The sequence below is a fragment of the Strigops habroptila genome, chromosome 10 (genome assembly GCF_004027225.2).
Source record: "Strigops habroptila isolate Jane chromosome 10, bStrHab1.2.pri, whole genome shotgun sequence".
NCBI lineage: Eukaryota > Metazoa > Chordata > Aves > Psittaciformes > Psittacidae > Strigops > Strigops habroptila.
This window is the reverse complement of record NC_046359.1, coordinates 3,686,218-3,830,396: the sequence shown is the minus strand read 5'-3', so window position 1 is coordinate 3,830,396 and position 144,179 is coordinate 3,686,218. Positions and strand designations below refer to the sequence as shown.

The 144,179-nt window shown below is 39.9% G+C and overlaps 3 protein-coding genes across 10 annotated transcripts; all 3 read right to left on the bottom strand.

Annotated features, from left to right (window-relative positions):
- Positions 1–25,081: 25,081 nt before the first annotated feature.
- FBXO5 (F-box protein 5) lies at positions 25,082–32,514 on the bottom strand. Its single transcript, XM_030499495.1, has 5 exons — positions 32,485–32,514; positions 29,849–30,585; positions 29,437–29,527; positions 28,144–28,305; positions 25,082–26,129 (listed from the first exon to the last, which is right to left on the bottom strand). The coding sequence occupies exons 2-5, from the start codon at positions 30,568–30,570 to the stop codon at positions 25,878–25,880; spliced, it is 1,227 nt and encodes a 408-aa protein (XP_030355355.1). The 5' UTR covers positions 30,571–30,585; positions 32,485–32,514; the 3' UTR covers positions 25,082–25,877.
- Positions 32,515–34,497: 1,983 nt separating this feature from the next.
- MTRF1L (mitochondrial translational release factor 1 like) lies at positions 34,498–47,074 on the bottom strand. Of its 2 annotated transcripts, XM_030499496.1 has the most exons (7): positions 46,571–47,074; positions 43,862–43,941; positions 42,459–42,642; positions 39,060–39,223; positions 37,997–38,114; positions 36,046–36,182; positions 34,498–35,571 (listed from the first exon to the last, which is right to left on the bottom strand). In XM_030499496.1, the coding sequence occupies exons 1-7, from the start codon at positions 46,866–46,868 to the stop codon at positions 35,359–35,361; spliced, it is 1,194 nt and encodes a 397-aa protein (XP_030355356.1). In that variant the 5' UTR covers positions 46,869–47,074; the 3' UTR covers positions 34,498–35,358. The 2 variants fall into 2 exon arrangements, with proteins under 2 accessions (XP_030355356.1, XP_030355357.1); XM_030499497.1 differs by lacking the exon at positions 46,571–47,074 and having other exon boundaries at positions 42,459–42,617; positions 43,862–43,961.
- A 4,821-nt stretch (positions 47,075–51,895) lies between these two features.
- RGS17 (regulator of G protein signaling 17) lies at positions 51,896–125,529 on the bottom strand. Of its 7 annotated transcripts, none has more exons than XM_030499491.1 (6): positions 125,287–125,397; positions 122,070–122,223; positions 82,971–83,114; positions 60,578–60,667; positions 58,411–58,645; positions 51,896–55,402 (listed from the first exon to the last, which is right to left on the bottom strand). In XM_030499491.1, the coding sequence occupies exons 3-6, from the start codon at positions 83,087–83,089 to the stop codon at positions 55,214–55,216; spliced, it is 633 nt and encodes a 210-aa protein (XP_030355351.1). In that variant the 5' UTR covers positions 83,090–83,114; positions 122,070–122,223; positions 125,287–125,397; the 3' UTR covers positions 51,896–55,213. The 7 variants fall into 7 exon arrangements, with proteins under 7 accessions (XP_030355351.1, XP_030355353.1, XP_030355350.1 ...); XM_030499493.1 differs by having other exon boundaries at positions 60,578–60,655; positions 125,283–125,376; XM_030499490.1 differs by having other exon boundaries at positions 125,283–125,370.
- Positions 125,530–144,179: the final 18,650 nt, after the last annotated feature.

Genomic DNA, 144,179 nt, shown 5'->3' with positions numbered 1-144,179 from the left:
TTAGGAAGTACTTGGTTGAAAAATAGGTTTTACAACTATAAAACCAGTGGTAAATTATTAAAGCTTAATAGGGATCTGATGAACCAAACATATAACATGCAAAGAAAATAAGAAAAAAAAATCAACTGTAATTTCTGTAGGAAACCATTTGCTTTATGAGCTCTATACCTATCAGTATTCAGAATCCTATTCTGCTAATCAGGGAAGAGATGAGGAAAGATGAGAAAGACATACTCTGAGACAAAAAAGAGAAATATTGCTTTCTGGCATAAGAGCATTTGAACTTACAGGTTGCAACCTGCTAAGGTTAACACAGATTTAACCCACTAATACTAAATATTAATGTTGTAACTTTCTCTTGCATTTTAAATCAAAATTAAAAATCTATTTGTTCCCAGAAGCTAGCCACAAAGACTGAAAACCTTTAATTTTTTTTTAATAAACCCATTTTTATTAATTCACAGGAAAATCTTCAACATAGTAGCTTTTGGACTCCTGCAACTTCCAGGATAAGAGCAGAGATAATTCTCACTAAGCTCACACTGGCTTCTTTTTTCTTGTTATGGTACTCCAGAGAGGGGCCTTCAACCCCGGAGTGAGCGGAAACGCCGCGTCCAGGAGTCTCAGTTCTGAGCAGCGAGAGCCACCGAGAGACCCTTCAGCCCTCGCCCGGCCGTAGCCAGGAGCCGCAACTCCACTGACACAAGCAGGGACTCACAGGGTCTCACAGGAGGCGGCACCAGGAGGGACGGCACCGCCTGAGCGGGTACAACAGGCTTCCTGGAGAGGTTACCAGTGCCCTGTGCCCATCAGTGTTTCAAAGGCATTCGGACAACACCCTTAATAACATGCTTTATTAACTTTTGGCCAGCCCCGAAGTGATGGAGCAGTTGGACTTGATGGTCATTGTAGGTCTCTTCCAACTTCCAGGTTATTTCTCCCTACTTCTTTCTTTCCCTAACAGTACATGCTGAGAAATACTGGATGACATGTCTTCCCAGCCCTACAGTAGCAGAAGGGACTGAATGGGTATCATGTCCCATCATAGGCATTGGCTGTGTCACTTTGTGGGAAGGAGGCCTGTGCCTTCTGATGGGGGTGAGAGATGTAGATTGGATAATTTGAACACCTGTACAGGTTTGCAAAAAACATGTGAACTGGTTTTTGAAACTCTTCTGTGTTCATCCAGTTTGTTTGGGTTTCCACAGGATAGCAAAAGACCACACCTCTCACACCAGTGAGGCTCAAAGATCAAGCCCTCAGCCTGAAGCAGGATGTGCTCCTGAACTAAATGGTTGCAGATCTTCTTTATGCAGGCAATACCTGCTCATTTCCTTGTGATGTCCCCCCATTCCCAACCCCATCCCTCCCACAGATAGTTGTTTCTAAAAACGTCTGAGTTGTTTCTTTTGGAGAAACAGAACAAAACACAAGAGCCTGAGAACAGCAACGCTCCATCAGGAGTCCATCTGGCCCAATACTCTCTCCAGTGGCACTCCATACACGTCTAAAGGAGGGTACACGAGGGGTGCAGGTCTACTTCTGTCAGGGTCCAGAGGGTGTTCATAGGCCTCAATGCCTGTGACTGGTCTCCCTTGGGACCTGCACTGCAGATAGCCCCTCAGACCTACATCAGAGCTTGTCATGCAGAACTATATGCATAACCTATCATAGCTGTTCTATTCTGTTCTGTTCCGTTCCATTCTATTCTCTTCTGTTCCATTCCATTCCATTCCATTCCATTCCATTCCATTCCATTCCATTCCATTCTATTCTGTTCCATTCCATTCCCTGCACTCACAGTGAGTTGTATAATGATGAGACCATTATTTACCTGAAATGCCAAGGGAATTTCAGCACCAAAAACACTTTCAAAGACACAAATCAGAAAGGTTGCAGGTGGGAAGAGTATTTTATTTATTTATAAATTATTTTATCTTGGTTTAGTTTAGTTAAGTCTAGTTTAGTTTAGTTTAGCTTAGCTTAGTTTAGTTAATTTTAGCCTAGTTTAGTTTAGATTATGTTTTCTTTTTCTCAATCTGTTTCAGAGCTGATGCTCACAAGCATTAACTCGATGCACATGCGCAGCCAGCAGCAGGCTGATGCATCCTTCAGTTTAGCTTGAGAAAACATCCCTTGCAGCCTGACAAAGGAAAGCCGGGGCAGGAGTGGTGCTGTGGTGGTGCAAGAGCAGTGCAAGAACCCAGCCAGAATGGGCCGGGGAAGACCTGACAAGGGGTGGTGCTCAATGCTACAGAGGACAGCAGCAAGTCCCGGGGCCACGCAGGGGCCACCCTGGGAGTCCAGAAGGCTGCCTCCCCCCGGATGCGGGGCACGAGGGCCAGCTGCGTGGAGCACGAGCAGCTGCCTTTGGGCCACAATAGCCCAAAGGAGCCCCATGAAGGGGCTGTGCTCGGCTGCGGAGGAAGGCAAAAAACCCCGGGGACACTTGCCAGTCCACCCTGGGGAGAAAAAAGCCTTCCCCCCCCAGCTGCAGGACACGAGGGGCCACCTTCGTGGTGCATGAGCGCCAGGCGATAACCCAGAGCACCAGGACCAGAGGAGCCCTGACAAGTGGTCATGCTCAGTGCTCAGAGGAAGGCAAAAAACCCCCGGGGACCAGTGCCAATCTGCCCCGGGGGAAAATTCCTTCCTGACCCCAGTGCTGGCGATCGGCTACTCCCTGAGCACATGAGCAAGACCTGCTCCCGGTCCATAGGCTGGTTATTGCCTCTAAGGGGACACTGGCACTGCCTTTTCTGCCTCCACCTGGAGCCATCTCTGGGGCTTCCAACAACAGCAAAATGCCACTGGCCTGATCAACCCTGGGGGCAAGAATTCTTCCTGTGCCTGACAGTGGGAGCTCCAAAGCACTGGGGGAGGGCACTGGCCACCTGTGCATCCTATTCTTATGGCTACTGCCACTATCTCCCCAGAGGATGAGGACGGCAAGCTCCCCGAAGACTGAAGCAGGATTTCCATCCATCCGATGAGCTCTGAGTGTGGCCCCTCCAGGAGCTGGAACTGCAGCAGAGAATCTCCCGGAGTTCCGTGCAGCTTCGGGCAGTCTTCCTCCTCAGCCCCTCCAAGTAATTCCACCGGTGCCTCAAGGAATTCCTCTCGGGTGCCTTCAGGCTGCCAGCTCTGCCCTGGTGGCAAAGCCGGGCACTCTGGCAGTGGGACACAGGAGGACGCTGCCTTATACTGCCCCAGAGCATTGTGATGCTGCGTTGGTGGGTGGTGGCACTATGACACGGGGGTGATGGGGTCCCCACAGCCCTGCCCACCGCAGCCCTGCTGCTGCCCCTTTGCCCAGCATCCCTTGGAGAAAGGCCTTTGGGGTGCTGGCCCTGAGGCAGTGCCCGAGCACAGGAGGCCCAGAGGGATGTCCCTGCCATGGCGGCCACACACCGGGCACCGCTGTGGAGTGTTCCTGTAAATTCATCTGTATGTTCGGACTGTATGCTCCTGAAGACTTCAGGAATTTAAAATTTAACAAGGAGCTGATCCTGAGATTATGTAATCAAAATTATCCCTCTACCGTTCCAGAGATTCATTAGAACTTTGGAAGTTGAAAATACAATGAAATCTCCTACAAATGTAAAGGAAAATTGAGATTACTGGAAACAAGGACATGTGGGTTAACCACAGAATCATGTACGTCAGAAGGGACCTCCAGAGCTTATCTACTCCAATTTCTTACTCAAAGCAGGTCCAGTGAAGGCAGGTTTAATCCAACATTTTTGTATAAAAGGCAGCCAGTTAAAAATGTTCAAGATGGTCAGTCATTCTACAAAAATATACCTCTTTAAAATAAAGTGTTTATGAATAGCAAATCAAGAAGATATCTTAACTAGAAAGTAAAAAGTGTTTTATCTTCTTCAAGAGATTAATTTCATGCTGGAATGATCCAATGTACTCTCTAGAAGGAACATGAAGGCAACAAGCACAGGAAATAAATAATATTTGAAGATTAAAGCTTTTGTTACCTTAGGTTAGAATGCACTGATGCAACCTGCACTTGTGCAGGTTCCAGTAATAGAATTGTAGTTACGCTGCATAAAGGTGTGAGAGCTGAAGTGCTGTTAAATAGTGCTCATTGTCGTTTGATATGATGGCTAATAGACAGTCAGCCTGTTTTAGCATCCTGTTTGAAGATCAAAGCTTGGATAATTAATAAGAAATTACTTGTTTTCTTCCTATCATTTACTGGTGAAACACAATAAAGCTATAATAATCAGAGAAATGTTCAGAAACCATGGTGATGAGCATGGTACAAAGAGATTATCAAACTAGACAATTTGGTAAACTTCAGCTTCCAAATCTTGACAAAACTTTAGGCACGAAGGGGCAAAGAGGAATTTTCTATGGGAAGTTCACATTATCACAACACCTGCTAGTTTGTGAATAACTTCAAGGTGAGGTTAAGGAAGACATGCATCCACCAGAAGAACTGAATTTACACCTCAGTAGAGCGTTACAGACTTGCATTGCATTTTGCAGTCGATGATAACTTCTGCAATAGAAGGAAAGGTGCTCATGTAGGTTTGTGCTGTCTTTTTTGCAAGATCCCATTTCTTAGCTGAGATTGTAAGCATTGCTCAATTTTGGGATATGCATATTCTGATGTAATAGTCTGTTAGTCAGCAAGTGTTAGCATAATGTTTTAAAATCAGTCACAGAAAGAAAAAGGTCTCTATCCCATAGATTTTGTTCTGAGGAAGATAACAGAGAATTTCGTCTTCTAATTGAAAGATGCATGCCCAGTTCCCTGAAGCTGATGTCACAATAGTCTTTTGCTCCTTAGAGAAAATAAGAACAAAAATAAAACAAAACAAAACAAAACAAAACAAAAAGAAAAAAAAAAACCCAAAGCATGGCCCTCACTTGGGAAGTCCTTTGAACAATCCGTTTTATCAAGGTTCTGTAGCCTGGAGGAGGTTATGATTCCAGAGTCATACAGGTTTGTTTTATAAACGTCTTGCAGCAGGACAAGCACAAGGTCCTGCACCTGGGAAGGAACTGCTCCCTGCAGTGGCGCTGGCTGGACTTGACTGGAGGGAACAGCTTTGCTGAAGAGACGTTGGGAAAGTTGGCAGGCAGGGAGTGAGCATGAGCCAGTGCCGCGCCCTGGCAGCAAAGAGGGCCAACAACATCGTGGGCTGTATGACTCAAAAAGTAGCCAGAGATGGAGAAAAGTATTCATCTCCCTTCACCCAGCACTCCTTAGACTGCTTCCATAGTGCTGTGTTCCATTTTAGGCTCCCCTAATACAAAAGGCATAAATAAACCAGAGCAGGCTTAGCAGAGGGCCGCTTGGATGGTCAGGGACTGGAGCACTCACCCTTGTGAGAAGAAACTGAGAAACCAGTGTTGGTTCAGACTGTGACAGAGATGGCTTTCAGGGTACCTATCAGCAGCTCCCAGCACCTTTGAGAAGATCAGCAAGAAGATAGAGCCAGGCTCTTCACAGCAGGGCACACCAGGAGGACGAGATATAATGGGAAGAGATAAGCCTGAGCAACCTGTTTTGAGCACAGAGCTGACCCTGCCTTGAGTAGGAGGTTGGACTGATACCCACCTCTCAATGTCCATTCTAGCCTGATTCACCTTATGATCCTGTATGTTCCCACAAAAGAAGCCAGAGTAGAAAGAATCACAGCTAACATGAGTTAACAATGTTTTGCTGTTGACAAAGCAGCAAAATCATCCTGGGATGAATAAAGAGGAGCAGACTTGCAGAACTCACAGAAAAGAAGGGAATAGTCTGCCCTTTGCTTCAGTCATGAGTAGGAACAGCCTCAAATTATAGCAGTAGATTCAGCTGCCATGTGTTTCTCCTTTCAAAAGATATTGCTTAGACATTCTTTATCCTGGAGTACATATAAAGCCTCATTTATAGCTTTCTGCCTGTGTGTTTGTTTTATCTTTCTGGTATTTTCTGTCCTGTTTGTTCCTCCAGACATTTGGACTAATAACAATAAAAAAGTTTTTATTTTACTCTAAATCGTCATAGGTGTGATAAAGGGTGGATGAAGAAAAAAGGTGGTCTGAAACAGAGAATTGAAGCTTTGCTTTTTCTTGGAAAGGAAAATTGTGGTGCTGTTGTACCTTGGTACTGACAGAATATGCTTTAAATAATTTCAAAAATGCCTAGAAAAATAGTTACCTCAAGATAGACACTTCTGTTATATTTAATGTAATGTCAAAAAAAAAAAAAAAAAAAAAAAGAGGAGGAAGAAAATTAGCTGTAGATTACCAAAAGAACTGTTCTTTCTTGCAAAGTCAATCCTAGGCTCAAGATTAGAGATGCTGAGTGAAGTCATGCACTTCAGGAGGTTTGATCTCAGAAATCCTGATTTTATCACTTACGTCTGATATGAAGTCAATCTTTACTGGGTTCTGCAAGAGCAGAGACATTTAGTAGGTGCTTTTACTATTCTAATTAACTGTCAATATCATTCTTAGGTCAGATTTGCATTTCTAGGTAACAAAAGAGCTAGCCAGAAAACCTACTCTTACTATATGGGCAGTCTACGGAAATGAGGGAGATTCGTACTTATTATTTAATCTTACTTATCCTTACTTCACATAAAAACTTAGTGGACACCACTCTTAGACATCTTTTTCTCTTCTTGTCAAAATTCTTAAGAGAGTTTATTAACTTTTCAACCTTTAGTTAAAACTAGAAGGTGGGTGAAGCTTGAAAGTATAATTGACCAATGTGTTTTTTTCAGTAATCTGCAACAAAAAGGGCAGAGTTAAGTGCTTCCTCAGCAGCATGATTTCTTTGAAGACATACCAGGAAGTATCTCTACAGAGACATCTACAAAATCAAGGAACAATATTTCTTATAACATTGATTGGTAACATGGCGAACAGTGTGGACAGTCCTATGAATTTCTGATTTTTCTAAGGTTAGACTCCAGAAATCTTCCAGTCTGAATTCAGCAAAAAGATGCATTGAACCACGGACATATAACACAGTGTGCAGAGCTAATGCATTCTGATTTATGTACAGCCTTACAGAAAAAAACGTCAACAAAACCAACAAACCAAACCAAACCAAAAATTAAATAAAAAAAAAAATAAAAAAAATAAAAAAAACCCCAACAACAACAACAAAAAAAAACCCCACCAAAACCAAACCAACCAACCAACCAAACAAACAAAAAAAAAACCCCAAACAAACCAACCTCTGGAAATATTAATACAGTTGTATATGAAACTGAGGCCAAGAAAAACAAATTATGTGTGCATTTCATAAAGGGGAAAAGATAGAAGAAGAAAAGAATTTTTCAACAATTACTCATTTAACCTATCACTGTAACATCTTTTTAAGAATGATTTATACATGGCAGCCCTATCCTACAAAGATCAATGTGTATTTTTATACACATTGTATGTGGGTACACTATATAATTCCAACATTCTTTAGAAAAAGAATCATAATTATTTTTTTAATTATATACACTATCAAGAGAGAAAATTGCATGTACCTTTTCAAGATACCCATATTTCAGTCCTTACAGAGACCATGGCCACAACAGAAAAATTCCTTGTCTTTCATGATGAGAAAAAAAATTACTTTGATTCTACTATGTGTGGAAAAATCAAAATATTTCAGGCAATCCTCAAGTTAAACCTTCAGCTGCTAGTCAGGTTTCATTCAGTCTTTATTTAGACAAGGCTGCCACACCTGCATGCCTAAAACCAGGACAAACCCGCAAAGTTTTGTATACTTCAAATGAGTTTACCCTCTTCTGCACCATGTATGGCCAAAATGGAAATCAGGATTAGGTGGAATCAGATCCATTTCTTCCAGACCGCTCCTGAGTGCTATGTAAAAGAGAATCACGAGCCTGTGTCCTTTGTGGCTTTTTCTTCCTCCATCCAGGTCTCCCAATTCCCACAACACTGCCTCAGGAGGGGGTGTGACTCTGTTCAGGACTGAGGCAAACTGCTCCTGGTCCATTTCTGTCTTTTCTGAATTTCCCATCAGTCCCATAGCCCATTACAGCCATTCCCCTGGAAGCCAGATCGCCTGCTCTCTTAAAGAAAATCTGAGGGGAAGGCTGGTGGGCAGAGGATAGCTGTCTCTGAGGTCCCAGCCAGGTGTACTACATATAAACCAAGGCTGGAGAAAGAAACCTCTGTGCCACCACTGAGATCCTGAAGAAAATGAGCCTTCTCCTGCCGCAAGGCAGATGCCATGCTGCAGAGGAAGCTCTCCCACCATAGGGAGAGTCTCTTCATTGCTTGCATTTTCTCTTACATAGTTAAGCCAACAGCCAATTGTCATTTGACAAATGTTCACACAGACAGCTTTAACAGTTATTCTCTGTGCATTTAGAACGTGCTTTGCAATCACTTGTGCATGTAAAATGCCATTGTGGCATATTTGCTGCTGTTGACATGAAGATCCTTACCAGGTTTATGTACCTATACTATAGTAGATAAATCTGAAACTCTAAAAAAGGTTGCTTTCTACTCCTTAACTCTGGATTTCTGTTGAGTTTCTGTCTCATTTTCTGCCAAGCAAATCAGAGTGTGTATATTTTAAAAGGCATAAATTGTTATTTGAAAAATACCAGTTCTGATGAAAAAAAAAAGAAAAGCATACTGGTGCCTTACATATAAGTCCTAAATTCCCTTTCCCTTCTTTGTAAGAAATGAGAGAAAAATAGAATTTCTGACTTTTTTATAATGGATCTAAGTTGTGGTGAATAAAAATTGCACAACTGTATCTGAATGTTTTCTTTAATTCTAATTTGTAATGAATCACTTTATGTTTCCTACATTCTCATCTGTCTCAACAACATTAAATTCCAATTTGTTGACATCTGGTCCAGTCCAAATCAAATCAAAGATGTTTGATATTGCAGAGCTGTATTCAACATGCTTTCAGACAAACAGCGACAAACAGCAGAGGTTGTATAGAATTTTTCAAACACTGCAACAAAACTTACTCATCCTTGGAATACACCGAAAAATAGTGTGAGAATCAAACACCAGAAAAGAAAGAACCAAGAATCAGAAAGGGATGGCCAGTTGTTTCCACTTTTAGGTAACTGTAAACTGGAATAATTCCACTGAAGTCATTAGAATTGTGCTGCGAAAAAAAAGAGAAATTATATTTTCTCACTTTGAACAAAAGTTGGTTGATTTTACGTATTTGGATGAGTATTCTGTAATATTCAAAAATGCATCAGGCTAGTTCCCTTGTAATACAGATATAAATAAGCTTTCCCCAAACTTCATGTCTCTCCCAAACTTCATCTCCCTCCACACACAACCTATCTACCTGAAATTTCAGCTTATGTAATGAAGAAAATTTTCCTTAGGATATTTGCAGCATACTCAGTACGGCAGCTTGGAAAAAGGAGGTTTCAAAGCTAGAAATTATCTCATTTCTTTCAGATTGTCTTCACTTCTATTTTCTTACTAAAAATCTAAAATAGATTGGCTGAGTAATTTTTAAGCCTGTAAGTCATTATAATGACTGAAATATTTGCTAGAGTTAGTGGGCATGGAGAAGAACTCTTTTCCACAATCAGAAGTTATTTTGCTCATTGTGTCTTGATTCAAGCTTTGTATATAAATTTTTGGAGCCTTTATGAAATAGTAGTATAGTCTTTAAAAAGGAGAGACGAAAATAAAGCGAATGGAGCTGTATAAGGACCAAGATGAAGGTAGGAGTCAACATTCCTGCATTATAATCCTGGCTCTGAAAATAGTTTGAAGTGAGCTGTCAGCTAGTCATAAGTTCTTGCTTCTGATTCTTCATTTGTGAAATGTAATAGATTATAAGTTTGAGAGTTAGTATGATTATACAGGGCTTTAAAACTCCTGAAGTTAATATATATTCAGGATGTACCCATCAAAAAAGATATCAGGAAAGATAGTTGCACAGGCAAAGTCTAGGAAGTGCGGGATTTAGGCGGCACCAATGATTTTTCTCCTTCCAGTGTGGAGCTCCTGAGGAAAAGCGTGTTTTGTAATTTCAGTAATGTAACCACTCCCTCCCAGCTCTGCAGCCCTTTTTAGTTATCCATGTCCACATCAACCAGAGCACCATCCAGAATGACTTTTCATCCCTTGCTGTGTCCCCTGGGTTACGCCTTGCAAGGGAATCAAGCTCCACAAGCTTTCCCTGGACAATTACGGAGATTTAATAGACAGCATCCAGGGGCTTCAGTGAGAGCTGTTTTTGCTGATTGTCTTTATACAATATAACTTCACATGTAGTTTGAGCTCAATTGTCATCACCCCAAAATTAGTGACTGCAGAACTTCACTCTGAAATAGTCTTGTCAGTATACGAGCTTATATTAATCCACAATACACAAAGTATTTGGTTTGTGGTTGGTTTGTGTTTTTTCGTTGAAGATTTCTGTGCCAAATAGCTTAATAAATGTAAAGATCTCCCTGAGATGAAACAATGATAATGAAAATATCAGCCTAGTGCCAAATACCATCAACAGAAAAGCTTGTGTCCTCACAAAGGCCAACACCATTTAAGTATGAACACACACAGTCCATAGCTGGACATGGCTGGTTGATTGAAACCAAACCATCCACTCCTTTCAGCCATATATCCATTTTACACAACTCACAACAGAGATGTCAATGTTTGCCCCAGCACCCCAAAAATGCACTGAGTACTTTGTAAACGGAAAGTGAACACCAGCAGCAGCAAAGCTCCCTCAGGCTGGGGAGGAGGGATGAGGACAGCAACAAGATGATGCATTCCTACTATAGCAAGTTAGCGACATTAGGTATAACATTGATTTGGCATAGAACTATTTCTACAGAAAAGAAATATGAAGAATAGAAAATGTAGAAAAATTTGGGGAAGAAGAGTGAGAAGAGCACTGCTCTAGAATCATGGCCATTCAGAGGTACTGAACACGTGCTGAAGGTGCACAGCAGCCCTGTGTACCCCAGACCTATTAAAGTGCAGCTTCTATTCACTGGCCTCAGTTTATAAAACCAAAACAAACAAATAAAAAAACATAACACAGACATACTTAGCAAGAAGTACTCCACGTGAGGGTCCTAATGGCAACAAACCTTGTGAGCTGGTTTCATGAGCTCTGGGAAGCCTCAGGCACTTGCTGACAGAAGGCGTGTGTCAGGACTAGAGCTTCTCCTCAGTTTATTTTTCACTAAACAAAGTGTAGATTCAATGTCACACACCTTCCCACTCCCTCTCTCTACCCGTTGAAGAAAGAAACTCATTCTGTACTCCCCCACCTTCCTCTCCACCTCCGGGTGTTTTGAAAGATCTGCCTGTCATACTTTAAAGCAGACTCCACCTTGTGGAGAATAACAGCATCTAATAAAATCCTAGGGCACCAAATCTTACTGCTGGCCATGAACCCCTGAGGCTACTAAGACCTTTGTGGTTTGCCTGTGGTGGAAGTGCCAAGCTACCAGCTGCTGGTAAGGGAAGGGCGACAACTTCCTACAAGTGCTCCAGGCAAGACCCCAATTGCAAATGTGGTCTCCCTGCCTTTGCTCCGCCAGTCAGTGGAGGGAGTTACTGTGATGAGGGGAGAAAAGGAATGAAATAAGACAGTCCTAACAGCCTGCTTTTCTTCCCCAGCCTCCAGGCTTCTATTTTGGGCAGAATGGGCAAATCCGCCACTTCTCCAGGTGTGCAGCTTTCCCGAGCACTGGGGAAGAGGACAGCTAGAACCAGAGGAGCCAGCTGCAGCCTTCTCAGGAGTCAGCTCTGAGTCACCACGCCATCACACCGCATCATTATCACCACTTAGCACGCATAATGACCAACGCCTTTCACAAATGGCTAATAAATAGCTATGACTTCTATTTTAGCCTTTTCCTTTTTATTGGGTCTGATTTCTCATGCCAGCACTTCACATGCTTCTTGAAAAGCAACATTCCAAGTGTCTTCTCCCAGGTTCTTAGTTGTATATATTAAAAGAAATTACATTTCAGACAGTAGCCTGAAATTCATCAGCACCAGGGCCATATCCAAGCTGAGGAATGTCTCTCTGGGCTGGCTTTCTCCAGAAGCAAGTCTATGTAGTGGAGCACATGAAAGAGCAGGAGAATACCTAATCCCCTTCTTACCTGCCCTCCCACAGTGACACAGTGACAGAGGCTTGCCCTCTTGCCTTGATGTGCTGGAGTACTGTGGGTGGACTGCTAGGACTACTTGTATTACTTGAATAACCACTCCTTTGAGGAGAGGCTGAAGAGCCAGGCACAAGTATCCTGGAGTCTAAATCTATTCTACATATCACCAGCTGTACTTTACTGCTCTAGTAAACTTTTTCTCCTCATACAGGCAGAAGTATTATCTGTTAGCAATACAGTAGTTGCAAAAAATGCTCTGCAGGGGACCACCAGTTCTAAACACTGTTATTAAGTCACCATCTCATAAAAATCTTCTACAGATCTGATGACAGCTCTTTGCTGAATTATTCAAAGCAGTAACATCTCAGAATATTTTTAAGAATTTTACACGTGTTTGCTTACTTTTCTGCTTAAAAGCGCCTGTTTCATTCAAAAATATTCTTCATATTTCAGCATTTTCAATTAAATTGAGAAATCAGTGGTTTTCTCTGGAAAACCACTAAAAAGATAGAATCAATATAATTTATTGTGATTTAACCACAGGTTTATTATATGTCTAATACTATAATGGGCTCAATTTAACATGACTGTCATGGACCTAAATATATGCCTGCTGGGTTTTAAACTTGATGATGAAAGCAAGAAACACAGCATGATCTAACATTTATATCTTTGCAATGTACATATTGGAGCTAATTCACCTCTCAGTGATGAAATACTTTTATGTTCACTGTAGTTGTTCCAAAATTATGCTGGTAAAAACCACAAGAAGAACAGGTCCCAGAACCCTTTTCATATAACAGAAAGTATCTATACACATTTTGGACTGGATCCACATATGCTGTGAATCATGTAGATGTTTTGATTTACAACAGCTGAAGACTCTGTCCCAGCAAGCATAAATTACAGGCTTCATGTGAGAGGTAAATTCTGGAAAGCTTCAGCTGACACGGAATCTATGTGCTGTTCTCACGTGCAGAATCTGTGATTGTATTATCAATCAAAATATTTAGTTCCCGAACATTGCAGGTTGTACTCGGGCATAGCCAACACAAGAGGTTCAGTAAGTAGAGCCATACTTTCAACTCTCTTTTTCTTCCTAGCTTGCACCAGGGATTTCAGAAAAGAGTCTTTCTTTCCACTTCCTTGACATTGCTCATGACTGGAAGACTTTTCCCCCCGCCTTCCCACCATAGTACACAATCCTTTTCAGCTCTCTGTTTCCTTCTTCCAAAGGGACAACCTCCTTTCTTCCCATGTGCCTTGGGCAGAGCAGAACAGAGCCCCTTCCGCTCAGCTGTTATCTGAGGATGTGTATCATTCCAGTACTTTTCTTCTATGACATTGTTAGGGATCTGCATCTTCCCTGAGACTTGGGTCAGATCTATATATATATGGTAATTTGGTCACTATAATTACTTTGAAAGTTCCTGCAATCCATCTATCTAACAAGTAGGTATACCATCCCTTGGCAAACTACAGAAATTGCGTACATTGCTTACAACATTAGGAATGTGCATAATGCGTTTTCACTTCTCTCTTAAACAGGATTCAGACACTGGAAAGGGGAATAATATGAGGCAGCTTGCCAAAGACTGCCAGAAGATTGGTCTTGGCACCCCAATCTGACATTCTTTCTATTGTCTTGCTTGGGTTCCAGAGATTTCCCTAAACTTTACCCCTTTGGTTAAAGATCCGAGTGTGAACTGATTGTAATCCAACATATTCGCTCTCTGCTATAAATGTAATGGGGAGTGAGGACCAAACTCCAACCACTTTTGACGTGTCATAGTTTCACCAAAGGTCATTCTCTACTCTAAGAACTCCACTGATTGTGCTACAGCAGCTTAGCTGTAGGTCCCCTCTATACAAGCAAATGACAAGTTACCTAAGAAGTTACCTGGGCACTGAAACACTCTGTATCGTAGTGTCAGAGCCATGTCATTAGACTGAACCAACTAACTTTTTCCCAGGTAATTCCTGAGTAGCAGTCAGAAGTTAATACTGGATGGAGATTATCACAAAAAGCTCAAGTGCGCATAGCCAACCTCTTTTGGACACTTAGGGGATTTATCAGCATAGACATGGGCTGTTCTGTACTAGCCAGCCTCAATTACTATCAACATTTCTGGACACTTTTATTTTTCCAGCTTAGACATGGCTTATAACTGTGTATATGCTCTTAGCCCACTCACATTGTAAAGCAGAAAAAATCACTCTAAACCCCACTGGATGGCCTTTAAGCTAAGGTGCATTGTGAAAACCAGGACTAAGATTGAGTCCCAGGACTGTTACCTCGCTCGGCAGACATCCAATACTTTCTTAAGCCTCTGTAACACATTCATACATTTGACGCCTAAAATATAGCTTATGTTATGAATGTCTTGTAGTGCAATATATATTGCTGTTATGGTGACTATTATCTCCTTTCAAATTAAGCACATACTCTAGTTAGAAATCCAAATCTGGGACAATTAGAAGCTAAAAGCATGACTTTGTTACATAAAGCTTGAAAAGTATCTCTTCTGTAAGTAAAGAGATGAGTATGCACATCTAGTCCATGTCTGCAGATAATAATATAGCAATGTCATCATGGACAACTGGATCAATAGATTAAACCACCCCCAACCTCATTGAAATTCAGCACTGTAGGAGGAGAAGGTCATTACTATATTCAGGGGTTGAATTTAAGAGGAAGATTCATTAACTTTGAATCTAGCTCATCATGCCTGCAAGACTGTATACTGGGCAATGGCTTTACATTCTTAGCAAGACAGGAAGCATTAGAAACTGAAAGACTGTCAAAAATAACTTCAGTGAAGTAATATTTAAAACTAAATAGTATTGGCTATAAAACAAAGTAAGAATTCCAGAAATACGTGTGTTTTAAAAAGAAGTCATGAACACATCAATAAACAGATAAATTCAATTATATTTTCTCATGTTGAACTCCGATAACTTTCTCAAATGACTTTTGGAAATTAATGATAATCAACAGTGTAGGAATACCACGCTGGAATTGACTGCTAAATAGGAGTTGAAAGTTTTATGCATGACAAATATCTAATGAAAGGGAAAAATCTTTGGTACTTGCTTTATTTCAAGATCTTTTATTTCGAGACCTTTCCTCCTCTTTAGCAGAGGACCCTTACTTTAGATGCATGTGTGGGTACTGGTATTGTTGTTGGCATCACGGAAACTGTCAAAGTTACTCAAATTAGATCAGATTTTATATGCACTTATAGCAGTGCAAAGAATAAAGCATAAAGATAGCCCAAAGTTGGACGACTAATACAATAGCAAGATTGAAATCGGGGCCAAGTTTAGTACCAAGAATGGCGCTACCGACATGAACTCCAATGCTTTTTATAGCAAACCTTGCAGCAGGAAAGAAAAACCTGCAGTATCACTGAGTTCCTGCAACAGTTTCTGTAAGATTGTATGAGTGAGAGTTTTCACAAGGAAGGTCTACACAAGCGTCAGCTGAAACCATGAAGTTCAAGCTCTTCCATGGCCAAAGATCAAGAGCTGCATGTGTGTGTGCTTTCACCTGCTTGTTTTAAATCCCTTCAGACAGCAGGTAAGAAAACGGCTCTGTCTCCTCTGCTCTGATGTCAAAGTGCTGACTAAGCTTTTTTAAAAAGCCTTTCAAAAAAGAAGTCTCCAACTGCTGCAGAAGATGGGGTGGACACCACGGTTCCTCTGGTGTGAAGGTGGGTACTTGCATTTCCCTTGCTGCCTGGGAGAAAGCGGCTGGAGTGGGGAAGTACTGCTGTGGGTCTGTTTCTAGTGGGAAGTGGGAAGCGGCGCAGTGGGAAGCGGCGCTGTTCCCTGCCAGCCTGCTCCTGTCTGCCCCGAGGTGGCCAGAAATGGGAGAGTACAAAGGTATTTGAAATTTTCTTTCAAGCATAGCTCTTGATTGCTCCCATCATGATCCAGTCCAAGAGGGGAACCAAGTCTTTTACCACGCAAGTCTTTGATGAAACTAATGACAAGGGATGTTCAGTATTCCTGCTGTGAACTTTGTGTGTTACAGTGCTGTAAGATGAGAGCAGGAGACTTGTGTGTTCAGTGCCTGTATGTGTGAATGATGGCACAGGAGGAAAACAGGGGATGCACATAACACGTGTTCATAGATGTCACTGCAGTCTTACTAATGTGAAGAATAAAACAAAGGAGTAATCCTTAACTCACCAGCATGAATTCAGGATGGTGCTAACTCAGTTGCATGCCTGGTTTTGGATAAGACCTATCATGCTTCCTGCTAGTTCAGAGCAGGGCAGAAAAATCAGAAGTCTGTTTGGGATAATAAAAAGAGAAGGCTTTACAGGCATGTCCTCATCCCATACTCATACTGAAGGGAAAAGAGCTACCTGAGAAGTGATAAGTATCTCTTGGACAGTCACTTAGTAGTTAAGCAAGGATCAGACCTTGACTCAGACCTCTTTCCGGTCATACCATGTTTAATGTCACAAGCATGTGTGATTTGGAAATTACACTGACAGACACAGTAGCAAATACCAAACTTCTTCTTCTTCAACTTTTGCTCCATTTCATCATCATTTCTGCAGTCTCTGTGGTGCAGAAAAGTTTACTAGAACTTTTCTGTGCTGTTTCAAATTAGTTTTCCCTTTGTAATCATTCCCCAGTGGTCACTGAGTAAGAGGATCTTACGAGGCGTCGAGCCTGCTGATTCAGAAAGTCTTAGCTTGAAAGATAGCAAAATATTCTTGAAAGTATTTAAAGTTGTCCTCATCATTGAAGGAATAAGGTGATGGAAATCAAGAATTATTAAGCAGAAGACTACATTAAGATTGCACAATGTTTCAAATCAACAAATATAAAATTACACTGAGCACATAAAGAAGACAAGGAAGTCTCATTAAGAGCATGTTCTCCACTCCCTGAACTAAATTCTATGATCCAATTAAATGATATATTCTATGCTCCTTTCACGTTGTTTCAATTTTAGCAAAAATAAAAAGCTACATGGTAGTACCACTCTGAGTTCAAAATTAACTGATGCTAACTGAAGTTTAGTACAAAAATGATGATGATGTTTTTTCATCCTCCTCAGAGTTAACACTTGTTACCTGCAAAACATATCCAGGCTAGAAGAACATCAAAAATACAACCAGAGAAGTGTATTTTTTATTGCAATTTTGCAGCAGCTGCTATGACAATACAGCAGCATCACTAAACCGAATTCATACTGAGGATATATAGTGCCATTGAGTGTTCTGAGTTCACCAGCAGATGAAATCCATTTTTCAGTAACACAAATACTGGCTTAATTTACAAAGATTTATGGATCAATTTCTTGCCCACAAGCTGTGTGTCACAGCCCTGTATTGAGCTTCTTTCATGCCCTTAGGGGCAATCTTCAGGAGAAGACTTTTGGATTGTGTTTCCTGGCGTGTTAATTTTTATAATGCTCTCTTGCTGGCTTTGAATAACTCTTAAAAATGGTAACCAAAGCAGATGCTGACTTCTTGTAATTTCTAATCCTTCAAACTTTTACTACTAGGTACACAGCTTGCTACCAGCAAACTGTGACATTTGTAGTGGCCTAAAAGGGAACATCCTACTATTACTTCCATACCAGTATAAACTATGAATTTGTTAAGCAGCTACCTTTCTTTCACCATTTTCTGGCCACAGGTTTGTACAACAGATGTGCTTTCAGCATAGTTCCCACAGAAATTTCTGTTAAATTCTAATAAATATGAAAGACGGATTGAATGCAAACCTGGCATGTTTCTCCTCCCCTTTTCTCTGAAGGGGTCTGAGGTAAGGCGAAATCTTCCTACTTTTGACTAGCTTCTTTCACAATAATTTACAGAGAATAACAATTAGTATTTTACATCTAAAAGATCTTTTTCAAACAAAATTTTTATTTTTTTTTAAATTGACTTAATTTTCTGTGGATAAACACTATATTTAAGTATACAGATAACCCTGGAACAGGAAAATTCTTTAACCTTATTCCCTGAATAAAAGTTTTGCTGGTTTATAACAAAGAATTTCTGTGCATATGGCAATGAAAACATTCAGGAATATTTTTGAACTTTACAATTTTATTTAATGATTTCACTTAAAAAAAAATTACTAATTTAAAATCAAAGGAACAGAATTAAATAGTAATATAGCTGATGGCTTTTCCTTTTGAACTTATAATCCTTGTAAACCCGTATTAAATTATGTACTTAATTGATTCAGGACAGGTAGAAGAAGAAAAGCTATAGTTACTCTCTACCATCCTATCCATAAATAATGGTTTTTATACTTTGGAAATCTAATCTACAGGTAAAGTCACATTGATTTCTTTTTTTTCCCTTTGACTGACAACCATTTCAGGCTAGATAGCAGTACCAAAAGTTAATCCTGGTTTTATACAGAAGCATAAACTTCTGTTTTCATCAACTGTATAAGCAATGAATTTGTGATGTAAACTTAGTAGGGCCGTACTTCACCCCTTCAGTTCTTCACTTACCTGCAGTAAGAAGTTGCTTCGAAGGGTTAATTCTGTCTCAGAAAAAAAAGGATATCTGTTACCTTTCATCTTCACTTGGTCTTAAAAGTGTCTGAGGCATGAGCTGTGCCTGGCTTTCTCATTTCAGACAACCTCTTTTGTGTATATATATATATATTTATTTTTTTCTAACAATGGAAGTGACCCAGCTTCAAATATTACCAAATTAAACCAGTAGTCTGTTTTAAAAAGACAAGCCCTCACATTCCTAAAAGTTTCATTGCTTGTTTGAGCACTAAGTATCATAAAGCACAAAGTATTTATTGACTTACGACTTTAATTACCATGCAAAGCAGTTTGGGTAGGAGAAGACATAATGCCAGAATCTGGAGTCAGAAAGTCCAGGCCATATCTGTAACTGAAATACTGCATGGCCACAGACCAAGCATTGCGTATCTCTGTTGCTTTACATTTAAAATAGAATAACAACATTTATCTCATTTGTGTACAAATACCGAGAATATTACTGCTATTTAACAGAGGTGAGGAGACCAGAACAAATATGAACTTCTTACTTTTCCAAAACTCTTTCTAATATGTGTACAGAGAGACTGGAAATCCCTTGGTATTCTCACTGATTTACTTAACATTTAACATATGACATGATTTTTTACCCTGCTTTGGTGGGCTTTTCCTACCACAGTTTAACATCATGACTTATTACACAGCCACTGTGTGCCATAAAGAATGACATGGACATGAAAAAACTCACAACTTTCTGATCTCATACTGGCTCACTTTTTTTTGGCTAAGGAGTGGTACACAAGTAAAATGCATTGCAGAGAGTAAATATATTATTGTGCTGCCTGCTGTAAGTATTTTGAAGGCAACACAGAGCTTTTTAATTTGAAAACATTATGTGTATTTTTACAAGCAGCTGGTGTTTAAAGCAGGTTTGTAAGCAAATTGCAATTGATGTCTTCTCTGCTAATTTGGTATCCAGGGACAATCTTGAAAATTAGATCTATATATGACTAACGAAAATCTGTTGTACAATGTAATTAACTGAGCCGAGGTGGACCCTCATAAAGTGACACTGAACATTAGAGGTAAGTCTCAGAGGTCTTGTGTCATCATGTTTGCATTATGATTCATGCATGAGACAGCTAGCAGCGAAGCCTCTGGAAAAAGCTTTCACCACTGCGCTCTCTGGTGGGCGCACACGGGAGACATGGGCAGAAAACAAGAGTTGCAGGAGGTGGCAACCAGAGACATAGCGCCATAGCCATACCCATCCTAAATCTCTCATGTGAAGCTGCAGCTGCCACGCATTACCAGTGAAAGAGCTATACTTCCTCCTGCAACATGCAGAAGTGCCTTCCGAGCTCGGTCCTGCTCAGAAGCTGGGGACTGCCTGAACTATGTATACTCACAGCTAATGTGAGGAAAAAAAGGAAAAGTGGGGAAAAATAGCTTTACTGTGAGGATGGTGAAGCACTGAAACAGGTTGCCTACAGAAGTTGTGGATGCCACATCCCTGGAAGTGTTCAAGGCCAGGCTGGCTGGGGCTTTGAGCACCATGGTCCAGTGGAAAATGTGCCTCCCACGGCAGTGGGGTTTGGAACTGGCTGATCTTTAAAGTCCCTTCCAACCTAAACCATTCTACAATTCTATGTAATACTTCTGGTTAGAGCCAGCTCCGACCTTCACAATCGTTTCAGTGCAGGTCCTACATGGACTGAGGAAGCCACTGTATCTAGGCTGTTTAACGCAACACCAGCATTCACCATTACTATCTGGTTTTGCTACAAGGTAGCATCAAATGTCCAGAGGCTTTTGCTTTTCAAAGAACATACACACATGCAATACGCTATGTTAGCTACTCAAAGTCCTGCACAAAGACTGCCCCTCGCCTTGGGCCTGACAGCCAACCCACAGCTGACTTCCCCAATCCTCCCACTGTTCCCCACTGTGCCTCAATGCAGCCGCAGCTGCACCAGCCAAGGGCAGCAGCACTTCTGGCCCTTCTCAAAAGCTATCCCAACACTAAGAGGTGGAAAATAGGGCAGAGGCTCCCCTGACTATGCTCCTGCTCAGCCAGAGGACATTCTCAGGGATGTTCCTGGTGCTGTGGGCTGGCCCGGACTCTGCAGCTGGCTAAGGGCCTTGTAGGGCTCCTTGTATTCCCCCAGCATGAAACTCAAACCTCCAGAGCAGTCAGAAAACACAAGGAATTGCATTTCTTTTTTTCAATCTTGATTTCTCAAAATACCTCCCAAGCCCTTGGCTTGAGTGCTGTGCTACTGTGGAGGCAGTTCTAAATGTAAAGAGCAATACTAAACCTTAAGAGATAAGCCCTCAGCTGCTGAACAACCTCAGTAGCAAGAATGTCTATTCCTTCATTTGAACCTTGCAACTATTTCTGCATGTGCCAACAGGCTCAAGCAGACCCTTGCTTCTTTTATTTCGTGCTAGGAATATCAGCACTGTTTTTCTCCCTTTCCTTTTATTCCCCTAGATTCCCTCTGAGGAGAAACTACTCCAACAAGGTAACATTAAAATCGAGTGGACTTCACACAACAATTTTTTCATCCTCTGGTAAAAGACTCACATTCCAGCAGTTGTCCATATCTGTAACATCTCATCCTCTACTCCAAAGTTTAAATGTATTAAAGGGGGAATATTTTCTATCATGGCAAGTGTATTTCAAAATCAAGGATCTATCCCAGTAATTGCCTGGTCCATCCTCACATTCAGGCATTTCAACTCAAGACACCAGCTCCTCCTAAACACAGTGGAGGCACTGTACAGAAGTTACGTATTCATGCTACTCTTTTTAAATACTTTGCAGATCAGCACCATTAGCTTCTGCCAGAAGACACATCCAGACCACATCACAGCAGCCATGCAGCTGAGGTGTTCACTGAACCCCACTTCGTCAGGAACACAATGTCCAATTCCAGGCAAAGCTCTGTTCGCTGCTTGCTCCAGACCGGCGCTGAGGGCTTGGTAGGATGGCTTGCCCCACTGCTTTGGAGTGGTGGCTTTGCTCTCCGCTTGTCACTCCAGAGGCACGAAGTGTGCCAAAGTTACATTTCTAGGGCAGCAAATCACCCCTTGAAGAAGGCATGTGAATTTAGCAGCAGGACACAACTTTTATAGAAGGCACCTGGTTTTTTAAGTTTAGCAAATATGTACATATCCTACACAAGTATGTTTGCGGGAAAAAAAAAAATGTTAAAATCAGTAGCTGAATTCAAGTTTGGGGTTTTGTTCTTTTAATAGCAGGTTTAACGTGATTACCTGTGACCATAGTAACTAGATGGATAGCTACCGTCAGGGAAGGTGGAGGAAATACACTCTCCATGAACGCAGCAAGAAGGAACTCAATGAATCCGGCCTCTTGCAGTGTTTCAAGAGCACCATCTTGTGGTTTTCCCTTTGCAGAACATATTTTATTTTTTCAAATCACTATACTGCAGCATAATTTCCTCAAAAGGGTTTTCAGCCCTTGGTTTTATGAGTAGATATTTTGGGAGATGGGGAGGGAATTCTTATCACAATATTAATCTAGATTCCTATTTTAAACTCTGTGGGTTAGGGTGGACTTTATGTTTTTATCACTAAATGTTCTGAGCTTTTTGGAGAATGATCACTGCCAAAACTTTGAGTTTTAAACTTTTTTGTCAAACAAAACATTCAACACACTAAAATGTTGCCTCCTTGCTGTGGAGCCTTTGGTTAGTGACAGTATATCTGACGCATGCCACACATCAGAAATCAGCCTCCAAGATGAACAACTATGCTGTGTGCTGTGCTAAGGCAACAACAGTTGCAGAGTTGTAGTAAGAGGTTGGGGGGGGGGGGTGTGTGTGTTCTGTTTTCGTTCTTCCATGTCCCACTGTCCTGGAAGCACGAAGGCTGCTGCTGGATGATAAATTACACTGATAAGTACATAAAAACTCGTCCTTGTTTTTACGAGTTATGATATGATCAGATTAATCACCGTTATCTGACACCCATCTCCAGTTTCTCTAGTAGCTGTCATATGCCAGCTGAGATTGACTTTAATGCTTTCTAGAAAAATGTAAGCATCTCAAGCAGTCCCTTGAGTTTTTCAAGACATCATCATAAGTGCAAGACAGAAAAGCTGCAAAACATGGAAGTTAAATATGGATTTCGGACAGTCCTAAACCCCTGTCTCTGCCTACCTCCCAACTAGGGTTACGGTGACATAAGGAATATTCTGGCTCCATACTTGGTCAGGCCACGGGGAACAGCTGCTAGCCACAGAAATTTTCGGAGCAGAGAAACATCCCACACTTCCTCACCATGCAGAGCAATGCCTAGAGATAAGCAAGCAACTGGGTGAAATCTATACTCTTGCACCAGCCAGCCAGGGGACTCTGTCAGCCTACGGGTATTTATCACCCTCTGTAGATCTGAAAGGCGTATGCAATGCAAGCAAGAAGCTTATCATGTCCCTGCAATGTCACTGGGGCTACCAAATGTTGAGTCTGAAAGTGGTTTTGACAGTACAGCTGTAGTAGCTGGGGACGGCTCATCTCCATATGGCAGGTACTGTGCTCTTGTGCTAGGTACAACTCTCACGTTGATTACATATCAAAGGCAGGTTCAAGACAGGCCAAGCACAGACATTAACAACAATCTACTTTGTTCCTATCTTTGGCACGTAAATCACTTTCCTCAACACTGGTTGGGGCACCTGTTAGTACTAACATCCAACACACTCACTCTCTCTGATGAGCTGCTTTCTTGCTCAGCAGTAGATGCCAGCATGCCTGGGTGGGCACATACTGTCCATTCTGCTTTTTTCTGCCCTACACCATTCACTGAAGGTATTTCTGACACGACCAACAATCATGTGGCTTTCAGTAAGATGCATAGTTTTTATCCAGGTCCAATGCTCAGCATTGTTGGGCAAGGTTTTAACTGTTGGGCAAGTTTACCCTAAAGGAAGAAACAGCTGCGTGGCTACCACAGATCCCCGTGCTTCTCTTCAGAAACTTTGCATAAGAAAATTGAAAGCATTGATAACTGCCAAGGTCTTTGAGGAGCTGCCACCCACCTGTTGAAGACTGCAATCTTGAACGTCTATTTTGATTATTAACACTAAAGCTGGTAGGCAAGGGGCTGAGGATCAGGATAAGACAAAAACAGTTGGACAAGAGAAAGAAACAACCACAGTGATTTGCAGCAGACCTAATACAGCTTGGCCAAAGCTTTCTTAGAGGTCAAGTAATCTGACACTTCCAACAAGGTTTTAGGTAGAAGGTAGCTGCCTCTTATGACTCAGAAGTTAATGAAAGATGTATCTTTATATTGTTCATCTCCAGCTGTGACCCCTGAAGCCATGTAGTCCAATTATTCCCCCTTATCTGGAGGTAATAAGGAATTTTCCTCAAAATTCTGCATGACCAGATAAATTTCGACAGGAAACAGAACACCACACACACACAAAGCAGCTGCTCTTCACTCTCTCCGTATACAAAGTGTTAGGCCTACTAGAAAGTGAATAATTCCCCTTAGTAAGCTCAAAACTTGAAAAGGTAAACCTGTTAAGCTTGTAACAGGTGAGCAAACTTTTGCTTACATTTATCTGCCTGTGCTCTGCCTCATAGACTCACTGTTGTTGCATGTGTATCAAGCACCTGACCATTGCCTTTTCCATGTCCCACAAATACTGCAGACACCACTACCCAGTAGCCAAGGGCTGTTACTTCCTATACAAACACCATCCTTGTTCATGCCTGCAGGACTGGTTGGTAAAGGCGGTATGGTCTAATTACCAGAATAAAGTATAAGAGGATGGAAAACTTCCACTGGTTATTCTCAGATCTTGAGCATACCTGTAAGTGGGCTTAAACAGACAAAAGATTTATGTTCTTGAAATTCTTGACGCAACTCAGCCAGCCTTTTATTTTAAATCTCAGGTTTAGGTTAGGGGATTAAACTTGCTGCATGAAAGCAGAATGCTAGAGGCTCGGCTCAACTGTTTCTACCACTGCTGTCACAAACGGAAAATTAAGAAGTGCAAGAAAAGTTGCCATGCAGTATAGAACATCTGCCCCATTTCTAAGAGCAACATCTACAATGCTACCTTCCCAGTCTGTTATCTACTTACTAATAGGGGAAAAAACCACACCTAAGCCGCAGGCATTTCCAGAAAGTGATCAGCCCTTTCCTTGCTGTGGAATCACAAAGACTTTGCTGACAGTGTGCTAGCTCTGCAGTAGCAGCACAAATTCAGACGATAGAAAATTTTCCATTGAATGCATTGGTTCGGAAACTATCAGCAATTACTGCTAAGAGCCTTTAGCTAAGATGCAGGAATGCAGCATGAGAATGGATTCAGTACATTTTACACAAAACCAGGGTATCTGCTCCTTGTTAATAGATCAATATTTTTAAGCACCGCCTACTGGAAAACTTGAGAAATGAGCATGAAAAGCAATCTTTTAAGATGCTAAATAGGAATTTTAGATTTTGTGGTTGAAAACAGCATTTATTTTTACATTTACAAGACAAATATGAATAATATTTAAAGTAGTATTTACAAATATATACAAATATTAAAAAAATATCTTATTTGGAAAAAACTGGCAAAATATTTTTTTAGCATTATAGCCAAAATACAGTACTTTTTTTTTGAAGTTGGAGTTAGTTCAAGGAAAACCTACAGTTTCTGAATGAAGAAATGAAGGAAGAGCAACCATGTACGATTTAAGTAACATAAAGCATAGGAGAAAATGGCATTATGACCCTTCAGATTTTAAAATTAAGGCAAAGCCTTGGGAAGAGAAACATAAAATCTAGACTCCCTCATAATTTTACGTTAAAAGGCACATCACCCACCTCACTCGACATTCTCACTGTAAATGCTTGTAAGAGGCTTTTGAACAAGAGTAAACATTTAAATAAAACACAGTTTACGCTTCCCCTTCTGCCATTCAAGAATTGCTAGAGTTACACATGGAAGGCTACTTCTCAAAACTATTTCATGTTGTTCAATAGACAAACTGCCAGGTCAATATTTAAAATGTTATTTGAATTCATATCCAGATTATTTTTTTTTCATTTATAGATTCGTAAGAGTTTTTAGAATGGATTTTTGTGATGATTCCTAGGAATTTTAACACAACCATATAGCACAGAGGAATAATAAAATTAACTTAAAAAAAAAAAATACAGACTAGTAGAAAGCATTTTTCTTATTTGGTTTTCTTTGAAGATAACTTCAGACCCTAAAAACCCTGACAATCTGTATTGGGATGGATAGATCACAATCGTTGTAGATTCCGTTTGCTTTTCTTAGTCCCAGGAAGCAGCTCTAGCTTTGAGCTGGATTTCACTGGTCTGCCGCTCATACAGTCACTGGAGCTGTGGTAGCTGCACATGCATTTCGTGCAAAAGTCAAAGCCACAACCTTCACGATTGCACATCGCTCTTTGTAGATAGGAGTCATACTTTGCAGGGGAGCCACAGCGGTGGCAGACTTTAAGGCTTTCAGTGTTTTTCAAGGTCTTGGCAGCCTGTTGGAAAAAGCATATAAAGAAAATCGTGAGTGGAGGGTAAATACAGACCCCAAACATTCCCTGTTGTCATCTAACGTGCCACAAAACATATTGTAACTTCTCCTACTCTAGAAAGATAAATCACAAATTTAACCTAATTCTGGTTATATCAAATTTTGGTGGGAGATTGAACAGGAATAATCAGGCTATAACTGCAGGTACTTTGGACAGGAACAGGGGTAGCCAATTTAGAAGTCTTCAAATTTAAAGGACAGACTAAATGCAAAGCAGTAAGAAACACAGCCCTCCTGAATCCTGCAAACTTCATTCAAAGATGGTGATTCATACGGGAGGAGCACCTCCCGTACGAAGACAGGCTGAGAGAGTTGGGGCTGTTCAGCCTGGAGAAGAGAAGGCTGCGTGGAGACCTCATAGCAGCCTTCCAATATCTGAAGGGGGCCTACAAGGATGCTGGGGAGGCACTCTTCCTTAGGGACTGTAGTGGTAGGACAAGGGGTAATGGGTTCAAACTTAAACAGGGGAAGTTTAGATTAGATACAAGGAAGAAGTTCTTTACAGTGAGGGTGGTGAGGCACTGGAATGGGTTGCCCAGGGAGGTTGTGGATGCTCCATCCCTGGAGGTGTTCAAGGCCAGGTTGGACAGAGCCTTGGGCCACATGGTTTAGGGCAAGGTGTCCCTGTCCATGGCAGGGGGGTTGGAACTAGATGATCTTAAGGTCCTTTCCAACCCTTACGATTCTATGATTCTATGATTTAGTTAACCTTAGTTTAAAAAAAAAGAAAATAAATCTGAATAACATTTAAATAATTAACATTTTTGAAAAGCAAGCAATATGTCCCAAAAATCTCAGCTGTAGTGTACTCAGCTTGAAACACCAAATGGAAGCAATTCCTAGCTCTCTCAAATTAATTAAAATTTTGACACGAAAACAGATCCACTATTCAAAATCATTCAGCATTAGAAAATTATAGACCTTTATATCATTTAACTGTTAAAACTTTATATAACACTTTATATCATTTAACTGTTAAAAGCAAAATGTTTATATAATCTAAATTATGAGTGCTTTTAGACTGCTACTTCAGTGTACAGTTCAACTTTCAGATTCTTAATGCTAGAAAGTGCTATACAGTGGTCTTAGAGCAGCTCAATCATACTTTCCAGTGCTATGATATTGTCTTCTCCTATTGCACCAAACTGCAGAATAAGACTTTTGATCTTGAGTATAAAACCTTTTTCTAGTTAGGAAACTATGTTGCTTATTAATAATCAATGACTTTCAATAAATATTTTCAAGTCCTATGAGACTTGCAATGTAGACCTGCACCTATATGTGGGGGACAAAAATGCTTAAGAAAAATAACACGGTGAAAAGAAACTTAAGGTGTTGGGCCATTTGTTGACAACTCCAAATGTGTGTTACACTAAAACTATGTAATCAAAAAAACACCCAAACATTTTAATGTTAGATAATTAAAGAAAAAACCAAACCAAAACCATGGAATAAACAGGAGAAATATACAGTTGTTTAATTTTAAAAAAATAAGACCTAAAGAACTACTTAGTCTTTGGTCTTTTTTTTCTTTTTTAATTGCCCACCAGCATTGAAGCAAGAAAACTGACAATTTTGCTTATCTGCAAAACATGATTCATTATAAGCCCATGGAAATTGAGAGGAAATTACTAGACTTTTTCATATCTGATCCAGGGCAAAATTTAAGCCAGAATAACCCCAACCAAAGCCCCAAAACATCACTAAGGCATTTTGAGGGTACCTAGGCACCTGGGAAGAAAAAAGAAATGTGTAGAACAACCCAGTGTATCGGTATTCTCCACTTCTGACATAGTCTTAAAATAAGCAAAAGCAAATAAGCAAAATCTGGCAGAAATACTAATAAGAGTTACAAGCACTTCAAATTGGAGATACTACTTTCAGAAACACACTTTACGAGCTGATCGTGTGCCAGATAACATGTGAGAAATTAAAGATGAATGGAAATCACCAGTTACCTCAGAAAACTCCAGCAGCCTGCTGTGATTCTTAGATGCTTTGGATCTGGTGCCTTTTTTGTTCAAGTTGTTTGGTGGGGCTGCTTTCTGAATGGAAGCTAAAGCCGCTCGGTAGAGAACATAATCCCTCGTTGCAGCATGCTCTGGTGCCTTAGTGCCATTCTAATAATAAGAAAAAGAAGAAAATTTGAGAAGAGACCTATCTGATACGGACCCTTTGTTTAATAGAAGCCAACAACTTATTTTTGATCCTTCCTCCTGCCTAGGTTTCCACTAATAAAGCATCATACCAAGTAGTATGCTACTAATTTTACCTTCGCTTTCTGAGCACTGACTATTGCATAGTCTATATGCATAGAACAGACCCCTAGCTCAGAGCATCAAAACCATCGTCTATTACATAATGCAATGTACTACCATATTAACACATCATAATTATTTAGGCAGAGCATTGTAACCTAGTCGCTGAAGTGTTTTAAAGCACAAAGCAATGTTTCTAATTCTTTATGGGGAATAGGGATGCTTGATGCTTTTAGAAGTAAACTCCTCCCACCAATTTTCTAAGTTTGCAGTTCAGGTTAAAAAAAGCATACAACGGCAGGGAGGAAATCAAACGTTATGGGATGAATGTTCAGTGGTGTCCAACTGTTTCACCCCTACAGGCTAGAATCACACTACATAAAAACCTAAGTAGCTGACTACCTTATTCTGTTGCGGATACCAAGACTTGCTTCATTGTATCTCCACCTCTCCAGGAAGAAAAACACCCCTAGTGTTTTAAAAGAGTCCTGCCATGGTGAAGCACAATGCTTAATGTATCTTTCTATTTCATAGAACAAATAGGCATTAGGAACAGCTCACAGTGCAAAAAGCTCAGTTTTCTGCAGCCAACATGTCGCACTTTTTCAGTGTCTCTCTCCCTTCTGCATCAGTGGAGATGCTGAAGCAGCTCAAGTAAGCAAGCCTCTGCCTAGAGCCTCTAAGGCTTGCCTAGTGGGCAGTGCTGGAACTGACCCTCTCCTTCCTGCCTTCCTCTGTAACACAGAACATGTGGAAGCCCTTAAGAATATCTGCATCTCTCCTTGGGTAACCTTCTCTATCAGTCTTCCTTGGGCTCCAAAAACAGCGAAGTGACTAGCAACACTTGAAGCAGGGCATCCTAACAGAACAAACTCAGACACTCCAGTGACAATGTTTTCAGCCTAAGAAACTCTTCTGTGATTTCTCAGGCCTGGGAGGAATCCTGAAATAACTGGTTTAGGCTTGAAGTATCTAACAAACGCGGAAACTTACGGAAAGGTTTTTCACAGCTTTACTATACATTTGGAAAATCCATTTATCTTCTTGTAGAATTTTCTGCCATGTTGTGCTGACTTTGGCGAAACTGCAATGACAATACAAACATATCAGTTACCTCTTAGAAAAGGGAAAAGCTTTTTATTTAATAGTGGGAATAACTATGCTATCTTTTGCTTTCATGTAGAAGATGGGATATGTTCACAGCTGTAATCTATAAATTTGCCTTCTAGGGAAAAGATGCATTCTCCATATATATCATGGCTTACACTGACAGTTCATGTTTTAATATATTACAACATAGTACTAACCACTGAGCATATGTCACAAGCCCCATATCTAAAACATTCTTATGCCACCTGATTAGGTTGTTCCCTTTCCCAAGGAAACAGGAGATCAATATACTTACTTGATTAAATCCATCTCACCAAGATGCCTTAAAATGTTCGCTAATATATGCTTCAGGTCCTTTTGGAAGAGTTCGGCAAGAATGTCTATTTTATCTAATCCCATTTTCTTTCCAATTAGGTTGCAAAGTTCAACCTTTCCCATAAAAACAATTTTGTCTACTGCAGCCCAAGACTTGAGATTTCTTTTACCACTTTTTTTCAAAGTTGAGCAAATCATTTCTTCATAATGGATCACCGGCAACAAAGTTTTCTTTGAAAACTGTGTTTGGTTTTGTTTCTTCATGAGACAATGCTTTGGTGTTGCACAGAGATTCCCAGCCAAAGGTATAATATCCTCATGTTCTATTGCATCAGTGTATTGATTACTTAATATAGAGGAATAACCACTGTCTTCATTAAATTTACTGTTTTCCAGTGCCTCCATTTCATAGATACCTTCATCAAGTCTCTGGGTTACTTGTTTGTTTTCCTTGTTATTTACAGGTCTTCCTTCATCTTCAGGAGTTAGATTTCTGCTGGCCACATGGTACGAGTCACTAAGGAGTATTTTCTGATGCTCTTCAGCACACCTTTTACAAAAGCCCTCCTCATAATTCAAGGGGCAGGATTTTTCCAGTCTTGTTTCCTCCACAGTAGACTTCAGTGGTGCAAAACCAGCATGAAGAGACACACAACCAAAATCACATTTCATTTTGAAAGAGTGGTTAAGGTTTGATTTCATTATCTTGTTTGTATCCTGCAAGAAACAACAAGGACAGTATTACATCACAGCTAAACTGTATCACAAATACTTTTTCTTATAAAGAACCAACTATGCCTTCCTTCTGCATTATGAATTCTAACCTTTTATCTAGGTCGCCCTCCAGTGTCTGAACCACAGACAACTAGTGGCACCAAGGATCTGTAACAGCTACTATGTAAGATCTTCTGAAAACTGGAGCTTTACACTAGGATGAGAAAACTGACCGGGTGATTTACTTTGTCACCTTTCCACCAGTTCATATCACTTCGAGACAGACTGGTGCCTCCATTTCCTGCCCTACATGCAGTGATATACTCAGGACACTTGTGGTCCCTGCAAGGGAGCCCAGTGGTAGAGGGTCCATGAGTGACAGCAGGCCCTGGCAGGGGTATGCCAGGCCAGAGCAGCCTGAAGTTTGCATGCAAGCCCAGAGGCAACGCTGCTGATGCAGCCAGGTATCTGATGAGGCATTTTAAGAGGTGAGGAGGCTGGATGTCACTGGGAAAGCTTGGGTGCTCAGATGCATGCACAAATTACAATGGAAAGCAGCACTCTTTAAACATTGGTCAAAGTGCAACAAAGGTTACTTACAAACATGATTTTAAGCGGGTGAGATGTCAAAAGATATTATAGGGAAACAGATCTTTTCTTGCCATGTTCCTTTCCCCTCCCCCCGAGGTGTGGTGCTATCTATATTAACAATTGCGGGGGGATGGGCGAGGGCTGAAGGGGAGAAGGAAGCCATTGCCGTCGCCTTAAACCAAAGGGGAAAATAATTTTCAACATGCTTTGCAATCTGTAGGGAAAAAAAAATAAGCTGCCCTATGTGAGCGGGTATTTCAAGGGACTTAAGCACTTCCAGCAATTTTGGAAAAAGTATTATAAAAAAGTGTTTCATGAACGTTTCAGAGTTAAAAGTCCCTTCTCCGTACCTTAGTTTGGGGGAAGAAAGGCGCAAATACGCTCATGGCTTTGTACAGTGTGGGCTAGGGGAGAGCTGCAAGCCCTCACTAAGTCTCCTCCTTCCCTTCCCGCCAGCTAGCAGAGAAGCTTTTGGGCTAAAACCCCGCAGAACTGGGAAATGTGTCTCCCCCCATCCCCCACGTTTCGGGGCACCAGGGCCGGCCGCGGCCCCCCGGCGAGCGGGCTCAGCCGCGGGCCCCCCGGGCACTGTCAGGCTGCTCCCGCCCAGCACTCAAGATGGCCCGGGTGGGCTGCAGGTAGACCGGCTCCCAGCCCTGCAGTGCCCGCGGACCCAGCAACCGCACCCTGCGCCTTCGAGGGTCTCCGCTTTCCCCCGCGTCCGAGGATCCCCCCTGAAATGGTGGTGGCGGGACGGGCAGGAGCGCGCCAGGGGATGTCCCCCTCCAGCGGCGTGGCCGGGCGGGAGACAGCGCGGCGCGGCGCCTCCCCACCCGCCGCTGCCCGCCGGCGGGAGCCGCGCTCCCCACCCCAATGCAGACCCGAGCCCCACACGCTACTGGGTGGCGGGACCGGGGCGCTCCGCGGCTTCCCGTGCTCCGCCGTCCCATCCCGTCCCGTCCCATTCATCCATCCATGCATCCCGTCCCGCCGGCGGGATAGCTGCGGGGCAAAGCTGCGGAAGGCAGCAGGGCCGGGCAGCCACAGGGGATCCCCGTGTGCGATCCGCCCGGTGCCCCTCGCAGCGCCGCCAGGACCCCCAGTCCCGCCACCACGTCCGCCAGCAGCCCCCACAGTTCTGGCCACAGAACCCTCAGCGCGGAGCCCCGCTGCCCGGAGCCGACTCTACCGCGGAGCCCTCAGCGCGGAGCCCCGCTGCCCAGAACCGACCCTGCCGCGGAGCCCTCAGCGCGGAGCCCTCAGCGCGGAGCCGCGCCGCCCGCCTCCCCTTGCCCGCGCTCTCCCGCTCACCTGCAGGGCTGTGCGGCCGCGGACAGTGAACGCGCGGTCGCCCTCGCCGGGTACTTTAAACTTTGAATTTGGTATCCAAAATCGCGCCGCCCAATCGGAAGCCGCCGCCGCCGGCGGGCGGCCAATGGGAGGCGGGCAGAAGGCGGGGACCAATCAAAGGAGCCGAGGGCGGAGCCGTCCCGGCTCACATTTTCCCTCCTCGGCTGGCACGGAGAGAGGCGAGTGGTGGGGAGGTGGCGCGCGCGCGATCCGCGGGGCGGGGTTTGCGCGGGGCGGGGCGGAGCGGGGTCTACAGCGTCTCCAGGTTCCCCCTTTCTCCCGTCCCGTTCCCCGAACGGTCTGCCCGGCGCCCTCCTAAAAGAACGACTGACTTCCGCTCTGCGGGATTGGATGGAGTGGGGGGAACACACGCGCCTAAGCGCTGCCTCGCGCCCAGCTACATCTGGGATTTCTTCTCCAAGTGGATGCGACTGGGAACTTCCCCCCATCCTTGCACACTCGGAGTGCACGCTCAGAGTGTGCAGAGCTCCTCCACCGGGAGAGGACTCCTTCAGTCGGGCGGTGGATCCGACGTCTGGGTTCCTCCCCGTGGAAGAACTGTATTGTGCAGTGCGATCGAGGTTATGTGTAGTGGGCAGGAGGGGGAGCGCTGATGGGAGCCAAGGAAGTGGGATACCAATATAGGGATCCCTCCGGTTCTCAAAGTACAACCTCACAGCTCAGGGAGCTTGCATTTGCAGTGAGACAGAAGACCTCAAATTACTTTGGAGCAAGAAAGGGACTTAAAGTCTTCACACAGTAAAACTTGCTGGGACAGGCCAAGGAGGTTCCACTCAAGACAGTGAAGTCTGCCTTGTATGGCACTGTTGCATGCCAGTTTTGGGGTATCTCTGTCAGCATCCTGCCAGAACCAAGACTTTTCTCACATTGATCAGAGGCTGGCAACTAGCAAGGCAACAATGCATTCAGCGTCTGTTCAGGAGCCAGACAAGAACAGGGAGGCTTGGCTGTGGAGCCAGGCAGGATGTAGCCAGCCAGGTCACCAGCCAGAACATCAGGCTGGTGGGAAGGTCCAGGGTGACATAGACCCCAACGCTTAGGTAAGTTTCATGCAGTAGTCGACTGCTTAGACCTGGCTGATGGCCCTTACTTGTCTGGAGGAATATGAAGCTCAAGTTAAAGAGAAGGAATCACAAACTCCATCCATCACTTGGCATTAGATAGCCTGGCTTTAAGCAACGTCAGGAAGACTGTTGCAAGGGCTCTGTAGTCTTCCATTTACAGTACTGATCTGGTAGGAATAAAGACTTCAGTCCTCGTTTCTGCTCCAATCATTACCTAATTATTTTACACACAAAATGTATCGATGTTTATTTTTACTTTCTTACGTGCCAGCTGGGAGTTGTATATCTGCTAGTGAATCTAGACCTACATCTCACACTTAACAACAGGAAATATGTATGCCTCATCTTATATGTAGACAGTCCTAATCTGAAGTTAATATATGCATCTTTAATTAAAAGATTTGGAACTTAATCATAGTTACCATGCAGTATTTCCTAGAAAACAAAGCTGATAAATGTATAAAATGATTCTATGCAGTCTTTTGACATGAAGTGGTTCAAGCTGCACTCTCAAATGTAATAAAGGAAGATAATACACTGATAATAATTGGTTGATTTTTATAGAGGATGTTTAAATAATGCATTTCTATAAGCTATCTGTAGCAAACTTATTTATTCCTATTCTGATTTCTTACACTAGTCTTAATTAGAAGTCTGAAAGTGAACACTCATATATTCATGGTAACATTTTTCTTAGGTTTCAATCTCTTATTTACTGGTATTTATACTTCAAATATCCTCTGTGTGTGTAGGTACAGTACACGATGGGATAATGTGTCATAGAAGCTGCAGGGTTTGTATTGTTTTATGGATTTGAGATTGTCAAATGTAGTGTAAAATAAAGCCTTCTTTACCCACAGCTGTAAACATGTGCGCATGTATCAGCAAATTGGAAAGGCAAAAGTTTTACTTTGTTTTCACAGATCAAATGTTTTAAATAAATAGACAAAACCAGTAAAATGCCATTCATACTGTGTAACATTTAGAAAAATCAATAAACTGGAGAGTCAATCAAAAACATAAAGGAGAAACTGAACTGAAGCCAAATGGAAATACCAGCCAAACAATATTGTCATGATTCTTTTCTCTTTTGACTCAAGAACAGAAACATCCTTTTCAAAATCAATTCATGTAACTTGTCATTCGGCTTCCACAGCTTTGTGTTTTTCTTTTCCTGGAACAAGGGATATTCCTAAACATTCTTTTTTGTGTTTATTAATAAGGGCCAGGTGGTCATGAAAACACAAAGGAGATACACTTTGACTCTCTTTCCCATGCCACGTGTAAGTAATTAACAAATATACAGATTAGTAGTGGTGCCATTTATCACTTTCTTGCAATCAAACAATAGCATTTGTTTTTTTTCCTCTCAAGTAAGCTATTTGACACCGTACTGATGTTTAAACTATTGTTTAAATGAAAACTGGAACTAGAAATAGCTAATTGTTTAATGCGTACCTTTCAAGAGTGGTGTATCAGCATTCTTCCCAGTGGAGAAAGTTAAAAACTGCAGCTACTTCTGGCCCAAACATTTACTTTTTAAGTGGACTGCTTCAGCAATAATGTCTCATCTGAAGGTAATAAAGTCTTTTACTTAGCAAGTAAGAAAACTGTTTATCAGTCATGAGGAAACAAGTTGTAGTGTCTTTCAGGATCTGAAAAGCAGTTGAGTTTTCTGGGTGGTGCGCCAAGAAGCTCCTTTGCAGAAAAAAGTCCACATTTGTTGTAATGGGCTGACAAAGACCAATGTTCACGATATATTTTTTTCATTTTCTGAAATAATTTCCATTAAAGATTCATAATCAGCATATTCTCTCAGACTTTGTATCATTTCATCTAGCTTTTCTTCTCCTAGCATGAAACTCTCAATGTGATGCACTGATCTGCTTATCCTGTGGTCAGTAATACGGTCCTGTGGAAAGTTGTATGTTCTGATCTTCTCTGATCTTCCTTTAGTCCCAATCTGTCAAACAAAAAAAATCAGTTTATCATCATCATTATCTCTTTATAAAAAGGGTGAACTATTGATTAAGCGTTTAAAGCAAAAACTTTGTCTTCCTCCCATACTTAACCAAAACATGTTAGTTACATAGTACTCAGATCAGTTCAGTAGCTGCAGTAACTGTTCTTAAACATGTTAAAGAACAATTTTACGGCATGTTTTTCTAATACTATTCTGGTTCTTCTTGCTGTAATCCAGGTTTTTTTCATTAGATCTCTAGAATTTACATACTACTGAAATTTTAAGTCTAGCTAATAGACAACCTTTACTGCTGAAGTAGAATGTGACATTTTTGCCTCATGTAAGTCTTCCCTGGCCTTGTGTTCCTCTATATTTCCATTTACTATTTGCAGTTCAACACAGGAGTTACCCCAATAACTTATGCTCATAGAGAATTATATCTTCTAATTCTAATTTTCACTCAGTGAAACTCACCTGAATCTTTCGAACACTGTTTCTCTTTTTGGTTTCTTCTTCCAGTTTGGCGTTGTATAGTTTAGCACATAGCATTTGCATAGCCTTCTCTTTGTTTCTAATTTGAGATCTTTCTTGTTGACATTCAGACACGATCCCTGCCAAAAACATCATGATATTTAACACTTAACACATACTTTTGCAATTTCTAGAAGATTTTTATTATGTTTTAATAAGCTGCTTCTTTCTTCAATACATATTTTGGATTGGGAATGTAAAAGTCCAGGCTTATTAACGTTCAATTGATACATTTTCAGAGAGAAGTGCAGGCTGAGTTCTACAGGTGCTTTGACCCATAAGACAAGAAATTTGGACAACAGGTAGATAATGAAATGAAAGATACATGGTGTGACTGACTTACAGAAGACACCTTTAATACTTGCAACTTTTGGCCACAGTTCAAGGAAATTCAGAATTTAAGGAACAATAAAATACATGAGATGAGTATATGGAATATGATCAGAATATACAAATGTGAGCACGATTTTCTTAAAAAAAATGAAGGTGTAGTTTCTCCCCTCAACACATATAATTCAAGTTAAGAGGAGAAGTGAACAGCCTAAGAAAGGAGTAGGGAGAAGAAATACATGCAGAAAACAGCACAAGCTATTTGTTATTTGGATTTATTTTAAGTAACTCTCGTAAGATTATAGTATGCTTTTCTAAGATTGAATAGTATTACTTTATGAAAGACTTGTTTACAAATAACTTCGGTGAAGGTTTATAAAAATAGCTAGGATGAGAGAGATAGAAGAAGTAACAGGACAATTGTAAAGGAAAAGAAATCAAAAGGAATGAGGAAGGGAAAGGTAGAATAGCAAAGAGTCAGAAGATAAAGTGACACAAAGCCCCCTGTGAACAATCTCTAGTGCATAACCACAAAAAAAATGTGCTAAAAAATTTAAGATTTCTGTAACAAATACTAATAACTGCCTTCAGCAAAAAAATAAGATAATTTGCTGGTTTGGGTTTGTTTTGTTTTGTTTGGTTTTGTTTTGGGTTTGTTGTTTTTTTTTCCCCAAACATGCAGGAAATCCAAACTTTTTGAATCTGGAGAAGTTTTTTTGTCTTCAACAGAATTCTATCCTCTCCACTGTTTACCTTCTGCTTTGCTGACATGATGCAACAAGTGTAGAATGGATTAACATCTTCAATAAAAATGAAGAAATCGGTGGCAAAAATCTGGATATGTGAAGATAAAGAGCACTCGAGATTACCCTGCGGTTGTAAAGCCTGACTAATGTTTGTGGCAGAGGAGAGGAAAAGTTAAAAAGCAATGAAAGTCAAGGCAGCTGTTGCAGGTTGCTCAAAAGGAAGTAAAAAGCTTAAGAATGGCAATTAAGAAAAAAAAGATACGATACCTAAAATCAGGTAGTATTTGAAGGTGTATCTTATCCCTCCTATGTTTCCTAACCTGAGCCATGGGGATGGGCTTCCTAATTATGTATGTAATCTATGGGAAAGGAGCCAGCAGACAAATGGAAAATTAACAATTTCTCTACAATGAAAAGCAACATTTTAATATGTAAATAAAGCAATCTCTCTTTCAGAGACTAGTCAGGAGAAGGCAAATCATCAGATTTTAACCTATTTTGTTTCTTCAGTTTCTTTTCCATTATTTGAAAGCATAAATATAACTTTTTTCATAGAAACTGATCTGGACACTTTTAGAGTGTCATGCTCAATGGCAAAATGGACAGCTTACCTACTTAAGTCAGTAATCTTCACTATTACAAATTGGAGCGGGTACACGATGGTTGCATTTAGAGTACTATAAACACACATTAAAACTATATGAAAACTCTGCTCTACTGTTGTCCAGGTTTGAAACTAAACCCATTGTTTCAGAAAAAAAAAATTCTGACAGCAGTTTTGCAATGTAGATCTTGTACTAAGGGAAAAAAAAAAGCACCTGTTGGAATATGAACTATCCGTACAGCACTGTCTGTGGTATTGACGTGCTGGCCTCCAGCTCCAGTAGCTCGCTTTGTTTCTATCCGTAGATCTTTTGGATTAATTTGCAGCTTCATCTGTCATGGGAGATGGAGGGGGAAAAAAAAAGAAAGAAAGAACAAATTTATGTTGTTTCTTTCTAGATAGATGTCAGACAGATAAAGTTGGTTTATTTTATAAGGCACATTCAGGCAAGATGAAACTTCTTAAAGTTTATGAGTGATAGCTAGCTTCCACTTACATTAACAAATCCTTGTAGCCAAATTGGAATGCAACATGATCGAAGCTGGGAAATCAAACAAATAGTAGCCTAAGGCATAGCCATCCCTTATCACTGATTTTCCCCCTCTTCTGAAAGCTCTTCACCCTCTTCCAGAAGAGCTCACCAACATTTGAACTTGACCAGACGGTTTTTAGATAAAATGGAACATATTCCCTTTGCTGGCTCTGGAATGGGTGGTGGTCTCTGGGAGGATAGAGCAAGACAACTCTGGGAGAGAACAGGAAGGAGTAACATCTTTGTTTGCTAGGTCAACATGAAACAAAGATCAACCAAAGCTTTAATTCTTAGCCAGTTGTTTTTAACCAAGCAAACATGGCAAGAATGAGTTATCACCTATACGCTTTGGAAGGGAAAAGTGAGGACACCACAAAAACGGGGAAGAAAAGGTGCTAAAAGAAATCTCCATGATCTCTGTAAACTAAATTAGTCTTGTTACTTTGCAAAAACAGTAAAGCGTGCAAAAAATGCAAGAGACAGAGTGAATTTTCAAGTTACAGTGAAGTAAAACTGCCAGTGACTTTCTTGAGATTATGATTATGAAAAAAACACAGAAATTCTTTATTTCACTCCCTAGACAAAAATAAAAATAAACAAACAAATATGATTTAGCTTAAAATTAACATTTTAAAAAATCATTAAGAGAGAATAACAAGAGAGACAGAAAACACTGGTATCAGCAATATAGCATGTAAAAACATTGCTCATAGTAAAGTCTGTTATACTAAAAGATAAACATTACCTCGGTGGGTTGGGGTAATATTGCAACAGTCATCGTGCTGGTGTGGATGCGTCCTTGTTTTTCTGTCTTTGGTACGCGCTGAACACGATGCACTCCCCCTTCAAATTTCATGTACTTGTAAGCCTCAAGACCTGCTATACTGGCAACAGCATGTCTTAAGCCACCTTAAATACAGAAGAAAACCAGTTGTAAACCTGTAAAAAAAACCTGTTGGTTCTATGCTGTTATATTTCAAACACTGTATTTAGACATCATTGTCATTTGTTTATTAAAATTATTAATTTACCATTTAAATACCTCAGCACACTCTCTGTCTATTTGAGCTGCAGCCACATCTGTGACATTCAGGAGAGTTTAAGTTAGCAGTGACAACAGTGTGCCAGTGGCACTATAGAGCTTCACATGAGATGACCGAGAAACTGGTTCAAAAGACAGGTATTTAGATTATACTGCTTCAAATCAAGTATTACCAACACAGGTTTAATATGAAATTCAGCTAAATCCAATGATAGTTCAACAAACCCTTTACCCTGGCAGACATGGCATAGGTCTGTCAAATATTACCCTGTCAAAGGTTAGCTCTTACTATGTGCTTGCCCCTTTCAAATAGTATGTTCCTCTCTATCCTGAAAGCTCGTGTGCACAGAACAAGGGTTTGAGTTTGCAGCCGTTTATGTGGCATCTCACATCCAGATTGAGACAAAGTCCCATATCTGTGTCTCTGTCTGCCACTACAGCGTCAGAGACAGTGGAGAAACAGTGACACGTGGGTTTGTGCTTTAACATGTGCAGTAAAACATGCTATTTTAGCACAGTGGCATTCCTTGGGGTACACAAAGTCAGTTAAGAGTGGACTGGAACCAATTCTTAATTGCAGCTTTGTTTAACGTTCACCTTGTTCACACATGTCCACATTCAGATTTCAGCCAAATTCTGCAGCTCTCTGAAATGAGGGAGTTTGGTGTTTAAACGGAGGACCTTGCTTTTGCTCATACAGTCCACAAAAATGGAGCGTGGATGGGACACAATAGAGTAGTATCACCAGCAAGTACCCTTAACTCCATTTTTACTCAGCATAGCACAGACAATTTGAATCCAAGGGTTCAAACATGCCTTTCAGTGGCAGTGCCATCTATAGCATCCCTGCCTCCTGATTTATTCCTAGCTCCTCAGTTTTGATAACGTGGTCGTGCAAGTAAGATCAGAAAAAACACGGCAAGAGCCTAATAAAGGCTAAGGCTGACTTTATTTTTCTCTAAATTTACATCCTACCTTCCTGAACATTCATTTCCATGCACAGGCAAGCCCTCAGCTAGCCAAAGAGTTTAAAATAAATATAGCCATTAAAAACCTAGCAGTTTCAAAGAGAAAATATAGCTAGATATATATTAGGTTCATTTATTACCTCCATTTCCCACTTAAGGCATTAAAGAAAATGCCTCTGAGGGTGTGCGCTTTCCATATTTATTTTTTTGGTAACTTCTACACAGTTGGAACAGAAAGGGTTCAAGATATTTGAAAATATCAGTGAGTCCACAATATGGCATAAAGTAAAAAGAAGTGTTAGAAGATGCTTCACCTCTCTCAAAGTTTGCTAAAAATCTCTAATTACATTGTGTTGTCTGAAAAAAAAAAGACTAGTGTTTCTGACAGACTGCATATCCTAACACCCTATCTTTTCTCGTTTCTTCTTCAACATTTCACTAACAAAGGAAAAAAAATGCTGATGATAGTATGAATATAGGTAGAGTTTCACATCCAGTCTGAGCTAGGAGCAGTAAGCTGCACATGGGCCCATCTACTGATCCATACCCACTATGATACATACATTACCTCCACAACAACATGTCAATAAGCAAAATGTGCTGGCTTTACTCATAGCAGCTTCAATAACAGTAAGCCTGCAGATCTGTTAACGCAGACAGACTTAGCAAATCTAGCCTGCTGAGAAACATGGCTAGCAATCTGTCAATCAAAAGCCCAAATCCCTGTCACTGGTTGGGCATGTTTTGGATTGCAGTTTCACAGTTGGCTCAAGATGATTGAACGTCTTGCTGCTGGAAGGAGGTCCTGGTTTTCTCACTGCCACCACTAGCAGCCACATAGTTCTGCCTCCACCCCTTCATGAGCATTTCTCCTCTTGTGCTGAATTACATTAAAACTAATCAGGGGGGGATGGGAGGAAAGAAGGCTGTGGTATTTTTCAGTTGGATTGACTTGGTGATGAGACTGCAGAGATGCATAATCACAAATGCCAATGCAAAGAAGTCAGCAGTAACACAGAGACAGCAGCCTGATCTTCGTGAAACAACTTTATACATTAACTGGATTAAACTAGAATTAACAAACCTGTGTCACTGCCTCAGTTTGTTGTGTAAACCTATCAATCCCCATTTTTGCAAAGACACTGTTCCATGAGAAACAGTGAACCAACTTCACAGCTCGTCATCACCAGAAGATCCAGTTTTTCCAGCTACTTGCATTCAGCCCCATGTTGCTGCTTATCCTATGCTATCTCTAAGGCTCATGAGAACTGAATTAACACATCAACTAGGCAAAAAACTATCCCAGTCACAAAAAGCAAAGCCTTTGCCAGTTTAAGTGAAAGGACATCAAAACAGACAAAAAAAAAAAAAGGACTGCTCAGACAGGCAAGGCAGAGGCAGTGAGACAATAAGGAGAAACATGTCCTTTTGTTGGCATCAAGCTGTTCAACTGATTATCTTTGAAATTTTAGTTGAAACCTTTCATAAATAATCAGATCTCTTATCTCTCCTGTAAGTCTCTACAATTCCTTCACTTTGTTCATTCATCATCCATTACAGATGAGCTACACCCAAACACCCCATTTCCTCATATAAATCTGCAGATGACATTATTCAGATAAATTCAAGGTGTTCTAGATTAAACCTCAAGAATGTTTTATTTATACTCTCTGCCAAGGGATCCATAATAATGTACAGATTTTCAACCTGCCACCAAACTGATCTAGAAACACTAGAAACTCTAAGCAACTCAGTAGAATAGCATATCTAAATAAGAAGTATATGTAATCTGTATTTATAAAAAAAAATAAAGCTAAAACAACATATGTGCATCACTTTCTGAATCTTCTTCTGCCAATCACTTAGCTTCATTTCTACTTTTTGAAACTACTGAAAGACAAATCTTATTTTTTAGCACTTCAGTATTTTAATAGTATTTCTGAAATGGAATTTCTGTATTTTCTCAAACACAGAAGCTGAGGAAAACTGTACTCCGACATTTAAACAATCTTCCACTTCTAAAATAAAATTAGTGCAAGTTAGCTTCCTGTAGTCAGGAAATTCAAGTGTCAAATAAATGAGTGTTTTGACTTAAATTAAAAAGTTACAAGGATTAAGTATTTTCATTACTGACCTATTTCACTGGGAAAGTATTCTAATATTTCAAATCTCCACTTTTTATAAGCAGCATATCGTTGATACATATCAAATATCTCCGAGGTGAACAGCATGGCTTCCTGCCCTCCAACTCCAGCGGTTACTTCCATGACAAGATCACTCTTGTCTGTTTCTTCTGAAGGAATCAAAAGCAACACTATCTGTGAATACAAAAACACCCAGCTAAGACTTTTCTCTGACACTGCTATCCACCACTGAGATAGTAAAAAATGCTGTAATTGATCTAGGCTGCATTCTTCTGCCCTAACTTGCTGGTTGCTGTGAGGACAGGCTTTTCATGCCTCTTGTAGTGAAGAAGGAGCAGTCAAGAAGAGGTGGGGAGGGATGTTCCCTGTGTCTGTTCACAGCTGTTGGAGCTACATCGGTCTCTTTCACGCCCTACAGAACTTTACTGGGCTTTTTACCCATCAGGGGCACTGCACTGTTTGGACACCACAGGATACACACTGATTCTTGCAAGCCAGCTGATTCTCTCCCTTCCCATCAGATTCCCTTTCAACCTGGTCTCCATTGCAGAGCTAAGAGGGTAAGGATGTTCAGGAGGACAGTCCAACAACAACTGAGTTGTATCATTCATTTCTTTATTGAAAAAGAGAGAGCCAGCCTTATCTTGATCTGTAGAAGACACGCTAGAATCAAAAAACTATATCCCAATTTTGCAGGCTGGATCAAAACTCTGGATGATTTGCAAATGCTTTTCAGTCACCTTCCTTTACTAGCACTAAGGTGATGTTTTGTTCCACAGACTTCTCCTTCTTTTGTCAAAATCGTAAGTATTTACAAAAATATGTATAAAGGGACTCTTGCATTGCTGTTGAAGAAATAAAGAATGTGACAATAACAGCTTCTACTTCACCAGTAACATTCTGAGCATGAAACTGTTTACAGAGTATGTAAATATGAAGATCATTATTCTGAAGTTAAACAACATAGATACTATGTAGAAGCTACATAATGTAGCAGTCTAAAGTAGTTACATAGTATTAACCCCTCTTCCCTTTTTTTTTTCCAAAACCACTAGTGTGGGTGATACCACACAAGTCTAATGCTTCCAGTAGGTAAAAAAAGCCAGACATCCATAAAGGTACACTCAGACAAGAAAAACTATAGCACCTACTTATACAGATGTTTTGATTCAAACAATTTCAGGAAGAAGTAGGCACACACTTTCAGGCTGTCTCTATACCATCTGCATTTTTCATTTTCCTTAGATAACAGATGCTAGTTGAGAAGTATTGTTGGCAGGGAGAGGAGGAGAAGAAGAGTTTATCATATATATCTTATTTTGATGAGAAGACAATTTGGCTTTGTTAATTTAAAGAATGGCAAGGAAATAGAGGCTTGTAAAGTGTATCTAACCTGCTGTTTCAGTTCAGCTATCTCTTCTTCATAGGCGGTGATTTCTCTTTCTGCAAGCTTCCGGAAATCTTCGCTCTCATCTGGAATATTTTAGTATGGTTAATTCTCAGACTTGTACCAGTGTCACTGTCAAAAACCTTCTGAAAAATAACTACATGAACAACCTACTCTAAAAAAAAAAAAAAGAAAAAAAGAAAAATAAGAAATCCCCAACAAAACCAAAAAACCCCAAAACCAAAAAAACAAACAAACAAAATACTCAAAACCAAATCCTAAATCCATCCACCCCCCCACCACACTAAACCTGTCAGAAAATGAGGTTAATAATACGATCTGCAACAAAGATACACAGTACATATTAAGAGTATTTCCAGATATTATTCAGGTGTGAGACGCTGGAAAATCTGGAATACAAGAAGTTCCATTTAAACATAAAACAACTCAAAAGCAAAACAAACAAACAAAACCCCACCAAAAAAAAACCCAAATCAAAATACAACACGCAACCCAACAAAAAAGCCCTAACAACTGTTGTGCTGGTGGTCAAATAGCGGCATAGGTTGTTCAAAAATGTTGTGGAGTCTCTGGCCTTGGAGATATTCAAACCCCAACTGGACACAACCCTGAGCAACCTGCTTGAGCAGGGGGCTGGACTGGGTGATCTCCAGAGGTCCCTTCCTACCTCTGCCATTCTGTGATGCTAAGAAATTACTTTCTGTATTTCAGTGTGGTAGCAACAGTGTGATAGGAAAGAGCACAACAGCCCCACAATAGAAACTTCATTAAAAGGACTTTTACCCCTACCATTGTATGTAGTAACTTGAAGATAGTTAGTAGTAATTTAAAGTATTTCATCTCTATAACTTTATTCCAGAGCAGCTGCAAATCGTCCAACACATCACTAAAAACAAAGGTATGGAAAACTCTTGCGTAATAAGAAGAATTTGTAATTTTAAAGTCTTACTTGACTAATCAATACTAACGCTTTACAATTAAGGCTTGTTTTTCTGTAGTACACTTTCGATCTGTTAAAATGTTCTTTTTTTTTTTTTCCTGGTCATTATCAAATATCACACATACTCTAAAAACAAAGATTTTTTTTTTTTTAATCAGTATCTTAAGCAGCCTCTGATCTGCACTGATTCAGCTCACTTTCCCAGAAGAAAAAAATATTACCCCAAAAAGGAGAAAATGGTAGACACAATAGAAAAGGGAGAACTAGGGTGGGTACAGGGACACCTAACTGTACAGTTAGCAGCAAGAGAAGAAAAATAAAGATGCTAGACTCTTTTTTTCTATGTACAGCAAGCTTTTAAGCGCATTCAGTGGAGACAGGAGGTGCGCTCTTGTAAGAAAGCCACACCTTTTCAGCAGTATAACCGCATTTAGTCACTAGCACAATGTTAAATCAAACTTTTTGACTTTACAATTTAGGTTTAATAATGGTAAATTACACCCCCCTGGCCCTTCTGTAAGAAGGAAAGAAAAAAAGATAATCATGCGTAAATTGGTTTCAACATCAAGTATGCTTTACCTACAGCTGGCTAAGAGCACGCACGGTTGACTTACCTAACTGTAACTCTTTAAACACCTAAGCTTGATCATCTCCAATTCTCTATATTTCTTTACAATAACTACTGACTGATCAAGTGCTAGTCATTAAGGCTAACAGAAGGATGGATAAGAATTAAGGAATTACAAATCTATTTGAGTCAAACCAGGTATTGATAATGCAATTATAATGCAGTTAAACAATCTAATACAACAACTAATAGCAGTTGCATTACTTTGAGATGCAAATGTAATATAGGGTCTAAAACCAGTTTAAAACAATATACGGAAATACTTTAAAGGATGAACTACAGAAGTGCTCAAAGTTATTGACTAAGCCCTTGTGACCATTTCACTTTGCTGAAGTTCTAAGCCTGGTTTTGATGGCACTGGCTTCTTCATCAGATTCTGAAAGGAGAAAAAAAATCTTCCATTCCATTTTATTCAGTCAGTTTGGGCCAATGATTGGTTTGTTCAAAGGAGTCATTTCTCCTTTTTCAGTCTGAGGTGGGAGAGAATGAATTGGATAAAAAAAATAAAGAAAAAAATACCATTTGCCTTTAGGCACTCAGTTATTCTTAGTCAGAATAACTGAGTATGGTCAACACTTTTGACCATTCAGTATTTAGCAAAGTAGGGATCTAGGGAACATTTCATGATCTAGTGAGTGCTTACTGATCCTAGAGCACTCCTTTTCTGCATCTGGGTTTCTAACTGCTATCAAACTGAAGTTTGATTCAGGGTAAAAAATACTCACTATTTGGCAACTCTAAGAGCGTGCGGCTGCTAACGCAATACATACAAAGTTAAACCACAGCGTGGGGGCAGCACGAGCTGAGGCTGAGGCCTACCTCCAACTAAAAAAATAATAATAAAAAAGAAGTTTTCTCTGCCGGATTTATCATCATTATTTTACATGACACATGATGGTGTCTGGCTGCTCCTCCTTCAAGCGTCAGCTGGCACGCACCTGCATCCCGGCCTCTACTTGCGGCTTTGGAAGGCACAACGGAGCCGCCCCGGATTCCCCCCGCTGCCCTCCCGCGTTTCACCGCTCTCCCGCCGCCGGGGCGCTCCGCCGGCACGTCCCGCGCCGCGCCTCCCCGCCAATGGCGTCGGCACATGCAAATCGCGCCCCCGCCCCTGGCGGCCCCGCACCTTGCCGCGCCAGCTCCCGCGTCTCGCACAGCTCCTGCTCCTTGTCGCGCAGCCGCCGGACCCGCGCCGCCAGCTCCAGACCCGCACCGCCCGCGCCACGCGCCTCCAGCAGGCGGCGCAAAGCGGGGCCGGCCAACAGCTCCTCTAGGCCCGGCCGGGCGCTCAGGCCGCGGCGCGGCAGCAGCGGGCACGTCCCCGCCGCGCTGCCCCTGCCCGGCGCTGCCCGGCGGCCCTCATGGGGCACGGCAGCGGCCCGGCAGCCCCGCGCCGCCCGGAGAGCTCGCGAGAGCAGGCGCATGATCGGCCGGGGCGGGAGCTCAGGCGTCCTTCCTCCGCCAGCCCTGACCGTGACGGAGACACCCGAACGCGCTCGGCCTGCTCCCTTCCGGGTTTCCGGGAGGTGCCGAAGAGGCTCGGTGCTGACTTCGAGCTCAGTCGGAAGCTATCGGGACTCCGCTGTCGGAAACGGACGAAGGAGTTCGGCTCCCTTCGGTCTCCGGGCTGCGCTGTGAGGGGGAAGCGCTCTGATTGGCCAGCGCTGGCGGAGCGGGATAAGGGGAGGGCCCTCCCAGGGTAACGGGGCTCTAATGCGGTGCTCTGAGTGGGGCACCTGCAGACCCTGGGGGCCCCTACCGGCGCCGGAGCGGGACCTTGGGTGTTTTGTGCTCATTCTAACCACAAAAAGAAGCCCGCAAACCGCTCCACATCCTTCACACCACAAGTTTAAAGCAGCGCTCTTGAGCCCGCGGGAGTGCAGAGGTTTTCACCTGGGGAGGTGGAGCCGCCTCCACCGTCCCAGCACCTCAACCGACGTCTAGGGGTGCTTGCTCAGGCACAAGGGGATGTGGGGAGCTTCAGCTGGCGATTTGGGCATCCAGATTACTCCTACAGGTCTTCTCCTCTCAATCCAGAACAGATTTTCAGAACTAAACGCCCTGAGGAGAAGGAAGCTGCCAATACTGTGGAAGGATACCCCCACAGCAAAAATGAGCAGTCAGAGGAAAATAAATGCATTGTCAGAAGAAGAAAAAAGGGCAATTAAAAGAGACTTTATGTCAGAGAATAGTGCTGAAACTGAAAGGTCCACCTGTTCGGTGAGTACGGTTCTCAGTACAGTGTCTTACACCTAAGTTTTCAATAGGAAGGCAGTGGCAATGTGGTCATGTAGTACATGTGATGCAATGAACATTGTGGCATGATCTTGGAAAATCCCCTCTGATGTGCAGACAGGGTGGCAGAGTAACCTCGTTTAAATCATAGAATCAACTAGGTTGGAAACGACCTTTAAGATCATCAAGTCCAACCATTGCCCCAGGGCTGCCAAGACCATCACTAAAGTGTATCACTGAGGGCCTCATCTACACGGTGTTTGAACACTACCAGGGACGATGATTCCACCACTCCCCTGGGCAGCCTGTTCCAATGCCTGATTATCCTCTCTGTGAAGAAATTTTCCCTAATATCCACTCTAAACCTCCCCTGGGGCAGCTTGAGGCTGTTACCTCTTGCTGTAACACTTGTTACTTGAGAGAAGAGACCAACACCCACCTCACTACAACCTCCTTTCAGGTAGTTGTAGAGAGTGATAAGGTCCTCCCTGAGCCTTCTCTTCTCCAGATTAAACAATCCCAGTTCCCTCAGCCGTTCCTCATAAGACAATATAAAAGTACCCTGAGGATGGCTGTTGTGACTGTGAAAGACTGAAGCAAAGGCTGCATTGAGTACCTCAGCCTTTTCCTTATCCTCAGTCACTAGGTTTCCCCTAGTATCCTGTAGAGGATGGTGGTTCTTCTTGGTCCTCCTTTTATTGCTAATATATTTGAAAAAGTACTTTTTATTATCTCTTATGGCAATGACCAGATTTAGTTCCATCTGTGCTTTCACCTATCTTTCTCTCTACATAACCTAACAACATCCTTGTGCTTTTCATGGGGTGATAGTCCCTTCTTCCACAGGTGATAAATTCTCTTTTTTTTTCTACTGAGTTCTAGCAATATCTCTCAATAGCTCCCTCTTCAGCCAGGCTGGTCTTCCCTGTGGGTTTGATTTTCAGCACATAGGACCGCCTGCTCCTGCGCCTTAAGGATTTAATTCTTGAAGAGTGTCCAGCCTTCCTGGACCTGTTTGTCCTTCAGTAAAGTTTCCCAGGGAATTCTGCCAACCAGCATCCCAAACAGGCCAAAGTCAGCTCTCCAGAAGTCTAAGGTGGAGGTTTTGCTGACCTCCTACCAGGATATCTGCTTGGTTGGCCTTCCCCCTGATCTTCGCCCACAAGCATTCAGCCTTCTCACTCACAACATTGATTTCAAGACAGTCGATGCACTCCCTGACATACAACGCAACCCCACCACCTCTTTTTCCCTGCCTATCCCTTCTGAAGAGCCTGTAGCCATCCATTGCAGCACTTACAATCATGTGAATCATTCCACCACATTTCTGTGATGGCAGTTATGTCATGATTTCCCTGCTGCACAATGGCTTCCAGCTCCTCCTGTTTGTTGCCCATGCTGCAGGCATTGGCATAAATGCATTTAAGTTGCCCTGCGGATCTGAAATTTAACAGTAGCATGTTACCCCATGGCTCATTTTTAGTAAGCCTTATCTCCTTCCCTCTCCAAACCTAATTTAAAGCCCTCTCTATAAGTCCTGCTAGCTCCTGGGCTAGAATCCTTTTCCCCCTTTGGGACAGGTATACCCTATCTGCCATCAGCAGGCCTGGTGCTGTATGGACTGACCCATGGTCAAAAACCCCAAAATTCTGGCGCTGACACCAGTCACGTAGCCAGGAATTAATGAGTGAGATTTTTCTGGTGTAACCATTGTCATTGATTGTGACTGGCAGGAAGGACGAGAACACTACTTGGGCTCCCAAACCCTGAACCAGTCGCCCCAAGGCCCTGAAGTCCATCAATAAGATTCTTGGCCAAACTCAAAACACTTTGAAGAATATACTTTATTATAAAAATGTGCAACTATCCATAAAACTTTATTAGGCAGCATTTTATATTACAATCATTGGAGGAGTCAGTCAGGTGTTTGCTGTTCTTCCGTCCTTGCTCATGTCTTAACAGAACTAGGTAGTCATGCTTTACAACTAAATTATACTGGTGGAATAACAGTAATTTCCATATGATACATTAATAAATTGTTATTTTTATGAATGTAATATCAAAATGTAATGTCAAAAGTAATACCAAAAGTAAGAGTAATGCTTGCACAGCTTACCTAAATAGTTTTGGTAGTTAGAAATGAAAACTTGTAAGTTTGTTCCATTCTGGAAATCCAAAGGTAATACGGTCAATGTGAGAATTTGTTATTCAGAATATTAAACATTAAAATGAATGGTTGGATAAAAACATTTTCCTATGATTGTAAATGCACCACTTTGAATATGGTTTATTGGCAAAATACACTGTAGCAATAACTTATAAGTAAAAATCCCACTTGAAGAGTTTTGTGGAGAATGTGCAGTCTGTGCAGCTAGTCTGGTGCTGATAAACAGCCCAGGGCGCTGCTTATGAAATCTCACCCACCGAAAGCTTCCCTTGCACTCACTGCTGCCTGCCCTTGAAGGTCCCCGAAGCCTTCTTTCAGAAGGGTAAAGGAAAAATTATCAAATTTATGCCTTTAATACACCAAACATTTTGGTGTTCTGTAACAATGAAAGAAATTGCAAGTTTTAACAGCTGCGTGAACCCTGCTTTTGCGAGAAGTATGCAGAACTCATGAAATCTAGATTAAGGGTGGTTTAATATAAAGCTTTTGAGAAGAAAAAAAGTAGCGTGAGTCAATGACTGATGGTCAGCCTTTGAATCACCTGGACTGTATCCCTGTTTTAAATCACAAGGATGGATTTCCACAGAGTGAGTTTATGGATAAAGGAACGGGCAAAATCTGGCTTTTGGTGTAACATTAAGGTAATATGCAGACAATGTTTATGTCGGGTTTTTCTCCAGGTGATTTTGGCATCATTACTGCTTTGTTCTTTCATCCCACAAACGCCACTTCTGCTGCTGGCAGAAGTATTCAGGACCTATGTGAATGGGGCTGTTTTGTCAATGCAAATATACCCAGGGTATTGGCGAACAGGAGTTGACCTTTGTCACTGCAACCATGTCCCAGGGTGTGCTACAGTGCTACTCTTGGGTCTCTCCAAAAATAACAGCATTACAGGCTGAGAAAAGCCCTATTTTGATGTTGATAGCTAGACATGGTTCAAATCAACTTGAAGCAGACATTGCAGCTGTCTGTCTACAGACAGCTGCAATGCAATGCTTAGACATTGCAAAGACAAGCTGCAATGTAACCTTCATTTTTTGCTTTGTTAGATTTGTTAAGGACTCAAGCTGTTGTTGGCTGGGTTGCTGTAGGGAGCAGACTCACGGACATTGTAGAGGTGTGAGCTTAACTCCTTGTGGTGTAGTTAAGAGACTTTCTTGTGTCAGCTTTGCTCTTGAACTGGTGCTGTGGAATACTTATGCTAAGTGGCTTTTGTAAGCACTTACTGCGTACAGAAGCTGCCAGTTCCTGAGAGGGCTCGTGGCGTGGTCAGTCCAGCATGCTGCTCTCACCGAAAGAGCTCCCCACTCTTTTATATATGGTTCCACAGGCAGATGCTCCTTGTGATCAGATTTGCTGCCTAGGAAAGCAAGTTTCGCATCAAGTGACAGCTTAAACCCTGGTTGTTTAAGGTAGAAGGTAGGTCTCCTCTAGTGGCTTGGTTTAGACCACAGCCTATCAGACACTTTTGCTTGCTTTTAATTTAAAACTCAGTTATTACTAGCTTAATTCTGGTTTGTGTCCACCCTCTGTTGTCCTACAAATGGATTATTTGGACTCCACAAGTGCTCAGGCGAGTAGTGGATGGCTGTGGGCTTGGAAGCTCTATGGCCACATTTCCACAGTGCCATAGACTCAGCTGCTTAACGTGTAGCCCGGCCACCTGTGTCACTGACCTGTCTTTTCTTCGTCATACCTTTAGTCTCCTTCATACTGTATGTGCCTCCAGTCTAATTTAAATATTCTTGATACTCTGTGTGGGTTTTGTTTTATCCTGGGTATCCCAAACTACTTTCAGCTCAGTTATGTGAAAGTTGACTGTAAACAGCTAAGTTGAACACGTGCATAATATAATACAATATATATTCAGTTTCTTTGAAACTTAAAGGTCAGGAGTGTACACAAGTGCTCTGCTTATTTGTGGCTATTTGGCATTAGGGTCTATTTGGCAGAACAGATTAAACACTGGGCAAAAGTGACAAAAGCATAACTCGCTTTCTGTAGTGCACTTGCTATATACATTCCCATGAAAAACTGAAATACAAGTTAAATACATACTTATTTTATTCCAGGCTATAGAATAAGTGTATTTAGGCAGTTTTTCAAAGTGTATTGTACACTGCATGCACAATAAATCAGTTTAATAGCTTGACTGTTTTACAATTTGTGTTCAAAGAACTGTAGGATAGGCAATGAGATCATGTTATGGCACGACTTGTCCATTTGGACCATATCAATTTTTTGACTAAAAATTTGGGAAACCCAAACTGATAGATGAAATGTATATTAAAACATTTTAATATGAGCATATGCTCCAAGAAAGTAATGTCACATGTTACGTTCAATTTTTAAATCCCTCCAAATAGAGGATTTAAAACAAGAAATTTTGAACGTGATTTCATTGCAGTATTACACTGAAGATTGGTGTAATATTTTTCACAATGATGTAACAGTTTCCAAATACAGATTTTGGAATCTTATGCTAGAAATTAAGATAATATTTTAGGGCCCGCACATCTAGCTTTAAAACTGTCCTTGAAAGGATGACTTGTCTATGTTGACAGGAACTTCTACCTGTGTGAAATATCTTATAAAGATAGCTTATGACTAGCAGGTCACCATCAAATAGTAACATTAAGAATATTCAAGTTTACATTTGTAAAGACTTACGCATGCAGTTTTGTCTCTTACACATTGTTTAGATGTGTGGACTAAATTTATTGTGCCTCAAACACCAACAAACTTGAAATTACACTATGTAAATATATACATATATGATGCTGTATATGTTTAGTACCACAGTAAATACAACTGTAATCAAATGATACTAGACATATATGTAGGACCATAGTTAAATTCCAATTAAGAAAAAAGCCAGAAAAAAATCATTTATTCTAACAGCATTTCACAGTAGAAGGAGGCAGTCCTTTCTCAGTGAATTCCCCCCCCATCAGTATTTGTAAACATCATAGCTATTATTCTATCAGTATAATAATTGAATAGTTTATTCATAATGGTAAGTAGCTAACCAACATGAATAAAGTTGTCATAACACAGTAACACTTTCAGACAAAACAGGTATTTATTAAAAGAAACATTTATAAATATTTTGTCTTGCATTTTAAACTACATTTTCATAAATAACAATATTTAAAAGTGCTGAATATGGTAGGATAGTCAGCAACGCCACTGTAAACAGATTTTTTTTTCCACTTTGCAGATTATTTTTTGTTTAGATCCCATTTTGTCAAACACTACAACAGTTAAAATATTTGCATAGGGAATAGAGAATAGCCCTTTTAATCATCTCCTGAATTCTATATAAATTACAAAACCAAATGAGTTTAAGAAACAGTTCATTAAATTGTTCGTATATATATCCAAAAAAAGCACACAGGTTTCAAGTAAAAAGAATGATTAAAAAAATTCCCCAGACTTGCTATTTGAAGCATGTTCAATAAATTAAAAAAATGAGAGGTAGTAAAACAAAGGAAAAAAAATAAGCCCCAGAAGATAAACTAAGACCTGCATCCTACCAGTTACTGTATAGCAGCAGACCTGCCTCGGCAGCAGCGGCTCCAGGGAGAGCTGTCACCAAAGGCTGCCTGCAAGGAGCAACTGGGGGTTGGAGCCAAGTGTGTTGGGGCTAGATTCCACTCAAGGACACAACTGCCAGACCTTCCAGTCCCATCGAAAGCAACGGACTTATGCCATGTTTGGTCCTATATAAGTGAGAAGAACCTTGCCTCTTAAGTCTTAGTATAAGACCAGAGTTGTCAGTATTAAATATATATATACACACATACATATACGTATATATATATTTAACGAGTATTCAAAACCATTTCTCGGTATATCTTTAGCAGTTTGTGAGGGATGCTAACACTCATTTTGCTTGTATATGGTAGGAATGAAGATGGGTTATTTTAAGTTCCGAGTCACTGTCTCTTTAAACATCAAAATGCGTCCTAAAATTGGACTTTTTTTGATAAAAAGGCCAAGCAAACACCTATTAAAAACACCACGGCAGCCAAGTGATGGGGGTACCGTGCTGCCTTAGCTCTGATTAAGGGCTCAGTACAGGATTCTTTACCCAGGAAAGACACCTGTTGCATTTCCGTAGGCATTTTGCTCGGGTAAGGACTGTAGGTTTAGGAGCCCTTGAAGTTTGGTTTAATATTACTCTCCAAACCCCTTGTTTTCAAGGAGCTACTCAAAATCAATGAGGCTAGAAGCTAAGATAAGTAAGTCTTTTAACCCACCACCTTGTAAAACATTACTTTGTTTAAAAACATTTTTTACTGGATTTAGCTTTCAAAAAAAGAAAATATCTTACAGGACAGATGCAATTCATCAAAATGGTCTAAAATGCTCTAAAATGCTACATGTAGGCAATCTTTTATTAAATTTCTTTATTCAAAAAACTAAATTATCAAGCTTTTTGTGGTTTTGTTTTTGTTTTTTTTTGCTGAAGTACATAACATTATACAACAGTGTTAGAACTGGATAACCAGTCTTTAATAAATCAATTACAGTATCTGACATCTGAAATGTACATTGAAAATCTTTGTTCTTTTAACAATTAAACAATATCAGCGCATAGATTGTGTCACCCAGATATGGATCCCTTTAAGTGGTTTGTGCTTTTTTTTTCTTCTTTTTTTTTTTTTCTCTTTTTGACATTGCAAACTCTGTAATGAAAATGCCACAGTTTTGGCAGTGAACAACCAGAGGAATCCTCCGCTTGATTTATTTTAAATAAACAGTGATAAATAGCTCTTTTTTCTGTACAGAAATATTGGCTTCAAAAAGTCAGTGTATTGTACTCAGTAGAGCATGTTGAGTAATGCTACACCTTAAAAATTGGCTTTTTTCAGTTAGTGGTGTTAAAAAATGCAAGCCTTTTTCTGGTTTGCTGCAATTGTTTCTATGTACCATAAGACTGTATTGCACAAAAAAAGTTCTTAAATACAGATATAATTTATGTTATTGGATTAAACATTGCAACAACTAAGTGGTAAGTGAAGCAGTTTTACCTTGCACATGCAGTGTGAGGATACACAAGGAGACTGTTCATAAAACTACAAATACATCATTGCAATCTTGACTGCAGTAGGGTGAAAGGAGTGTGAAACAAATGTATTTTGGCAAATCCATTGTTCCCCTCCCACGCCATCTCGAGCAAGGAGAACCTTGGTAAAAATGTAGACAGAGACCATAATGTGTATTTGTTTTCTTCACAGTAGCCTGAGTAGTGCTAAACTGTAGTTCTCCAGGAACCCAGCTCCAGATGTTATTAAACTACTTTTCTTCCATCCCACCCACCCAAAAAAAAAATCAAGTTATTTTGTTTGAAAATTAAAACTAAGTTTCAGAAGTAGAGCCTGTAATACTTTCAACAAGAGACTTATAAATCTGAGAGTTCAAAAACCTTGGAAAAGAGTCCCTATGCATTAGGGTGTATATCTGGAGTTGGGCATCTTCATACATATGAGGGCTGGGATCCAACAAGTTTCTGTTGATCACTTCTCTCACCCGGGAATCAAGACTAACCTGAGGAAGATGAGAACAGACTAATGTTAAACAGTCATATCAGAAAGGCTGTTGTATGTATCTTTATTTCTCAGGGCACCATTGAACACCCTGAGTTTATCGGTTTATTCAAGCAATGCCGTATGCTTCTTTCAGAGCCACCACACAATTACAGATTGAGACCATCAACTCTATTTTAGTTTTGACTTGGTCTATGCATTCATCTTAAGATCTGTAAGATGAAATGCAGCTGTATAACAGAATAAATACAGTGCAGCTAAATAAATCTCTGCAGTAACCTGTATTTCCCAAAATATGTTATTTTACATTAAAAAAAAAATTACATATTTAAAATTATTTCTCTGAAATGAATGACTCTCATTCAGAGAGCTGAAATGTTTTTTTCTGACCACTTGTGGTTAAATCTTTAAAAGCTTTCTATTCAGCATTCTCATCTGTCTGCTCTACAGATATTTTCCCCATTTTTTTCAGGCACTTACACTTATTACTCTCAAATTACCCAGAGTTTTTAATCATTGTTATTGTGCTAATCTCTCCATTAATCTTAAATATTTCAGATTTGTTCTTCTTTTCAAGACTCTCTAACATCTGGTGATTTATACTTTCAGGATATCATGTATCCATATTGAAGTTGTTAGCAAGTTTCAATTTTAGCTTCTTATTTACTTTCCATTTGTAATGAACTCCTGTGCTTAGGCAGAAAAGGGCATATTATTCTTGGGATGAATGCACAGATGATTTTAGAATATCATTTAGAAATTTGAATGAATGTACAGCTTATCCACAAAATGCTCTAAAACCAGCAAAATTAATGCCTTCTGGATTAAATGAAATGGCAGTAGCAGGAAAGCCCACTGGGGCCAGCAAGGGTTTACTCAGCTAAGAAGAAAAAGGCTAAAACAGAGTAGAGAAATACCAAGCATGGATCAGTTAAGCTACTATGATTTACACCAGGTTGCAATCTGACCTTACTACTCTGCAGCCTTAAAAATAGATACTCATATTGTCTGAAGGATTGAGTTCATGTACCAAGATACCTTGAGATGTGAAGGAGGCTGAGATGAGAACTCAGAACATGTGTGCATGTGTGAGCTTGTGGTTTTTTATATGTGGTGAAGCAAGTCTTTGAAATACAGTGGTATGGTACTGAGTAGTAAACATATTTTCATTATATTTTCAGTATCAACTGCAAAATCTGGCATTGTTGGTTTGTTGGCATGTTGAACTATGCTACTGCCACATCAGGCAAGCTCTTTCTCCTCCAATATTTGCTGTTACTTGATTATCAGTCACAAGGCACAACTATGATGCAGCCTAACTGTGAGTACGCTGTTGCTTATTCATGCTAGCAAACCATAACTGTTACTCAAGTACGCTCTCCCTGCAGAACATCTATTACACCTGCTTAATGCACACTGTCCATCTAAGTGCTCAGTTCTACGCCCACACACAGCACCCCGGGGTCCCTTCTGTATGTCTCCCTTACGGATGGGCCGTGGTGTTGCGTCAGCTGCCACGAACAATCTCCCCCCATTCCTACCCCAGTGCTTGCCTTGATCTGGGCAGCTCCACAGCTAGCTGAGTTAAGGAATCGATCCGTTTGAAAATGGCATTTCTTTGGGCTGTTTTTCAACCCAGGCATTTTTCTCATTGAATTCATTGACTAATATAGCTGTGCAAGCAGACCGGACTGCACAGCAGGAATGAACAGACCAGAGGGGCTGCATGGCCAGTGACTGCCAGCATTTAGACACAACAGCATGCGAGGGTGTAATGTTATATTAGTTTTGAGAAGCAGTGTTGCAGCCATGTGTCTTTGAAATTTATTTGAATAGATTTAAATCCCAGACCACTGAATTTCTGTAGCACAGAAATGACACGCTAAGATTTAAGCAATTCTTTCCCTGAAACAGATGCACACACATGTATATTATCAAAACCAATCTATGCAGCTAGCTAATTGATGACATCTGCATCACAAGTTTGTAAGTAGTTTTGTTAAACCCCAAGTCAAGCAACACTTAGTGTTTGAATTTTAACTGCTAGTGATCATAGCCCAAAAAGACAAGTGAGCATTCAGCACATACATATGTACTAGAGATATTAAATTATAAGAAAAACTCATTATTAACTTGCTGTACTGGCTGTTATCTCACTCCAAAGCAAATGTATACCCTATGGCACAAGAGAAAATAATGGAGCTGCTGGCTTCATTCATATGAATGAAATTGCAAATTATTACTAAATGCAGTGCAGAAGTAAAACGTAGGAAACAAAGTCCACAGTGAGCATAAATTAGCGTAATAGCGTTGAGTAGAAAGTCAGATGCAATGCACAGAGTCAAGGCAAAGGAGCTAAATACATAACTTGGCGTAAGAAAGACTCTTCTACAGTACTTATGTATTTATACCTCTATTCCAAAATCTGGTTTGATAGGGGATGCTTTTTCTTTACTCCAGGTGAAGATCATTTCAGAATTTGTCTATTTCAGTTTAAGGGTTAATGAAAATCTTACATGATTTCCTAGATATTATCATACCTTTCATTATAGAAAATAATGTAGTTTCCATTCCTGGACTCTCACATAGGAATAACCAGTGTAGATTTCAATTTTCTCCCAGACAGCTGTTGCAGCAGATAAATCTATCATGATTCTGATTTAAATTCCTCAATTTTGGTGCCTTTTCTCCAGAAATCCATTTGCATTACTTACTTCCTCTCTCTGGCTGGCATGTTGCATTACTAAAGAAGCATACCTATTTCTCAGCCTTCTCTTACTGGAGTTTCTAGAGTCTTATAGAGAACTTTAAGGTGGTGTGGCCAGTAATGCTAAATGGCCTGGCACCTCTGTCTACTTTTTCTTTCCTTTCCTTTCCTGATTTAATATCCATACAAAGACTTTCCTCTGACAGATCAGGCAGACTTTCAGACCCCTCTCTGGCAATCCAGGCTATAACATTTCTGCTCTGGAATAACAGAAATTGCAAATGTAACATTTACGGCTTTACCTCTTTTGGTGATAGTATAGAGATGTAATCTTCGTATATAAGTCTTGCTTTTTCTTCAATAACTTTCTTGTTCTGTTCCTTCTTTAGATCTTCACATGCAAGCCAGAAAAGGAGGTTCTCCTCACTATACTCTGTTCGAAGAAACTCTCTGAAAAGGTTCCTCCCAGCTGGTGTTTTCATCATCTTGTCAAAATTCTGAGCCCAAGACAAAATTTCATCTGCAGTAGGGTTTTGGCTGCAAAAGCAAAGTATCATTACAAATATGGTTCTATTTTTGTAACAGTGTTTTAATACATTTGTCCAAAAATTCTCCTTTCGACTGCACTTTAGTCCAGAGTGAAAACTGGAAGCAACAGGGCTTCAGCAGTGACAGGGGAATTTTGTTCACTCTTCATTGTGCATTCATTATCTCAATAGCCCACTAAACATGCTTAATGTTACAAGACATGCACTTGGTTTTCTACAAGTTTTCTACTAGTGTTGTTAGCCATCAGACTCAAAGACAAAATCCCACAACAGCATTGGATTCCTGCCTCTGCAGTTAAAGGAGATGTGATTTCAGGGAGCTGGCAACAGACTCTCTTTCATAGAATCTCTTTTTTCAGGCGATACCTGATGTCCCTGCCTGGTCCTGATGGTGCTTGGCCAACCACTAGTTGCCACATGGTTTGGTTCAGGAAGGACAAGAAAAACAAAAGTCTCTTGGCAGCCAAGAGCATACTAATGAGGCCTAACAAAATAGTAATTCAGAGAGCTTTTAAATTAGCATATTTCTCTGTGCTTGTACCTAAGGGTTGCTAAGTTTCCCTCTGTTTGGTGCTATTGACCTGAATGATGATCCATTGGCATGAGATGTGATGAATGTTGCTGGCAAAACTGGAGAGAGAAGAAATGGAAAAAAGTCCTTATTCCCATTTTCTGAAGGAAACTATTTGTGGCTTGTAACAGAGAACACACTGGATAAGTGATCAGAAGACTAACGCTCATTACTGAACCATTAATGTACCAATGAATAGATTGAGAAGGTAATACTCGAAGTTACTTAACAACAATTAAATATGGTTTCCAAACTTAACTGAGTGCTCATCCTCCGCTTCCCAACAGGATCCAATGCAAGAGCTTTACTAGCTGTTGTTAACAGATTCTGCATAATCATGTTGTACAATAAGTGACATTTGTCTATATGATTTCTCATTAAGGCCATTTAGCAGCTCCTACTCTGCAAGCAAGGCAGACTGGATGATGGGAAACTATTTGTGGTAACTTTTTGGCAGTCCAAAAAATCTAATGAATGAGAAAGTGTTTAACATTTAAACCATCTAGCAAAATAATTGTAACTTGAACCAAAAAGTATGAACATACAGAATTGAAGGTGAAAAGTCCTCTCTCTGAGGAGAATGAAAAGAACCTGCTGAGGTGGATGAGCTGACAAGCAACCTGTGCTCCCTCATTGTCTAATGGGAAGCTCTTTTCACTCCAGTATTTTGTGGAAATTTCTGACATTGTCCTCTTATAAATGACCATGAGTAGCAATGAAGACAAGGAGTTGTTTGAGTTTCTTTTACCATCAACCAATATCCTCTAGAGTTGAGCTTTAATTCACTTTTCATGGGATTAGAGAAATCAAGGCCATTGATAGGTTAGCATTTCTCCCGACACAAAACACATGGGCTCAAGCTTTAGACAAAAATAGAAACTCAGACTTTAGGTGTGTGTTAGCCCATTTTTCAAGGTATGTGTTTGCTTGGTTTATTCCAGTGAAACCATAGCCCAAGCTGTTTTATGAAAAATAGCCACATTCAAAATCTGACTGTGAAGTATGCTTAGTTACACCCATTAGTTTTTATTCTTGTCTGGACAGAAAAACGGATCCTGCAGGTAGCAGAGGCTTCTTATAGAGAGCCACAGGTCTATGGAACCATTCGTGTACCTCCCATTCCTCCCTGCAGTTCTTCCCCACAAATAAGAAACTGTAAGTAAGCCTGGCTTATGAATGTCTCTGCTGGCATTTCACTGTAAGGACAGATTTGGCTTCCTTTTGTATAGATTGTTTTTTGAGGAAAAGTAATTAAAAGGACATTCCCAAAGTATAAAATACAAAGCAATTCTTGATATTAATTATAGGCAAAATAAAAACATATACTAGACAAGATTTTGACCAACTTACCATTCTTCTATGACTTGGATACTCTCCATTTTGGTTGTATGTGTTGGCCTTCCTGCATTGTCTCCTCTATCTTCATTCCTAACAGTGAGGCTGCAATGTAGTACAACACTTTATTTTGTCTAGAGAAAGTTAATTTAAAACAATGATTATAGTAATGCAGACTTATAAAAGATATAAACCTATATAAAGTGTCATTTTTCACTCTTGCCCCTAAAATTTTGGACAGAAATTTTAACTAGTTTTCTCCTTAATTCTGATGAATAGCAATTAACAGTTCCTATCAGCATGTATATTTTTCTTACAAACTCACAGTTTATTCACTGAAAGATGGACACAAACTTAGAGGTCACTTCTGATCTGGAGTGATTTCACTCAGTAAAATGAGAATACTAGTAAGAATAAGAGTAGGGAGGATAAGAACATCTGAATTGGACACTGATGAGGCATTGGTGCCCCACCAGTTCTGGATGGCTGTTCATTCTTTAGGAGCATTCCCTTTTTTTCTCTCCAGGGTAGAGTGGCAGTAGATGACTCAGATACAAAACTTAGTGTGTGGCAGCTTCTTATGATTTCCTCCTCTGACCTTTTTTCATTCCCAAAAGTAAAACTTACAGCCTCTCAACAGAAAGGCATCCATTACACTCATATTACCACAAGCACGGAAAAGAAAGACTTCCTTTATGCGAGTATGGTTTGGTTGTGGTTTTGTTTGGGTTTTTTTCTTCTTTTTTGAGCTGGCAACTAGCGTCACTTATTTTTCTGTAATATCTTTTTAATAGGATTTGTGTTAGTGGTAGCGACTTCCTCTGTGTGTGCTCTCCATGAATGTTCTGGAACTTGTATTGCCAGCAAAAACACAATTCCTGATAACTACTGAAATAAAGCATGTTTTGAAAAACATAAATATTCATATAGGAAATGTGGTTCCAATAATTAACCTTAAGAAGTGGAACGTAGTAATGAGATGGAGATTTCCCTTTATTGGGTGTTCCCTGTGTGTCCAATTGAGAGAACAGAAGTAACCAAGCAAAAAAATTCTCCCTCCCAATCCCAAGACAACTCATATTTTGAATATCGAGTATTCACCATACAATGATGCTTTCAGTCCTCCTAAGTGGTTATATACAAAAATATGTTAGTAGCATAAAGCTTCTCCTTCCCTCACTAATCTGAATAACTTCAGCTTAGCTCTGAGAAGAAATCCCAGCTTTGGGACATTTTTAGCACAATTAACCTTTCCAGCCCTTATGCATTTATGAGTTTCTTCAACATTTTTTCAAGCTTTTGGCAGAATTAATATGTGATCTCAAATACTCTTCTGAAAACTGGAAGTTTAGGCTCCCAGGTAAAGCAGAGCACATATTAAGACTTAAACATTACAAAGACGTACACTTTCAAACAAAGCTGTTTGATGCTGGTTGCTCCTTCACTTACCTGCCAAGACCTTAGTTCAGGCCCTTGGTCCTGCTTCCCCTGTTACAGCGTAGGAATGCAGCTCCTGTGCTGCTAACGTGTTAGGGTGTCATCAACTGCTGCAGGAGAAACAACACATCCTGAACTCTGGGGTTGGCAGGTAAAAAGCTTTTCGACTCCTCTGACCTGTTGCTCGTCACTCTATAGAGGGAGCACCCAGGAAAGCCAATGGGAATTCCATATACAGGAGGAGAAAAAAAAAAGGACCTTCCACTTTCTGTCTTGTAATTTTTAAGTCCACACATGAAAATGCTTAGGGTCACCTTGCATCTGGCCAGAGCACAAAGTTGGGGTGAGGGAGCAGCAGGGAAGGCACAAAGCTTCTCTCTCTCCCTCCCTCCTTTGCAAGTCCATAGGTAGAGCAGCATTTGTCTTCTCTGCTGGGTGCAAAGAACTAAGTATCCTTTGATTTCATGGAAGAGTAACACCATGGAAGGAAGAAACAGCTTGTGTAGGTTAGGAGTGTTCACCCACGTCAGTCCAAAAGGAAACGAAGCTGCCCGCTTGCTTTCCTCCATCACATGAGGAGCAGCTAAGCTGTACTGAGATAATTTACTTGTCGGGCAGCAGACATCTAAGGTTTGGATGCACAGTCTTACTGGAAGTAGAAAGTGACTCATCTGAAAACAGTTAATCTATAAGGGTAATTTAATTTGATGTCTGAGATCAAATGCTCTTTGTTTTGCTCATGCAAAATCTCTGCTAAACTTAGGAAAACCAACATGGGCTGATGAAGGTGGAATAGAAGTAGTGAGTGGTGAGTAAGAAACAGAAATAGGAAAATGGACAAGAAAGCCCTGTTGACTTCAATGCACTTTTTTATTAAAGGAGTAATGGATAGGCCCTATGAATTTTGATTTTCTGTAAGATCACATCTCAGTAAAAAGTTCAAAGGCTGGGCCCAGAGTGTGGTGTGCAGTTTTCTGGTATCTATACCAAAGTGACAACGTGAGCTACACACTTGGCCCTAATTCCTTCATCTCACCATTCATAGCTGGAGTTCAATGGTTGAAGTTAGTCAGAGCTACAAAACAGGGAAGACTCTAAAGAAAGAAGTGTTCTACTTGGTTGGAACGATTTCTCAAGTTTGGGTATTGTATTTAAAACTGTGCTAAATTTACAATACATCTTGGCCTAAACTCTGTATTATGTTCCCAGTGACAAACACTAGCACTACATTTCAACTTTTATTTATCTACATCTGTCAAGGCTGGAGTTCTATCGGATACATTACTTTTGATATGTTTTTCCGGTGAAAGAAACCATCATTTTTATATAGAAGTACATTGAATTCAGAGTGTTCTGTTTTCACTCAAGGAACTGGTTCATGTTCACTTAGAAAAAAAAATTAAATATTTACACATTGGTGACTGCAAAGCTAATTTGAAAGCAGTCTTTAAATAACTCTGATCACAATAACAGATTGCTACCTTTTAGCTCAAAATGAAAACGCTGCATTGCTATTTGCTATGTTGCTATCTTCAGTTGAAAATACCCTATCTGTTCACATTTCTCTGTGGAATTCAAGCAGTCGTCAGCAGCAAAGGCACTTTGCATACCTGGCGTTGGTGTTCTTGATACATTATTCCATCAAGAAAGCTAGCTGATTATGGCAGAATAATTATGCTGTATAGTATAAAATTAAACAGAGTAAAAGTAACAGGATAAAGATTCACAAAATTATTTTAGTTAAGGCTTTAAGAAGAAGAAATTGCTGATATGCCTTATCAAAAAGCAGTTAAACTAAACGGAGATGTTCTAGAGAGGTATCTGATGTAAATTAACATATAGGGTGTTGGAGTATATCAGCAGATATCTTTAAAATCTAGAGTTGGAAATTACCCATGATGAAAGCACAAAAAAACTACTAATGCCTTAAAAAGAGAGAGTTTGGGTGCCTAAAGGCAAAGTTTAAAGTTTAAGTGGAAAGCACAAGCACTGGTTTGTTTTGTGTTCTTATGGAAGGTTTGTTCTGCCCACTTTTATGCTGATTCTATTGTTCTGGAGAGTACGGTAAAAAGTACTTCAGTAAACCCAAGTGGCCTAAGCTCAATGTGTCTTTCAAATATATTTTGGGTTTGACTTTTACAATACAAATAATTTCTATAACTACTGCAACAGTATTATTATGAGTAATATCTGTTTGCAGTAAGTGCATTTCCATTTTGCAACTTCACGGACTTTAGAAGTAAAAATTTTAATGACCAGGAACTGCTTGAAGAATACAAATTGAATAAACTACTCCATTTAAGGTTAAACTGTCCAGGTTCAGAAAACAAATCTTTATTTATTTAGCTACTGTTTTTTGGCTGTTAATATTCATGTTCAGCAATTAAATAATTGTTCTGTTGAGTAATTACTTAGCTAAATCAGTATTGCAGGGCACTGGTGCATGGTAATGTAAAAAAGCCAAGCTAATTGGATAAAAGCATCAAGAGAGTTGAACTTATTTAAGAGCAAAAATCTCACTGACTCTTCCTCTAGGTGTTTCCAGCCAGTGGTTTTAGCCTGTTTTTAAAGTTGCTAAGCATCCCTACTATTGCACTTACCTTCTACTGTCATTAAGAAACCAAACATCGTTTAGAGCTTGAACTTGATCTTTTGTTCTCTGCATATACAGTAAACAAATAGTCTTTAATTGCTTCCCAAGGGTCTGATTCTCATGTACCAACAGCCTAAATCTGGTGACTCTGAAAAATTACTGTTATCACTGTGGCCATTGTGACAGGAGCTAAGATTAATATTCTGCCCATGCGTGGCTAATACCAGTTACGATTCACTCAGGTATTTTCTCAGTTATGCACATCATATGTAGTATGTCTTCACGTTAATTTGCAATTATGTCTGGCATTGAAGACAATGTGACAATTAAAACCTATTGCCCTAGCAGTGTTTTTTGTGCTGCCATGAAGATAAGAAGTCAAACTGGGACACTCTGAACTAGTTGCCATTCAGGAGATCTGTGCTCAAATCCTGCTTCTTGCCTGAAGTTTGTAGATGCCAGGCTCTGCAGGGCAATGATTACATTTTAGGCTGAACCTGCATATGTCACACAGCAGGGCCACGAGCCCTCCAGCTACCAGGGAAACATAAAAACTTTCCTTATTCTAGCCCAAAGGCCACATGAAGTGAGTTGCACAAATATAATCTAAAGGCAGAATTTGGTTTTCAGATAAAGATCAATATTTAGTTAACATTTCTCTGGATAACAGATGTTCGGACATGTTTCTTTCACTGATCTACCCTTTGAAAGAGCATATCTCACTGGCACCGCTCCTCACCCTATCCTACTCCTAGGAATTTTTATTACCAGATCAAGAGACAAAATATTTTTAGGTCATAGGTCCAAAAGCCAAGAGGGATTTTTTTGATGCTTGAGTCCAGCTTGCAGGGCAAGTGAGTTACAGGCAGGCCTTCCATTACTTAAGTAATGGTGATTTAGTAGAGGCAGATTAAGTGTAGGCTTTCTTAAAAAAACACACCCGCCCCCCCAAAAAAAAACAAAACAAAAGAGATCAATATTTAACTGTGATTTTAAAATTACACTGGTAGGCGATGTAAAATGGCCATTCACCTAAAATCTTGACAAACACAGGTTGAATTTACCAAATAGGTTCTGATAGGAACTATTTTTTCGGGGTTGTTTGGAGGAGGAAAAGCCCTCCTTTAAACAGGTTAGTGCACTAATTCAGGATTTAAAACACCCTTCCTGTGCAACTGCGGTGGGGTAGATGCCTTTCACACTGTTCTGCTGAAGCTTTTCCACTTTGGTGAAAATAATAGAATACTCATTACACAGGACAGAAACAGGAGACTCCTAACTTAATGGCAAATCATCACATATTAAATACTTTTAAGAATTTTATATAAAGTGCAGTATTTTATACGTCAATGAGAGGAAAGCCTGAAAACAAGAATATATGATTAGTGCATTTTCCTGAAGTGAGGGGAAGGTGGTTTTGAAAACTCCAAGACAAAGATGGGCACCAACCCTAGATCTTTCACCAGCTGGGTAAATACCTTCACACTTCAATACAAAGTGTTTGTGCCCCTGCTTGTCTCCAAGCTCTTTGATTCCTTTACTTTTATTGCAAGTGTCTGGCTTAAAACATGCTATATGAACAGAAACATATTTTTCTTGCCTTTAATTCAGATGCAGAAAAAGTGCATGTCAGTTTCTTTTTCATTTTTGATTGTAGTTCAATGTGACCAGACTGTCTTCAATACTGTGGTTCAACAGTCAGTCACTGAAAAATCAATTGTTTGCACTGTTCACCAGTTCATTCCTACATGCTTAGGCATGCTGTGGTAGGAGTCAGAAATGGATCTTGTTCCTGTATGCTGTATGATAATGCAACAGACAGCAATGTGGGCACTCTTTCATTTCTTTTATGAACCAAAGATAAAATTATTTTCCGACACCTTGTTTTTCTGACAGCTGGAGTATTTAAACCTTACAGCAGTCAAAACTGATCAGGGATGTGTTTCTTTATGAGTAGAGAAGCATGATGATTTTGTTACGCTGTACAAAGCAATAATATTGAAAAATAACTGCAATATTATAAAGATCCATTCAAAAAGAAAAATACAGCTATGTTAATCTCAAAATCACTTGGAGTCTAGTCACTAATGCTATCTTGTGTCTCTCCAATCACACAAAAATAGGAACCCATGAGAATGAAATGTTAACATGAACAGTATTATCCAAGGATAACTTTCTAACTTCTTTTTTTAAGCTGAGTAAAGGGTAACAAACCTGCTTCTATCAAATTTGGAAAAAGAATTCACTTCTTTTTACAATAAGTGAATAATGTCCAGAATGCTTATTCTAAGAAAATCTAGAGCTAGAATCATGATTTTTATGAAGAAGGGATGCCTTGCACTAGATATTTTCATAGGTTCAGATAAACTTGTATTACATCCTTCCTGCCCCTGGCCGTATTAGAGAGAAAGGGGATGCATCGGCCATCAAAGCCATGTGTTGTGGTCTCTTATCTCTGGCCTCTGAGAATTTATCTCCTTGTAAGAATAGCAAGACAGACTAAAGTACTTAGACTGTTGTAATAATACCAGTATATGCAAAGCATGGAAATGCAGAGCCAACTTCAGCTAAATTAGTGGCACTAAATGAATTCTAGAGCGAGGCTTGTGTGGACCCCTGGAAGTCTGCAAGGCCAGCATAAGTGTTGTGCAGTTCATCCACAGACACACGTGAAACAGTAAACATTGCAAACTTGGTATTTACATGTGTCTGCATTGGTTGTCTGTGAGAAACTTTGGAGGGGAACAGTGGTCAAGAGACTTTGGAGTCATTTACTTAAATTGATCAGAATTTGGTCTTAACTCAGTCAGCAGAATATGATAATTTTTGTTTCAAAGAAGAAACACATCCAAAAAAATCTAAAGGATTTTTTTTTTCTTTTAATTAGTGTCCATCCTAGTTCTTTATAAGATTTCGGGATCTTCACTGAATTCAGCACAGAAATGTAGAATGTAAAATTTTATACTGAAAACAAGTTAAAGTTGTAGTGAAAAATATCTACATCCTTCTCTACGTAAGAACTGAACTGTCTTGTGCTTAAAACTAAATGATGGAGTTTGTGTTTAGTAGGCTGACAGGAAAGCAGTGTGTTGGGGAAAAGCCAAAAATTACCATAAGGCTGTAATCAGCCTACTTGGCAGTGTCTGCTGAAACTATAAACTCTTTTCAAAAAGTCCAGGTACCTGTGGTGCTAAGTTTCTTGAGTGCCAGAGTTACATTTGCCTTAGGTGAAAAGATGGTGCAAGAGACATGTATAATCCAAATTGTTTTTAAAAGAAGAAAACAAACAGCTTGGACTCAGCTGTTTTAGAGTGAAAAAAAAATGTGTTTGCACAGAGAATTTATAAAGTTGAGGTCTGATTCTGCAGGCCCTACCTCATTCAGAAAAACGCCCAAACAAATATTTTGTTTTGATTTGTATTTTAAATAATGCAAGTGTTTGCAAGGTTATCATTCTGGATATTTTGTATTACAGCTAAAAACCCTCGAATATTTCAAAGCTTTGGATAGGGGAAGGAATGTGGAGTAATAAACCTCCCACCTCTTTGTTCAGCTTAAACCATGGTCTCATCATTTTGACATGTAACCATAAAAGCCACAGTGATTTTTTTTTTTTTTCCTCATAGGTTACAAAAAGTAAAAGAAAAATGAAACAAACTATAAAACCAGTTGCTTTTCCTCTTCCAATGGCTAGAAAACATTCCATTTCTTCCTTTCCAGTTTTCCTTGGTGGTATTTTTATCCCGTGATTCCGTTTGCTATGTTGCAGTGTGGTGTACTTCAGATTTTTTTTCCTTTTTTTTTTCCATCTCTTTGTTTGAACAGCATACAGCAGAGAAACAATCTGTAACAGACAGCTGGGCACTTGCGTGCGCCGTGAATGTGCTTTCAACTGAAAAGCTTAGTGTCTGCTCAGGATCCAGTAATAGTAAATGCAGGCAGACTTCTGGCTTCCATATGCACCTTCCTGCATACCATAAATCCTGTGGGCCAGGGGGGAGCTCAAGGTGGAAATTTTCTGGTCTGATTCTTGCTACCTAGGATGGGTGCAGGCCCTTCCACTAGGGTCTCATAGAGAATGCAGCTGACTGGAACTGAGTTTCTCTTCTACACAGATTTTACAGCTAACTTACTTCTGAATTGGATTTTCCACAAAATAGTGTTTGTGGAAAAGTTTAAGATTAATGAAATTTCATATTTTGTTTTGATGCTTTAAAAAAAATTTGCATTACATTTTAAAATGAAATAATCAGTTGTCTCGGTTTCATTCACTGTTAGTAACTGTTATTCTAACTAGTCTTGTAAGTAATTCTAGTTAATGTAATCAAATAATAGATTTAAATCAAATACTGTGCTTAACTTTTAAAAGCTCTTTAGAAAAATTACATTCTGTCATAGTAGATATTTTTCCCTGTAAGCTTTCTGATTACACGAAAAGAGATTAATCAGGAAATCCAGCAGCTATAACTCTTAAATTCATGATACGTGGAGTTTATCAGAACCTCATCTCTCACGGTCCAGAGTTTTGGGTTATTTGAAGTATCCTCACTTTCTTAAACCAGTCTTGAGATTTCTAAAAGAGTGGCATTGACTGTATGATTGTGGAATGTATGGACAGAGGAACAAGATGTGGTCAAACCCCCCTGTGCCTACACACAGGTATCTTGTCCTGTTCACTGTGGTATTTCTGACACCTATACTTAGCAGCAGTCCAGGTGTGACTGAAGGAATTGGCTGACAATTCTGTCTTTGTTCTGTAGCGCTCCTTTTGCAATGCTATTTAGACTTTTCTGTGCGAAGGAATAGCTTTTATCCCTGTGAGAGATTTGAGAGTTTAGAAGGAAATACTCTTGAAAACATAACAGATGAACAGGGTCCTACCTTTCTTCCTTGTGAAAGCCTGGACTAAGGTCTGTGAATTTGTTTGTTCAAAGGTTTATGATAAGGCCAGCTGATCATTGTTCAGAGTTGTGAACTTCCCCATGAAAAATAGGAAACTTCTCAGTTCATCTGAGGTTGTATGTTTCTGCCATACTTTGAAGGGAGAGGAGGGCAGGCTGAATTTCTTACTGCTTTTCAATTGCAGTGCTTTCTTAATACTGAGCTGGATTCAGCATACTTGGTCAATGCCATTACAGATTCAACTATAAACCATTAAAGAAAAAGGAGATTGGTGGAAATTAAGGTTTAAGATATCTGGAGCATCTCAGGCTATTAAGGTCTAGTCAGTTAAGATATTTAGCTTGGTCCTGATAGTCTTATGTTGTCCTACTCCTCAGCTTGAGTAAAACAGGATTGAACCCATGTGATCTAGTGCTTAAGAGTATAATCATCTCTTTGCTAATGGGAAGTCTTGGCCAAGATTTTGGAGTTTATGTAAGATCATTATATAAGGTTATTAAATTGCATCCCACATGCCACTGTGAAGGTAAATCATCCTTACTGCAATATGAATGCTAAGCTAAAGTAAGTCATAGAGGGCTGTGCTCAGTAAAGCAAGTACTTAAAAAGGTTTCAGCAAATCTGCAGTGTTCCACTCTATTCCCTTTCCCGTATATTTAACAATTTAAAATGGAATAGATCTAAAGTCTGATAACCTTTTCTGTTCACAAGGGACAGTTGGAATACAGTCTCTTTTTAAAGCCATGAGTTATATTCTCCTGCTGTATTTTTCATAAAAGTTGAATTCAGTATACATTTGGCAGACAAGCTTTCAAATTTGTCCAAACTCTGCATTTTCCTTTTGGACTCTGTGAACAACTTGAAAGCAAAGCCTTGTGAAATCAAAGATTCCACGTGTCAATACATCTTCCATCATAGATTGCTATTTGCAATGTGATCTTTGATGTGATTTTTATACAGATCCTTTCTTCTTTTAGAAAATGTTCAGAAGTGGATTGGTAGTGGAAAAACTAACCTGCTGGAAGCCCCCTGACAAAAGGGACATTCTCCTAATATACTCACAATGTCCTGAAATATTTTGCAAACATTTAGGATCTGAGTTTAGTCTTTGCCAAGTTGAGCACAGAATCACAGAAACACAGAAATCACAGAATGGTTGAGGTTGGAAAGGACAGAGCTCTCAAGGTCATCCTGTCCACCACCCCCTGCTCAAGCAGGGCCACCCTGAGCAGGTTGCCCAGAACCATGTCCAGATGGCTTTTGAATATCTCTAAGGATGAAGACTCCACAGCCTCTCTGGGCAACCTGTGCCTGTGCTCGGTCACCCTCACAGTAAAAAAGTCTTTCCCTTTGTTCAGAGGAAACCTCCTGTGCTTCAGCTTGTGCCCATTGCCTCTGGTCCTGTCACTGGGCACCACTGAAAAGAGCCTGGCTTTATCTTCTTTACACCCTCCCTTCAGGTATTTGTACATATCAATAAGATCCTCCTGAGCCTGCTCCAGGTGGAACAGTTTCAGCTTTTTCAGCCTTTGCTTATAGAAAAGGTGCTTCTGTCCCCTACTCATTTTAGTGGCCCTACTTGTTGGAATTTCTCCAATATGTCTCCTGGAATGAAGAGCCCAGAACTGGGCACAGTACTCCGAGCATGGCCACCAGTGCCACAAACAACACATCTACTGCAATCGCAGTTAAAGAAAGACTGCCCTTGAAGAATATTGGGGGAGCTACTTAAAAAAATGTAATATTTACGCTTCAGGATGATGTCAGGGCAAGGGAGTTAAATGCTGTCAAGGTCAATGCAGGCTGAAAGGTATGTAAAGGAGACTGGTCCTCTTAATGGTTGTCCTTGCTGAACTTGCTTTCCTCTGTTTTTGTGTGACTGATTTAAACTACCTAGCTACAGATATTGCAGCTCAGCAGGCATCCAAAGGCAGATGGAAACTACCAGTGTGCACTGTACTTGAACTTCTGAAATAAAGGACAGTACCTCCCTCAAACAGACTAGTACTGAGGAAAAGTTGTAACTGTGCAAGAGAGGAAAGAACTAGTCATTTAAAGCAATGCCTTTCCTAAACTCACTTTTTTCTCAGATGTATGACAGATTTTCATAAAATATGCTTCCTGCTGGATTCTACTTTAAAGAGGTTATATTACTTTTACATAATGATAGCCACACCAGGAGCTATTATAACTTTTGGAAACTTTTAGTCCTGTCTAGGATAAATTTTTGTGATTTTTGTTCTCAGATGTGGGATGCAATTTCTGTATAGGTAAGAAATCTATGGCTTGTTAAGGTTTGCTTGCCAATGATTCCCAATGGAGTTACTCTAGCTTTTTTTCGTTACTGTAGAGCTCGTTTCTGCTTTAGGCAAGATTCAACTCAAGGGTGTATTTTGCTTGTCAGGTCACCCAACAGATCACTAGTCTGGCTGTCAACTTCATTTGTTCCTTCAGAATAATATTACCATTTATATTTCATCTTGCACAATGGATACATCTAATTACTAGACAATCTGCAGTGTCCTTACTCCTGGCTACAGCTATTTTGCAAGCAATTCCTTCATATATTTGAGACAATTAAAAGTGACAGTTGTCTAGTGTTCAAAGAAATAGAAATTGTATTCTTTGAAAAGGTAACTGGATGAATAAAAGCCTTCCAACCCACTAGCAAGCCAGTCTAACAGTCACAATTAATTCTGATAAATGGTCTTTGGTCTCATTTTCTGTATTGTCTTTTTTTTATTATTCTTCATTTGCAGAGACGAAAATAGCAGCAACAGTAAAGAATTGAGCCTGACTGGGGTCACTCCTTTGATTCCATAGATTTAGTTGCAGTTTCCAAATGGGAAGAGATGCGTGGAAACATTTTTTCTTTTCATAAGGTGTTGTGAAGTTCTTTAATTAAAGAGGGGTTTGTAAAGTAGAATTCCTACCATGATTTATGAACACCATATTTTATGAAATTAGCCTGGACCAAACTAGTTTATGCTTATCTACATTGCAGTCAAATAGGATGGGGGATCTTCCACTTAACATCTGTTCAACTAACAAACAGGACAGAGAACCACCATGCCAGCCTGTGGATGTTACAGTTACCTGTTTTGATGGATGTTAGCTGCTGGTTTCCAGATTTTCTGTTAAACAAGGCCCTTAGGTGGGAAGCACTTTCAACTTGGATGTCAACAGGAACTGAAGATATCCACTACTCCATAATGGGTGTGTTCAGCATCTGCTGGTATCAGGCCCTCAATCAGCTACTTCAGAAGAGCCAGAGTTGCCAAGAAGACAAATATATGTGCTATGGAATTATTAAGGGTGACTAAACAAGATTTGCATCTCCTCTGCCTTTCTGCCTCACATAATGAATGTCTGACCCACTTTTCTAGTGAGAGGATCTCCATCTTATAAGCGTTACCTACAAGGGGTGCAGACTCATTTCCACAATACATTCTCTCATTTTTTTCTCTTAAAAATGCTAGACATTTATTACTGTTTTAACTGACATTTTAAACCGATTTGGAATGATACATGGTTAAAAAATAAACCTTTGTAAGATGGAAATTTTGCTGCTTTGATTTAAGTAGCCTTTTTTCTTTTTTTTCCTCTTTTGGCTTGGAGCTGCAGACTGCATTTATTCTTGCAGAGGTAAAACGGGCTGGGAGAGTTCACTGGCCCTGGGGCTGACTGGCACCATGTAGCCCACGTCCATAAAGCCCATGCCCAAAACAGGGTTTCAGTGACGCATCATTGCCTGAGACTGTGCACTTTGCACTGGCCAAAACTCTGCTGGGGAGTTAACACTTGCTAACAGTTTAACTGTACGGCTGCTTGCTTAAGCCCATATTCGACCCTGGCCCTGCTTAGTTTACTAGTATAGATAGAGCCAGTGTGTTTAATTTGGATAAGATTTTTTTCTTGTTGTTGTTTTTGCCTGTTAAATATTTGAGGCGTTTTTTAGTCCATGATGAATAAAGTTCAGAGGATTTGCAAGGCCACCTTGGCACCTTTAAAATGACATTTATCAACAAGCCTTACTTCAGCTTATATTTTGATCTGAGACCTTTCACGCGCTTCTTCATTTCTGTCATTTTCCAGAGACTCCCTAGTTAATGCATCTTTATATAAATACATAATTGTCAAATCTGCAATAAAGAAACAGTAAATCAGCCCAAACTCTATCGGGGGAGATTTCAAAGGCTCTGAATTCCTAACAACTGAAAATCACAGAGTAAACTGGACTCAGGCATCCTCAGCACTCTTGGTTTTATCGTTTTTTTTCCTTTTTTTCACAGCAACAGTCAAGCTGTGCACTGGTGACAGAAAATCTGTCATGACATTATGAATCGTCCTTCAGCCACTGTTCTGCGGACACCAAGCTGAACAGCATTTTGGCTCAGGCAGGTGGGAAGCAGGCATGAGTGGCAAGGGAGAGCCAAGATGCTGACGCTCTGAAGCAATCCATCTCTTAAACAGCCTCTGAGGAGACATCAAGCTGCTTCACCCCAATGGAGGTGATTCTGCCATTGCTTTTCCTCCCTCTAGTCTCCTCAAGAGCAGCTGTCCCTGAATACACTTCGTGTGCTGTGCCAGGGCAGAATCAAGATAATTTTCCAAAGTTAACTAGATTTAGTCTTCTGTCTCCTTCTAAGGAGCTACTGTCAGCATCTTCTGTGTGGCTTAATTAAAATGAGCCTTGTATAATCCCAAATCCCCTCTGAGCATGTATTTATTCTTCAATTTAGGAGGATTGCAGTTCTGATTTTTTTTTCATTCCAGTTTTCTTTACAGAATTGTTTGCTTGAGATAGCAAGATAGATTTTCTGCAATTAGACTGAAGAGGGTTTCTTATCTTAGTAATATTGTACACATACGAATCTACGCATTTGGTTTATGAAGCTTCAGAAACATTTATCAAAAATTTGCTAATATATTATGTTTATGTTCTACCTATGCTCTACCTGCTTGTGTTATCACAGATGGGTAACAATGTCAATAAACTATGAGCCTTCATCTGTTCCTCAAAATGAAATGAACTTTCAACGTTTAAAATGTGAAGGATAAAATCCTGGTACTAGGAAAGCTTGGTCCAGAGATCCCAGGGCTGGTTTTGATGTTAAAGAGGATTCTACCACTGGCTTGTGATCAAATTTAACAGACCAGCTGCATAAGAAGCTCTACTCTTCGCATTAGACATCTATTTTATTATGGGGAGGAACAAGTTTACCTTACATCTTTGAAAATAGAAATGTTTACCAGTTTACATGTAGACTCCATTTACAGTATTAAAAGTTTATTCAAAGCAGAGTTCTTGGCTAAAAATTAATTTAAAATGATGTATACATGCTGAATGTCTGTGTAGTGTCTTGTGCTTCTACCATGACGTGGTAGGCCAGCAGCACCTCAGTGACCACCTGTTTGCAGACACTTGCTGAAATAAATGCAGTGTGTATCTTACAGCTTTCTCCTAGAGAACTCTGTGATTTTAATTTACTTTGCATGTCCCACAAAGCAGTGACCTACACCAAAGCTGCTTCTGCGACGTGTGGAAACCCATTGCTGCTGTGGGAGCTGGTGGCTCACAGTTCCTGACCCTGCTCCAAGGCTGTGCAAGACCTTGTGCTATCACAGGGTTTTGGAGGTAGGTGGCAGGGGGCTGAGAAAGAGAAAGAAGGGAGATAAAAGGTGGTGGATGAACTTGGAAATAGGGATTTCTGGGCTGCTTTTTGACAAGGAGAGATGAGATGTATTTGCTTAATTGAGAATGGGGCTCCACAGTGACCAAGGCAGGCTCTCATGAGATTTAACAAGTTAACTTTAATCTTTATTTAGTTGTTTTTACAGTAAGTTTTGCTTTTTGTAAATTTTATTTCTATAGTTCTTTTGGCTTGCTGGTAACATTTTAATAGCTTGCATTTCCATCTTACTCTTCAGAAGCAGATGCAGGAAAAATTAAGAAGTAATTTGCTGCAGTTAGTATACCTGAAACCTCCTCTAGCCTACCTTTGCACCTTGTGGAATCATTTATATAGGATAAATGTGCTCCCCTCTTTCAAACGGTAGCATTTCACATCTGCTTCAGAGGGAGGTGAAGGAAGTGATCAAAGCTGCCTTTACTTGCCATTCCTGGAGCTCTGGCATAAGCCATGTACCGAGTCACATCTGAGGTATATTTGTGTTCTGGCTCAAGGAGAGAGCAGACTTACAGGAATTATTAGGCTAACACTGACAGTCTAGCTCAGTCTCACGGAAGGGCACAAGCCCAGAGGTTGGCAAGTCAGGCTGTGATGCCCTGGGAGAGTTGTGTAAACAAGCATGCACAGAGCCACCTGTCCCCAGCCTGCCCTGAGGACCTAAACGTCCATAAAACTCCAGCAAAATCATTTGCTCTGTCTAAATTATAAAGCAGAGTGAGCCATTAAATATCATACCCATTAGGAAGACATGATTCCCTCCTCTGATTTTTTTTTTTTTTAACTTTCAACTTTAATCATCCCTTTATTTTCCTTTGAAGGGAAAAGAAATGCTTTACTTGAGTGTTATTTAATAAGTACTGTTAACATAACTTACAAAAGTATGAAAAAAATACTTGACAAGCGATCTATTTTTAGAATGTCTTCTGCTTGTTTTTCCAAATGCTGAGAATTTAAATTTCTTACTTTAAGTAGCTCAGGGAACCTTGAGAGGCCCATTTCTGAGGACTAAGTATTTAAATCCTTACTCCACACTCACCCCATGTTGCATTCCGGTGACAACAGAAATGTCTGCCAGGCAGCTCTCTCTCATGGCCTCACCACTGTGGATACGTGGACTTAAAGACAAGGTGATTTAAGACTGATTTTCTAGTATATCACATTCAGTAGCTTGTGTGACATGCCATATAATGGATTTTACCCAGCTTTAAATTCTACCTGCCAGTACAACTGGTACTGCTTCCCTAAGAAAGCACCAGTGCTGCCCATTGCACTGGGATGATACAGATGATACTGTCCCATAGAAGCACAAAGCATGAGTTCCTGTGCTAGCTAAGCCTGCTATCCCTCAGAATAAATTATTCTCCAGGAAAGAAAGGGAATGTTTTCATCTTTGACCTCTGCAACAGCAAATGATAAAAACGGAAGGAAGTCCTGTGATGTTTTAAAGTATAAAAAGCCTCAGAATGGAACATTTTTTCCCATTATCTATTTTTAAAAGTATCACCTTCTATTTCAGTAAAACAGAGTACAGTAGCCTGCACTTCTGTATTCTGCACTAAAGTACAATAATTCCTGATGCACTTTTCCATATTTGCTTTTCTCAGATGTAATGTTGAAAAAGGTAAAACGCAGAGAGCTGAGTACATCTGTTTCAGATGTGCTGTCCTATGTGTTAAGGGAGGAAAAGAAGAATTAAAAAGTTAGGTTAGTGAAATAAAATAAAATTGAAGGCAAAAAATATTTTTCAAAATGTGTTTTTCGTTTCAAAGATTTTTATTTTTTTTTTCCTTGCTAAAAGCTTTAACAAAATCCTGGAGCCTGGGTAAGTCTTTTTGTACCAGCCCACCTCTCTTCTGTGGCCTGTTTAGGATGCTGGTCCTTGGGAAATTTTACTGAAGGCCAAGGGAAGTTTAGATTGGATATTAGGAAAGATTTCTTCACAGAGAGGGTGATCAGGTATTGGAACAGGCTGCCCAGGGAAGTGGTGGAATTATCGTCCCTGGAAGTGTCCAAAAACCATGTAGATAAGGCCCTCAGTGACATGGTTTAGTGGTGGTCTTGGCAGTCGTGGGGTAAAGGTTGGACTTGGTGACCTTAAAGGTCTTTTCCAACCTTGTTGATTCTAGGATTCTATGGGAATGATAAGGATTTTATTTTCCATATATTTCAGAACATGTGGCTATAATTTATTGCATTCTTTTTTTTTTTTTTTTGTTTCCATCCTTCCTTTGCTTCCCTCTGCTTCCCTCTCCTCCAAACTTTCTACCATAGTTAAATAAGAGAACACAGCCATGACTAAGACTCCCTGGGATTATCTTGTGTAGAGTCATGCAAAGCTTAAACATGGTTTTTTGATGGCAAACTGAGTATGCCAGAAAAAAATTATTCATCTCAAAGTATTAGAGAGGTGGGAAGTGCAACAGAAATTGTTTTGGCTTGGGGGGGGGGGGGTTATTTAGAGTACCATGGACACTATCTGTTTGTTAGGAGGAGGAAAATGTTGAATTCCATAAAGAAAAAATATTATTCTAATTTAAAATTGTCCTTAGAACTTTATCTGTCATCTTATATTCACGGCACAAGTGACAGAAATATCTTCTTGTAGGCCCAAGACAACTGCTGAACCCATGCAAGGAAAATGTTCACTTTAATAAAGAAAAATATTTGTGTAACATGGTTATCAGGAAGAAGTTTCAGATGTAACTCACAGCTGCCATAGGCAAGTTATAAGAACTGGAGGAGAGAGGCTTCTTGTGAAGAGCAACTCCCATTTACTGCCAAGCTGGCAAATACCCCATCTTCCTTGGCATCTCTTGGGTGTGGGAAACTAGTCATGGAAGTCTCACAAGAAATCAAATGGCAGGCATAGCTTTTGCACAGGGCACAGCTCAAAGCTGGCGGACATGAGTCCCTTTCCCTCTTCCACAAGAGACGTCAGCAGTCAAGGTAAAGGCCTTCCAGCTCACATATTTGAATTGAGCTACAGAACCAAGTGAAGTGGTGCGATCATCTTCACTTATCCCCTGTAAGCCTTTTCATGTTCCCCAGACTCCCTTACTGCTAAAATCTCTTTGCAGGGCAGATGTTAGATGTCTTCTGAGCCTTCTGTGTATGGTAAAAGGAGAGGGATTATCAGGCATCAGTGTGTCCCACAGCTTTAAAACTCACTGAGCACCTTATGAAAGGAAGAGAGGATAAAAAGACATGACTCCTGCTCTGGGTGGGAGACAAGAGGAAGCAAAATAAAATTGGCAGAATAGCTAACCTCCCTGTGTTTGGGAGGTTTTTTGAAGAATGTGATTTACAACTGTTAGCAAGAGAACGACTGACTTCATGTCTGCTCAGGAAGCTGGAGTAATGGATTGCTAATAAGGTTGGGGAGGTGAAATAGCAGGTGTCTACTCTTACCTTGCCAAGCTGAGCTCAAAACTGCAAGGCCATAGCACTAAATACTTTCTCTCGAGACAGTCTAATTGAGGAAATTATAGACTGTCATGTTAGGAGTCTTACTGCAAATGTTGCAACCCTCGGGCTACCCGAGTCATTGAAATTACACCTAGTAAGAAAGCTCTTTCTTCTGTCCTCTGCGGGAATGGTATTCTGTGGGAGCTTAAAACACAGGGTGAGATTCAGTCTAGCACCTTAGGTACCTGACTGGTACTTCTTTGTTAGATGCTTTAGTGAGGCAGTCTTCCTTAAGTAGGTGCTGAAGGTCTACAGTTGGTCAATGGAGAGAGGAAGGTCCTATAGAAGATCTCCAGAGGGTTATATTATATGCCTCTGCAGTAAATGGACAAGCTTTTCCTGTTGTGAACTTTAGAAGCACTTTATTTTCTCCACTGAGGAGGACTACTTCCTTCACTACTGATGGTCAGGCACCAGTTCAAGGCTTAAGCTAGTTGGGCAACATCCTGACCATACCTATTACAGTAAAATGGCCAAGTTAAGAAGCCTGTTTATCTCCATCTTTTCCAGTCTGAGCAAACGTTGGTAATAAGCCCTGCTTTGCCCTTGTAAACTAAGCAATTTACTGTCCTGACAATTTCCAGTGCTAACAGAGGTACCAGGTCTGGCTGGGATGGAGTTAACTTTTTTCACAGCAGCCCATATGGTGCTGTGTTTTGGATTTGTGACCAAAACAGTGTTGGAAACACATGAATGTTTTAGCTGTTGCTGAACAGCATTTGCACGGTATCAAGGGTTTCTCTGTTTCTCACTGTGCCCTGCCAGCAAGCAGGCTGGATGTGCTCAAGAGGCTGGGAGGGTACACAGCCAGGACAGCTGACCCCAACTGACTAAAGGGATAGTCCACACCATATGACTTTGCTTTACCTGTTAAATTGTCTGTATCTCAACCCATGAGTTTTATCACTTTCATCCTTCTGATTCCCTTCCCATCTCACTGGGCAGGAGTGAGCAAGCAGCTGCATGGGGCTGAGCTGCCTACCAGGGTTATCCTACAGCAATGGAGAAGTACTCCAAATATTTATTACCCCTAAGAAGGAATTATTAGGGGTAAAAAAAAGTTTGTAAGAAGATGTATTGAATAATTTTTTGATCTAATTTTTTGCTGTTAACAAGCCTCTATTAGGCAAGGTACTATTTCCCCAAACAAAGGTGTGAGTATTTGCCTACGCTGTTATGCAAACAGAATACTTAATGCCTATTCTGGTTGTAACACAGGGTGGAACAGAAGAAAACAAACATCACATGATTCACAAAAGATATTTTTAGAATTCTAATGATTTGTTTGGATATATGAATTACTGAACCAACTCTTCAAATAGATAAAAGTGGAAGCTTCTTATTAAAAGCCACTCCATTTCATTTCTATGAATGGTGAGGAAGTTGAGGCACTAAGAGGTTTGTGATATAAGAGCTGTCCTCAGTCACATAGGCTGGTGGAAACCAGAAGAAAAGTCTCCTCATCTTGATACTGACAGTTAAAGCATTTTCATCACCATTAATGAATCCAGAAACATTTCCAGACAGGTATCTCTTGAGAAATTCATGTTACTTAAATAGAAAGACCTGTGGAACTAGGGAAAGCATGTAATTGCATTCGGTCCAGAGAACCTGTTACAATTATCGATTAGGCTTTCCTATTGCAGAGAACTACCCTAGAGAATTACCTACCTACAATTCCCTATATAATGAGTGACTAGGTAAGCTCATTTTTTTTTAATTATTATTTTTGTGGAGTTTTTAGGGTACACAACTGAAGTAAGAACAGTAATCCATACTCTAGCTGGACAGTTCAAATTTACCAAATTTGGCCCCAGAACAAATGACTTTGTTTTAACCGATATTCTGAAACATTTCATATCTTTTTCAAAGTTTTGTCCCATCTCTCCTCTCATGGAGTTTCCACTATGGAATCATGGAAAACACAGCTGGAAAAGACTTAGTACATCATGTGTTCTACCTTTTTGATTTTAGAAAACACAAGTGATGTCACTATCCCCTTTGACCCATTCTTTGACTTAATCCTGAAAACTAGTTCAAACTGACAGGATTTCTCCATGCTCAGCCTAATCTACTTTACCAAAAAAAAAGCCCTCAACCCCTGAAGACCCCTGAAAGACAGAATATTAACAGCAAAAACGATTACTAAATCAATAATTGCTCTAATTTAGATGCATAAGCTGTTCAAATATATAATGGTATTGCATTATAAGGAGAGCAGGGTCTCCAAGAGTCACTAAGATTACGACAGCTTCAAAATATAGTTGTCAAATAAGACTTCCTGACCTATAGCATGCTTAAAAAATAAAATCAGTTGTCTTTAAGTTTTAGAAATTATGTTGTTACTTTTACTACCATTCATATTCCAGTATGCAAGGCAAAGCCTAGCTGTACATGCACAATGATGGGCTTTATTTCCATTCAGTAAAGAGATATTGTAGTCATGGTGGATAATTCTATGAAAACATAATCTCAGGGGCTGTTAAAAAGCAAGCAGAGTGGTAGGAATTAATAATAAAAAACCAAACATAAAACACGGTGCACCAATGTCTTGACTACTGCAACAGATCTAGTCACACATCTCAGACAGGAGATAACAGAATAGGAAAGGTACATAAAAAGACACAAGGTAGGTGGATAGAGGAGAGAATAGGATAAACCACGGTCTGGGACAATTTCTGTGTTAAAATAGAGAAGACTATGGAAGAGAAGACAGCTGAAGGGGATTTGAGAGAGCTCTATGAAATCTTCATCATCCTGGGAACAATTACTCACTGTTCTTCACAATCATAAGAACAAGGAGGCATCAAATTAAATCAACATCTAGTAGGTTAAAACAAATAAAAGGGAGTAGTAGTTTACAGAGCGCACAGGTCTGTTGTAGAATTCACTGCTACAGGAAACTTGGGATGCCAAAAGTTTAGATGAGTTCAGGAAGTTCCTTCAGAAAGTGGTTTGACAAATTAATGAAAGAAAACTCCACCAGGGATTATAAACCACACAGATATAAGCTCTGGGCCAAGAAGTCCCTAAGTCGCAGATTGCCAGAAGTTGTGAGGAGTTTTGCTGTGTCTAGGCTGAGGAGGTGCATGTCCACTTGTTTTAACCTTTCCTTGTGGCATCCACTACAGGTCACTTCCTGAAACAGGGTACTGAGCTAAATGAACCTCTGCTCTGTAACAGTATAGCTAATCTCACATTGTGCCCTTGTCACAAAGCAGAGATAACAGTGGCAAAACATCCTTCCTTTTCTTCCCATTTAATACACTTCTAACTCTTTACTGTATGGATTGAACACATTGCAAAGTAACTTCGGAAAAGCATGAGCTCTCACTCATCCTTGCTCCAAATATCCTCTGCCTCCAGGTGAAAGTAACAGCCAAGGCAGGTCCACCCTGGAACCGCCTCCAGGATGTGGCATCTTGGAAAAAGCTGTCCCATTTGATGCCTGGTGCATACGTGTTGGTATGTATTTTAAAATATATTGAGGGCAAATAGCCTCAGGTTTTAGACTGGTGCCAGGTGGCTGATTCAAGGGAAAATAACACAGATACACAAAGGAATAGTCACTCCAAAAAGACTGAACGATGTATGTAACAGGATGCACAGGCTCCAAATAGTACTGCATGTTACTTTATATTTCAACACTAACTATTTTCATGACAAGAAGAAATAAAGACCTGGTGCATCTCAAGACATTGAGAATTTAATCCTATTTCTGAAACTGGCTTTAATTTTTTAACTTTCCAGGTGAACTCCTTGTTTAGGAAGAGATGAGCACTGACAATTTGTGAGCCTTTTTTCCACTAAAATTATGCCACACCAATTAAAAGATAAAGTGGAATTTAAGGCTTGTGTTTTCAGATTTACGGTATATATATTATTCGACAACTAAGTAGTAAAACAGGTAACCATATATTCCCATTTATGAATATCTCCCCTTTACCCCCCTGAATGTAGAGAACTGCAGCATCAAAACTACAAGCAGAAAAAACATAATGTTTTGAATGCAAATTATAAAGCATTCAGTATCAAGTCTATCATTCACACATACTAGTTTTACAACTGAAATTTCCTCATTTAGTTATGGTTTAAGTAGGGTAAATATAGCTCGAATTTACTACTCTCTCCTCTTCCCCCTCACAAGATGTCCAACCAAATCAGGGAACTGTTTAATCAAATTTTTAAGTGAAATGTTAAACTGTGCCTCTTGGCAGCAATCCTCTCCCACATGTTCGCATGTTCCCAATGCTTGGCACTTTCCATTCTCATCATTTACCTGTGGTGGATATGGAACCAAATATACTACAGAACATACCATGAACAGCTGCAGCAACAGCACCAACAAAAGCAACATGTGTTGTTGGGCCTTTGGTTTCCAGGTGCTTGAGACACAGCTGATGTTCCTTCATTTTGTGACTGCTGCCTCTTTCTCATTTCAGCTACTTCAGTGCCCAAGTGGCTATAAGAACACAGACATAAGAGATGTACAGAATTACTACAGACCGTCATAAAGTACATTCACATTTCTACAGCATTTCTGATTCTACCGATTCTCACAGCTCATGGCAACAAAAGCACATGGCCATCAAATATGCTGGTCAAGTAACAGTCCTATTGTGTTAAAAGCAGTTTGCAGAAGATCACATTTTAGTGACACACACTAATGTGCCATTGAATCATGTCTATTCTTATTGCTTTGGCTGGAATAAAAGGACTGTTTATTACCCTTTTGAACAGCAAACTACACAGCTTGTGTAGCACTTGGTAGAGACTGAGTCGTTCCTTACCATATGACTATCACGACTCTTTCCATTGTACTAAAAATACAGCGGGATGGTTATTCACTTTAAACATGAGCTGGAAACTGATCTTTTTCACTTTTTGACTTCTCTGGTCAATGCTGGACCAATGAAATTGATATAAGTGATATTATATCACAGGAACTAGTAGGTGTCTATTTAAAGCCAAGATTACTGTAAGTGTCATAACTGGGAGGTTTGCTACATAAAGAGTTATTCTCTGTAAATAAAATGAATAATAAATATGTATTTCCAAAATACTTTTCCAACTTCAGGACTATTTTGGTCCCAGAAGATTTTCTATGGTCATTGCCAGTCTTTCCTAGGTTTTATTAGGCCACGATATTTTTCTTTCCAGTGACTTGCAATATGCAGCTGGAAGTAATATTCCATGCATTACTCAGTTCTCAAAAAAGGTTAAAATATTTATTGCTATGTTATGTTAGGAAGGTTTAGATGTCAGGATCCTTCTGATGGTTCACATCTTCTCTGTACAACACGTTTCCCAGAGTAATGGCTATTACACACATATATAAATTAGAATAAATTTTGCCTTTGAAAAAGTACAGATTATTGTGGGGAGAAGTCCACAGGTTAAAACAGAAGCAGGTAGAAGCTGTCTGTTGTGAGCAGCATGCACCGTGATCCACACCCCCAGGGCATCCTGCTGCAGCCAGGAGTGCTGAGGAAAGGCAAGCTCTGGTTGATTTGCCAGCTGGATACATCATGCACAGACAACCGAGAGATGTGCTGCTCCGTCTACGTGCATTCAAGCAGAAGCTGTGAGAGTTTGCATTTACGTGGTTGCTAAAACTCCTGAAGTTCTTCTTCTGTAATAGTGTCCTTATAGCCAGTTTACACACAACATGTAGCAAGGATACTAAGCTTCAGAACTCAAACTCATGCTGCAAAATTCAAAGTTGGTGGTTATTTCAGCTTCTTGCATAGCTAACTTCCATGTACACTGTCACTGAGTAGAATCAAGTAATTTCTGAAGTGTCTGGTCAAATTAAACAATGAAGAACCTTTTAACTACCTGTGGTGAGGGCATCTGCATATGATATTGACATTACTTTGTATGGCTTATAGTAGCTGAACTCGTGAAGGTTAAAATGACATACCAAAAATACCACACCAATTTTTATTTTTTTTCTTTTTAGCAAATGTGAACGTGTGTTGTTAGCAAGGGATACTCTGACATAATTGAAAAACTGCCCATATTTTTATGATAGATGGGAAAGAAAGAGAAAATGTTGCAGCATAATACATAGCTCAGACAGTGAATTATGGAGTCACTTTCTCCAAACTCACCAAACAGCATGGAGTCACTTTCTCCAAACTACGGTGCTGAACTTCTGCTGACTGCACATGGTGCAGTTAAATTATTTCCTAGATAGCTGTGTCATGCTATGATCAGTACTTGCTTCAGCAATTGTGATGGCTATGGTTAAAGGTATTAAAGCCAGATATTTTCACAGGGAACAAGTGTTTCTTGTAAGTAAAATAGATTCTAGAAACATTTGTATACACCCACAAAATGTATTAGTTTCAGAAACCAGTGAAATTACCCATATTTAGGTATTTGTAGGGCTGTAATTTTGGAATGAAAACACCCCATGTATTCCACCGGTGAACCTAAAATCATGTATTTCTTACATAAGTTTAGCTATATATATAAAATGTACCATGGCTAGAAGCTGTTGCACTATAAATACAAGGGGGCAGAATGGTGGTTGTCCGTTCAGACACAATGATGAGAGTTTGTGACTTTGCTGTAGTTTCGAAATAACTGTAACACAGCACAAGCTGCTGCCGCCACTGAAATAAATGTCTCTCTCTCTTTTCTCCAGCACAGCTCACAGTCACTCATTCCCTCACCTGAGCTGTCCCCTTCTCTGTGCTGGCAGCAGCATTTGTGCAGGTACTTAGTGAACCGGATAAAAGAGTACGCGTGATTTAAAATTAACCCAGAGGGGAAAGAAAAAAAACCTGTTTCAGAGGTTTGCAAGTCTGGCTGTACATCATAGCAGTAGGGGTTGTGAGAAACATGGGTCTTCATTGTAGAGCATTTCAGGGTGCATTGTTTCCTCCAAGGCTGCTCAGAGGCCACAGGCTAGCCAGTCTTTAGAAGGGGACTTCTTGCTTTGCTGTGCTCTGACTCTGCTCTGGAGTATGGGGAGGGACATAACTCATCCCCTTCCTGACCGTGCAGTATTTGGAAGAGGAAGAGAGCAGTCCTCGATTGCAGGTACAGTTGTATTTATCTATTTCGGTTGCATTTGAAAGAAGAAAAAAGCCCTTTGCTTCTGCTTGTTACATTCTCTTGCAGAGCTTCTAAGCTAAAGTCTGTTAGAAATATGAAAAATCCGCCCCCTGATGCAAAACAATAATATGTTTACTGAGGATGAAGTAGGATGGGTGGAAACTTTAGTTTCATGCTTATTTTGGTTGGATTTCTTGTTTCATGTTGTATTTGTAAATACCAGATGTCATCTACGCAAAACCATAATTGATTCCATTAGATTATTTAGGATGCAGAAGCAGGAATATCTTAATTCTTGGCTAAATTTAGAGACTGAACTGTAGACAGAAGGTTTATATTTGGTGCCTTGGTCCAAGGCATGAAAAAGAGATTTAGAATCTTTAATTCAGCAAGCCAGTCTGATGAGATAAATTATTTTTCTCTAATGAAGTGTGAAAGCACATTACTGTGAAGGAGTAGAATATTGTGAACTGATATTGAGCAGACCTTCTAGGATAGTCGTACAAATTGCACGTACTGTCTACAAGATTTCAGCCTCCCTTTTAGCTTTGTAACATTGTCATTATTCCTGTGACCCTCTACCTTGGTAAAAATACCAGATGGTGGGCCTTTGTCCAGCAAAATAATTTTTCCCCTTGCCACTCTATATGACCTCTCAGACTATCACAACACAGGTATAAGTTTCTTCTGACAGTTTTGCATCTGGTTCTTTTGTCTCCATTTGGTGGCATAGTTTACTAACAGTGTTACAATTTCCATTTGTGCTGATAGGAAAGAGGAATAGAATTCTCATTTGCTTGACTGACTCATTCTCTTGGGGGTGTGTAGGTATGATGGCGCTCTGAGCAATCCCATAATCACAAAGGATTTCATTTTGCAGAACATCTGCTGTCCCTACTCTGCAGCTGAGGAAAGGAACCCAAGGGTACAGCAACTGTTTATTAAACAAGTTACAAGACAGGTAGTTCAGATAGGCTGCAGAGCAAGGAATTCTGTGCAATGCTGTGTGTGTCTTCGGTCTTGCAGTGCCAGAGGAACATGAAAACTAAAAAACACTTAGAAATTTGGGGTAAGGCTTCCTGTCAGTTTTGGAACTGATAGTACGAGGGTCTATTTCTACATTTAGACAGCGTAATTACCACTTATTCTACTGGGTACTCAGGGGTAATTATTACAGAAATCCCCTCGTGCACAGAGCAGTACCTTGGGAAGAGACCTCAAAAAGGAATAACTGATGGAAGAATCATTTGGTTTATTACAGGTACACCTATTGAATACTGACTACAGTAATTTCAAATTCCGCAGGGTGCCTCTAGAAATTGAAAAGGAAGTAATTTCTGAACAGTTGCACTCCCCTTGCAGGACTTGTGCTAAGGTTTTACAGTATTTTCCCCAGAAATTCCCAAGGTGTTGGACAAGCACAAAAGACAGGCTGCATCATTTCAGTCATTTCAGTGGCTCTGTTGATGCCTATCCTCTGATGAGGCATAAGCAAGCCTTCCTCCCGTCCATCCTCCCTCCCTCCCTCAAAGCCTGCTACAGCCCTGCAAACTATCAGAGCTCTTGGCACTGTTCCATCCAGCCCCCTCTGCTCATTTTGGAGCTTCCTCTTGCACGTGACCCTCCTGTAAGCATTTCTGTCCCCCTCTCAGGATTGAGAGGGCATTCTCCAGGGAAGCTCATGCTCTAGAGTCGTAAAAAACTCCATTAGGGATTAAGAATTTTTTTTATTGTATCTTCTGGATGCATTCCCTAATGGCTGTTTTGAAAGAGGTATCATATAAGGGTGTGGATAAACACACACTACCATTCTATACATCAGGGAAGAGGCATTTTGTCTTTTGTGCAGGAAGGACATATAACGGCTTTAACTTTCAGAACAGAATTAGAGCAGAATCAGGTAGAGAAATCTTTTTTCAAACAACTTCTGCAATAGGCAAGAACAATCACCCTGCATCAGAAAGGAGCAGTCAATGACTTAAGGATATTGAGGGTATTTTGCTCTGCAGGCAAGAAACTTAGCCCTTAAAATACTTTCGGAAGGGCAGGGGGGCAGATCTATCACATCAGCTCTTCTGCATTGCTTTGCTTCCTTTAACTTTTCCAGCAAAGGACCAAAACCTCAACTGTATAACTCACATAAATTCAAACCTTATACCAGCCCCAGATATGACTGTTGATATCTTACCCATACTTCATGTTTTCACTGGCTTAACTGGCATTCACTTGGTGCATAGTTTCCTAACAAGAGTTGTTTTTCAATTTAGGGATGTTGAAAGCCTTCAAACCCTAAGCATCAAGGTAAACACTACCCATTTAAGACTCCATTCAGGCTTCATTGTAAGAAATAAATGTACACTAAGGAAGGCTTTGTGTACTGTGGATTCAAAACTTCCTAGTATCATTCTAGATTTTGTATATATTTGGAAAATCTCAACATCTTATAACAGAGTTATATTAACACTTCCTTGATTTTTTTTAATGAGTTGTTTGGGAATAATTGGAGTGATCTTTACAGATTTTGATAGGCTTGGGTTTTAGCTCCCTAAAACAGTCAACGGGAGAGTGACAGAGATATCCCTAAAATACTACTTTTTTCAGAGGAGTTAGGTGCCTTATTGAATTTTTAATATATAAGACATATTTTTAACTCCAAACACTAAGTAAAAACCCTCAGAGAATGTCATAATATGTTACTTCTAATGACCTGTGATATGCTATCTGTTTTAAAGCCATAGTTTTTTTAAGGACAGGCTTACTAGCATACCAGAACAGTGCAACACAGCCTGGATGCACCTGCCAATGAAATAATCTCACAGATTCATGTGCTGCTCTTGCAATGCAAAGAAAGCCCTAACATAACACTTATACTTTATTTGTGCTGTCTTCATTCCTCTAGAGGAGTGTCTTCAGGGTACCACAATCTAAATGAAGACAGATTGAGAGATTTTATCAGATGTCTCTGAGTTATAAAGATTTCCATATACCCCCTGCAATGCTGAGTGAGTAGCAAAATCAAAACAGCAGAGCCACAGGCAGGCTTTTAAGTGCTTCTGACCACTTAAGACAGTCTTCACAGAACAATGGCATTCATACTGGTCACTCTGCCCAAGAGAAACCTGGACACGAGTACGTTCTCTCTTTGGCCACTGAGTCCTGAAAGCCATTCAGTATTTCACAAATAAATTCACGTAAAGTAATAGAGAAGAATAAGTCTACCAGAAGAAGTGCAATTGAGTTACCTCAGGCTCCATTTACTTATTTCAATGTATCTGTAGTCTATTACAGTACAATTAGAAGCTATTGGCAACAATGGAACATTAATTGCACCTTAATTGATTTAAATATAGACTACATGGAAAATTTCAATTAATTGCATCAGCATGGAATGTTCAAAATGTTCGCATTTTTAAGAATTTGTGTTTTGGAAGGAAAGATCAATGCAAAAGGCAATTTCTGAAAACTAGTCTGGTTAACAGCAATCATGTCAGAATTTGAATTCCAAATTTTAACAGATGTGTTTTTTTGGGTTCTTCAAAAACTGTATTTTGCATCATGTCCAATTTCTAAAAATTTGTCAAGAGTAAGAAAGTCTGAATCAAAACAGAATTTGTATTTGTAACTAGACCTTCATATTGCATACCTGTTCCATGTTGATGTGTCATACAGGCCAGTGCACAGATTCTGTGTTCAGCCAATAAAGAGCATGCATATATCATAGGTCTTAATTTTAAAAGCTTGGCTGCCTACATCAAGTTGTATGAACCATGCTTTTAACTTTGATGGTCCCATATTGATTATCAAGGTGGCAGAATCATGAAGGGATTTTATTTCTCTTAAGCACCTTGAAGTGCCCAAGACACCACATGGCCTCCATTCCTGTCATTCTTCTTGTATAAATGGCAGACCACCTTTTGGTCATAACTGTTGAAATTGCAGGGTTTGAGTACTTACTGGCTCAGAGAACAGGTTATTGCACCCACTGAATTTTACTTTTGGAGAACTGAAGACTTGAGCGTCTACAGCAAAACATCTTGCTCTTCTGTTAGTTACTGCAAATCAGCAAAGTGTTTCAAGACATGTACACCTCTACCATAGAGACATCTTTCTCTTGTCAGGTCTTCTTCTTTGGAGATGTTTGACTCTTTCTAAAGTCTTTCAGAGCAAGCCCTGAGAAGGTCATAAAGTGGACATTCTGTCCATTGATGGGACAAGAAGAAAAAGAAATTGTGTGGACAATTGGCAGAAAGTGTTCAGACATTAAATGGCTTATTAAGATAGAACACTGCTACTGTGAATATTCATTTAAACTGAAACTGAAGTTTGGCTGAACATTTTAAAATCCTTGCTTTGTGTACAGTAATATTGTTCTTATTACTTTGACAGACAGCTTCTGTGCTCATAAAGGATGTCTAAGATTTCTTTTTATTATTTTATGGTGAACTTAGTATCCTGAGGAAGCCCTGCTTAAATCTCTACATCATCAAGCAGATACGCATTTGTACTTCTGAATCAGTCATTACTGCTCAGTAACAAAACATTAAGCCTGACAGTAATGCATTATTGAAAAGTTTGAGATGCTTGCATGTGGTTTTTAAGGAGCTCTACTAAAATTATGATTAAGAGCACTCTACAGTCTTCAGGAACATTTTCTAAAAAGCAAAATGTAAAACTCATCAGGAAACCTTTTATCTTTTTAAAGTGTATTGTTTTTATGGGTATGCATTTGAAAAACATCTGAGAATCCCATTTTACACTTGTCGTGGTTTAAGCCCGGCTGAACCCAAGACAACACTACATCTATCTACTTACTCATCTAGCATGGCTGCAGCTGACTTAGACACACAACATACTTTAGAAAGCTGAGAAGATACTTTCCTCACAGGGGGGAAATACAGACCATGACATGTTGCTGGAAAGAAGTGTTTGTTAAAGTCCATGACATTCCCCATAAAGAGGACACTAAGAAGACTCTTGAGAACACAGAGAGCTTTACTGCATGCATTAGCACTGTAATTTCTAAGTAAGTTTCCCTGTGCTCAAAGCCATTTCTCCGTGTAAAAAGCCAGATGTCATTTGGGGGTTATGTGAACTGCACAGATTATGAACAAATTTCAGCAAAAATTTAAGAAAAAATCATGCGGCCAGCACAAGACTTTGTAGCTAACATAGGGTAAAAAGATTTGCAAGTGCAATTCAAGTATCAAACAAGCTTTAATGTTCTTGAACTACTTTTTCTGCATGTAAGACCATTCTGGCAAATTTTCATCTGCGGAAATGGCAGCATTTAATCAAATAAATGCACACAACTTTCATTTATAGTGCATGTGCTGCTACAGGCTGAAAAATAAAGGAACGTATTAGGAAAATTGTTTTAGTGTGAGAACAGCTTTTCTGAAACCATTTTGGAAATGGCTCTAGTCTTTGAAGTGACAGAACTGACATTCTTCACCGCAAAATGAAGACTTGCATCCTCTACTTCCAAGGCATTTTATGTTTTCAAATTCCTTCTCGAAACAGTTTTTTGGCAATCACGCTGATTTTAGTTTCACTAACTGACTTTTGAGGTATCCCCTAACAGGATCTCTGTGTGTTCCAGCCCTCCTTTCCTCAGCCACCACTAAAAACAATAGAAGTATAATAAACAATATCAAGAGATTAGTGTAGCAGGGAGAAGGTATTTGGTTAACATGGTAAAACTGAAAAGGATAGGAATGGAAGGTGGCATGAGGTAGAAACTAGCTTAGAGTCTTTTTGGATGGCTTTGAATACTGGCAGAAGGTTAATCCAAGCACTACATGTGGATAGGCTTGATCAAAACCAAGCTGCTTCCAATAAGAGAGGGAGGGGTGGGGATTGTACAGGTACCACACTCTGCTCACATTACAATATCCAAGAAGTTCATGATTGTAGAACTAAAGGAATACTTATCCTTAACATATAGTGGTCAAACTGGGTGCATACCCATTGGTAACGCATATCTACTTCCCTCCCACAAGATACTTCTGTTAAACTCCTATCAAGCTCCTGATACTTCTGGTCCTCCAATTAGCATGAATGCTTGCTTGTGGAAGAAAGGGAGAGGAGTTTCTACTCTGTGCAAGGGATGTGCTCTTTCCTACCATGCTGGCATTTGGATCAATAGCAGTTAGTTTAAAGCCTTGACTCTCTCTAGAGCCCTGTGCTGTTAGCAAGGTTCTTGCTTCCACCTTGCTATTTCTCTGCTCCTTTGCATTGCTGCTACCTCCAGACAACACATTTATATTATCGCTTCTGACTTCTTCCTTAGTTGTTAACTGAAGGTTTTCAAGAGTTTGCCCAGGATTTGTAATGTCAATGTGTGATAGTCTACTACTACTCCACAGTTGCCTTTGGTTTCCTCTCCTCCACTCTCACCCCAAGTCTGTAGCTGCTTCAAGTGACTTGCAGTCCATGGCAGCTTGGGGTATTGGTTTCTTGCCTATGCTGTGGGTGGTCATCTGCTCACCTGCATAACAGGTTCAGATTTGCGGTGCTTTTATTCCTTAGCATTTCTATAATGATGTTTATGTCATGGCAAGCATTTCTCTATGTGTTTGACTCTAACAGGCAGGTCTTCACCTACCGGTTTGTGCTGGGTTATAATTAGTACCTGATAAGGTACAACGGATGATTCAGCACGGCATAGGAGAGACCCCTTCCCATGTATTCTTTAACCTCTGTCAATCTCTTGGTTAACTTTACTGCTGACAAGATCTTCCCATTGTTTCCTGACAGTAAAGACTATTTATGCTCACTGGTACCAGGACTGGTGCTATGCAATGGGTGCAGTAATACTTCTGCATATGATAAGAACATAAAGCATCAAGTACTTTGAAAAGAACAAACTTGTTATGATAGTTTTGCCTAAGGATCTTCCAGGCTCCCAACTCAGTTTGGGGATGTGGTTTAACAATCATCTATATAATTAAAAGCAAACAGGCTTGTTCTTGACTGCTTCCAGGTTTGTCTGCAATTTCTTTAGTATGTCTTTCTACTTAATTGCTATGTTTCTATCAGGGCCATACATATCATTAATTTTCACTTTAGGCAGATATTTTAATCATTCCCTGGATGGTTCTGTTGCGATGAACATTTTAGACTGTAGCTTTAGGATGGAATCTACTATCCCCACCCAAATATTTGCTACAAATTGTAATAAAATATTATTCAAGTTACGTAGTTTTAAATTATGGAATCTTATACAATTTCCAAAATTACCACAGTTCTCACAAGTTCTCATGCCAGTCTTCTTGTCATGACAGTCTGTTCCCTCTGTGCTCCTAGATGTTACGTGAAAATAAATAAGACAAATAAGCCTCTTTTTTTTTTTCTTCCTGTTACTCAGTTTCTACTGGTTCTGTGTTTCAGGCACTATTCTTGACATCGATGTTGTAGTTTCTGTCCATCTCCCTTTTATTAATCCCCACATCAAAACAAAGCTTTATCTTCATTTTTTCCTCTCTTTTTACAGAAGCAGCTATTGTTCCCATGCTTGAGGAAGGTATGTTTTTTGAAATCCTGCCTTTCACTGGTCTCACTCTTTTGCTATATTTGCTTGTTCTGCATTAGATGCTGTTCTGTCTACCTGTTAGTCACACGTCCCGTGCAGTGACTCTCACTTTTCCATCTGCTGCTACCAAGCTTTATGTCCTTCATGCCGTGTCACATGAGAGAGTTCCCCACTTATAAAGTGAACGTGACCCTTTTCTTTAGTAGTAGAAGGATTTGCGGAGGTGCTACAGTAGCCGCAAGCTTCCTCAAGGCTTCATCACATCCCTGGAATTGGTGTTATCCTGTCCCCAGGCTCCATGTCCCTCACTGCTTATTTTGAGACCTGGTTAGGGATTCACCAGTGCAGAGAGAGGTAGGAGCTGCTGATCACAGCCACAAGCACAGGAGGGTCCTTGGGAGGAGCTATCAAGGGCTCTTTTATCCCTTTGTGCTGTTCAGCAAGTTACCAGGAAAAACATGCAGGAAATAAAAAGAGCAGCTGACAAAAGTGGAAAAATGAGAAGACAACAGACAAATATGGAAGACAGAAAACATGGATTTAGCTGACTAAATCCTGGGTTAAAACCATTGTGGAGCAAGAAATCAGAGTAGATGTTAGAGAGGTGACAAGCTATGTGGCTTGAAAACCTTCAAAATTTTAATAGGAGTATTCAGATTTCAATTTCTTTGTGTGAAATTCGACACACAGATTTCAATTTTAAATACATATATAGTGCCTTGAACTGTGTATATATGTTAACAAAGTAAACATTTTAGCAAAGTAAACATTTTAGCAATAATATTTATTTTAGTCCCTGAAGCTGTTTTCTTCTTTCCCTGACAGCAGAAAAAAGCATCACAGAGTATTTAAAAATGATGACACTGTGCTCTTTGAGCTTTGATTTGCATTCACCTGCAGCAACCCAGTGCAGTGGTTCAGGATGCATACAACTGACAGCAGAGTGACAGACTTTCATGGGACCATTTGCCTCCTCCAGATTTGCTCCAGTGTCTTAGCTCAGCTCCCTCTCCATGGTGTACTTTCCTTCCCGCTCCCGAGGTCACTGGCTTTCCCTGGCTTAGATGTCTGTCAGCTCTGCTGTGAAACTGATGACCTGCAGAGCAATACGGCAGGCAGATCTGTGTCTAATGCTGCTGCAACAAGACTCACTTGGACGCATCTGCCAAATCCACTAGTCAGCACAGGAAAGAAAAAGAGATTTGTGGAGAAAAAGAAAAACCAGACTTCCAGGTTAAATCCCCTTGCCATTGCAAGGTCTTTCTAGAACCTACTCACTGTTTTTTCCAGTGACAGAGAGCAAGTTTTCTTTCCTTTCTCTTGTTCTTGTTTTATCCCTTCCCTTGCTGGAAGGATTCCCATGTAGAAAGCTGCAGCATCCTTCATGTACCTCATCACTTGAGCATCTGCCTCAGCTGCCTGAATCCTCAGTAGTGCCCTATTTGTTAGTTTGCCTGGAAGAATGAGTTTCTCCAGAGCTACTCACTTTCTGACTACCACAGATTTATGTGGCTGTTGGTACTTTGTAACATCAGGTAGTGGGCAATTGTAGCAGTCTCTCTCCTGTAAACACAGAGGTATGATGAAAGTGTGCAGCAAAAGAAAGCCACAAATGTCTAAATTATACAGAAAATGCCTAACAGTCACAGTGGTGTCTCTAAGTTCCTATCGATTCCCAAAATACCACACTGAGGTAAAGGGCTTGAGATGTTCTGAAACTAGTGTGAGGAGTCCCTAAAGCTAGTTAGCTTGTTGTGTGTTGGAAGGTATGTGTGGAGGTTCAGAGAAAGAAAACAAAAGATTTCTTCTCCTCTCCTTTCTCCTCCCATGATAATTTTTTAATGTGTTGGGTTTTAAAACAAATATTTCCAACCATCCCAGTAAAAAAAATTTTATAGCAAGCTGTGCATGTATTCTTTAATATTCACCAACAGAAAAGAATAAATTATGTATTCCTGCTATTGCACTGGGGAAAACTTACATATTAAAAAACAATATAGCAGGTTTCCTTCCTTTTTTTTTTTTCTTTTTAACCCTATCAAGGATGTGAGTTAATTCTTCTAGAATTTCTAAAAATGCTACATACAAATTTGCATAGAAAAAAAATCACCATTTTTCCTCCTGAAAAAGGATATTTTACTTTGGAGGACACACACTAATGCTAAGTAATATTCCAGATGTTAATTTGTTCCCCCTTTTCTTTGTGTAATGGTATACTTGAGGCAATATGTGCTTCGGGAAGGCTGTGGTGCTATTGCATTGTTTTCAAAGCTTAAGAAGAGACAGAGAATTGCAAATTATTTACTGCCCAGAAAAAAGCAAAATACATCCAAATGCAGAAAAGCCTTTTGAAGATCACTTATAAGTGAATTACAAAAAAAAGTCTTACATAAAGGGTCTACTTCTAACACCTCATTTTTATAAAGTTTAAAGGATAGAACTTGAAACTACTCTCCCAAAATATAAATTTCATGATTTTTCATAATCCAAGTCTAGTTATTGTACTAATATTAAAAAATCTACCATGAAGACACAAGTGGCTGAAAATATGCTGTGAAATCTTGAAACGTTTGTAATCTCTGGAAAGATGCAAATTTTGGTAGGAAAGTGTCGCATCTAGTCAGATCTTTACATTTACAAGCTCTCTTATGCTGAGCATTGGCACAGATTTACAATAACCAGCTACATTACTGTATAGCAAGGCATTAAAGTAGCTCTTCCACTTGAATATGCAATGGGATAGAATGAACCGATTTAATTTAGATAAATGGATCCCTAAAGAACAGCACACAAGACCTCTTGGAACACTGTCTTCGCTGATTACTGAGTGAAGCTTGATGTGAATGTCTGGTCTATCAACCCCTCTTCCTAGAAAAGCTCTGCTCACTGGGAGTGCAGCCTGTCTGATGTCCTTGTTTACTGCCGCAGACTATAGGCTCCATGAGGGAAGTACATCAGCATCCTTTTATGCATCATTTCATAATGTTAAAAAAATCAGAGAGCTTTGCATGAAAAGCTGTATTTCCTCTAGCCAGTGAAATATACTTAGGTAGTTTTCTTGCTGAATTTCAGAAAAAATAGGTCTATAATGATAAGAGGACAAGGTAATGGTTCAATTTAAACTAACTGTACAATATCACTGGGCAGCCTGTCGACTTTACGTTAAAGGATGGCATTAAGTGGATTATAAAGAACTATGAGCATGTCACAGCTGGCCCAGACATCTGTCTGCAGCTATCCCTTCACAATTTGCCCTCTCCCAGCCATTTAACTGTATTGTGACTTGGGCATTGACTTTTGTCCCTAAGTCTCTTTGAAAATAGGACCTTTTTGTGAGATCTGCAAGAGGATGGGGAATGAGGGAAGTTTGGGAACAAACTTGGATACAAGGCCAAATTGTATTGAGACCTCACAACCTGATTCTCTCTGAGGACCTTCTCAGTGAGCTGTCACAGCAACAGAGGTTTATACAAAGGCCATGTTGGCCAGCAAAGGTAAAACTTGTAGACCAGATCTCTCCACAATCTCTCCTTGACTTAGCTGCTGGGTTTTCTTCCATGCACTTGGCTTAATTTTTTGGTTTTGAGATTGTATTTGAAAGTTTGACCTGCCAATTCGTTGAAATTGGTTGACATACATGAAGTTAGCAGAGATGGACAGACAGGCAGATACAGTAAAGTCTCACAAGCATCATTAACTTAGGAAACCAAAACGGCAAGTCAGAAACCAGATTAATGTGAAGAGCTTTGAGCAGTATGGCCTGGAACAGCCAACCACTGAATAATAAATTCCCATTCATCCAGCCACAGATGTGATCCAGGAGCTGTCTTCAGTCATTCAGGCAAAGGTTGAAGGGTGGTGTTAGGGAAGGGTGTGGAAGGAGAAAAGTAGTACTTGCCATCTAGCCCAGCTGTATTGAGTAAAGCAGAGCGAGACCCCACTGTGGGTTTGTGTATTGGGAGTATTTAGGCTAAATCCAGTCTCAACAACTGTGCAGCTTCATCACATGCTTTGGGGAGGGGAAAAGAGTTATGTAATAAAACTAGAAAATATGATTGAAGTTACCAAGCTTTGCAGCAGGCTAAGGAGGTTTGGTATTAGGAACTACTTCATTCGCTTTTTTAAAAAGGTGGCAATTAGAAACAAGGTTTCTTTAGACTGGGTTGTTTGGTTTTTTTTAGTCCTATAGAACACAAAAATTCAAAATAGTTTTTTGAAAAAGCTGAAGAGCCTTATCTAGCTTCCACTTCAGGCAAAAATTTTTGTGTCTTGTTTTTATTTGCCTCAATCGATTCTCATGTGGCAAATGGTAGAGTATGTCATTCTATACGACTTATGTTATTAGAAATAAACACTGAATCAGTTGCTTTAAAATTTCTACACTAGTTGTTGATAGAATCTTTTCTTACAAATTCCTTTACAATAAAATAATAATGAAGCCTTTTTGAGTGAGTAAATTGGAAATTAGGGCATAATGTTAGTAGCACGCAGAGCTTGTTATGGACCAAGACATCTTTCCTCTTATGAAAAGATATATGTTCTGTATGATAGCACTTTCAAAAATATCGGGTGGTTGTAATATGCTTTATCCACAGAACCAACTCCTAAAAATTTCTCTAATTTGAAGCAAAGTGAAGATGAAGGTCTCACTCTGAAGAAGGTGAACATCTCTGAAACACTGTACTCTTACTACATTCTGAAGTAGAAAAAAGATTCTTGGGACAGAATCTTTTTTAAAAAATGCATAAATCACAGAAAACTGCATGGAATTAGTTTTATTTACTGCAAACCTACCTATTTTAAGTATTAGACATAAGTTGCTTCCTACAGGTGTTTTCTAAGGTTGCATGATGTGCATCAGAGACTCCTCTGACATTCTAGATCTTTTCACGAAGCAAAAAGCATTACTCTTGCTACAGCTAAATAAATCCTTATTGTTTGAGGCAAAAGATGAATATTTAACACAACTGTGCAGCCTCAGAGATCTACCATATGTCTTTCCTTGTTGATACCTGAATGGTGAGCAACTAAGTGCAGTGATAAATAAGAACAGAGGCTTCACAGAGGGACATTAAACACAGTATTTTTCCATAAGAGACCACTGGTTTGTTTCAAGAGCTCTCAAACTAAATGGTGCTTTCATGTTATGCTTTGTATTTGACTTGTGTCTCTTGCAAAGTTCTGGCACATTCTGTGAATGCACAACTGAAAAAGCAAAACTCAGCATCTTCCCCCAGCACACTTGACACAAGTCAGAATGCCTAATGCCTGTTTGATGGTCCTCGCTAGTTCTAATACACATCTCTTCAAGTGCCTTCATTCCACATTATAGACAAGAACAATAAAAAAATCCCAGTACTGTTACTCAGTTATGCTTGGAGACAACTGCTGGAGAATTGCCCTGTGCTGCAAAGAGGAGCTCGCAGACCTGGAACGAATGAGGCTGATGTGGCAGGCACCCTTAGCACCTGCAGAGCACATGGAGGCAGAGGTGTCAGGACTACCATTCCACTGGAGAACACCTGAAGCCTCTTCTGAAAGGAGGATAGCTTACTGAGAACAGATATTAGCCCTAACAATACTTTTCCCCAGCAGCACTGCAGGCATTATCTTTTCCATTTGTTATTTAGCTGCCCTCTCATAGGGAAAAAGTCATCTTGAAAACCCCATTCCTCATTACCTGCTACTATCCGCTGCTCGTCTTTCTGGGATACTGTCAGCACTTCCATCACTATACTAACTTGTGCATCAGCATTCAACATTGGATCAATGAGCATTCCATGTATTTGAAGCTAATAATCCAGCTGTCTTTTATTCCAGGGCTGTCTCAGACTGTTAGGAAGCTGTTCATCGACTTTCCTGAAGTTTGCAGAGTCTTCCTAAGGGCAAATTCCAACACAGTTCCTTCAGTTTTTCCACATTGGACAGCCATATTTGTCTTGTTTGCAGGATCCTGCCTATGGTGGACTTGAGTTCTGAATGCTGTTCTACTGCAGGTCTAATTTCAAATGCATTTTATGTTTGTCTTCATTTTCCACAGTATCAAAGTCCTGTTTATCATTCAAAACTTCAGGCAAGGGCTCTTCTTTTGCCCATCAATAAACATTGCTAAATGCTAATTCCAGATCTTTCAGTAGGCCAATGGCTTTGCCTCAAATTGCAATCCTAGTCTGGTTTTGTATTTGAACTCATCTTCCCAAAATTACCTTTGAAAGCTAGACCAGTCATTAACTCCATTTTTACTTGCATGTGTATCTTCTTAAAAAACACCTTGGTTTTGGGTCTCATTTTTGTGCAGTGCTCATATTTTGAACATAGAATCATAGAATAGTTTCGGTTGGAAGGGACCTTCAAAGGTCATCTAGTCTAACCCCCCTGCAATGAACATAGTGTGGTGGTTAACTATTTCTACTCAAGTTAGTAAAAATAATGAAAACCAATAGATTTTTCAGTACCATCTACTTTCAGAAACATGAATGCTTCTGCCCATCTCTTTCAGGTAACACCAACTCCTGCCATAATGAAGGAATGTCTGAAACTTCTCCATTATCCTTCCCCATTTACAGAGTTTCAACTCTCAGTGGAAGATAAACTGCTCCTTTCTTCCCCTAAAGCTGGGGTAACAGTTTCTTTCCATTACTACTTTGGTTGCTCTGAACTGGTGCCTGGCTGCAGTCTGCATCCCTCATGAGGCAATTGCATGACCTCTCTCCTCCAAGCCAGACATGTGGCTCCATGCCTGGCTCCAGCCCTTCTAAGGATGCCATGCTGCATCCTTAATAATAAGGTCCCTCAGTATGGGTTGAGATAACTCCATAAGCAATTCTTACTGCAGGAGGAACATGGCAACATGCAGGAGATTTGTTTTTTTCTATTTGTATGTAAATACATCTGCCACCCTTCCCTCCCATGTAAAGACAGTGCTTTTAATGACACGCAAGCAGGAAGTGGTTAAAGGCATGTTGCCAGGCAATTTTTTTCAAGTTGATTAATCATTACAGATAATATGAATGTAGTTAATGAAAGTTATGAGCACCTAGAAGTTGTGTACTCCATTGATACTATTTACTCTGACACAAAAGCAAATTCAGTTAAACTAAAAAATGGCTTATGAAAAAATATGCAGGCGATGTAGCTGGCCACTCTTGTTCAGGCTTCCACAAAATCACCAGGTATTCTACCTGTGATCTATTTATCCATAAACAAAACTTCCAAATAAACTGCTCTATCCTGAAACACTTGTGAATTGCTCAAAAATATTCACAACTACGATTGCACTTTTTTTCCCAGGAAAACAGACTGAAATTAAATGCTGCTGATGACAGCAAAGATATTTCAGAGATACTTTCAAGTTATATAGTTTAAAAAAATCCAAAAGATTCTGCAGAAACAAGCAATTGTGTCTTGCTGCACATCATTACTGAAAAAAATTTAACCTTATTCTGCCAAGGATTAATGAGTTTCCCTGTGACTGCTGGAAAATGACATTTTTGCAACATTACAGGTTTCCAGGGGTGTGGTAGTGGTGGAAAGATTTTGCTAGTTATGTTCTAAGTTTCTGGTTGTGGGAACACCCCCATTCCCTTTCAGATTCGTTCAGTTCAACATTAGGCTGTTTCTGCCACTGATGCCATGCTTCACCAATTTCTGGAATGCTGGGAGTATTTGCTAGATTATCTTCTATGATGCACTGTTATCCCCTTGCTGCCTAAATCCCATAATGTACCACTGAAGTCCCACTACTGGAAGTCCATAATGGGAAATGGTGGGTAGAGAAGATCTTGATGCTATTCTGCAATTAATGCCCGAAATACTTTGATTGGAGTTGTTCAAATGATGCTTTTATATTTCTAAATCAAAGTTCAGAAGTTTTGCAGAATTATTTCAATCATTTGAGATGAACACAAATATTCAAATAAGACAGATTTCCCTTGGATTGATATTCTCATTTTTGCCCAAGTTAATTTCTGTTCTGGAGCCAGAAGAGGGGCTGAAAAACTCCATTGGCACATCTATCAGCTTTGTAGTCTTCTCAAATTCAATTTAATCCAAAAGAACAATTTTGCTGGAGTAGGTCCCTTCCTACTCACCTGGCTTATAATTTTAATTGCTTATATTGAAACTATTATTTGTATTCAAAAATTGCCACTTTAGTGACAAACAGCCAAATTCTGATCTCTCTGTTTAGTGGTAAATGTGACTACTCCATTGACCCTATTGCAGGTGTTCTTTCTTTGCAGAGATGTCGGTGAACCTGCGTTTTCTTGCACAAATCAGGAATGCCAGCCACTCTGGCACTTCTAAAGACTCCTCCTTTGTGTATAAAGGCTTTTCATTCAGCAGTTGAAGACTACAGTCTCCATTTTAGTCAGCCTTTTGGTAGGCCGAAGTAAATCAAGCAGGAGCTGGGTCAAGTAATTTATAACCACTACACGCCCTGTGTTTTTCCTTCCCCTTCCCCTCCCTACTCCTACTGGCACATGTACACACAAGATGAAGTAAAGGAGACTTTTAATCAATGTATGGGTGTTACAAGGGATACCTGTAACAGTGACATTCATGTCCTCTTTCTGTCCTCAAGTCCTCGGGAAAGGAGGGAAGTATCACTCAGCGTGCTCATTTATCTGCTGAGGCTGACACAGTCATCTCTTGTCTTCTTGATATGTCTAGGGCTTTAACGTCAGTGAGGCCTATGCAAATTAGACTGGTTTTATTGTTACGGTTGAAAGAAGAACTTCTGCCACTACACTAAAAACCTGAGTGTCTTTTTGTTTTATCATTCCCTAAAATTCCCACTGAAGACTGGCTGCTTTAGTGAATTAGGTGTATAGGGGGTCTCTGTCTATTTTTTCAGTTCTGCTCCAGAATCATACATGATGCATTCCCTCTCATGGAGAGTCTGTTTTCTTCTGAATGAAGAATTATTCACCAGAGCTTCCAAACATCATTTATTCAAACTCTCTTGAAACCTATTGATTAGGATTTTCAAAGTGAGTGATTTGTAGCAGTGAATAAATCCCCTCCCAAGGAACAAAGGTGTCTGTTGAAGATGAGACTTGGAGAGTATCTCAATGCATTCTCAAGTGCAAAAGAAAAAGATTAATCGTATCTACCCTCAATATGTCTCTGGCTAGATGGCTAAGAAACTGGAATTGCACAGGGAGGCTGTAATCACTGTTGTCCTGTTGTGCTCTAGCAGAGAGAAAAAAAAAAAAAAGGAAGATTTGATTTGGAGGAATAAAAGGGTTTAGTAATATCTCCAGCATCTCATTTCCTCTCCCTAGGAGTGCATAAATTCCCACTCATCCTACATGTGCCTGACTCTTTTGACACTGCTCTTATCATTGCACTTTTACCACCTCCACAGGCACAGCTCCTGTTGCAAGTACCACTGCTGTCTCAGTGAACCTTATATCACCTCTTCTGCTAGCAAGGCAGATGTGGTAGTAGCAGCAGGAACAAAGGTGGTGGGAGGTGCAGTAGCAGCAAAGAACACCCCCATATTTTTTTTCTTGAAAATTTAGCCTAAAATTGTGGAGATGCTTTATAAGCAGAGCTAATTTGTAATTGGCAAAGTAATTACTCTGTTAAGGTATTCCAACAGGAACATGAAGCTCTGCAACTGTGTGCACATGCATAGTTTTCTGCAGCCCTGCAATGAGCATAACATAAGCTGTTTATCACCACCACAAAGGCTATTCCATGGAGTAATGAGAAATTTAGATTTTAATACTTTTTCCATCAAAATGAGATACTGATGACACCCATTTCCTGTCAAATGTCAACTTTTTACCCACTGGAACTGTACATGTTGATATACTACTGCTATGTACAGCAAAGGACATATTAATAAGTGCACATGCTTTCCACAGCAAGGGCATTAAGCAATCCCAATTTGGATTCCCTAGTTCCCCTTGCTGTCACAGAAAACAAAATCAGTAACGCTTTCTGCTCACTATGAGATTTTTCTGGGAAAGAAGCTGCTTTATATAACATTACCTTAATTTTATGCCCTCATCCCCAGCTTGCGTTTCTTTCTTCAGCTCCGCAAATATCATATTTCTTTTGCACAGTGTCCAACTGCTAGCCAATTCCCACATCAGTCTAGAATAGGCCTGGTCAGGAATTTTTCAATTAAACATTAATTAGAAAAGTCTGTCAAAACCGAAACTGGCTGCTGAAGCAATTACTCTCAACAGATGTCCTCTTAAAAGAAAATCTTCTTTTAAAGAAAGTTTGAAAGTTGCCAAAGTATCTCACTGAAGTGGTTCTGGTTTCGTTTGGTTTGGTTTTGTACTATGGAGCTGCTTTTTCATTTAAAGAAACAATGGTTTGAAATTAATCAACTTATATTGGGAATTGAAATAAAGGAATTCCAAAACCCCAATGTTTTAAATAATCCAACCAAATTTCCACATTTTCTGTTCAGGAAGGGTTATTATGTTTGAGGAACTTTTTTTCACTGTTTGGTGCAGGAACATTATTGAAAATGTTAGAGATGCTCGTGGGACAGGACAAATCTTTCTGTTTCTGCCTCCAGGCTGGAACTGTTCAGGACTGTGTGTCAACTCCTTCCTATAGACCCCAGCAAGTTAAAAGTAGAATACAATGGTTTTACGATAATATAAGTTTCCCACTTGCCTATAAACCACTAATTTTCTAGATTTAAAAGCTGTATTCTCCTCTGGAATCCAATTTATCTTGTTTTCAAGAAGTTGTGCTCAAAAACCCTGAGTGCTTCCACATGAATAGGGAAAACTGCTGTGGTATGACTAAAGATGGGAAAACAATTCAGAGGAGAAATCAGAGCTCAAGTAACAGAACTTGTAAATAGTTGGTTGGGAAAAACCAAACCAATATTTAGACAATACACTGAGAGTTCTTGTACCCAAACCATATTTGCTTGTTTTTTATGGTGCGAATAAAGACCTTAAGTCTGACTCCAAACAACTGATTGCGGCTGATTCAATAGGGTATACCTGGTTATTTTACAGCAGAAAATAGTGTTCCCTTATAGCAAGTTATGTATTTAACTTAAAATAAACACTAACAAAAGCTTTTTAGGTTGCCAAAGCTTTTCTACTTAATCAAACAATTATGCTTGAATGGCAAAAGTACGTACAACGGCATTGGGTTGTATTCTTTTATCTAGAGCAAATACATGGTAGCTACAAGCAAGTTAGTTATTCTAAGTATCTCACAATAATAATAAGGAAAAAAAGAATATTTAGAATTTTTGACAATTTAATCTCCTCTGTTATAGACATCTAGGCTACCTCTCCTTATTAAGTCATTCCCTTTGGAGTACACCAGTAGACAAGTAGATGATACAACTGAAGGAATGGGATCCTCTGGACCTAAAGGGGAAGAAAAGCTAGACCTTCGCTCAGTCAAGTAGTGTCAAACAGTCAAGGAGTATTCAGAAAATTATAATATTATAATATCAGATATCATAATAATTAGAACATCTGAGGTTTAAGGAAAACCTGTGCAAACATAAATCTTATAGTTGTCATATGATTACTCCTGTCCATGCCTACAGCAACTGAGTGACCAAAATCAAGTTTACTGAATATTATGATATGGTATTTAGTCCTGGTTGCATGTCAGCACATGAAGTCTCTGGCAAGTTTCCTGTCTGGACAACTGGATGGGTCAAGGATGCAAAACTGAGTGATACACAGTGAAAAGTTCTGCTTCAAAGATTAAGAAATTTCCCTGGTACTTCTTTCACAAGACAGGTATCTATCATTTGTATAGCTGCTTTCTAGGGTTGTTGAATCACAAATAGATCTAGGAATTATTAAGAATGGTTTAGGACTCAGATTTTTGCATTAGTTGCTTGATAGTCAAGAAGCTCGATACTGAGAACTGAGATGTCAAACTGCTATAGAACAGACACAAAGTGACTGTTTCTATCAAAAGCCAAGCAATAGTTCAGATACACTATGTTTTCTAAATGACTAAGGATTATTCCTGGACAAATGCAGAAGACAGCTTACTCCCCACTCCTTGCTCAAGTGGATGACATACGCCATGATGCAGGAGTTTGCAGCTGCTCACCTTGGTTTCCTTTACAAAAGCAGCTCTGTCAGCTGTCTCAGCTTTTTCTGCTTCCTTTCTCTGTACTCCATCCTCCCTTACACAGTTTCAATGTTATTCAGAGAGTGCTTATGCTTCAGCCACAGAGATATCTGCTGTAGGGCTCCAGTGGCAGTTCACAGTGACTTGGCAAAAAGAAAGATCGTTTATGCTCTATAATGTCAGGAAACTGCAATTTGAGTCAGTTGAGGTTCAGAAGCCATGTAATTTTAACAGGCTGACCTCAGATTTCAGGAATAATCTCGGTCTGGTTTCCTGCTGTAATTATGCCTTTCTAGTAGCTTGGCTCTGAAAGTCCACTAGTTCAAGTGTGTTTATGGATACTAAGCTGAAGTCAGCACCAAGTCAGATTTTGCCACCAAAATGGTGAAAGAGATTCTGAGTTTTTCATCCCATACTGTACAATGTACAGTGTTGCTCAATCATTTTCTTCCATGACAGCTAACACCAATGATGCTGTGAGCACACCCTCAATTTACGTGGGTTACTCTGGTATGCTTGCTCTGGAAAGGCAGCAGGACAATATTTAAAAAAAACCTCAAAACAACAAAAAAAGGAGCCCAAATCCAGCAACAAACTTCACATACCATATCTCCTTGAAAAGCTGAATTTCTCTAAATCTGGAGTAAATAATCACTAGTCTCCCTACGGTAGTGTAACTACCATTACACTAACCTAGATGAAAACGAAACATTGGCCTCCTTCAGTTACAGAGGCTTTTTTTATCAAATGGGGGCAATAAATTACTTTTTTGATGTGATACTCAAAATGTAAACCAAAGGAAATCAGGATCTGCAATAGATGGAGAAACTGAAGTAATATAAACAGTTAATTATTTAGACATGCTTGGCAAATTTTCCTGGTAAGACTGGTGTCACTTTGGAAGGTAACTTTTCCTGTCCAGACAGACTGGACAGGAAAACCAGTTTGCTTCTAATGGCATTGCTATGGTGTAATGGGACTGAGATAGCTATGTTCAAGACAGATGCTATTATTTGGTCTAGTTTTACCATAAGTGACACTATGATATTTCCAAAATCAAGCCTGAAAGCCCATTAAAAACATCTTGCTGGCCTGACTCATAACAAAATGTAGGAATTTTTTTTTTTGAGTCCTGCTGAATGGAGAAGCTTTCAGAACACTCAGCCTGATGATCCCGAGCTTTTACAGCAAAGTACAAGGCAAACTCAGCGGTCTAGTGATATGCTTTTATCACCCTTTCTCTTTTAATGGTGTGTCCTTTTCCATCTAAGTTATTGCAGCAATGGAGAGAAATTGTTGCTTCCCCATTTATTCATTTATTCCTGTTTCTGCGCATTTGTGCCACTTTCATGGGAGGCTTAAAGAAGTTGGTTTCCTCACAGAAAGATACTTGTGTGCTTCTTAACTGGAGATGAGTTCTGTGCTCCAGGTGCAATCCTGATAATTAAAGTTTAATTTCGCAGAAAACCCTCTCTTACTGCCCTTTAGTTTTAATAGCGTTCCCTTACAGTAAGCCATTGTATCCTCCTAACAGACCACACTGATTCTTTCTTTGATTTGTCTTTCAGTGTTCATCTTCACTGCACTCTCATATCCTAAAATCTGACAGTGTATAAGCAAGGCATTCCTTTCAGGAAAAAACGGCAGTGCAGAGTTAATGTTTACATTAACTAATTAGAAAATCTGGTGATGGAGATGAGGACACTTTCTCAGTGTGTTAAACTCTATAAAGAAGGCAGCAGGCAATCCTGCCATGACTCACGTCTGGCAGTGTGTTTGCAGATGAGCTAGAGGCATTTTAAGACTAAATCTTACACTGAATAACATAAGCTTTAAACTTTCTACAACAGCCTTTCACCATGACTTTAATAAATAGTTAATAAAGGAAGTTCCACTGCCAAAGTCAGGCACCATATCCAGTTGATCAGAGATAGTCAACAAACTGGAGAGGAAAGATGATCTAGTAGCAGAGGGATATCCCAAAATTTAAGAAGCCTCACTAAATTGTTGTTTATTGTCTTTTAGTAGCTTACTTCTTTTAATATGAGTTGGAGACTACAGGTTGTGAAATGATGCATTTCAGATATTCATGTACAAAATAACTTTTCCATGTCATGAAACGTATCTATGATTTTAAAATCTTCCAGTTTTGAATTGAGTGACTCCAGACTTCTCACCTGTGTGTAGGTTGCATCAAAGGAGATGTACCTGTTAGAAAATACAAAGCTAGGGGATGCAAGAGATGCAGGTGCTTTTCTGCTTATTGTGAACTTAAAACTTAATTTTGAAGTCCAGGTGGAAGAACAAGTGTTTGACTACTGGATGAGCATAAAAGTCTTTTCTTTCTGACTAGAAAGTAAAAAAAATCTAGCTTGGACTTGAGACATCGATTTTTAAGATTCTGAGGCACACGGAGATGATAATGACAGATACATGAGAAATGTAGATAACCAGAGAAAAACTTTTAACTTGTAAAAATTTACTATTTGCATTTCTCTAACCTGTGCGTGGGGCCACAACAGTGAACCTGTCTGCATTAAAGGAGTCCTGTCTGGAATTACCAAAGGGGGTGTACATTATTTGTTTCAGTCTGACAACTACTTTTAAACAACAGCTTTCATCTCCCATATGTTACTCCTGTCATACTAATAATTTCACTGACAGCCTCTTGTCTCTTCCATGGGTCTCTGGAGCAGGGACTGACAGATAATTCAGAATTGTTAAATGGAGTTTCCTAGATCCATCAACATTCTGCTGTCATCGGCATGGGTCCTGACCCCAGGAAGTAATTTCCTTACAGTCCTGTTTGATGTCCCCATGTCATTTGAAAGATTAAAAACAAATGGTCTCTTTTCAGAAAGCAACAATTTCAAAATCGTCTGACACAACTCCCAGAAGTGCTCAGACCAAATGCTGTATCAGAAGAAATGCTCAGAAAGGGTCTGTCTCCAGTGCACTCTCCATCCAGGTTTGGTGAATATCTTCACCCAGGTGAAGTTTCAAGAAAGTTGTTTATATTTCTACTTATAAAAAAGAAAAGAGAGAAACTAAGAAACTAAGGGGTAGAGGAGAAATTAATTTGCTAGTTATGGGTTTAGGATAACCACATAGCTGCAGAACTTCTATGCAAGGATAAATACCTTTTAGGCTGTCCGGTCAGGTTGAACATTCACTTAATAATTGCAGATGTTTGAATAGAACTTGTCAGGCTATTTGTTGTATGTAACATTTACTATAGGTTTAGTCTTTGTTCCAGGCAGGCACCCAGACTTTATTGTTTTTAATGTTCTCCCTAATTACATTTTTCCATTTCTTTCAACAACAGTTCATAAGTGGCACCACCTATTTTAGCTTTTGATTCAGTTATTTTTTATATGTTAATCCTATTGTATATGATCATATTTCTGTAAGATAACAAGAATATTAAAAACAAGCATAACCCCAAAAGTTAAAAATGGAGCCCATTAAAACTAGACCACCGGAAAAAAATGGCACAATTCATATGGGCACTATTATCAAGAGGAGGAAATTAGAAAGCTAGCCTATTGTTCCTGCTTCCAGTGCATTGTGGGTGGCCCTGGGTTCCCCAAAGCTGGCCCTGCTCAGTTGGCTTGCAAGTACCAGACCAGACAGCTCTGGCTGCAAAGAGCCAATAAGCCATTTGCTTTTAGTGCTTTTTGGTTTGTTTGGTTTTGTTGTTGTTGGGTTTTTTTGCTTGTGTTTGGGTTTTCTCCTCTTAGAAGGGAACAGCCTTATATAAAGTACCTGGGCATCTGTAATACCTTGACAGGATGAGACATCTCAGAATGAATTCCCAAAGGCAGCACCCCAAGTATGTCACTTTGGTCAACCTAAGTCCAAGCTATTGGTCCTTCAACTCCTGCTTTCTGGAGGTGGTACCCACGTGGTAACCCAAATCAAATAGGTGTTCTGGCAGAAAACTAACTCAGTAGAAACAAATGATTAGCTGTTCAATTAATTGTCTCAACTGATTCACTGTGGTCACTTACATGTGGCAGGGAGAGAGTAGCAGCAGTTCTGGCTTACACTGGCTTAAGCTGCTGCATGACCAAGAGTGGAGGACTGGTGACCAAGATAGTGCTTTACCTTGTCCCTTCCTGGGACTGAGAAACCCAAGTCTGAACTGCAGAAGGACTAAGATTTGCAGCCATGGCCCTGTTCTAGATTTAGGACCCTGAGTCATCCCTTTTAGAAACACATTAAGGACTAGGATATGCTTTGAAAAAGGAAATGATGGATGTGCTTTCTTGCTTTTATTCAATATTGCAGAATTAAATAAGGTGGCTCCCACACTCTTTAGTGCTTAGAACAGGGCAGAAATCAAGGTGTTCCTGCTCCTAGGTGAACATTGTAATGGTGCGTACTTTGCTGACTCTCTGGCTAATTACTTTTTAATTGTTTGATGGGGTTTTGAGTATGGTTTTTTTGCAAAGCAGCATAGCATCAACAATAACGGTGGAGACCATTTCTCCCTTTGAATATCTTCAGGACAAAAAACTGGTGATTCAGGCAGGGTTCTTGTGATGGGGAAGGGAAGGTCTGAATTCCCTCATATTCACATGGGATGGAGTCCATGTGTCTTACATCCTAAAATAAAATAAAGCAGGAGCTTTATTTTATGAAAGAAAAATGGAGAAAATGGCAACAGTTTTGGTGAAGGCAGGAGGGGTGAAACCACCACAAAACTTACTTCTGACCAATGTCCTTCTCTGGCTGTGTTTTGGAATGACAGTTCGTTTGTGCTTTGTGATGAGCTCAGCTCTTTTAGGAAATGAGAAGCACACTTTCAGAATGTCTCCTGGACCGAGTTCCTTTGGGACCTCAGGCAGAAAACATGTCCTGATGAGAGCTGGTTGTGACTTAGCTGGAGGCAGTTCCAAGCATGAGTAACAGACACTAAGGCACTTGACTGGGGAAATTTGGGTACCTAAGGGTATGAGAAGAATGGGATACTGTGAGTTCTTAGATACAGAGGACTTTTTCCTTAGTACCTTAGTCCTGTAATTGAAAGCATGCTGTGGATGAGCTTCCAGTAGATTTGCCACGTAAAGCAAATCTAGGAATGATATGAGCTTTCATTGCTATCAAAAGTTGCTCTCCTTTCTATTCAAGGTCATCTGCTCTTATTTAGCCAGAGGTGTCTCATTTATTTTGAGTGTGGGGTAGGATGAGAAGGAATGATAGGAGAGAGGTGTTACATAGTTCTTTAGTTCTGATCTGTTATCCCTAGATCAAGAAAATTTAGTAGAATGGCACATAGTTTTGAGTGCCTTAGGAGGAAATTCAAGTTGCAGATAACAAAGGAAATCTGAACCTGAGTTTTGTGGGTCTTTATTGGTCATTCAGGTACTGCCCGTATGTTATTATTTGTTTCATGTGAAGGAAATATTTTACTTTTTAACACTTTTTTTTTTTTTAAGCAGGACTTGCATTATATCTTTCAGAATATTCAGGCTGAACAAACATCTTCTAGAGACTGAATTCCTCAGATGCTACAAACATCTAATAATCAAAGGCTATTAGAAATCAGCTTTATTTTAAAAGGTGACTATAATAAATTTCTTCCATTCCCCTCAGTCGTTAGCGTAAGATTCTTCAGCATCTCCTGCTTCTTTTTCTAGCTTTTTAATACTGGATTGCTTTTTCCCACAACATGTTTTCCTACTGCCTTAAGTCTACACTGGAACCCATATAGTCAGTTTACTGTTGGTTAGATCTTCCTCTTTTCAGCCTCCCACCCACCGATGAATGGCTTTCTTCTCCCTGATGTTGCACTGGCAATTTAAATTCATTGGATAGAGAGAAAATGTCTTTATCTCCTCTCCAAATTTTTCTCTCTGTTGTACCATAATCTTTCAAATCACTTCGTTCCTACCCTTTTAAACTTCAGTCACCATCAACTCCTCCCTCCTTCATTTATAAACTCATCTGTTGCAAAATACTGTTGTTCATTTTTCTGATCTCTAAAATCCCTCTCTCCTTCCATTTCCATAGTAAAAAGCCTCTCTGTCTCCCGACCTTTACTTTTCAGTGTCCTACTCTCCTTTTCCATACTTCCAAGATGGTATCGTTGTAGCCATTTAATTCACCTTCTCTTCCCCAATTTCCTTTATTTCTTTTTTCACTAACTTGCATCCAGACTCATGTTCTCACTTCAGTACCCTTCACTGCTATCTACCACTACAATCTTCATGTCTATTTTGCCTGTTTCTTACCCTTTCACACGTTAAAGGTCCCTTTAACACCTCTGTGTTCTCTCAGACTGTGCTGGTTGTTACTTCTGCTCTTGAAATTTTTTCCCTTTTCCTGGAAGATCTGGATAACCAATTCTGAGTTTTACACACTCTCTAAAATTTTCTGTCAACCATCCCTGTCAATAATTCAGTCTTCCCGCTCCCCAAGTTCAGCAGTTCTTGCCTCAGGATGTAAGCAAGGAAACAGCTGGAGAGCCAGGGGCAAAAGACTCACAATGCATATAAATGTGGCATAAAAAGTTGTTTAGATCTTATGGAAGGTCTGTATGGAAGGCAATGAAACAACATTTAGCATCTCAATAGAAAATTCATCCCACTTAGTGAATAGGATAAACTTCTGTTCTCTGCGGAGCTGACTCAAGCACTTCCTCCTGCAGGAAAATTTGTTGTAGTTTTGTGGAAAGAACTAGTCAGAATTAAACTGAACTGCCTTCATGTTTAGTCACAAAGTAGGATTTTGCAGATTTTTCTGCTAGGGTGGAGGCCTGTGTTCGTGTTCAACGTTCCATTGTGTGGACATGTAGGAAGGAGTTTTGGCTTGCAATTACTGGTTTGAACTAATATGTTTTCTCACTGGGATAGACCCGTGGGCAAGTACTATCATACTTTTGTGGAGAATATTTTTTGTTCCATCCTTCAGGATGCAGTAGCACAAGCACCTTAAGAAAGTGTATGTCTGCTCTTACTCTCAGAAACCATCCCCAGCCACTGACCCTCTATACCACTGCAGATCTGTTTCTAACCTTCCCATTCTCATTAACATTCTGGAAAAAAAAATAGATATTTTTAAAAGACAATCTAACTGTCTCAAAACCTCTTGAATTTTTTTTCTCTGGCTTCACCCTAACAACTTCTACACTTATTGCTATAATTGTGCTACGACCAATGACTTCTGGAGAAAGAAAGACTGACAAAGGTTAGATATTCTTGCCAACAATATTCTGTCTAAATCCACACCTGAAATCTTTATTTTGGGGAGTTGCAGATTAGTTTAGAGTCCTATCAAGAATAAACATGTGCTGTGGAAACTTTGTGTCTGCTTTTAAGAAACTTTGGTTACAAGGGAACAAAAACCACAGGTCTGTGCCAGCTGTAAGCAGGGCAAGTTCCCATGGTCCATCCATATCTCTGCCTTGTGAACAAGATAATAAGACTTCTCGTGCCTGTGTGTGGCATCACAACAGCAGAAGAGCCAGCGAGGCTGAGGCACTCAGGCTTGGGTGAGATGTGGAATGCCTGATGGAGTAACCATCTACTGGATACTCAAAAGATAAGTGCTTATCACTTGGGCATTCAGACCAACTCAGTGTTGTCCCCACGTTTGTTGGGGGTGTCTGAGCTCCAGACCAGCCTTTTACAAACGGTGTATGCATACCTACAACCTTGGACTAGCTGCTTTGTCCGATCAGGGGACTGTTTTCTGACACATGTAGATAATCCTCGTGACGTGTTGCCTACTGGTATGTCACCCATGCAACATCTTAGGAAGGAGATGTGGATGGAAATGTTTTCAATGTGCTAATAGCACTGACCTTTATATTCCCATTATGCATCACTCAGAAGCAGTGACAAGGCATTCAAAATCTGAAGCAGTCTGGAAGCCAAATTTAGACAGTTTCTGAATGGCTTTATGTTTGTTTGAACAATTTTTTAAAAAATATAAAAAATAAACTGAGGCCATGATATAATTGCATTTGAAGGGGAGGGGGGCATTGCTGCCTTCTGATCACATCAGGCATTTGGTCTTTTTTCAGCCACCGCAATTTTGGGCGCAACCAAATTTTGTTTCCTGGTGAGGTCCCTGTCCTGAGATAGGCCTGAGTATTTCTCTTGGAGCATAGTAGAATAAAGGATACAGCAAGCTTATTGTCTGTTCAAACCTCTTCCTGGGTGTAAAGACAACTTTTTTCAATGTGAAACCCACATAAAGCAGCATGATCTGCTTCCATTCAAATCTGCACACGGGTCAACAATACCTAGTTCATAACAGGACGGAACTCAAAGACATCAGCCAATTCATCCTAGTAGCCCAGGGTCTTCATTTCCTTGACAAATGTTTAATTTTCTCTTGTGATTTGACTTTTCTTTTGAAGGTGACTCATGCAGCAACAAATCAAAGTGATGACATTTTTGTTTGTCCTCTGCAATCTCATGTAGGTGGACCAAAGTATTTGCATCACAGTTTTATTGCTAGAACCCTGCTCTTCTAGAATAATATCTAAGTGTCTATATTCATATTTTGTTTATTTATCTAGTCCTACAAGATGCCAAGATTGAGAAGCATTTATAAGTAACTTGCTGAAGATTTTCTTGGAAAAGCCACTTTGTCTGAGAAGAGAAATTATAACGATACTGAAGCTTTCTTGTATCCAAATCAACATGGAAATGTACTTCGGTGATAGTGGGAGGGAAAACAAAGATACTTTTAGGCTCCCCCAAAGTTTATGTAGGTGAGCCTTTTCTTACACACATGGTCTCATGTTTTGCTGCCGCTATTCCCAGCAAGGATCTCACTAAGTCACAATACTGAAACTCAAACAGCACAATCTTAAGGTTTCTTCAGGTGTCAGCTGCACCTTGAATCCTCCTTACCAAGAGATTGTCTTTATATAAATGGGAGTGAGATGATGCTCACACGGCCTACTGCATTCCTACTCCAGGGAGCACCACAGATGAAGTTACGAAAGGAAAGGGCTGGAGGAGAGTTCTGTGACTGGGAGTAGTGCTGCTGCCACGGCATTTGAGTCCCCTTTCTTCACCAGATACAAAGATTTTGCATTCTGAGGGTTTCCTCCATCTTCTGATGTCTGTTTGATCTAAAAAGCATTACCGGAAAAAATATTTAAAGGGGAGGGAGATTAGTGGACAAAGGGAAAGGAGAGAGACCAATTTAATATGGATGATTGCACAAGAACAAATAGGGAATAAGCTGTCTTTGAATAAATGTGGATGGAAATGAGAAAAAAGTTTTCAACAGGAGCTCTGGAACAGCCTTTGAGTAAGAATAGACATGAAAAAGAACTTCCTGCACTTAATACTAACTTGATCCAGAAAAAGAAGGAAAGGTAGGACTGCTTGCTGGAAACAGCCGGAGATTGGGATGCAATTAACCAGGGTGTTCCCTCCAGCCTACGTTCCTATTTTCCAATGTTCTTTCAACTACTACTAAGCCACCTGCTGGAATTGGCCATACTAATGAAAAGCAGCCTAATCCAGAACTCTGCTAAGCACACGCTGCCAGCCTGGTTCGATAGCAGTTGATTTGCTCGGCACTCTGCTGGATACACTCTGTACCTTAGAGGATAGGACTGGAGCACAATTTAAAATTGTCTCTCACCTACATAGCTTGGGGTTTAACATGGGGGGGAAAAAAAGAAAAAGGAAGTCTTCTGCATGAGTAGTACCCAAGTTGGTTTTAAAACAGAAAATCCTGTCTTTAGGCGATTGCAGCTAGTAACTGAGAGCACAGGGGACAGTCAAAGTCAAGCTGTCTCTGGCATTCAGTCCCCATCTCATGGTCCAGCAGGACAGTTTCTACTTAACAGAGCCTAAATAGAGCCTTGCAATTACATGTCTGAAATATGTCTGACGGCTAGCATTGCATGTAGTATAGTTTCTGCCACAGAAGTCCATTCAAGTTAATAGAAAAATGCCTTACACATTAATAGCAATTCAATTACTTGGAGTCTTAAAACCCCTATGGAACTTTAAACCAAATGAATCCCATCTACAGCTGGGTCTGCAATAAATGACAGTTTCAGACAAACTTAGCCTTCTTACATAAAAGTTCTCTTAGACCATATTTACTTGAATCCAAAGAGAACTTTCCCTCCACCTTTGAAGTGACATGCAGTAACTTCTTTTAATTAAGAAATAAACTACACTGCATTTACTTGATCCATCAGCTCAAGACTACTGACTTCATGGCAAATTTACTGGAAGAACTGATTGGTGGTAACTTATGCCAGAGCCCATGCATGTGTTCTCTCACTGTGGTAAGCAGAAGGCAATTAATTCAAAGTATTGTAGGCTAAATTACAAAGAAATATATATATGCATATATAAAGTATATGCCGATATAGATTGATTAAAACTTCTCCCCTAGACCAAGCTCTGATAAAGCACAAGAATGCAGTGTTGTTAAATTTAGAGTAATCTGGGGTTAGAAAAGGTATGCTACCTTTATTACTAGAATTAGGCGTGAGTTAGCCAATGGTTTTACCCGTAAAACCATTTTCTCGTGTGTATTATAACTGTGATCTTACAGGATCTTTTATCATAAAAACTAACAAACAACTGAGCCAAAAGAAATGCTCATAGAATTTTTTTACTTAGTTTGGTAAAGCTAGGACAGGTGTTATTTGACTGACTTTACTGTATTGGAGTTACCACATTTTATGAGGATGACAGATCTACAGGTAATGGTTTAATGGATCACAAAAAATCCCAGATTGTTTTAAAGAACTGATAAGATGAATGTCAGGATATATACAGAAGGTATTGTGCTACCTGCTATATGCTTCCATTTTCTTGTCCTGATTTTTAAAATGTAGGGCTACATTGCTCGACCATCCAAAGTCTTCATGTTTTTTGAAGTATTTTGCTTACTGAGGATTTTTTTTCCTAACATGGTCATAACTAACACTTTCATATTGATATTCTGGTTACATATTCAAGGGAATGGTGTAATTACATCGGATGGGTTTTGCTTTGGTCATCTTCAGAATGTCTAAGAATGATCAGAAAGAGTGACCGGTGATCCAACTGCCAATTCCTGGTTTTGTCCTGGAGAATTTCAGGATCTAGAGATTTTCTGAATCTTCAGCTCTCTCTAATGTTTTATACATGAGCATTACTTTGGTAAAAGGGAAGCTGTCAAGTGGAGTGGGAGACAAAATTCTTTATGTTAACTTTTGACTCTTGAAATCAACAAGAATTTTGATCTGTATCTTGAGCTTCTAGAAAAGATGGCATGATGGGACAATTATCTTAAAACATTTACTAGGTCTTAAAACCCAAAAATCTGGAAACCCAATAACAGCCTTTTCATAATGCGTTCTGTATTTGTTCTCAGTGCTTACTAAATTGTCTAGATTCTCAACATAATATCATGAAGGATAGTCCTCTCCTCTTTCACTGTTTTGAACTTTCTGGATCCTCTATTTTCTTAAAAGTTCCCGAAATATCACCTGCTTTGACACATTGTATGAAACCACATCACAGTATTTGTCACAGCACTATAGGCTTGACCAAGAAAAATGCTCAGTAGAAGCAAAGTCACACAAGGTATTTAACTTTCCTATCATATCATGCTCATACAGATATGAGCCACTCCCCTTTCCTAAACTTTACATTTTCTTGCTGAATATATTTGAACAATTCTCTCTCCCGCTACGTGTGATAGAAATTAATATTGTACATAAATCATACCCACTGCATCCCACAGATTTGATACAATATTAACAGTAATAAACACATTAAGGACTTGAAGGAACTCACTATAATTAAAGCCATTCAATATGAGTTAGGCTAAATACAAGTTTTAAAACTACACCTATTTGAGATCGGTATAAGATGGTTCCATTAATATTTTATGGAAGATTAGCAATTTGATGACTAAAGTTGATGGATATATTGTCAATATAAATATGTTGACTTCTGTTAGTACACACAACATTGTGATTATAGAATAAAAATTATAAATATTAAATGTATTAAAACCTGATAAATCTTGGTCTGAAATTAAAAATTGGGAATAGTTATGAAGCAGGTCTATTTCTAACTGGAACCTGTAGGAATATGTTCTTCTGTACAACCTGACAACCCTCCTCTCTACTGTGAATGAAATGGAACCATCAAAAATGACAATGCTATTTTCTGTAGAAGGCAAATATCAAGGGAACAATATAAGCTAACAAGGACAAATCACTGATTTAAGGTGACCTGGATACATTGATAAGTAAATCACAGTGAATACGGACTTGCTTTGTTTGAATATAATATCATAGGCCTAAGAAGAAAGAATGAAGGCTGAAGAAGAAAGAAAAAGTCAGAGTCTGGAGGCTACATCCTGAAGAAAAGTGATGTGTTTGTTTGTACTGGAAGCCTGAACAATTCCAGGGCTTGCTCTCTGGCTCTGAGGTCAAATGGCCAATTTAGTTATAGTCTTGTAATTAGACTGACCTGCTCTGGATAACAGGTCAACCTCATACAGGCATTTTATTGGGAATGGTCCCTGGACTGCAGTAACTTTCCAGCCAGGTCTGAGACCATTCTAACTCTTTAGTGCATAGACGATCCAAGTTCTGATGCACAAGCTCAGGCTTTTATTATTTTACGGAGACATAACCTGGGACTAACAAGAACTGAGAGTCATGGCTAAGTGCAATCCCAACAGAGCTGTGCTACCTTGGCTACATTATGCCAATATCTTAAGACAGCCATGTGAAAACCATGCTACTTCTGTATTTTTCACTGACTGCTATTGAAACAGCTACGATGTCCTTAGATGAAGAGGGTTATTGATCAACTGAAGTAGGTTTAAGAAGAGCTAAGACAATGGTTGAAGGAGTATGGAACATATCTCACCGTAAATGCCCTCAGGAGCCACTTAGTTTAAAACCAAAAAAATTTCAGGAGTGGATTTCTCAGTTTCTGAGTAGTCTATGCTGGAAGATGCAAGATGACATACAGATAGTAGAAGTAAAATAAGGTCATTTTCTTGCACAGGGTTCAGTGATGCTTTAATGAGATTTTTTGAGTGTCCAACCTTTGCCAGGTATCTCTACCCCTACATTGCAACTTGCAGTGCAGACATAGGCTTTGAGACAGACACTTGATACGGGATGGTTCTTCTGCAAAGAGAGCTCATGACAAATCCAATACAGTCAGTTTTCTGTACAGAGCATCACTGTATACTGAATCACTGACCGATGTCCAGCTATCAGCTCAAAGCTGCCACTTTCATAACTTTATAATTTAAGAAGTTACTTCATTCACTGTGTAGAGGTATTCCCTCAATCATTTTCGAGATTCTTGCTATATAAGTACTGAACTTTTTTGTGGTAGCTCTGTGACTTGATTTTGTATATCAAATAATCAGATACAGAATTTTAAAACATCCTTGACTATTCTGGTCATCACAAGCTTACCTTACCGCTAAGACTCTATTATTATCACATGGAGTCTTTTTTACATTGTGAGGGTCAATGTTTATGAAAATATTTGGAAACATGTAACACATATAATAGTGAAAAAATGCTAGGAAGTACACTCCAATTACCAGACTATCAAGCTGTATCAGTTTGATTATCAGACCATTATACGACGACTGCATTACAACAAAATAATTTAGAATTAAGTATCAAAATAATTTGTGGATATATTTTTAAACCATTCTATATAAACGATAAAAAATATACATCTCACTCCTTTCTTCCCCAAACCATCTTGAAAGCTATGAAATATCCAAATAATATTTTAGGACATTGTAATTTCTGAAGAAAATGAGACTTAAAAATAAAGGTATCTGAGTAATTAGGACCACACTTCCCACCTACATTCATTAAAACAGGGCTACCTGTGAAGCCCTTGTACAAGAAGTTATTACTTGCTGTTCTTCATTTTTGTGTGATGCAAATCATTGAGAAAGCACCACCTACACCACTGTCTGGTGCAATGTGAATATCAGAGAGTGCATGCTGCCTGCAGTGCTATCATAATAAGGTAGATTGGATAAGGAGTTCCTTACTTCAGAAGGTTGCTCTCATTACTTAAATGACAAACAACGGTATTAAAAATTTACCATACAATTCTTCACTATGAGGGTGCTGAGGCGCTGGCACAGGTTGCTCAGAGAAGCTGTGGCTGCCTCATCTCTGGTAGTGTTCAAGGCCAGGCTGGATGGAGGTTTGAGCAACCTGTCTAGTGGAAGAAGGTCCCTTCCAACCCAAACTGTTCTATGATTCTATGATTTCCCTCTAATTTAGGCTTTTGGGAGATCAGTATGCATATGGTCATACTAGCTGGCCAATGGTACTGTGAGAAATATAAGTTCCTGCATCTCCTTGCCACAGACATGTTGCTTCTTGGGGTGCCTAGTGTTTTGAGCTCTCTCATTTGGAAGCTGTCTGAACCACAGTAAGCATAAAAGTCCTGTGCTAAGGATACTATGGCAGCTTTCATCCATGATTCCTGTGGTTTAATTGCCTTATCTCACAGGATTATTTTACTGTAACTGACATGAATTGCTGATAAATGAAGACATTGTTACGGCATACCTCAACACAGCAAAACACAATACAGCAAAACATAACACAGCAAAACATAACACAACACAGCACAGCAGCATCCCAAACCTTATTCAGCCTTCCTAAAACAGCGTAAAACCAAGTTTTGCTTGGACTTGCACTTAATTAAAATTAAAGAGAGAAGTGACATAATCAATCGACTTCTACAGCAGGGAGCTGTGACAGAGTAGCAGTCTCTCTTTAAAGGCAGCATTACTCTGGTATACTCTCTGCTAGTCTGTATGTATACAGTTAGGGCTATGTAGTGGTCCAGCTTGTGATCTCTCTCATATTTCAGCAAGCACAGAGCTGGCATCACTGGAGAGAGCAGCCAAGCTGCCTTAAATGAGACTGCTTTGGTAGCAGAAGCTGCATAGCTATGCTAATGCATCATTCACTAATTCACTCCCTTTCTCACTCAAGAAACTAGGCTATATATATGTATATATTATTTTTCCATGGAGAAAGATTATGCAGTACAGATGTAGTGTTCAAGATGTCTGAGTGTCTTTAAGTAATATTTAATGCATGGCTCCAGGATTTCAGATTTTATTAACCTTTTATTTCTATTCTACTTCCCTACCTATATTCTCCACATACATTCTGTCTAGAAATTTACTTATTTCTAAGAACTTGCTGCCATTTGCTGACAAAGTAAATAATGTATGAAAAATTTGGTTGAATGAAAGGTAAGAAACATTTCATTCATATTTTATAAACAAGGAACTTAAAGCTATCACTCAAACCTTATATGAAGATATGATAAAATCAATCTTAAATCAATTCCATTACTTTTCTCTTTTTTTTTTTTCCAATTCATTAATATATCAGAACAGCACAACCTATTCAAAGCATACTCGTCATTTAAATTGAGTTTACATCTATTTTGCATCACTGGAGCCATGCAAAGCAGCCAAAGCATGCTGGGGAATCAAGCCCCTAGGCTGGTTTGTAGGACCCATGCTCAGCTGAGGCTCAGGGTACACGATGGCTGCACAGGAGCAGTGCAGACCCCAAGTTCATCTGTTCATGTGCTGTGAATGTTGCCGGAGGTTCATGCCACAGTCCCACTGCATGGCTGCTTCCTTTGTGCATGTTAGCGACAGCAGAAGTGCCAAGAGAAACCTTTTGAGAGCAGAGACATGACTTTGCGTTGAGACAGTGTCTTTGTAGAAAAGATCTCTCTGAATTGGTTAACTTGCTGGAGGACTGGAGTGAGACGTGCATGAAGCTGCCTATCTCAGTCCAAGAAGAGCTGCAGAGGTGCCAAGGTGAGCTCCTTTGGAAGGTGCAGTAGCCCCCAGGGAGTCAGCAGCAAAGCTACTCACACAGCCTACTTACAGCCTGTATAGTTATTGCCATTAGGCTATAACCATGAATAGAAAAACTTAATTACAACTTAATCTATTCATTTGTTTTTATACCCTACGCACAAGCTTTTAATTAATTAACAGTATGGAAAGTTTGATTATTATTAAGAGTACTCAGAACAAAGAATAGGTCAACAGAAATGCTAAATTTCTTGAAGGATTTAGATTTAACCAATTTTAACTCAAGCCAATTATCACATATTAGTTTTATGCTCTTAGAAAACTCATTCTGTATTCACAGAATAAGTACTGCAAGTATGGTGAGGATGTATTTTTCATTTCAAAAGCTGAAGCTGAGACCTTGGTACATGTGCAAAAGAAATCCCTACCTGACATCATGGAGACATGATCAGGAGGGAGCTAATGGAACTGTTATGAACATCTCTGTGACAACTAATACTGTTTCACATAGGACACTTCTAGTGTATTCATAAGAATCTCCATATGTTTCAGACTTAAGGGCATGTTTCTTACTCACACAAGTAAGAAAGTGCTATTTAAAAGATACTAGGATTGTAAAATTTATTCAAGCTAATGTATTTTCTGTGAAGGAAAGTTTATATACTATATATATGGTTTGCCGCATCTATATACACATATATACACATATATGCCACTCAGAAGTGGAAAATCATTCTCACATTTAGTCTGAGACCGGTTTAAGTCTGAGACTGGCTGACATCCCTCCTATCCTGTCTTCATAATTATACCACTCAGTCTCTTCTTTCAGTCTTTTGGGAGATGAGGATTACTGCATCTGAGGTTCCCAGTATTTTATTTTTTGTGATGGATTTCACAACTCACGTGGGTTTCTACCGTTCTTCACTTGTCCACTTTCTGCTGCGGATTGTGTTGCTCCAAGTTGTGTCTGTTGTGGATTTCAGACTGTGAGAACTTCTGGGTCTTTGGGTCCAGGCTGTGTTTTTGTAGTCCTCTGGTCTCTCATTCCTTTATTATTCTTGTGAGGAAATCAAAGTAGGGGAAGGTAAGATCAAGGAAGCTTACTGCAATGTTGGTCTGACCAATACTAGTGCTTCTCAAGTATGATTTTAACTCAGTAGTACTCCTGGGGAGAAGAACTTGTGTCGCAGTTCCTTCCAAATCAGTTCAATTTTATGGGGCATTTAAACTTTACGTATGAAACTATGCATGTTGTTCAATACGCACATCCTTATTATGACTGTTACGCAGAACAATTAGAAGTGATGCTAATTCAAATGTACAGAGTGCATAGATACATGCCTCTTGACATATCACTTGCATTTTGTATTTAGTATACCTCTTAAAAATGAAGAAGTGCAGTTAAAGAACAAAACATTTCACCTTCTTTTCAGAGTAGATAGATAGAAAACTGAATTAGGATAGGAAATTTGTCAGCAAGCTGTCAGTCAGATTTCGATTCAAATCAATAGCGCAGGGAGTTAATTTTCAACAGCTCATTCTTGAAATGAGTTCACAGGTTCAGGGCAATTCTTTGTGCACAAGTGTCCATGTTGCATAACAAGAAAAAGAATGTCCATTCTTAATTGTATATTTCAACATAAAGACTGAGGGCTGAATATGGCTTTACACCCCCCAGCAGACCTCTCAACTCACTGAGAGATACAACAAAGGTACCTGAAGTGCCAGCACTGTACCTGCTCTGGTGGGAGAGGACACCCCTAGCACCTTGTACAGACACAGGATGTGCTCCTTGTCACATTGGAAAGCTAAGGAGCACTGAATGAAATTATCAGGCAGCAGGTTCATAGCAAACAAACGGAAGTACTTTTTCACACAAATCATAATTAAATTGTGGGGCTCATTGCCACAGAATGTGGTTGAGACCAAAGTATAAACGGACTAAAAAAAGGGAGTAGAGAAATTCAAGGGCTTAATAAATACGACAGTCTGGGACCAAGCCCCAGTTTAAGAAATCCCTGTACTACAGTTTGCTGGAACTTGAAAGGATATACCAGGAAGATTGCTGTATACCCATAGCATTTCCTACGCTTTTCTCCTTCAAGCATCTCCTACTGACTATAGTCAGAGCCAGGACAGATGTTCAACTCACCACAGCAATATTTTTTATCATATGCTTTTAATTAAATTACATTCTTTTTTTGGCTACTTAAAAGGATCTAAGGTCCTGATGGAGAAATGTATTTAATTGTCTAACACTCATGTATTTTAGCGAGGGAAGTACTTGTGTGTATCACAGCCTTTGCGTCTTAGGCCATAAACTTACTGGGGTGGGGCACATATATCTTTTATTAGGACTGCGCTTATTCTGAAGGTGAACTTAAATAAAAATATATATTTTATAACAGTGATAACAGCATAACACTGTTTCTCCATAAAAATGAAATAATTTGTTTGCCTAAATGTCTTGTGCCACAGGAAAATTCCCTAGTGATTTACGTAAGGATGATGACACTAGCACCCACCGATGCGAAAAGGAATTAACTTCCTTTATAGAACTCCCCACATTTGCAATGCATGAATATTACATTTGTAGAAAGCTATTTATCACCTGTTACCCATAACAGTATTGCCAGATGATGTGTAACTTACATTTACCTAGCAGGGTATTTGAGATTTCATCCATTTTGCAAAAGCATCTGGCTGCAAACCTATGACACACATTGGTGAAAATCCAGATACAGAAATGAAGAAACCAAACACCAAAAATCCTGAATTTTACCCCGACCAGTTCTAAGCCTGACGGTGAGGGTAGGGTTTCCTTCTAAATCATCAAGAAGAGGCAGCTATGAATTGTGCATTACAGGGTTGCCAGCCGAGCAAGCCAGGCAGCCTCAGCTTTCTTAATTGCGGGCGGTTTCATCCCAAGGAGAGGTGAAGAACCGCAAGAGCAGCGCAGCACACCGAGGGCTTCGGGGCTGGGCAGCACTACAGCATCCCCGCAGCACCGGGACGCGGCGGCACCGGGTGTTTCCCCGGGCGCCGGGAAGCCCTGCGCTGTTCGGGGCCGCGCCGGCACTGCGCTGTCCCGCCCTGCTCGGCACCGGGACCGACCGGGAGCATCCCCTGCCTCGCCGGCCGCGCCCGGCCACCTGCTCCTCCCGCCGCCCCGCCCGCATCCCGTCGACATTTCCAGGGGAGGGGCGGGAGGAGGCAGAGGGATGGCGGTGCCGCAGGGTACGGCGGGCGGGGGAGGCTGGGTGCCGCCCGGGAACCGCCGAGGGCGGTGCGGCCGGTGCCCGCGGCACCGGCGGGAGGGGTAACTCGCCGGCGCGGTGGGGGCAGCCGAGAAGAGGGGCAGTGAGCAGAGAGGGATAGGAAAGCAACTCTTAATCTTAGAGCAACGACTCGTTTGTTCACCCTCACCTTTCGCGGGCTCTTCGGATTAACATAACAACAACAATAATGATAATAATTACAACCCTTACACACACATCCACTGCTAAACAGACCCACGTTTGAGGGAGAAGAAGGTCAAGACTAAAGGCAGGAGGAGCGCTGCCTCATCTAGGAGCTGGCGGCTGTCACATCGCCAGCCCGTGCCCCTGCCTTCCCCGGGGGCGGCCCGGTTCCTCCTCCCCCCCTACTCCCCGAGCAGCGCAACATCGCCCGGCGGAGTCGTGGCACCCCAGACACACACCGGGGGAGGATGGAGAGAGGGAGAAGGCGGCGGAGGAGGGCGCGGGCAGAGCGCGGCGGCACCTCTCCCCACCCCTTTGTGCATCGCGAGCAGGGACACGCACACACAGACACACGCACCCCACCTTGCAGCCTCGGCGCCGCAGCCGCCGTTGTTACACACGCACACACACGCTGACACACGCCGGTCCCCTCGGTGAATGCATTTTCTGTTGCACTCCACCGCCCTCCATCCATCCTCCCTCTCGCCTTCCTCCCACCTCTTCCTCTTCCTCCTTCCCCCCTTTGGTTGGTGGGGTTCCCCCTGTCCCCGTCCTGTCTCCCCCCCCCCCCCCTCCCCGCCGTGCATCAGTGTAACGCAGACATGTTGATGCCGTTTAACACGGTTCAAGCTCAAATGCAAGCGGAGCGCCTTACCGACCCCCGCCGGGCTGCGTGCGGCTGGCGCGGAGCGGTCCCGGGAAGGGCTGGTGCGGCTCGTCCCTAGTGGAGCGGCTCCGCTGCCATCCGCCCAACTTCAGCACCCGGCCGGCACGGAGAGGGAGACGGCGGCGGGCGGGCAGGCGGGCGGGCAGCAGGCAAAGAGGGAGGGAAGGAAAGGAGGGAGGGAGGGAAGGAGGGCGGTGGAGAGGGAGGGTGCGAGGAGCGGCGCGGAGGCAGGAGCCTCCGCACATGCGCTCTGCCACCGGCGGCGGAGCCCGGCGGCAGCGGGAGTTTCCCCGTTTGGCCCCGGCGGGTGAGTCACGGCCCGGCACGGCCCCAGCGCTCGACAGCCCCAGGACTTCTCAGCCAGGCTCCGCCGCTGGTCCCGCTGGGGACGATTCCCTGGCACCCATGGCTCCCGGCGCGGCGGCTGGTCTTCGGGGCTGTGAGAGCGGCGGAGGGCCGGGGCCGGGGTCCGCCGAGCGGCAGCATCCGAGCGTGTAGCCTGGAGGTGTGTTAGGGCAGGAGCAATACGCTGCGGTGGTAGAAAGTGAAACGCTAGTAGTGCTGCGCTCCTGCTTGGTTTTATTCCTGACCCGCATTGGTATGTCCAAATAGAAGAAAAATGAAATTAAAAAGGCGGTGTATAAAGTACTATCCAACTCTTCATTCTCCTGTTGCAGCTTGGGTTGAGGCACGGATTTAGTGGCTGAGTAACTTTTTGATATTGGGCACCTGGAGCATGATGCCTGCATAAAAAAAAAACTGTGTATCTGTCAGTTGTAACTGTGAGAATCAAGATCAGGATGTTCTGAAAATCTGGCTCTGAATCCTGAATCCTGCTAGGTCTTGCCAGTTTGTTTGTCCCAGCTTTTCAAACTTCACTTAACAAATTTTGGCTCAACATTGAACATTGTTTAGCTTTCCTACTGCACCTTAAAAATCTGGAGCCTGATACGCCTTGAGGCAGCAGCACTGGAAAAATAATGTATTTGGCATCTGGATCCTGTCAAATCATACCATGAATTCAGAAATGTTAATATCTCAAGAGAGAACACACTGCTGCATTTACCACTTCACCAACACAATCTGGCAAGATGGTACAAAAAGGTACAAGGCTGGATCAAGGTGGTGCTGTACCTTGCCAACAACCCATGTTAATTCTCTTCGCAAAACTGGTCTAGACCCCTGTGTATCCCATCCAGATCCCAAAGTGGAGTGCTGAAAAAACTGAAGCCAAAACTGCATATATATTGTAGGGCTGAAATGAAAAGTATTGGAATAAATTCTTCACTATGAGGGTGGTGAGGTACCGGAACAGTTTGCCCAGAGAAGTTGTGGATGGATCCCTCGAAGTGTTCAAGGTCAGGTTGGATGGGGCTTTGAGTAACCTGGTCTAGTGGAAGGTGTCCCTGCTCATGGCAGGGGGTTGGAACTAGAGTATCTGAAGGTCCTTAAAAGGTCCCTTCCAACCCAAACCGTTCTATGATTCACTGATTCTGTGGAAGCAGTCCAGGAGGGCTAACTTGCATGAGAGCCATAAGAGCATAGGCATATTGGAGCATCTCAGTTCCCAGGAATCTGTATTCAAAGCAACTAATTTAACAACATAGCAGTAGCAGTCATGGCTGTATGGCTTGCTTTCTAACTTCTGGGATAGACGCTTCAAATTCTGAATCATAAGGACCAAAGTCACTTCCCTGAAAGTCACTCCTAACCAAACCATCACTTATATTTAATTCTGCTCTTGATCCTCATGCAGGAGATGTCTGGGAACTGGAAGGCATAACTCCACTTGATACCAAAAGTTGCTGGCTAATCAAAGACATTTAAATCACTGATTTTATATCACGTTCTGTCCAAGCAAAAATTTTGCAGTGTATCTCCTGTTTGTCTTACAGTGCCCATACCTTATCACCTTTTCCATGGCAAACATCCCTCTCTGCTCCTCATATATCAACAGACTTCTCTTGAATTGTTCAGCTAATTTAAAATAACTAAACTAAGAGTAACTGATACTTAGCTTGATGTTTAAGCTTTTAGGACTTGAAGAGGAGCATGAGGGCCTGATTTGTTTTTCCTCAACAATCCCAAGTGTTCTAATGAAAGTGCTACCTACAAGTAGAGTCTTGCCTTCAGAAAATCAGGCCAATTTTAGTTACGTACCTAAATAAAGATGTAAGTGTAACTCCAAGTTTAACATCTGAGTGTATGGCAATTTGGAAATCTCTGTGGAAATTTAGCTTACGTCCCCTTTCTTTAGAAATAGTGCTCAAAAGAGTATTAAAAAGGATAAAGCATATTTATGAAATGTTAACATTGGTTTTATTAGTTAATTGCTTAAATTTGTAAATTGCTTAAAATATTGCTTGGGAACCTGCTTAATATTAGGAAGACAGTTCTACTCTGATAAAAGGTATGAAAACTGTGAGCAAGTGTCTTCTGAAGATTAAGTAAGTACATAGAAAGAATATGCAGATGTTTAGCCTAAAAGGGAGACTGAGTAATGGGTAGGAATGAAAGTAAATAATTTTATCTATTTATAAGGAAAAAAAAAAGATTTTGAATTTTATAAGTTTGAAAATCGTATGCTTAAAATGATCAAATGAATAAAAGACTTAAGCTTTTTATGACTCTTTTAATGTTTCCCACAGCTCTGAACAAGCCCAGCCATTCCTATTTACCATAGTTTCCTGCACTGGAGCCATTCTTTGTTGCTTGAACTACTGTTTATAAATTCACTTCCTTTCAGTAGCTATTCAGATGCTCTGTTCTGACCACTGCCTAATCCTTGTGCCTATTTTAGAGCCCTACAGTTGCATTCAATGACTTAACCCAAACAGTTTCCTTATTACCAAGCATTTCTTGTTGGGTTTTTTTTTATTAAAACATGTTATTGTTTTTCCAATGGATTGTCTCTGACTTTTGAGAAAAAAGAAATGGATGGAGCAGTGCATTATAAAAGGACTTCTGAAAATCTAGAACACCGTGTATGTGAGAAGACTTTCTGATACAAAGAGTCCATATAAATCTAATAAAATCATTTTACTTCAACTTTGTGATCTCTAATTTCTGGATTCCTATTTGCTGTAATGGACGTGATATTAGGTTCCTTGTTTTTCAGTATTAAGTATACATAATTGCTACTTGACTGTATAATTCCAGTCAACTTCTTATTTTATTTGTAGAATACAAGACATTTAAAATTTGTCATGGTCATGAACTCTTCAAGATTACATTCAGTTAAGAGCAGCCCCTGCCTATCTTCAACTTAAAAAAAATAATAATCAAAGCTATCATTAAAACAAACCAATAGCCAAAGGCTTCAAATTGATCAGAAAGTCATGCTCTTCTTTCCTACGCCCAGCATAGCTTCAATGTGATACAAAATGGAATACTTAAATATGTTCGAGCTACTGATCACATACGTATTTCAATCTGTAAGCAGCAGTATTGCAACAGTTTAAAGATGCTGGCAATTTTAGCATCAACTAAGCAATGGGTTAGAAAATGTTCTGTGGTTACAGAGATGACTGTATATTTATGGTGTGCTTCATGCAAAATACTGCTTTGAATCTTTCTTATCTATGTCCATGCAATACCATGGTTCTTATACAGCCATGGCTGTTTATAACTGTCAGACTGTCTGATGCTATTTGACACTATTAGGAAGAGTTTAAAGAATTAAATAGACCTTTCTATGCTGCTATTTAGAGAAACATGAAAACTAAAACAAACTTCAACCACCAAGCCATGAACCTAACTCTTTCTCTTTGGCACAAAGGATTTAAAGAAGTGATCATCTTCAGCTGACTATTTGGATGGAAAGCTGGCTTGCAAAACGTGATTAGTTGGTGTTAGAGAGAATTATTTTTGCAGTAGCAGCAACCCAAACAAACACGGAATCTATCTCTGAGAGTCCAGTTTCAGATTTCTCCAAGCAACATTTATAATTTGGCTTGTTTATATGCAGAAACAAAGGCTTCTGAAGTCCCCTTATTAAAGAACTGCTCTTTGCAGATGGCAATGCACTTGCAGCTCACTCAGAGCAAGACCCAGAGATAATGACATCTTGTTTTGCAGCTGTTTCTGTTAACTTTGGCTGAGCAATCAGTATTTCAAAGGCTGGTATTATGTGCCAACAGCCACCAAAACCCAAAAGTCTGTTGACTCAAATGAGAAGAAAAATGTCACTGGCACTAAACCGATGAAACCAGATTGAACTATAGCTCTGGTGCTTGAGATAGCTTCCTATGGGCTTGAGCTACCCTGATTGTCTCTTGATCCTAGCTCACTAATAAACTGATATTAGCATTTTACCATTTCACCAAATATATTCTTGCATCACAAGCTAGACAAAGATTCCTAGCACTATTCATAGAGCTGAAAAAATTCTACCCTACTTCTTTAGCAGCTAAAGTGAATAAGTTTTAAAAGGTTTCATTGCACGGAAGTGGGAGGTGGAGATTCACTTCAGTAAATCTGGTGATCTCAGAATTCTGCAGTAAAACACTTCTCATCCTTAAGTGGAACTGACCAGACAGGACAAGTAGCTGGTAAGTATGTTTTTAAGGCTAGTAGTCATAAAAGCCACTTATATCTCCGAAGAAATGATATTTGGATGACAAGAAGTCCATAGTATTTTGAACATGTCTGCTTCTAGTGAATGATAATCCCAATAAATTTTCAAGATTAAGGTTCAACAACAAAATACTAATTTTTACTTAGCTTGCTTTCTACAAACTCTTTAATGTTTTCTGTAATTATGAGATCTCTGATTACCCTTAAAAGTCACAGGATGTATCATAATTCCATTTCCTTAAAACTTCGTTTTGTTTCAGTAAAAAATTAGTAATAGTTTTGAAATTTAATCCTGAGTCAAGAAAGATTTTAAACACTTACTTGCTCCCAGTAAATGGGACTTAAATATAGATATAGAGGTAAGTCCATATTTAAGAATTTGTGTAACAATAACACATACTTGATTGTTTTCTCAGGTGGGAGTTTGTATTTTCTATTGTGTTTTACATGGTTTATAATTTCATATAGTTTGCTGAAGGTAAAATGAAAGCACAAAGACTTTTACTTTATACGTTCTGTTTCTACATAGTTTGGCTATTTCATATTTCCATGAATATCTTAATTAAGCTGAAGCTAAAGGTCAGAGTGCAAATAATAGCAGGTAAAAAGCCCCAGAGCCCCTCCATCTCCTAACAGAAAAGTAGCTATAAAAGCTTACATTGTGGAAATTCAAAATGGTATGGTTAAACTTAAAACCCACAAACATTTGAAACCAGAGAATACGGGTGAGCCCACCTCTTAAAAACAGGCAAATATTTCAGATGCACAATTGCACCTAAATATAGAACAAGGTAGATGTGCTGGAAGAAAATTGGGTATTTTATTTCATGGAAGAGTTTGGGTAGTATCTTTTCTCTAAGTACAGACAATGTGTTCAGTGTAATGGGAAGAAATTAATTTTGTGTCCAGTAATTAAATTAGTCCATTTCTTTTCATTGTTATTTTTGAAAAGCATGTAATTCTTCTGCCAGAAGAACCAGGCTTGGGTTTGGAAGCACACATAAATGTCCACCTGGAGTTTCTGAGAGAACGAACAAGAACTTTTTCGAGGGAAAAAACCATGAAATACTGTAACAGAGATTTCTGTTATGGAAATAAAGGGTAAGGATATCTCTTTAAAAGTTGCTGAACTTGTAGCTTTTGAAATTCATGTGGATCTAGTTCTGTATACTTCTGTATATGCTCTGCAGGTGGCGGCAAGGCGGTGAGGGTCTGATCTGAGGCTGAGACCTTCCCTTTCCTCAGCACCCTGTGAGGCAGGTTTTGCAGCTTGCAGTCCCAGTGGTTTTACCACACAGCTGAAGGAGCAGGGTGAGCAGCTTCCTGTGCTATGGATGGTGTGTCACCCTCTTATCCATCCCCACTACACTTGGCAGGAGTTCATTAATTCAGCCCAGAGCCTACCAGAGGCGACCTTCCTGTCTGTCCAGTCATGGGCTGCCAGAGATTTGTGTGTTCCCACAGTCCCCAGACACGTGCTGTAGCCTTGGTTCCAGGCAGCTGGGAAGTGTCCCATGCTTGTCGCCTATGGCTGCACCCGTTAGCTCACCAACAGGGATTCAGCTTTGGTCCTGCTGCCAGCCTTGCTGGCTTCAGCAGTCAATGCCATATCGCCTGGCAAAGGCCCTTCTCTGTCCTTGTTTCCCTCTTTGTCACTGCACATTGAAGAATCCTCCAGAAGTCATATTGGTATTAATAGCTAGGAATCAGCACCTGATAATAATTTGACAAGATTCCTTACTGCAAACTAGACACCTTTTTCCTCTCTTCTCGGATTGGCACCACAACCTATACGCTTCACATGTGCCTGTGGTTGTGGTGACGCCCAGAGCAGTGGTGGGAACACCCTGGGACAAAAACTTGTGTGAATGAATCTCTACCCATGCTCCGCTGTCTGTAATAGCACAGCTGTCCTCCTCTTTGAAGCATCTGTTTATCTGGGTTTTGGATCAATGAAGAATCCAGAGTCGTCTCATCTGGCTGCCCTTCCTCTGGTTCACCGAGAGATGGAAGCAGAGCACTCCCTCTCCGGTGCCAGGGCACTGCGCTCCTTCAGATGGGGGAAATAATTCAGTGATATGATTCAACACAGTAGATTACTCAGTATTCAGAAACGCGCTCCTCTTTAGAGAATGTCTGGTCTTTCTACCGATATTTTTATTTACCCACAGAAAATACTCTTCTCTGCTCAGTGCTTGCTACTTCCAAGCAATGTATTTGCAATGTATAAGCTGAAACTTTTTGAAGTAGAAGTGGTACACAGTCACAGAGCCCACACAAGGTGACTTAGGTAAGTAATAACTAGCAGATGTAACAAGAAAATAGGCAAATGTCACTCAGTTGTCCTTGTGAATGATGCTTCAAGTATTCTGTAATACATCCTTTTGTGGTATCACTATTCAAACCCATAATAAATGGAAATACGAACTTCATTCTTATGTAAGGTCTTCCACAAATACTTTCAGATAATGCATTTAAAGTACTTGTCAACAATGCCTGACAAAAGCGATTGGAGCTTTTTGCAAAATCAGAACAAATGGCCTCAAAATGGATTGCAAGGGATTATTTAGTCTGTTCCCCACAAGGACATTTGAGGCCCTTCCTGGGTCATTTTCTAACTAATTGCTTTGGCTGTATCCAATTGCTTGTCTCAATATTTGAAAAACATGTCATGACAGCATTTTTATATCATGTAAGAACAACAAAATGGTTATTGCCCTGGTCAGGAAGCCTTAAATTTCTGTAATACAGAAGTAATACTTCTTATCTGAGAATAACCTTCTAAAAAAAGTTATAGAAACAAAATTCATTGGTCCTTTAGAGATCAACAACTTCATGATCTGAAGATACATGGTTAGCTAACATTGTTAGCTAACTAACAATAGACTTTGTAAATGGGCATGGATTTGGCCTTGAAGCTCATAGGTACAACAGAAATTTGTTTTCCATCTGCTTGAGGGAGAATATTGTCAGCAAATGTAATCCCCCTCACAGAAGGGATATGCCATGTGTAAAACCCAAGCCTTTCATAGCAGTTGTCCTCCAAAAAATCTTGGGCCTGCTTTTTTTTTGGTTGTTGTTCCTCCTCACACACTTTTTTTTTTTTTCCTTCTTTTTTTGCTTTGACTGAGAATAACTGGCAGTAAAGCCAATACAAAGAACGCTTCTGTCAAAGCTCCATTAAAATTACCATTTTGCTTCAATTTAAGTCTTCTGTGAGAAAATGGAAATTCAGTGGCAATTTCCTGACTTCTGAAATACTCTTCTGAAAATCGAGAGACAGCTTCCCTGTCAGATTTTCCTGCATGATCAGTTTAACTTTTAGTCTGCAAACAAATGGCTTGATCCAAACACTGAGAGATCAGGATGTCTGTTACCTCCACATCCTTCTCACAGAACAACAGAATGATGTTGACCTATGAGTGGTACATGCAGCTAATCAGAGGACAATGCTTCTCAACTATTACAGACTGTCTAAATGTTTTTTAAAACATCCCAGTGTCTGTGCAGTGTTGCTATGCTCAGTTCAAAATCAGTATAAATTTTAAATGCTCTTCTATAGCTTGGTTTCCCCCAATTTAGTTTCTTTAAACAATTTCAGGTGTTCGGGTATGTAGGATGTGTTCTGTTTTCTTTTTCCTCACAGTTATTTTCTGAGGCAACCCAAAGCTCAGAAGCAGCAACATATACCATGCTCTCCTGTCCCAGCATCACCATTGCAAGCTGCATGAAGTTTGGTCCAACAGCATTACTGATACTTTGAGAGATTTGCAGCAGGTGAAAAATAGGACAATGGGTGTAGGTCCAGTGATTTGCAAAACACTGATTTGAAAATATGCTGGTTTGTGCAAAATGGCTTTTTTTATGGCTCCATTTGAACTTGTTTAAGCTTCTTGTTTCTGTTATTACTCTTGCAATCTTAGTGACCTCTGATTTTGTGACTCCTTTTGGAAGACTGGAAGCTGCACTCTAACTAACAAGCGAAAGTGGTGGTCCTTTATTTCAGCTATATATTATTTTAAATGTAAACAAAGTCCTGAAGCAAAGGTGTATCAGCAGCCTTATTCAGGGACTTCTGCCAAACAGTGACAACTGTAACAAGGCTGAGCGGAGCAGTGTGGTAGTTGGCTCCTATGCTTTTAGTTTTAATTCTTTATTTTTTTAGGACTATTTCATGTCCTAAACTTACAGTTCATTTAGAGGTTAAAAGAGAAAGGTATTCACCTTACTTACACAACTGAAAGCATTTACATTTGTGTATGTCATAATTATGACATCAATCCAAATTACAAGACCTGTAAATTTGTCACTCAGCTAAGCACCGTGATTTAATGAGCTGAGCACGTGACTGGAAGCTAAGAGGCTGCTTGTAGTTACTATGCATATATGGTTATTATGTACCTGTCAAAACTCACTTCCCTAAGTAGACTCCTGGATTAGTCTTTATTTATTTAAAGACTTTTAGAGTAGTCTATGTTTACTTAAACATGGCAAAGCAGTTCTGAAATTATACCCAGACTGCCACATAAGGTCATTATTTCATTTTTAGCCTCTGTACCTCAAAAAATTTTCTGCATTTATCTTCTTCTGTTGCTCATTTTGAATTAACATGTAATTTCTCTTGAGCAAGACTCCATGTTTTTTTTCTAACACATATGCCTACAGCACTATTAAAAATAAAAAGAAAAGAAATGATCTTGCCATTGTGTCAGTTGTTTAATATTATACAGTCTGATGGAGCTAATCCATAAACATGACTACAGAAATATTGTACAGAGAAATGTGAACTCACACTCTTTGTTCAGGAAGAATCACTGTAGGTTCCTAAAATAAAATCAGCCAAAACCTTCTCTCCCTTTTGAAATTGTTGGCTAGAATCTAATCTAGGGTATGTTACTGTATATCCTGAGAAACTTGTTCTTCCCCTCCGTGAAATTCAGCATTAGTTTGTCTTGAAACTAAGAAATACAGCACTATAAAGATGCCATGGACACCACCACTGTTTGCATATGTAGAAATCCAGCTTTTTAACATCAATGTTTGCTAAACCTGTCAAAAGCCTAATAATTCAAAAAATGGCGTGTAGCTGATGATACTGCCCAGTAAAATACTTCAGACACGACAAACAAGAGGAAACAGTCTTTTTGAGAAGAATGATATCATTGTTTTTAAGAGCATTTCAATGCCTGTCACAATCCAGAAGGCAACAGAACCTGAACCACAAACTGAGCCTGAAAAATGAATGTTTAAAAATGGCACATCTAACCAAAAAGGCCTGTTCCCAAGATATAATCAGAGCTATAGTGGAGGGAAAGCATCTGGAAAATTAACCGTGCTAAGGAACACTACAAAGAATTCCTAAGCACCACTTTATGAATCAAATCAAAGGGCATAAAATGAAATAACATCAAAGCACCTGAAACTGTAGGGCCTTTTTTATACTGACCAACTGTTATTTACAAGATCCAGGCAGTTCTCATGGCCGGTGTGTTGTCAGAAGCAGGTAGATAAGGTTGCCAACATCAAAAATAATCACTTTTCAGAAATGAGTCATTATTTTGGCTCAACAACCTGAGACACCCCAAAGTCTTTCATTTTTAGAGAGAAGACATGAAAGAGGAGTGAAGTTTCTGAAAAGCTGGCCTTCTAGAAGCAAGTCGGTCACTCTAACTCACTCACCATTTTATAAAAATCACAGTCACAGTTTGATCTCACTTATAATGGTACAAATTAAAAAAGCTCCCCCAAATTTAATAGAATTGTTTGAGCAGTATCACTATGTTAATTCAGATCAGGATACGATTCACAGAACATTTTAAATCCTGTAGGCAGAAAAATGAAAACATTTATTTTTCACATAAATCTCTCAGTGGGTGAGGACATAATCCAAGAAAGGAACCTTTGGTGTACAATCTTCTTTTTTTTTAAAAAAAAAAAGAAAAATATAAACAATAAAACCAACAAAACAACAAATAAAATCTTTTCTTTCTTAGCAGTGGATTTGTGATTTTCCCAATAGTGAAGAAAGAGAACTGTAAGAATTGTCTGTGTATTTTAAAAATCATTTCTGCTCTGTTTGTCATAGCGTTACACACAGAAGCAGCCTCTAAGAGGCATACATAATCACTAGCTATAGGAGAAAATAATACAAGTGGTATTGCACATGCATGCACGGGTACACAATGCCTTTGGTGCTGTGGGCTTTCTGAGAAAACATTTTGCTGAAAAAAATGACTCAAGCAACTGGCCAGGCCATTGTTTTAATAGTCCTTTATAAATTCAGATCTTGGATAAACTGTGGTTTCAGTTATGTAAGCTCAGCTTGGAAGCCACTCATCAAATTCATCTCTGCTTCACATCTGAGTAGATGAAGATGAAGTTTAGTTCCTTGGGATTGGGCAAGCCACTTTATGGGTCTGCTTTTATGCCTGAGAGCTGCTCACATTAGAAGCCAAGTTGCCTTCCAGACCTCTTCTGTTTATTAATAAACCCCATCTCCCCAGCTATGACCAGGCTTGACCTTGTCAGCGATTGTCTTCTTCGACAGCATCTCTTAGAAGCTGTTAGACCATATGCTATTTTGGAATTTAATACAAAGAAATGTGTCTGACGTCTGACTTTTGTGGTGATGCTGGCAGCTAGAGTGTCGTTTGTAAGGATCTCTGCAGCACCAGATAATCTGCTTACAGAAAATGGCAGGGAAGTTTTTAATTACAAAAGCTCTTAAGCCCTGACCCCGTCTATCAATTTGCTGTGAGCCAAAGGTAAGTCCAAATGTAGGAGCATATCAGAAAATCCTGTCAGTGAAACTAAAGGCTATTGGATGTGATTCCTGTATAAAATATGTATGGCAAGTAATATGGCGGCTTCAGCTAATTTTGCTAATCTGGTATTTCAATTCTCACCCACTCAAACTCCCCTGGGCTTTGCTATAGAATTACTGTGTTGGAATTGGAAATGGAGTCTGTGTTTCAAAGTAAATAAAAAGGGAAGGGTTGAGAACATCCAATTTAAAGGAATAACAATGTGATCAACACAGAAGAAATGCAGTTGCAGGAGTGGGAGAATTTTGCTGATGAGAAGGAAAAAGGGACAGGAAAAAAATCAGAGGAAAAATGTGTAAAAGGTCTTAAACTTTATCAACTTGAGCAATTTCTTAACCATCTTTCCAAATAAATACATTCTGTTCCTTTACCATTTTGATGTACTTTTCTTCCCTTCCTCCAGAAGAAAGGAGCATGAAGCTGAGGACCCAGTTTTGCTGCTGGCAGAGAACTTAACATTTCTGTGTTAAGGAGCTACCAGCGCAGACCATCGGGACAGACAGATGTGCACATCCACGCTTGCCTTATGGAGAAAGAGCTGTAATTACTGAAGTTGGAATACCCAGCACTTACGAGTTCAGTGCGTGGTGTGGTTACTGAAACCAGCCAGAGCACAGCATGTAAAACTGGGGAAAGGGCTGTCTGATTTCACTATAGGAACTGTGTAGCCTCCTTGCTTTCTGACTAGCAAAAACAATGCCATTTCAGTATAATCAGATGTTAGTTGAGATCCTATTTAAATGTTCCAGCAATTTGGTAGAGATTTGTTAGTTAGTGCAGCAGTGAGATTGTGTATATCTGATGTGCGCTGGCCAGGAGTATGTCCTTCTGCTCTCTGCACTGTCTTCTCCTTATTGTGTGATGTTAGCCCTTGCACCCACAAAATTTCTGCAAGTCTGCAAACCAAACTGTCTAGGCAAGCACTGTGTCAACTAGTGGGTTCACAGAGACATTAAAATAGTGTAATGTGTAATAATTAACATCGACAGAAGATTTGGACCTGAGGATGGTGTAAGTCTAACTGTTGGGATGGATGGCTAGAAATGCAACTGCAGGGATTTGTATCTGCACTGTTGTTCATAGACCCCAAAACGAATTGATGCTTCAGCATTTCCCCGTTTTATGGATTACTGGTTATTGTTTGTCCTTTACTGAAAGAAATACAAACAATGTAACTGTAAATTTTAGTAAATAATTTAAATTATTAGAAGATGTCTTTCAGATTAATTTTTTTCTTTTCAGTGTAGAATAGTGATGCTTTCCATTGACAAGTCCACATTGTTAGCCTTCCCTCATCTCACCCCCAGGGTTCATTACTGAAAGTTTACTGTGAATGAAAACTGGGTCTGCGGCCTGAAAATCTGTTTTAAAGCACAGTATGTCACCAAAGTAGAAGCATTTCCAGCTCAATTATAAAGCTCATTTATTCAACCTTTTTTCTTTTTCCCATCAGACAGTAAATAAGCATGTCTGCTTGTTTGTTGTTTTTTTTTTTAATATGCATTTACCTTTTTTTTATTTTATGTATCACAATATCCCTCCCACACAGCATTCACATAACTTTTCTCTGTGAGGGACGAACAGAGAGGAAATTTCACATGACAGACATTAGTCTTCTTTGTTTAGTCTTAATTTGGGAAAGTGTTCAGATGCTGTGATGATTGGCACAGCATGAATAGGAAAGGACAACAGAGTAATTCTGCTTCTCGTGCCACTCTCTTACTCCCACAGAAGACAGTTAGACCATTGGGTCTAACTGAGGGCAAAATTTGTCCAACATTTCCCAAAATGAACTTGCATCTTCTTCCTACTCGACTTCATTGGAGAACGACTGTGACTTGATTTCTTCATAAGTTGCATCGTAAGGAAATGAGTGCTGTTTCCATTTTACAAACATTAAGGTAAGTCGCTTAGCCAAGAATGCAGAAGTAACGCTGCTAACATCAAGATCAGCGTGGTCAGTCCATTAAACCACAACATTTACAGTTTTCCTTCAATCCCACTATGATTTTACAGTAAATTCCCACTTGTTTGTGAAATCCTGAGCTCTCCTATGTTGTGTTTGTGGGGGAAAAAAAAATAGTTTGTTTTAAAGAGTTGCGTAAGGCAAAATAAATCCCTCCAGGCATTCCTAGAGTACATAATTTCCTCAAGGTAGCCGTGCTAACTTTTGGAAAAAAGCAGTAGATTCAATGTCTTCTTATTTCAGTTTGAGTTTTATATCCTCATCCTCATTCCTTATACAGAGAAATGCAAATTGCTCTCTGACATAATGCCCTTAAAAATCCTGTGCAGAACTATAGGGCCTCTCCAACTTGATAATAATGTTTTGTGATTACATAGAGCACTTCTGAAAATCTAACTCAAAATGGTTTATTTGGGTTCATTTAGGTTCAGTGTTAATGGCAGATTTGGTCTTCTTGGACCATGAAAGTGAATACATGAGAGTCCCTTCAGTTTTGCTAATAGTTGTCTTCCTACACCTTTTGCCTCAAGGCATTCGATGTTTAATAGCTTCATCCTGCAAGGCACCAAGTGCCTCCTCCATGGTCCTAAACTCCTTAAACCCCTGCAGTAATTTGAGGGAGTAAAGAGAGAAACTGGGAAATAAACAGAGTTCAGTTTCTTGGATATTAAAGCTGGCTTCTTCTAAACATTATATAGTGGACGCTGCATTTGATGTAGCCCTTGATGTGCTTCTAGGGGTTGTTGCTGCTACTAAATTGATCAGGTTTTAACCCTATGGATTAGCAAAATGGTGAGGTGGGAGAAACATGCACTCCCTATTAAAGCCTTATCCCTGAAAGAGCCCCAGTACCTTCAGAAAACAAGCCAAAAAGCAGACTGAGAAAAATGAGTGAAAGCAGCAGGAATTTTAAAAGCAAATGCTACATCAAAGGGACAGGAAGGAACTGCAATAACACTGCTGTGATTGCAACTGGGCACAGTCCCAGGAGCTTGGGGAACAAGCACCTCCAATAAACAGAGCTGTCTCTCTACCAAGTGCTTACAAAGGCTCGGTGAAACGTGGAAACACGCTCAGTAAAAGGTGATGAGCATGCTGGTATTTCGTCTTCACAGGCATTTTCTCCTCAACCATCAGCAAATTTAAAGACCAACAAGGACCAATCTTGCAGCCAGCATATGAAGTCTCTGTGAATCCCAGTAAAAAGGTGCCCCCATGAAAACATGCTCTGAGGGTTAACCAAAGGCATTCAGATGTGCCAACAGGTCCTGTGTAAGACCGCAAGGGTTTGAAATGAATTCGTTAAAAAAATGCATCAGGCCTTTTTACACTTTATTTTATCCTTATTCCTCCCAGCTGAATGAAACGACAAATCCAAGGGTAGTCACATTGACCGTACAACGCCAAGGCAAATTGCTAATTAGCTATTCATTCTTTGGTGAGTACCCCAAGAAAAGGAAAGTATTTAATTCTGAGAGTCACCATCCAGTCCTGCCTTGCACCCTGATGACCACAATGCAAATAACCACCGTGACTTGGAATAAGTTACTTGTTCCATTGTATGCATTCCCTGATTTGAAGCTGAGAAACAGAAGCACAGGAAGAAGTACCTATTTTTCTCTTCTAACAAATAGGTATGTGCCTTGGGATGTGGACCATTCCTAAAAAGCAGGAAAGGGGAGTGTCTGATGGCTCTTTATATGCCAGCTTGTATGGCATATAAGTGTCCCAGCAGGAGACATGGGCAAGCCGCCTCTGGATTTATGATGTGCACACTGAATCCATGATTCTGCAGTTATGCATATGCTTTATTTTATACAAGTAGGCTATTTCATATGTTTAATTTTACATGTATGAGTAGACCATCTGTCTGTAAAGTTTAAAATGTGCAGAAGAGAAAGAAAACATACGATTATTAAGGAAAAAAAAAAAAAAAAAAACAAAACCCAAAGCTTAATTCACCCCCTCTATAATAATAATAAATAAAAAAACCAAACCAGTCACATTTATATGGAGGCTTCAAATGCTGTGGGAGGAACTGAACTGAACAAGAGGGGAATGCTTTTAAATTTCAGAAGAGCCACAAAAGGACTAATTGCCTATTGACAACCATGTGGTAGGAACAGACTCACTGATATGTGGGAGCTCAGAGTGCGAAATGGGAGCTGATGTGGGATCTCTGCATGGCACAGCATATCTTGCAGAGAGAAAAGGACAAAAAGATGCTCAGTGTTGATCTTAAGCTTGGTCTCAAGTCTCCTATCTGTGAAGAGGATGGCAGGACTTTCCTGCCTCAACAGAGAAAGCATGATAATGGAAGCCATATATAAGCACTTGATGGGCTGAAAAATGAGGTTCTGTGACCCAAAGCACCATGATGGTTTCAGATATTTGTGGTGTGGATACATATTTTCATGCCTTTTCTGCTATTTTGTGATTGAATTAGAAAACACAGGCAGTAAAAGTTTTGTATGGTAGCTTTCTGAATAGCCAGCAAATAAAACTGGTAAGGAACAAAAAGTTAGTTTTCCCACAGGAGCTCATTGAGCTAGCCTGTTTTCAGAAGCCCCGTTAGCCAAAGACATAAAGGAGTAATATAGTACAACACAAGACTACTGACCAGCCAAAACCCAACTTTCTCCTCTTTGATCTGTGCTCCGGATCTTTTATGTGCCATTTAGATATCAATCCACAGCACACCCTGCACTTATTTGCTGTAGAATATGCAATGTACTGTGACTTCTGATGTTGATCAAAGAGATGCCTTGATTAGGATGATTAAAGTAGGAAAGCAGACCCATGTGTTTCTCTTTTGCACAAATGCACACGAGGGACAGAAATTAATCAAAACAATGTTAGGAGCTGAGGAAGCCTTGTACCAGCTACACCCTTTGGTCTGCAAGACTGACTGTGAGCACAGAAAAGGCTCAGGAAAGAGAATGTATGCCTTAGACTATTCAATTGTCTCATCAAACGCAGAAAAAGACTTGCCACATGGATCATAATGAAGGCAGCAAGACTGGGCTAGTACTTCTAGGTAGGAATCCTGGTTTGGATTCCTTTGATGAGGAGGGTCAATCACAGCTACTTTCAGGAAGCTAGAATTACTGAAAAAAAATCTAGTTTTACCCACCTCCTAATGCCTTTGTTCTGTAATATTTGTAAGGAATGGGTTTTTAATTTTTTTTTTTTTGCTTGCTTTTTAACATGTTTCTCAACATGGCTGCCTACATTTTCTTGTATGGTATCTTCTTGAGAGATTTGATATCAGGACATAAGAAAAAAGCTGCAAATTTTCCTTGATCTCCTACATCTCAACATGCTTCTTGACATTTTAATCTCTACTGTGCTAGTGAAGTTTTTAGGAGCTGAAAATGATTTTCCCTATCATTAAGCTTATCTCTCAAAGCACAAAATCTATTGAAAGAGCTGCATGTAGGCATCTCACATCCTAGTTCTTAACAATAATTTCTTCCAGATCTATTTTACCTTTTCTCTTTTAAAAGGAAAACTTGAAGCTAATTCAAATCACTTCTGGGCACAACAGTCATAGTGAGAGCTACCAGTACTCAGGTTTGTGTCTGTTATGGAGAGTACAACTGAGGCATTCTGAGCTTATGTACCGTGTGATTCCTGTAAGATGTGGCCAGTCTGACACACACTTGTGCAACTTAGAGATGGTCTCTGAAATTCAGACCTTGTATTGAGGCAGAAAGACTGAAAGAAACACTGCTGGTCAGAGCAGCTAACACTAATTATACTGGTTGACTGAAAATGGAGCAAGCATGTTGGGGCTTTTTAGATACAGTAGTATTAAAGAGATCATGACACTTTTGACTCGGAATGTGCTGGGACAGCTCAAGTCTTCCCCTGTTTTTTCCCTCAATTTATATTTCTTCTCAAAATAAATAAAAAAAAAGAAAAAAAAAAGCCTCTCCACAAATGGGCATATAGGCTGTGTTTGGATGTAATTTTCAAGATATTCTGCAGTGGCTTCTGTCCTTAATGTGTACTCACATTTTCTTTGCATGAAAATGAAGGTGTGTGAGTATGGGTGGGACTTCATGATGCCCAGATCTGGTCCAATGCAGGCTAATGCCAGGAAATCTATCTGGATCTGGGAAATGCGAGGCAGTTCTGGATGCAGTAAGGTGAACATGGCCATAGAGATCCAGAAATTCATAATGTCTAGCTGGGTTGCAGTTTAGCAGCACAGGACCATGTAAATGTAAAGCAAAGTTATACCCAGTAACATGTTTTAATCTTTTACACGTTTCTATCCCTTCTGTCCCTAAGATCTCTAAATTCTTAAAGAAACTATGGAAGAATCTCACAAATCTTATAAATTAGCAGGAAAAATTAGGAAATACTAGAACAAATTAGGAAGTCAACATTTTTTGCACAGATAAAATGTTTCATTGCACAAGGTATTTCACAAGGCATTTTTGTGGTTTGGGGTTTTTTTTGGATGAAAAACCCAACCCAAGCTGTTCACAGTTGCATAGCTCTTATTATTTTTAAGATGTAAAATAGAAAGTATAAGCATAAATAAATTTGTTTCAGCATCTTGATTAAAATCACTTAATTGTTTCTACTAATATACTATAGATCTAAATTCCCCCTATTAAAGCATAGATTAATGATTTTCGAGTAGTTCAGAAAAAAATCTAAAATTATATTTTTATTGAAATTTTTCTAGTGGGTACTATGCTATTACTAGATTATAAACTGGGTAGAGAAGTAAAGTATTTTACTGTATTAATTTTGAGCCAACACAGTCACTGCTTAAAATAAGCAAATGTATAAATCAGACACTTACTCACATTAGATAAATTCTGTCTGAGAATAAACAGGTCATCATTTGCAGGTTCTGCTTAACAGCATGACTTTGAGTAAAAGATAATTATTTTTTCTTAAGTGCTGCATGCAAAGTTACCTAACACACAGAAAATGGTGCTTTCATTATTAATTTAATAGCATATATTAACAAACAGGAATTTTCAGCTGTATTTACATCTTATGAACATGTTGAAAGTTTTTCCTAAAACTTATGGGATGTTTCTCAATGAAACGTGAATCTTTAATAACATATTTCCAGAAGAATATGAAATTTAGAGATTTCTGAACCTCAAATCTTAAGCAAAACGAGATGACCCTCATTCTTTCCACTGTACAAAGATAATGCTGTGTCACTGTATAAATTAAGAGTGAAAAAAAATAATAAACAAAAAACCAAACAAACACAAAACCCAAACAACCTTGGTTCCACAAAGCATTCTGAAAGGTTAATACTGATTGTAACATAACCATAGTTAAGCTACCCATTACATGTTAACATCATGCAAATCAGGCATTTAGAATGGAAAGAAAAAAGTCACAACTATAGCTAGACCCTTTCCTCCCACACATTCCCATTTTATTTATTTATTTATTTATTTATTTATTAATAGCATCCGTTTTCTTTGACTGACCAGCAGAATTTAATTTCAGGTTAATACGTTCTGATTACAGTTTTGTTCT

What these genes read in the sequence shown, in the direction of transcription:
- RGS17 (XM_030499487.2), bottom strand. Translation starts at nt 83,089, where the DNA reads ATGAGAAAGAGGCAGCAGTCACAAAATGAAGGAACATCAGCTGTGTCT. An exon ending in ATCCAAGTCATAGAAGAATG is followed by an intron (nt 58,646 to 60,577) that starts GTAAGTTGGTCA and finishes TTGCTTTTGCAG; the next exon opens with CCAAAACCCTACTGCAGATG. An exon ending in CTATACTATCACCAAAAGAG is followed by an intron (nt 55,403 to 58,410) that starts GTAAAGCCGTAA and finishes CATCTTCCTCAG; the next exon opens with GTTAGTCTTGATTCCCGGGT.
- FBXO5 (XM_030499495.1), bottom strand. Translation starts at nt 30,570, where the DNA reads ATGAAATCAAACCTTAACCACTCTTTCAAAATGAAATGTGATTTTGGT. An exon ending in GGTGAGATGGATTTAATCAA is followed by an intron (nt 29,528 to 29,848) that starts GTAAGTATATTG and finishes TTGTCATTGCAG; the next exon opens with TTTCGCCAAAGTCAGCACAA. An exon ending in AAGCTGTGAAAAACCTTTCC is followed by an intron (nt 28,306 to 29,436) that starts GTAAGTTTCCGC and finishes TCTTATTATTAG; the next exon opens with AATGGCACTAAGGCACCAGA.
- MTRF1L (XM_030499496.1), bottom strand. Translation starts at nt 46,868, where the DNA reads ATGCGCCTGCTCTCGCGAGCTCTCCGGGCGGCGCGGGGCTGCCGGGCC. An exon ending in TAGCTGAACTGAAACAGCAG is followed by an intron (nt 42,643 to 43,861) that starts GTTAGATACACT and finishes TTGTATTCACAG; the next exon opens with ATAGTGTTGCTTTTGATTCC. An exon ending in TATTACCCCAACCCACCGAG is followed by an intron (nt 38,115 to 39,059) that starts GTAATGTTTATC and finishes CTCCCATGACAG; the next exon opens with ATGAAGCTGCAAATTAATCC.